Source organism: Pogona vitticeps, chromosome 12 (genome assembly GCF_051106095.1).
Source record: "Pogona vitticeps strain Pit_001003342236 chromosome 12, PviZW2.1, whole genome shotgun sequence".
In the NCBI taxonomy this organism is placed as follows: domain Eukaryota; kingdom Metazoa; phylum Chordata; class Lepidosauria; order Squamata; family Agamidae; genus Pogona; species Pogona vitticeps.
In genome coordinates, this window is record NC_135794.1 from 8,417,705 (window position 1) to 8,557,259 (window position 139,555).

General features: G+C 49.2%; 3 protein-coding genes, 3 long non-coding RNA genes and 1 pseudogene across 10 annotated transcripts; 4 read left to right on the plus strand and 3 right to left on the minus strand.

Moving 5' to 3' along the window:
• Window positions 1–2,092: 2,092 nt before the first annotated feature.
• Window positions 2,093–3,926, minus strand: LOC140702365 (uncharacterized). Its single transcript, XR_012081491.2, has 3 exons — window positions 3,667–3,926; window positions 3,209–3,386; window positions 2,093–2,693 (listed from the first exon to the last, which is right to left on the minus strand). It is a non-coding gene; the product is annotated as an uncharacterized LOC140702365 (long non-coding RNA).
• Window positions 3,927–6,572: 2,646 nt separating this feature from the next.
• LOC140702371 (maestro heat-like repeat-containing protein family member 2B) lies at window positions 6,573–38,708 on the minus strand. The gene is made up of 34 exons (XM_078381048.1): window positions 38,687–38,708; window positions 38,238–38,374; window positions 33,634–33,721; window positions 30,858–30,965; window positions 30,199–30,297; window positions 29,678–29,739; window positions 28,758–28,898; window positions 28,133–28,225; window positions 27,030–27,152; window positions 26,387–26,587; window positions 26,007–26,145; window positions 25,395–25,435; window positions 24,114–24,249; window positions 22,987–23,033; window positions 22,393–22,500; window positions 21,855–21,974; window positions 21,368–21,493; window positions 20,486–20,638; window positions 19,694–19,720; window positions 18,585–18,713; window positions 17,099–17,326; window positions 16,087–16,188; window positions 14,906–15,029; window positions 13,449–13,558; window positions 12,738–12,987; window positions 12,525–12,586; window positions 12,043–12,197; window positions 11,599–11,761; window positions 11,198–11,388; window positions 10,643–10,780; window positions 9,310–9,421; window positions 8,826–8,972; window positions 7,818–7,991; window positions 6,573–6,746 (listed from the first exon to the last, which is right to left on the minus strand). The coding sequence occupies exons 1-34, from the start codon at window positions 38,706–38,708 to the stop codon at window positions 6,573–6,575; spliced, it is 4,230 nt and encodes a 1,409-aa protein (XP_078237174.1).
• A 3,864-nt stretch (window positions 38,709–42,572) lies between these two features.
• On the plus strand, window positions 42,573–53,851 carry LOC144584596 (methionyl-tRNA formyltransferase, mitochondrial-like; annotated as a pseudogene). The gene is made up of 9 exons (XR_013538958.1): window positions 42,573–42,927; window positions 44,443–44,655; window positions 46,956–47,078; window positions 47,963–48,065; window positions 48,309–48,382; window positions 49,295–49,386; window positions 50,318–50,399; window positions 50,930–51,012; window positions 51,430–53,851. The product of XR_013538958.1 is annotated as a methionyl-tRNA formyltransferase, mitochondrial-like (transcript).
• A 1,578-nt stretch (window positions 53,852–55,429) lies between these two features.
• Window positions 55,430–57,427, plus strand: LOC144584602 (uncharacterized). Its single transcript, XR_013538962.1, has 2 exons — window positions 55,430–56,058; window positions 56,869–57,427. It is a non-coding gene; the product is annotated as an uncharacterized LOC144584602 (long non-coding RNA).
• A 6,128-nt stretch (window positions 57,428–63,555) lies between these two features.
• Window positions 63,556–65,256, plus strand: LOC144584600 (uncharacterized). Its single transcript, XR_013538960.1, has 2 exons — window positions 63,556–64,723; window positions 64,763–65,256. It is a non-coding gene; the product is annotated as an uncharacterized LOC144584600 (long non-coding RNA).
• A 1,734-nt stretch (window positions 65,257–66,990) lies between these two features.
• Window positions 66,991–91,031, minus strand: LOC140702434 (maestro heat-like repeat-containing protein family member 2B). The gene is made up of 32 exons (XM_078381049.1): window positions 91,023–91,031; window positions 90,396–90,488; window positions 89,264–89,386; window positions 88,621–88,725; window positions 88,241–88,379; window positions 87,630–87,670; window positions 86,357–86,492; window positions 85,215–85,261; window positions 84,618–84,725; window positions 84,080–84,199; window positions 83,446–83,721; window positions 82,714–82,866; window positions 81,914–81,940; window positions 80,817–80,945; window positions 80,278–80,357; window positions 79,745–79,880; window positions 79,347–79,442; window positions 78,513–78,614; window positions 77,332–77,455; window positions 75,878–75,987; window positions 75,264–75,416; window positions 74,878–75,015; window positions 74,474–74,628; window positions 74,030–74,192; window positions 73,624–73,814; window positions 73,187–73,324; window positions 71,922–72,033; window positions 71,439–71,585; window positions 70,430–70,663; window positions 69,249–69,404; window positions 67,956–68,066; window positions 66,991–67,113 (listed from the first exon to the last, which is right to left on the minus strand). Exons 1-32 carry the CDS (start codon window positions 91,029–91,031, stop codon window positions 66,991–66,993), a joined length of 3,975 nt encoding a protein of 1,324 aa, XP_078237175.1.
• Window positions 91,032–103,287: 12,256 nt separating this feature from the next.
• Window positions 103,288–125,252, plus strand: LOC144584599 (uncharacterized). Of its 4 annotated transcripts, XM_078380972.1 has the most exons (9): window positions 103,288–103,473; window positions 104,987–105,199; window positions 107,511–107,633; window positions 108,737–108,828; window positions 117,733–117,814; window positions 118,730–118,812; window positions 123,111–123,251; window positions 123,830–123,892; window positions 124,710–125,252. In XM_078380972.1, the coding sequence occupies exons 4-9, from the start codon at window positions 108,757–108,759 to the stop codon at window positions 124,902–124,904; spliced, it is 636 nt and encodes a 211-aa protein (XP_078237098.1). In that variant the 5' UTR covers window positions 103,288–103,473; window positions 104,987–105,199; window positions 107,511–107,633; window positions 108,737–108,756; the 3' UTR covers window positions 124,905–125,252. The 4 variants fall into 4 exon arrangements, with proteins under 4 accessions (XP_078237098.1, XP_078237100.1, XP_078237099.1 ...); XM_078380974.1 differs by lacking the exon at window positions 104,987–105,199; XM_078380973.1 differs by lacking the exons at window positions 103,288–103,473; window positions 104,987–105,199 and adding an exon at window positions 105,230–105,386.
• The last annotated feature ends 14,303 nt before the right edge of the window (window positions 125,253–139,555 follow it).

Here is a 139,555-nt window from a genome sequence, read left to right on the forward strand (position 1 = left end):
AGGGGGAGGAAAGGAGATTAGTTAGGGATGGGAAAGGAAAGGGGGAGGAAAGGAGATTAGTTAGGGATGGGAAAGGAAAGAGGGAGGAAAGGAGATTAGTAAGGGTTGGGAAAGGAAAGAGGGAGGAAAGGAGATTAGTTAGGGATGGGAAAGGAAAGAGGGAGGAAAGGAGATTAGTTAGGGAAGTGAAAGGAAAGGAAAGGGGGAGGAAAGGAGATTAGTTAGGGAAGGGAAAGGAAAGGGGGAGGAAAGGAGATTAGTTAGGGATGGGAAAGGAAAGAGGGAGGAAAGGAGATTAGTTAGGGATGGGAAAGGAAAGGGGGAGGAAAGGAGATTAGTTAGGGATGGGAAAGGAAAGAGGGAGGAAAGGAGATTAGTTAGGGAAGTGAAAGGAAAGGAAAGGGGGAGGAAAGGAGATTAGTTAGGGAAGGGAAAGGAAAGGGGGAGGAAAGGAGATTAGTTAGGGATGGGAAAGGAAAGGGGGAGGAAAGGAGATTAGTTAGGGATGGGAAAGGAAAGGGGGAGGAAAGGAGATTAGTTAGGGAAGGGAAAGGAAAGGGGGAGGAAAGGAGATTAGTTAGGGATGGGAAAGGAAAGAGGGAGGAAAGGAGATTAGTTAGGGATGGGAAAGGAAAGAGGGAGGAAAGGAGATTAGTTAGGGATGGGAAAGGAAAGGGGGAGGAAAGGAGATTAGTTAGGGATGGGAAAGGAAAGGGGGAGGAAAGGAGATTAGTTAGGGATGGGAAAGGAAAGAGGGAGGAAAGGAGATTAGTTAGGGATGGGAAAGGAAAGAGGGAGGAAAGGAGATTAGTTAGGGATGGGAAAGGAAAGAGGGAGGAAAGGAGATTAGTTAGGGAAGTGAAAGGAAAGGAAAGGGGGAGGAAAGGAGATTAGTTAGGGATGGGAAAGGAAAGGGGGAGGAAAGGAGATTAGTTAGGGAAGGGAAAGGAAAGGGGGAGGAAAGGAGATTAGTTAGGAATGGGAAAGGAAAGAGGGAGGAAAGGAGATTAGTTAGGGATGGGAAAGGAAAGAGGGAGGAAAGGAGATTAGTTAGGGATGGGAAAGGAAAGAGGGAGGAAAGGAGATTAGTTAGGGATGGGAAAGGAAAGAGGAAGGAAAGGAGATTAGTTAGGGATGGGAAAGGAAAGAGGGAGGAAAGGAGTTTAGATAGAGATGGGAAAGGAAAGGGGGAGGAAAGGAGATTAGTTAGGGATGGGAAAGGAAAGGGGGAGGAAAGGAGATTAGTTAGGGATGGGAAAGGAAAGAGGAAGGAAAGGAGATTAGTTAGGGATGGGAAAGGAAAGAGGGAGGAAAGGAGTTTAGATAGGGATGGGAAAGGAAAGGGGGAGGAAAGGAGATTAGTTAGGGAAGGGAAAGGAAAGGAAATGGGGAGGAAAGGAGATTAGTTAGGGAAGGGAAAGGAAAGGAAAGGGGGAGGAAAGGAGATTAGTTAGGGATGGGAAAGGAAAGGGGGAGGAAAGGAGATTAGTTAGGGATGGGAAAGGAAAGGGGGAGGAAAGGAGATTAGTTAGGGATGGGAAAGGAAAGGGGGAGGAAAGGAGATTAGTTAGGGAAGGGAAAGGAAAGGGGGAGGAAAGGAGATTAGTTAGGGAAGGGAAAGTAAAGAGGGAGGAAAGGAGATTAGTTAGGGATGGGAAAGGAAAGAGGGAGGAAAGGAGATTAGTTAGGGATGGGAAAGGAAAGGGGGAGGAAAGGAGATTAGTTAGGGATGGGAAAGGAAAGAGGGAGGAAAGGAGATTAGTTAGGGAAGGGAAAGGAAAGGAAAGGGGGAGGAAAGGAGATTAGTTAGGGATGGGAAAGGAAAGAGGGAGGAAAGGAGATTAGTTAGGGAAGGGAAAGGAAAGGAAAGGGGGAGGAAAGGAGATTAGTTAGGGATGGGAAAGGAAAGGGGGAGGAAAGGAGTTTAGATAGGGATTGGAAAGGAAAGGGGGAGGAAAGGAGATTAGTTAGGAATGGGAAAGGAAAGACAGAGGAAATGAGTTTAGATAGGGATGGGAAAGGAAAGGGGGAGGAAAGGAGTTTAGACAGGGTTGGAAAAAGGAAAGGGGGAGGAAAGGAGTTTAGATAAGGATGGGAAAGGAAAGGGGGAGGAAAAGAGTTTAGGTAGGGATGGGAAAGGAAAGGTTTAGGAAAGGAATTTAGATAGGGATGGGAAAAACCCACAACAACCATCTATATATATTTTTTGTACCAAATTGGAAACCTCTGATTTTTGTCTGGGTTTATTTGATCAGTGTGACCAGAAAGTTTAATCCCCCTCAGTTTGTCTTCATCTTATTATTATGGTTTTTTTAACCTATGGTTGTGCATCTCCTTTGCTTTGCCATTTTTTCTTCAATGATCTAAATAATTCTTCAACAAAAGAAGATTCAGGAAGAAGAGCTGTCTTCAATCCCTGACGGATTCCAGTTCCTCAGAGAAGATCAGCGGTGGACCAAACCTGCAGAATTCATTCGTTACCTGACCTTCTCTAGGCCAGAGGAGGATCTGAGAAATGGCGAGGAGTTGGTACCCTCAAACCTGAGCCTCTCCCTTCTTTTCTCAACGTCGAATCCGTCGGCCTGTTCCTCCAGTCCCACGAGTCAGTTCTTGGATCTCGTCCGATGGTTGGCGAATGCCCGGCTGTAGAAGTTCTCTTTCATGGGGTGAAGCCTTTGCTCTCGATGGATGGCCTGGAAGAAGAAAAGAGCAAGAAAGCAATGGAAAGTCTGCGGAGAGGCCCTGGAGGGTCCTTCTGATGTTTCCAAGGAACGTTTGAGCTCACTTCCCCCCTTTGTCAATGAAGCACATTAACCCTTCTTTCTAAGGATCTAGCGGTGTGATCACACGAGGAAAAAGGTCTCCATTCAGGCTGCCTGTAGAGTAACCCGGTGCCCTCACTTTCCCGGCTCCAGTCCAACCCTGATGCGTTTCCAAGGTGTGCCTTTCGGGAGGAGCTCAGAGAAAAACGGTTGTAACAAAGGAGAAATTACCTTCTCCTCTTGTGCTGCTGTTGAACCCTCCCCGCCACCTCCACCTCCCCTCAAGTTGCTCCTTCCTCAACCGCCGCCACCACCACCGCCGCGTCCAGAGTTGGTTATTCGGCCTTCTCTCCCACAACACCTGGGTGGAGTACTTCAGGAACGCCATGTAAAACCAACCCTGGCTGTTAAAACTATAGAAAACCATTTTAGAACCACATACGTACATTTAGTGCCGGCGAAAACCAAGTAGCCGCCGGTACCACGTGGCTGAATTCTGAGTGGTGCGGCTTCCACGCGTGGCGTCGTCCTGAAGTTCTGCCCTCTTTTGATGGACGTGGTCCTGTAGAGCTTCCGCTGCTGATTGCAGGGTTGTGCTCGCGTCCCCCTGCAATGGGGCGAGTTCTGAAACAAGAGGTGGGCAAAGCATCCACAGATCAACCCTGCATTAGGCGGCCAATGCGGGAGCTCAACGCTTGGGCTTCCTCCAGACCCTCCGGAATCCAATGTCTGGTCAATGGAGGGTCAAACCCGTATTTTGTGATGGGGCCTCCTTCTGGAAGCGAAAGGAATCTTCATCTTCCCTCCCTTTCTTCCCCCCAACGACCCACCCATTCTTTCAGCAAGGAGAGAGCACTGAGGTGGGCAGCGAGACCCGATGGCCCCCATCGCTCCCGTGCCTTACCGGTCAGAAGACGCTGCAGCGTTCTTTCGTCTAGCGCTGTGACTGGGGTGCTCTGGAGGAGGGCTCCTAAGGGAAAGGCATGAAGGGAGCAGAGGGTCAGGTGGCCTTTCCCGAGGCCGGGTTGTGGGGAGGATTTGGACCGAAAGGAAGCGCCCCTCCCACTATTCTCCCTTTGCCCACAGAAGCTGCTAGATGGGATTCCTTGGAAGTCGAGAGAGGGCTCGACCCTTCCCGATGGTGGGAATCCGCTTGAGGCTGCTTCCGACACCCTCACTGAGCAGGGGTTGTAGCACGAATTCCATATAAAAAGGAAAACAAAAGTTGGAGAGGGGTTAATGAGGGAGAAGAGGAAGCTGGTAAGACCCGAAGCGTGACAGAATTGACCCCCTGGAGAGCACGTGCATTTCTGAGGGAAAACTTCCGTAGAGTTTCCAAAAGAAGTGAAGAGGGAGGGAGACTGGGGTAGAGGGTAGCTGGGCGACATTTGAGCCCCGTCGGCACTTCTTGGAGGTTTTGAGACCCTCGTAGGTGTCTCTTCCCTTCCTCCGGCCTCCCTGACTTCTGGGATTTGTGGAAGGGCCCTTCAGATCCTTCAAGAGACCATCTTCTCCCTCAGAACTGCTGCCCAGCCCGGTGGTTCAGACCTCTCTTTGGGATTCCCCGCTGGGCCGCTCAGAGGATTGTCCGGTTACCTGAGATCTCCACAGCTCTCCTTTGGAGCTCTTCCTGCCTGCTCTGGAAGTAGGGCACAAGGTCTCTCTGGAGGCCCATGCTCAGGTGGGGGCCCTCTTGGACCTAAAGAGGGAGGTAAAAATCACTTCAGTTCATTGTGCCGCCCAAATCCATGGTCAAAAGAACACCATGATACTCCTGAGGGTGACGGCAAGGATTTTATTCAAGTCTTGGGCCGATACCTCACAATGCTGTGTTGCCTTTTTTGAAAGAGACACTTTTTGGGTGTTTTTTTTCCTGATTACTACTGTACATGTCAGTAAAACCGATCCATCCCTTTTTCCAGCTTACGAGAACGGCCAGATTCCTTTCAGGGGTTCTGTCCTGTTTGTTCCTCACTTGCCACATCCAATCGACAAGGTCTCCGTCTGCACCTCCGTGGTGGAACCGGAGGCACGACCGGGCGTGTGGGTGCAACGGGCCCTGGCACCTGGTCTCCTCGCCGCAGGGAGGATGGAAAGCCAGGCTTCCGGAGTCCTAGTCCACCGCTCTGTCCACTACATACACCACCCTGGGTTCTCTGTGGCTGACGAGGGAGTGTGTCCTCTCGTCCCTGCGTGGCCGAAGGAGCTGGATTCGGTTCCTGCCAACCTTCCAGAGAAGGCTGTCAAGGGGTAGCCTTGGAACCAGATCAGAACCAGATTTTTTTCTTCATTGGGGAGTTTTAGTAGGAGACTCGTGTCATGCTTTTCAAACACTGCAACCGTTTATGATTAGATTTCAACTTTGGTGTTGTTGTTTTTTAAATAATTATAAAAGCCCCCTTGGAACCTTTCGGAAAGATGTGGCCAATACATTAGCTAGCAATGACAGTCTACTTAGGCTTGGTTAATTCAACTCCCTGTCCCTCCCCCGCCTTCTCACTCCCGGTCCAAAAGCCTCTCTTCCCCCCCCCCCTTCTCTCTTGCTCACTAGCTGTTGGCAGAGAGCGTTTATGTTGCTGCTCTCGGTGGTCTGGTGCAGCTGCTGAAGGTGTCTTTTGGTCACAAAGGGCAGACACTGCAAAAAGGCCGTTTTGCATGCCTAAAAAAGGAGAGGAAAAGACAGAGAATGGACTTTCAAATTTCGGATGTACGCATCATACGAAGATAAGGCATGCACCATACACACATAAAGCATCCATAATGCCAGCAGGTAGATTTACAAGCTTTCCTCCAAAATCAGGCCAGCTTGAGTGCTGCTCATCTTTATCTAGCCCAAGATCACATCGAGTCCCATTTCAGAAAAGTCTGTTTGAAGCCGTCTTTGTCCAATTTATGTATTTGAAAAGACCTCTTGATACAAAGTGGGTTCTTAAGGAGGAAAGGCCTTTTCAGACCATATCACCTCGGCTGACCCCTGGACGTCTGACCAGGCTGGAGGCAGCCTGACTTCCTGGATGGGCCTCCTGTCCTTGAGGTGCTGGTCCGGGAGAAGCCTGGTCTCCCGCACCCACCAGCCCAGCCTTCCAACAAGGTCGGATGTGCAGCAGGGACCCCCCTCGAAGAGAGGGCCTTCCAGGTGTCTTGGCCCAAAGTGGCTGAGACTTTCTTGCTGAAACTCAGCCCTCGGATTAGAACAGAAATCTCAGCCATCCGGCTCAGATCTATTTCAGAGTGTGGAAAAGCTTCTTTACGGGAGGAAGAGATGCAACATTTTCTCTCTTTTTTTGGCATGGCAGCTTCCAGACCCCCCTCTCTCCCTTACTCCCTTACAATCCAGTCCAAAACAGCCATGTTTCCATGCTCTGCTCGCTTGGTGCCCCAATTCCCACACTGTGGGTTCCTCTATTTCCCTGAGCTCCATGGGGACATCCCCAGGCGCCATCGTCTCCTGTGCAAGGAGCAGAACCAAGCGCCGAAGAAAGGCTGGCTGAGCATTCTGCAGTTGAGCAGAGGGCAGGACGGAGGCCCAGCCAAGGGGTCATCGGGTCCCGTGGGATCCTGGGACTGTTGCTTAGAGAAAACCCCCAGCATCCTCTTTCGGGGAGGTTGCTGGCACTCGGAAGCTGTCTCCCAACCAGGTCTCTCTGGGCCACGGACGGGACGTTCGAAATAGGGTTGGGGGCTTAGATCAGAAGTCATTTTGTCTTAAGAAGGGAAAACACCTTGAAAATTCTCAACATCCTATGTAACATCTACTTTAAAAATACATTTTGCAGGAAAACAGAGAACTATACATATGTAACCAATGCCTTAATGCTCCAGTCCTACCTCTGAAACTTTGGGGTTCGGGTCGCCCTGATAGATGAGCAAGAGTGCCAAGTTTTCTTTCACTAGATTGGCAAAGAAGGTCTTGTACCCCTGCTTGGCCCGGGTGGCCAAGGCACCGAAGAGATGGAACGCTGCAGCACGGATAGCATCGTCCTCCTAAAACCGGGGAAAGACAAGGCTTCACCTTCATGGACAGCAAAGCCACTCTTTGGCAAGAGATCAAAAAGGCACCGTAACGTTTTGGCGAAGAGGAGGAAGGCCCCGGAATCTGCCCGGCCTCGTCCGTGTGTCCGACGGCTCAGGGAGGAGCCCTGTCCGGGCCTTGGACAGACCTCCCCTCCTCGGCGGCTCGCTCACTCGCTCGCGGCGCTCAGCAAAGGAGGGCTTGCCTTTTCCTAGTGGAAACCTAGGGCGACCGGCATCCCTGGGAGGCTCCTTAGGAGCAGGTGAAGGTTTCTCCCCTCTTAGTGGAGGCCCTGGCTAAGGGGATGGGTCGCCCTGAAGGCTGAGTTCTTCCCTCATGGGGTGGAAGAGAGATTATGAAGTTTCCAAGGGCCTGGGAAGAGGAGGAGGAGGAGGAGGAGGCAGGCTCCCCTGGTGCCATCACAGGGAACCACTCCACCCACGTGGGTCAGTTCAGACTGGCAGCCCTTTTGTCAACGTGGACAGGCAAACCCTCTCCTGAGCAGGGCTTGTAAAGCGGTGGGTATCTGGAGGGGGAAGGCCCTCGTCCGCTGATGGCATGGCTGGCCAGTCTCCAGATTTCTGGCCTAGCCCTCCCTGGAGATCCCTGGGATGGAACTTGGGCTCTGGGTGATGGTCTCTGTCTCCGACAGATACTTCAAGCCCCTAAGAATTCCCTCAGTCATCCTGACACGGGCCCTCGTGGGACCGTAGGATTAGGATCCCTCGATGGCCGAGGAGCAGGCGTGGAGGGAGGAGAGCAGCCGAGTTTGTCGAAGTCTGTTTGAAAATAACAGAAGATCTGACACTCGAGACTGGTTCTCGGCCTCTTCTCGGCGGGATCTACCGAGGATCTTGTTTCCCACCCGTGACCAGAGAAGCCTCTCTTGTGGTGAGGATCATCAGCTCAGAAACCGTCTCTGGGCGGACAGTGGGCAAAGCTAGAACATCAGCCATGCCTGGGAAGGGGAGATCTCGGCTCTCCTGAGTCAGGGAGGGAAAGGGGGGTGGGCCCTTGGAGGGGGGAGACGGCCATCCACTTACCTCAGAGAGGTACTTGCTGGCCCTCCAGCAGAGATCGCGGAAGAGGAAGGCCACTTTCCCCATCCTCAGGCACGGCACAACGAGCGCCAGTGCCTCCAGAGCTTCGTCAACCGCCGCGCTGTCCCGGAGGTGGTTGAAGAGAAGGATGAGAAGGTCCTTCTTCAGTCCTTTCACCTGGAAGGAGGAGACAAGACCAGGACCCTCTCTCAGCCCCTCGTCCTTCCCCAGAGCCCGCTGGCCAGAGGAGGTGGCGGGTCGGAGCCCAGGCCTTCTTCCCTAGCGGGCGACCCGCACCTCCCAGGGGCTTCCCTTCCGAAAAAAAGCTCGCTTTCTGCTCTCCCAGAAGGTAGTCCCAAAACGGGTGGGTTGAAAGGACAAGGAAGGCGATGAGGAATCCAGGCGAGGAAGATCATCCTGATCAGAAGAGGTGTCTGAGGAAAGGGCCGGCTGCCTTGTCTGCTTTGGGGATTGGCACCGTGTCGCTGAAGACGGGCGTGGGCGCCGCGCAGAACCCGGTGAGTGGACTGGGCGAGTTCTAAGGGAGCGAGGGACCCTCGGTGGCACCTCTGGGGCCGCGCTTCGTCCTCGCCTCCCCGGGAATAGGACTACGAAGTGCCCGTCTCTCTACTCGGCAGGAATGGAGAGCCGGACAGGCTTCAGCTTTTTAGTAAAGAGAGGATGGGGGGAAGAGGTCATGGTTGACCTGACTTGGTGCCGGAGGTTCCCACGACCACCAGCCCTTGGAAGGCTGGACCACCACTGGGTCCACCTGAGATTGGCCTTTGGCCCTCCGTGGATCCACCGAGGTGGACTGGAATCCAGGAAAGGGCACCGAACCCCCTTCTTCTCCAAAGTGCCCTGAATGTGGATTTTCTACCGTTTCTGGCGTCTCTGGATTGGTCCCTGCTTTTATCCCCAGCGAGGAGGGAATGGGGAGGGCGTGTCTTGAACCCATTACCAGCCCACGCCTTTTGAAACAAGGGCCGCTCCAGGGGGGGAAGGGCTGACCTGGTCCGGTGCCACCAGGAGAAGGCGGCCAAGGCTGCGCAGGGCCATGCGGCGGATCCCGGCGTTCTGATCTTCCACGTTCCGGATCAGGGTCGGAACGAAGGCCCTGAGTGCGGCCCATCGGGTAAAGCTGGGCTCCTGAATCACCTGCAAGAGTTCGAGACGTTCGTTACACCCTGCGTCCCTGGGCCCTTCGGCCTCCGGAGCTCAGCCTTCTGACCCTGCCAGAATCAAGGGACTCGGAGTTTCAAAGAGGGACGTAAATCTGGCCTCATTTGTGTGTGCAAGAAAGGACAGTTTCTTCCTCCTCGTTCCATGCGGTGCCATATATTTCTTGCCCGTTTCATCTAGGGCAAGTCCAATGTTCTCAGCTGAGGGAGGAGACCTCTGCCTTCCACAAGGATCTGCTTAGCTCCGTGGGCAAGTACAGAACCAGAAAACAGCCCCAGATCCCCCCCCCAGTGCCCCAACCCCTGGCTCTCACCTCTGTGAAGAGAGCGGTTCCTGCGAGCCGCAGCTTTTCTGAGCTGGCATCCATCCAGGGGAGGACGTCCTGGATGACCTGGTCTTTCAGCAAGCCGTTCTCCAGCAAGCACCTGGGAGAGAGGATGAACAAGGGAACCGTCAAGGAGAAGACCAGCTTCCACAACTGCTGCCCAGGGAAGGAGCCGGGCCAATTGGACTTGGGGCAGGGAGAGGTTGCCCTCCGTGGGAGGAGTTGTGGGTGCAGGTCGCCCTGGAATGCAGGAAGGGTGGCCGGATGCGTGCATGAAAAGCGCCCCACAAGTGCGAGAATGGGAGGGAGAAAACAGATTTGGGCAGACATAGAGGCAGGGAGACTGGTAGAGCTGAACAGCAGGAGATGAAGAACTGTAACCCTCCACATTTATGAGCCAGAGCGTGAGCAGACCTGGAGAACCCAAAGGAACACAAAATCTATTGACTTCAATTAAACTCGTTCTTCCTCCTCGCTACACCTCTCACCTGAGCACAAGTACCAACAGAATGAAAAAGAGGAGTAGAAGCTGAAAGCCAATGAACAAAGAACTAGCTTGCTTGCTTGCTTCCCTTCATTTCCTTCCCTTTCCTTCTTCCTCCTTTCCTTCCTTCCTTCCTTCCTTCCTTCCTTCCTTCCTTCCTTCCTTCCTTCCTTCCTTCCTTCCTTCCTTCCTTCCTTCCTTCCTTCCTTCCTTCCTTCCTTCCTTCCTTCCTTCCTTCCTTCCTTCCTTCCTTCTCTTCCTTCCTTCCTTCCTTAATTTCCTTCCTTCCTTCCTTAATTTCCTTCCTTCCTTCCTTCCTTCCTTCCTTCCTTCCTTCCTTCCTCCCTCCCTCCCTCCCTTCTATCCTTCCTTCCCTTCCCTTCCCTTCCCTTCCCTTCCCTTCCCTTCCCTTCCCTTCCCTTCTTCCTCCCTCCCTCCCTCCCTCCCTCCTTCCTTCCAGGTTTCGATTTCCCAACAGAGGGAGAAGGAGGGGAGGTGGGGAGCACCTTGGATGGGATGAGCTTCTGGGGGTGCCACCACCCCTGCCTTTCTGTCATCAGGGGAGCAGGAGGGGAAATGGCAGGACTCCGTTTCCCACAGGGGACTAGGGATGCTTCTTGGGAAGCCCCTACGCCAGACGTGGGGCAACCCCACTCTCCCTCCTTTGCTTCTCATGATCCACTGTGGCCGATGATCCAGGCTGGAGGCCATTCTACAGCCACCTGGACGACCAGCCATCGCAGGGAAAGACAACCTGTGTCTCCTGGGCTCCACCTCCCAGAATCTCACCAGCCCCAGAGCCCTTTCCTCTCCTTCGGCTATTCATAAGTCACTTACTTGGTCAACTGGCAAAGGCCCTCAGGGTGGGTCCGAGGATCCCCGAGTAAGGCCCAGAAGTCTGCCGTCTTGATCTCCTCCTGGGATGCAATTGGTGTCCCCTTCACGACCAGAGCCTTCAGGGTGTCCACAGAGAGGCTGCAGAAGGAAAGGACCCAGAGAGGGCCTCAGAATCGCCCCCCCCTCCAAAGAAGAAGAAGAAGAAGAAGAAGAAGAAGAAGAAGAAGAAGAAGAAGAAGAAGAAGAAGAAGAAGAAGAAGAAGAAGAAGAAGAAGAAGAAGAAGAAGAAGAAGAAGAAGAAGAAGAAGAAGAAGAAGAAGAAGCGGGGAAATTCCAGGAGCAGGGCTGGCAAAGACCTCCACGCGGCCGGGAGAGGATGCCGCCTTCGGCCCAGAAGGGGACCCGGGCAGAGGTTCGTGGGATGGGGCCATTCCTTGCTGCACGTAAGACGTGGGCACGCTTCCCCCATGCAGAAAGACTGCCTGCCCCCCCCAAAAAAAACCCACCCCTCAGGCTTGCAGGTTTCCCAAGCCTGCCCAAGGGAGGGGACGTTACCTGCAAGGGTTCCCGGGCGTCAGGTGCTGCTCCCTCAGGAACAGCCTGCGGCGACCCTCACACGGGGGCATCTTCTGCCCCAGGGTTTGGCTGACCTGCCACAGGAGGGTGAACAGGAGCTCCGGGAACACCTTCTGGAGATCCACCTCAGAGGGCAGTCCTGAGAGGACCTCAAAGATCGCACAGGTGGCCTGAAGAGGGGAGGAAGAGGAAGGGAACGGGGGGGGGGAGAAGAGAGACCAGGTGTTACTGGGGGTCTCAGATCCTCCCCTCCTCCCCAAGGCAAGGGTTCTGGCCTCCTTGGAGCCACCCATTTCAGCGGCTCTCAGAGCAGAACAGCCGAGACGGTTTTCCCAACGTGGTCTCAAAGGATGGGCCATCCCGTGTCCCTTGGAGCGTACTTTGAGCGGTTCTTCCTCCGCATAGTCCCCGCTTTCATCAATGCTAGAGCTGGTTGTTGATCCGAGGATGGAGGGCTGGTTCACACACGACATCAGCTTGGCCAGGACTCGCACAGCCAGGGATGGGTCTCGATCGAAAGACCTCCACAGCTTGCCAGTCTCGCTATAAGGAGAGAAGGTGGGAGTTGCAGAGATGGCCTGAGCCTGGACTTGGCCTTCAGAACCAGCAGCTTGGGCGCAAGAAGCCCCTGGTGGGTCTGCACCGCCCGGCAGTGAGAAACCAATTTCTCACAGGGCAAGGAGAAACCTTGTGTGGGGTCTCCCACCAGGACTGCATCCGTCCTTTCGATCTAAGCGCCCCAGTTAAGGGACCGGGGCCTGACCGAGAAGAAAGAAGCCTCTTCCCCCAAGGACGGAAAGCTGTCTTTTCCCTCCAGCACCCACCTGTCCAAGGGGAGGCTTCGGCGGAGGAGGTGGCCCAAGACTGTGTCCAGGTGGGAGCGGGCCATGATGCAGACCGCCTCCAGCAGGACCTCCTCCATGCCTCCCTGAGTGATGATCGGCAGGTGGCTGCAGAAAGTATCGAGGAGCTCGGGCACCTGGAAGGAGCAAGACGGGGATCCCTGGCTCAGATTTGCTCTTGTAAAGCTAATCCTCCAGATTATTTCATCATAAAAGCAATGCTTCAGTGAAGAATGGTTTTATTTCTTTATTATTCTATTTAGCAATCAGAAGGACAAAATTACTCTTCCTGCCCCCCTGAAAGGACACCGTTCTCATTTGAGCAAGTCTTAGCTTGGCTGAAGTGACTTGGAACGGAAGCCCATCTATTGGGGCCTCCAGTGAGCTCACGACCACAGTGGCGCCCCCTTGCCGCTGCCCCCCCCGGGTTGAGGTGACAGCCCACGTGGTTTATAGAGCTGGGCCCACGTCTGGACGTGGCCAGAAAGGTCGTCCCAAGACCCCTTTGTCCAGATGAAGGGCCAACCTAGAGAAAACAACGGGGATGAATAGGAGACGAAAAGGGCCTTTTTTGGACTACAGCACCCAGAATCCCCCACCCGAGGTGGCCATGGCTCTGCTGGCTGAGAAATTCTGGATTCTGCAGAATGGCAGAAGTTTACAAAAGGAAGTTCAGCATCCTTTGGGCAAAGCTGAAAAGATGCAGGTGGAGATCTCTTTCTGACTTCTGCATCTCCTGCCTGGAGAAAAGGAGGGTTCCTGGCAAATGGCTACCTTGCTCTTCATGGCCTCCCCATGGTTTTGGAGGTTGGCGAGCAACCAGTAACCACCAGCCCTGGCATAGCTGGGAATCCCTGACACGAGGTCTTCCAGGATGGCTTCGGTGAAGTCCAACAGCTGATCCTTCGCGAGATGGATGCTGACCACCTGCCAAAAAAAGAAAGGACAGGCTTTTTTTCTGTAGCTCAGACCTTCTCCTTCCCCAGTGAGATTTCCTGCCAGACCAAGGATGGGCAGCTCTATGCTTTTCCAAAGAGTCCTGCCCAAGGATTTTGCCCAGGGATTGCAGGAATTCTCTGCATCTTGCTCTTTCTTCCAAAACAAGGCGGCCTTGGCACTTCCCCGTGGACTCCAGCAGGTTCCCCTAGAGAACCGGAAAGGCCCCAATGTGGGCTTGGAGTTGGACAAGGACTGGAGCCTCTCCGCGAGGACACAGGACGGCTCAGGCCACCCGGATTTCATACCCAGGCACCTCATCTCAGAGATGAAGGCACTGCCAATGAGCCTGGCCATTGACTCGGCTCGCTGAGAAAACAGGACTCCAACCGATTCGGGAGGTGGATGTGACCCAGGCGCTCGGGAGATTCCCACCCGATCAAGGGAATCACCTTAGCCAGTCTGGCCCAAGCCCCAGACAGATCGGTGGGGACTTCTGCCTGGAGATCACAGAGGGCAGACGTCACCTCTTTTTCTTCCGCCTCCGTGATTCTCGATCCGCCTGGAAAGAAAAGAGGGTGAATCATGTTATAAAGCCTGTGCTCTCGTTTAGGTAAAGAAATGGACTGCTTTAGAAACTGACATAAGATAGAAATCAGAAGGACATGATTTAAATCTAGGATGGCACCACCTTCCTAGGGTATCAAAAAGCAAAAGACGATAAACCATTGAAGAACCATCTGATAAGGAAAGCTTTAAACTGGGTATGGACCAAGATCCGGGAAGAAAAGGACCAGAAAGTTCCTGAATGGGTCTCACCCACAGAAGCATTCACACAACCCACATTAATGGGGAAAAAGAAACTCTATTGAGATTTAGAGGTTTGTTAAAAGCGGCCTTAAGTGTGAGAGTAAGGGAAGAACTAGAAGAACAAGGCACAATACTTGATTGGTGGGCAAAAACACAAAGAGACTCAAGATGTACAAGCGATAAAGCAGTCGTTTTTTGTAAGGAAAACCGCATAAGTTACTTCTTCTGAATGTAAGGGAAAAACGGATTAAAATGTGGTATCGTTATCTACCAGAATTCAAAACGCAAGATGAAATAGTTAAACAATGTATGACAAATCGGGCCCAAAATGTGGGCCACAATATTAACTGAAAGTCAGGGTCACAAATCTGGGAAGGGAATGTTGACTAAAGAAAGGAACAAACAGAGAAGCAGACCAGGAAAAAAAAATCGCTGACTTGCTAGTTCGGGTTGGTTCGGGGTCGTCTAAACTGGAGGACTCAAAGTTTTCGGAATCAACTGATTTTGCCCGATTTAACCAACTTCCTACTCCATGTCACCCCACCCCAGCCTGCCCCTTCCCTTCCCACTGTCCGCCACTGCTTCCCTGCCTTGTCCGGCCACCTCTCTCTTTCCTTTGGTTTTGGACTCCTAAAGTCATGAATTGGTGACACATAAAACGTCACTGGAAAGAACCAAAAAGGGCTCAAAGTGGAATTCACACCCACAGGGTCCCTCATTGTTAAAACTAACATGGGTCAACCTGGGATTCTTGGTGTCCTCTAATGGCTAAACCAATTTGTTTGAAGGTCATCCTCGTCATTTTCTAAGCCCTGATTTGCAGGCTTGGGGATGAAGCCACCTCGAACGGGCAGCGTTTTTCACCCTTGGGATCTGACGCCTTGAAGGAGCACCTTCTGCCTCCCCTGAGGATAATCCCCTTGTCCGTTTGTAAGTGGGGTCCATCTCAGCTGGAAAGAGGTTTCCCGGGGTCCTACATCCATCCAGGTTCACCTCCAGACAGAGTCACTCCAAGAACGCTAGCGGTCACAGAGTGAAGGCACCCATTGATTGGCCTTGAAGCCCTTGATCCCATCTCCCTCCACACACGCATTCTCACCTTGAATATGAATCAGGCAGCCTATGCACTTGGCTGCCCATTGCCGGCATGCGATGGAGTTCTCCAGGATGTAAGGGGCTAGGAAGGATACCGCAAAACCGTAACCTTTGAAATTCTCTCCGTCCTACCAAGAAGAGAATAAAACCGATTGAAATGGCCTTGGAAGGCCTGAGGATTTGCAGAACCAACCTCTCCTCCAAGATCTGCAGCAGAAGGGATTCTCGGAGGCCTGAAACAGACCTTACAGAGAGCCTGGTCATTGACGCGAATCGCATGTTCATCTTGCCAAGAGGCGAAGGAGGTGGCCTTCCTGTGTTTGTGAAAGCCAACTTCCAAGGGAACCCTCCTTGCCTTTGGAAGGCCAGTCCCCAAACCAAGCAAGCTCGTCTGCATCGTCCCAGAGGGGAGAGGAGCTCTGGATCAGGCCTGCCCTCAGCCCTTGGGGCCGCCTTCTTGTCCAGGCTTGGGACACATCAGGCTGGCATAGGTGGGAAGAGAAACGGGGAGGAAAGCCACAGCCAGCCCGGGTCCAAGGTGAGCCCACCTGGCTCTACAGCCCCTGCTGTGGGAGGTGCTACCGGGAGGGGAGTGAGTGTCAATCGAGGAGAAGACAGTCCTAGTGGAGACCCAGGGCGGTCGCCAGACTCTCGTCTCCTCTGAGACGTCTGTTCTGCAAAGTCACTTCTGCTCTTTGGTGCTGATTGAGAAGGAAACCATTCATTGCTCCTTTCTTGGACACCATCAATGATTTCCATCACTCTGAAAATGCACACCCACCCCACCCCAAGACCAAAGGCATGAAGCCTGATGGGCATCGGATGGAAGGGAACCAGATGGACGTGCATATCACCACATCAGCAGAGCAGAAATGGCCTCTACCCTTCGAAAGAAAGGCATTCCCTTCTATAGACACACTCAAGCTGAGTTCTCTCATGCTTGTCCCATCTGATCCGATGGCCGAGCCCACACAGGAGAAGATGAAATCCTTACTCTAGAGAAGCCCCCGGGCTGGGAAAGGCTGGCCTAAAGTCATGGAGCCCAAGTCCAAAGACACCAAGGAGAGGGAGAGTTTTGCCTCTTTCCGGGGAGCCTTCCTGAATATCGGGACTCTTCCCACAGGGTCTTCTGGTCGGCCAGCAAGAGGAGGAGGAGGAGGCGGGAGGAAGAGGAGGAGGACTCACCGGAAGACGAAAGCTGGCCTGGAAGGGAGCCAGAACCTGGAAGCTGGCCTGCAGGGCCCTCTCTCGGCTCCCCTCACACTCCAGGAACCAGGGCTCGATCGGCTGGAGGCCAAGCAAGAACACAGACCCGTTTATGAGACCTCTCTGAGAGGCAAACCTTTTCCATTTTACAAACCTATTCTGCTTTTCCTTGAGATATCCCTCAGCCGGATGGGAGCCACGTAGCCCATCTGGCTGCCAAACACAGCTGGTCATTCATGGCCCGGTGGGTGAACTGTGGAAATGGTGAGAGAGAGGGAAGGCTCCCCCCCCCCCCGATCTACATGTTGTGGATCATCCCTCCTTCGAGCACTCCCGGAGAGCTCAGGGGTTCAGGGCTCTGGCTGTGGAAGTGAGAGGTGGGGAGTTCGATTCCCCACTCGGCCTCCTCGAGGAGGGCCCAGACTTAGGCCTCCCTTCCGGCTCGGCCGTTCTAAGAGGCAACCTCACTTCGCTCTTGAGGAAAGCTTTCGTGTCTGAGAGATCAGTCTGGGCGATGCAGACTGGCTGGGACAGGTGGAGAGGAGGGCCACGAGGGTGATCCGGGGACCGAAAACCAAGCCCTGTGAGGAAAGACGGAAGAAACTGGGCATGGTTAACCTTGAGGAAAGAAGGCCGAGAGGTGGTCACACTGAGGAGGGGCAGGAGGGGTTCTCAGTCATGCCAAAGCGCATAAGCACATAAGGGGATGATGGACTCAAGGGACAGGAAACCAGATTCCTGTCGAACGATGGAACCAAGGATCTGGCCGAGCGCTCCGACACTGGAGGCCCTCCAGAGAAAGATGGACAACTGCGTGTCAGATCTAGTTTGATCCTATATAAATACTGAAATGATCTGATGGGGACAATTCGGACAATATGCTAATTAAAGATTATCCTCAATTTATAGTTTGACCATGAAATTGGCAAAGTTTCTGCAATACTGAATGTAAATGCCAATCCAGGGGATTTCCTTTTGGGTTTATGCTTACCTGGAACATGACATCAATCCTCTCTGTGGTTGGCTCTTCTGTAACGAGGACCTCGAAGAGTTTCCCCATGGCCTCAACGGATCTGGTGTACATGAGCTGAAAGGACAACCCAGGGAATGAGGCCCGAGAGCTACACCGTTCCCCTGACGCCATGGGCTCCTCATAAACCAGGGGGTGGGCAAAGCGAGGCCCAGCAAAGAGTGGAAACAAACAGACATTGACCGCACAATGACATTAGGATGTTTAAGAGGCCTTGGCGGTTTAAAAAAAAAAAGGCAAAGCGACATTTCAGCCTTCTATCCTCTTCTATATTGCATCCTCCTATGCAATAGGATGTTTCAGGAAAGCTCCCATCAGAGGTTAAAAAGGAAGACCTAGAAGAAAACCTGCCTGACATACCTCGATGTTGGACGCATCCTGTTCATCATATGCTATCCTTTTAAGACGCTCCAGGGGAGGGAGGAGAAAGAGACTCTTGATGACTCCGTCCAGCATTTCCCGGAGAGCTTCCACTGGCAGGCGCGGCTTGAGGTGGCTAGCAGAAGGAAGGTAGATTGAGAATCCAGACAGAGGTTTACAAAGGTCCCAGGCAGAAAGGCAGCCCAAATCTCAGGCTGGCTCTTTCTCATTCTGATCTACATGTGAGAGCATCGTGACAAGCAATCAGACTGCCTCTGCCTCTGTATAATCATTGGCGAGTGGGCAGGGCAAGGACAGCAGCTTTGGAGGACTGTGTCTCTGGAGGGAAACCCTATGGCCTTGAAGCCAGCTGGCAGCCTCACTTCCCTGCCCGTCTCGTGCCCGTCAACCAAACGCACTGACAGGGGAGCCCCCATGTCACATCGAAGAGCCGCCCCCGCCCCACACCAGTTGCTCCCTGAGGGAGGCCTCCCTAGCCCAGCTGGCCTCTCCGTTGCCTATCGATAACTTACCTCAGGGAGACTAAGGCCAAGATGGTTGCTGGGAGAAGGGAGCTTCTCAAGTTTTCGAGGCGCTCCGTCCCAAGAAAGGCCTGAAGACCCCCGTGGTGGTGGTGGTGGTGGTGGTGGTGGTGGTGGTGGAAGGAGCAAAGAAGAAGGAGAAACAAGAAGGAGGGGGAGGAGAGATCAGGGTTTCATCCACTCAACAGAGGATACGACCAAAATGCTTTCTAAAATCGCCCAGAAGGGGGTTGAAGGTGCTTTCCTGAGGGGGAGTCCCGTCTTTTCCACGGACAGCCATTCCCCGAGGTGTTGGGGCTACAACCGTTCTGAGCAGAGCTGCCGGCTGGACACTTTGCTCCCAAGGAGACCCCTCCCCAAAGAGCGTGTGGGGCTCTCGTGGTGGAAGCCCTCCAAGAAGGGTCTCCCTGGCGGAGCTTCCAAAAGTCTCCTTTGTGCCACGAGGAAGACCCCCCCCGGGTCTGAAGAGACACCCCCTCCCTCTTCTGGGCTTTCTGGGAACCCCACCGGACCCTTCGGGTGTCCCACCCCCCCACGTTGCTTACCAACAAAGCCTCCAAGAGCTCTTTTTTGCAGCCCAGCTGGAAGTTCCCGTCCTGGGCTTCAGAGATGGCTTTGCAGATGCTGGCGACGCTCTCGCAGAAGATCAGCTTCAGGTGAGTGTCCTGTCTTGCCTAAAAGAACCCAATGGTCATCATCCTCCTCCTTTGGTACTGGTACCAAATGTATGTCTACAATCTGCTTGTTTAACTTCCCTCAGCAGGGAGATCATGAACCTGGGGGCAGCCCCTGAGAAGGCTTCCTCTTGCCTCCCCACCAGATTCGCCTCGAACGATGGTGAGTCTCTCTCAGAAAAGATCAAACCCGAGAGAAGGATGTGGTTCAAAGAGCCTTGCCCAAAGTCAGGAAGGATTTCGTTCAAGACTCTGCGAAACCACCAGCCACAGAAACCGCAGTGAGCAGACACGAATTCCACAGGGGTGGGAAGGAACCCCTTTTAAGGAATTCTGTCGGCCTATCAAGCTGATTTCTCTCGGGTCCCTCCACCTCAAGAAAGAAGCCTCCTCAAAGGGTTGATCGTGTGAGGATCCTTTCGCAGTCCTGCCGCCTTCCGAGAGCCAGCATGCTATAGCCAGTTGAGTTTGGAACGGGGCTCAGATCGCGGCCTGGCCCTGGGAACTCGCGAGCGGGAGTCAACCCTGGAGGCCTTCAAGAGCCAACTCGACAACCCTCGGTCGGATCTGCTTTGATTCGGATTCCTGCCTCGAGCAGAGGGTTGGACTCGATGGCCTCCCAACTCCAGGATTCCAGGATTCCAGGGTGAGCTTGGTGTGAACGTCTCCCACCCTCTGGAAGCGGAACGAGGGCTGCCATCCAGAAGCGACTGGACAGGGCAACAACAATAGCAAGCCCTCCCCCCCCCCCCCGGTTCATGCCGTCTGGCGGCATCTCTCTAGGATTCCTCAAGTGGGGGGAGGAGTTGATCATCATCATCCTCATCATCATCATCATAGTAGGACAAGAGATTCCACTAGGGGAAATGCCACATATGAATAGGGGCCCTAGCAGGGGCCCTCCATCCTGCTTCCACTTCAAGGGGAAAAATTCGGACACGGAGGTGCCCGATCACACCCTCAGATCTGCGACAGCTTACCTGGCTCTCAATTTTGACTCCCAGGACCTGAAAAATAAAATGGAGAAACTGACCTCTTTGCACAAGCCTAGAAAGGCAGCTGGCCTTTTTTAAATTTATTGTTTAAAATGTTAAGGACACAGGCCTTGGGCCAGGGGATAAACGGCTTTGCTATGCAAATGGCGCAGAATCATCAGAGGGGTTTCCCCCTCAATGGTCTGGATTTTTCTTGAACGGTTCTGAATGGAAAAAGCCCAAAACTGAATGCTTCTTGGCAGATGTCACCTCTTCCTTGCTAGGAAGGAGGGAAGTGAGATTTCGGGATTGAGACAGGCATTTAAAAGAGAGATCAATTCTCTCTCTCTCTCTCTCTCTCTCTCTCGTTCTTTCTTTCTCTTTGTTTTGGCTCCCAGAAAGAGATTTCCTCAGAGCCAGATGCCTAGACAATCCAAGATGAGCACTGAAAGTGGCCACTCATGAAACAAAACCTACAAAATGCAGGGGATGAAGGTGAGGGAAGTCAGCTACTATGGCAACCAGACATCTTTTAGCACTTGAGGAGCACCACTTCTGAATAGGAGCTAAGCGTCTCATCTGCTTCAGTTCTCAGTGAGGCAAGAAAAGGCTAATGGCAGCACCCTGAGACACACAAGCTGCAATGTGGCACCTGAATTTTAGGGCAGGTCACTTTGGCTGGTTTCTGGAGTACAGTGAACTCCCTCTCTTCCATTCCCACCCCTCCCCACAGCGACCTGCTCCCTCCGTGCCCCATTTCACCAGAATCCAACCCTCCGACCCCCTTCTACTTCTTACCTGGAAGCTCATCCTGTAAAGTTTGAGGACTTTCTTCAGGATCTCTGCCTCCCCACTCTTCAACAGGAACTCTTTGGGGGCCCGGATGGCAACCCGGCTGTAGGCCAGGATCAGGGTCTTAAGGAGGTGCCCTCGCCTGCCAGTCTTGTAATCCTAAGTAGGCAACAGAAAGGGGTGTTTTAGCAAGGTGGAGGCTGCTACCTTATCATCTGTTTGTCTGTCTGTCTCTCTCTGCCCGTTTCCCTCTTCTGTCCCTTCTTTGATCGCCATGGCAGCAGGATTGATTTGGTTTTATCAAATTACTTATGTCCTGTGATCTGGGGATGAGTGGGGGAAGGCGGACTGACTTTCCACCATTAAAAATGCTTCAGGATTGTATGCTTAACTTCAGTTTTTGGGTGTTGGAAACAATCCAGCACTCCACCTGTCTCATCTGCAGAAGCCCAGGGGCTGAAATCCTGTTGAGCAGCTCCGCAGGCACAATGATTCTGTGCACAAATCGACTGCAGAAGATGCCGCTTGGTGACAGGCTTCTCTTGGCAATTTTGGGGTTCTGCACCCTGAAATTGCCATCAAGCAGCAGCAATGGGCTCATAATGAGCAGGGATTTGCCACCAATGAGGATGATGTCATCCCCAGGTGCAGGTGGAGCTGCCCAACAGGAATTCAGCCACAGAATGCACTGCTGAGTCGTATGTCAACACTTAGGTAAATCCCATCAGTTGAGCAAACCTCCTCATTCTGCAGCCAGCGATCCCATGGAATGTGAAGATGAATGGCTGGCATTAGAGGAGGCTCAGGCTCCAGTTTTAGATCCTGTTGAATCCAGGGTGGCTTATTTGAGAGTTGGCATTGACCTGCTGGCCCCGTCCACTGGCTTACCTTATGGTGAGTGAGGAGGGCAGACAGCCCCATCTTGAGATCTATGCCAGCTCCGCAGTCATCCAAGGTGGCCAGGGTCAGATCTAAATGGTCCAGCGCAGCAAAGGAAAGGATTTCGGCAACTTTCTGTAAGGGGGGTGGGGGGGGAGGGGACCGAGAGAGAGAAAAAAATTGGAGAAGGGATGCTGATGTGAGAAATGACTTAAACTGGATTAGATCTCCCCGTGTGGAAGGGAGGGAAGACCACCCCTAGCACACCATCATGTTCCTGACTCTGTGGCATCCTAGCACAGCCAGGTGCTCTTCACTCCCTTGCAATGTTGTGGAGGGTTTCAACTTAAGAGAGGTAGAAAACCCTTCTTGGTTGAAGAGCAGGGCGTCCATCTATTAAGAAGCCGCCACCGTCCCCACCCACCCCCCAAAGGACAAAAGAGACGCCAGGTGGGTACAGAACTCTGAAGGCTGCCCTGAATCGCTAGAGACTCACCTCTTTCTCGGCTGCTTCCAAATAATTGGCGTTCTCAATCAAACGCTCCAGCCAGTGCAGGACGTACGTGCGGTCCGCGCAGCAGGCCAGTGACAAGCCCAGGACTTGATAGAGGACGCTCTGAAAGAGAAGGAGGGGTAGACCGGGGGGGGAGGTTTCAGTCGAACAATCGGACACCTGTCTAGATCTTTGGGTCGGCGGTCCTTCACTGGAGGCCGTCCAGCAGAGGCTGGACAACTCCGGCCGAAATCCGGTTGCTTGGTGTGGAAAGTGGCCCTCGAGAAGGCCCACTGAAGCAACAGAATCCTGAGGGAGGCGTCGACCCATCCCACCCCCGCCCATTCAAGGGGCCTCCACCAGGGCGACTTCCTAGGCGAAGCAACAGGATTTCCGCCACTATGTTCTGCAGCAGCTGCTTTGGACGAATGTTGGCTGAGAGGGACTGAGGTCTCCCCCAGGTTGCAGCAGCTTTCCATGCTTGGGGGAGAAGCTGAGGGGCCACAGGACTGCGCGTTTTACGAGAAACGGGGGAACGAACCTTTTCAAGGGACCCGTCTGCATAGCTGCCCATCTGATCTTCCAGGGCTAAGATCAGGTTCTTGGTCCACCTGTCGTCCTCCATGGTCTTCAGGGACCTCCTCAGGAACTAGGAAGGAGAGCATGAATGAATCCAGACATTTGGTTCACGAGGGCCTCGACGTCTGCTCCTAAGACTCCACTCCTGCCCTTTCCCCTGCCCAAATGCCTTAAAAATGTCCTTGGAAAATCACTTCTTAAAGAAATGGAGACTATGACTTCCCACAGGAGCTGAGGGGAAAAGGGGCTAAGCACTCTCTTCACCTAGTCTAAAGCCAATGGGCTGCCAAACCGGAGAGCCAAAATGGACCAGCTTGGTCTCCGAGTCAAACACTGGGGGAGGACGGTTCTCCGCTGTGTCCTACGTCGTCTACACCTGTCTGTCCTTCTTCCCATTTGCTGCCCAGGGCATCTGACTTCACAGGCTCTTCCTTTTTGCCCTCAGGCTAATGGACCAGAGTCCAGGAGAACCCACCCCCACCCCCAGCCTGGTCTGTCGAAGAGATCCCTCTTCTCCCTCCAGCCAGTTCCTGGTCGAAGAAGAGCAGAACCTCACCTGCAGAAGCTTCTGCTGCCACTCAGGTTGGCTTCCTCTGGTGCCTTCTGGAAGGAAAAGAGGACATCGTTGTACCAACTCAATTGGGACGGGGGTGGGTGGGTGTGGGTGTGGTGTAGAGTTTGGGACCGTATTTTTCAAGAGTAGTACTTGAGCCATGACTTCTTGAAATGGAATCTGTTGGTCATCCCTCACTGTTTAAAGAGGAACGTCCTACTAACGTACTCTTAAAAATAGGCAAAAACCTCCCTCTTAGAGACCCCCAGGCAGGATTTTGAAAGGCATCTCTAAATATAATTGGCTACATGTGAAAAAAGGAGGCAAAAGTAATCTGTTTACCAATTGTGGTGCTATTTCACAAGAATAATATTTCCTTACTATCCCTCAAACTAGCCAAGGATGGTCAACATCATCACTTGGAACACATGACTTTCACACTATAGGTGTGTCATGCACAAGGTGTAGACATTTTTCACAATCTTTCAAGTACCAAATGGTAGGAAAATCAGTCCTGTTTTTATTGTCTGTGCCCTGTTTTTGTGTGTACCCTATTAGTAAACATCGTGATCTTTACATATAGATTCAAAATATATAGAGAGAGCGACATCATCAAAATGACTAAAGTTCTCTGACATGTTAATAGAATCCATGTAAAAATACAAATAGAAAATGAATGTATGTTACAAAAGTAACATAACTATTTCCTTACTGTTTCCTTTATGAATTTGAAAACTGCTCAGAGACTTTAAGCCACCCCCCCATGCCTGCCAGAACCTATATAGAGGTCCACCTGCTTCGTGTACGTTCCTTTGGAGGTGGGGGGGGGCTGTCTAGGGAAGCACTTCAGAACTGGGGCAAAAGGTCTGAAAAGGCAAACCTATTTTTGGATTGCTAGGTGCTCCTGAATTCGTCCAGGAAAAAATCCAAAATCAGGTGAACGGATAAAACGAATGTCAGGAACTTTAGAAAAATGGAAGCAAGATCAAGGGGCCTTCTGGAAGACAGCGCTATTCCTCGGATAGCTTGCAAAGTGAAGCGCAGCACTTTTAAGATTTTGAGAGGGGCCGGGGGGGCGGGAAAGCATTTCACCATGAATCCTCCTGTCAGGCACCCATCGGGCGACCTACCTGCCTGGCAATACCCCCAAAGCACTGGGATTTGCTGCGCCCACAGATGAACAACAGCCTCGTGGATGTCAGCTTGCAGGGCGTGCAGAAGCTGGAGGGCCCAGAAGCCTCTTTGGCTCCCGGAGGAGGACAATACCTGTAGGCAGGAGAGGAGACATGAGAAAGGAGGGCCCCCGAAGGAGAAGCCAGGACTCACCCGTCCATCTCTAACTGCCAGCGGCTCAGATTCAGGAGCAGTTCCTCTCCTGGAAATAGGCAGGCAATCGCCCTCCCGAGAGGAGGGGGGTCCCAGGGACCCGTTGGCGCCTTTTCTGCTTGGTCCATTTCCTATCCGGGGGGGAGGGTCCTGCGCTGGGCAACATCCCGGCCTTGAAGAGGATGCTCAAAGCAAGGCTGCTCCCTGAAGCCTCGGAGGGCATCCTCTCGTCAGGCTCTGGTGGCAACGAGGCCACCCTTCATGCCATCGCCTGGTTAGTCTGATTGATGAGCTGCGGTACGGATGGTTTTGATTTCCTTGGTTTATATGAGATGCGTTGCTTTTAGATGATGTTCTATTTATTGTCCTTAATTATTATTATTTTTTACATAAACCGCCCAGAGTAGTGCCTAGCATTACGCAGGCACTATCCTAACTGACGCTTTCCTTAGGATTCTGGGTGTCTCCGCTGGATTTGGACGGGAGAGCCCTTCCACGAGATGACACCATCCCACAGAAAACTGCCCCCCAAAAAAGCAAAGTGGGTGGTTTCCTCACTGAGAGACCAGAACAAGACCGGGACGTCTTCTCTAGTTCCCTCTCGTGGCCCCTTCGGTTGTTGCGTTTTCAGTTTTTGACACAAGCGGGGGAGCTGGTTGGCCCCAGCAGGGCTGAGGGCTGCATTTTGCCTCTCCCTGGGTTGTCATGAAGCCAGCTAACAATATTGCAGCTGAAGGAACTTTCCGATCCTTCAGGGAGATCCTTTCTTCCTACATTTCTCGTTAGCCCACCTTTAACTAATTTTCTGCAATGAAGAAGGCAACGACATCTCCGTTCAAAGGGGGAGACGGGGAGCACTTTGCTACGGGATGGCCAGAAGGGTCTCCCACTCAGCTCCCCAGCCAGCGTACTGGGCCGAAGAAGTTTCTGCAATACCTCTCTTTTGGAATCCCTGCACCGAGAAGCCACCACACACTCTGGGAAATGGGAGGTCAAGGAACTGAGAGGACCTTTCACCTCCATACCCTCCTCCCACCCACCCCCCCAAGACAAAAACGTAGATGCTTTTTCTAAGCATTGCTCACCAGAAGCCGTCCGAAGACTTCTTGCGGACTTGGGAGCTTTACTAAAAGGAGAAGAACAGGGGTCGAGGGGGGGGAGGATGTTAGTGATGCAACCCCTGGAATCATGGAAAGGTTTCCCACGGTTCCTCATCTCCTTCCCAGGTCTAGTCACTAGGATCCTTCCAGCAACGGACCGGGCGCCTTCGGAAAGCCACAAAAGGACATGGAGGTCTGGGGTGGGCCGGAGGTGGGCCTGCTCCTTTCTGGAGCGCCCCGGACTCCCCTTGGCCCGAGCTTTCACTGAGAAATAGGAGGATTCCCCTTCCCTCCGGGCTCAAGGAACGGCGAGTCTCCTTCAAGCCCAGAGGCCCTGCCTTGCATCTTATCACATTGATCTCTGGCCCCTCTGGGGGTGCTCTGGCCTGGGTTTTCCTGGGACATATGTCTGACATTGGCCCCTGGAAGGCTCCCCACCCACCCGAGACCTCTTCAGCGAGGCATGACCTCTCCAAAGGAGAGAGGGATCCATTCCTTCCCATGGGAAGAGAGGTGAGTGCCAATCCCACCCAGCCATGCACAGTTCAAGCCCAGGGGACTGCCGTTGGTACCCAACCAACCCACTGACCAACTGACCTCCTCTGCAGGATCCCAGGAAGAGGAGGGATCCTTCCGGCCGAAGGACGGCCAACTCCTTAAGGCATCTGCAGAGCGGGGTCAGTGCTGGCGTGTATTCCGGAGGAAGCAAGAAGGATAACAGCTTCGGCCACAGAGCCTGCCAAGAGGAGAGAGGGGACCGTCAGAGAATCAGAGCCCAGCCTCGGTCTGGAGTAGCTTGGCATCACAGATTGGGGCCAGGCTGGCGTTCTCTTCCCCGAGTGCCGTAAGATTGCTGGGAAATAAAGCGCCCCCCAGGCTAAAATGCCAGCTCTCTCCCTGCCTGACCTCACCCCGAGTAGGAAGAGGGGTGAAACTCCTCCGGTCTTCTGAAGGGCAAATCCACCCAAGACACTCACTTTAAACATCCCGGTGGCCGAAGTGTTGACGTGTTCCAGGACCTCGATGGACAAGTCCTGGACATCGGCTTCCCTTGGCATCAGGCCTCTGGCACTGTCTCTGACCTGCCGTACACAGACACACAAGAACCACAGAAACAGCAAGGTCAGGAAACCAGAACCGTCTCCAGAGAAAAGGCCCCCCCTCCCAAAAAGCGCCCCCTCACCCGCGGGGAGTGACACAAGCACAAAGCTTGCGCACCTCGGAAGCGTTTGAGCCAGACGGTGGTGGCAGCACCTGGAGGAGGTGCCCCTGTGCCAAGGTGCAACCCAGCCAAGGCTGGAACGAAAAGGAGGGACTCAGACACACACACACACACACAGATGGGAGGGCCTCTTCCCCACCCAGCCGATTCCAAGAGGGGCTCGACTGCACACCCACCCCTGCACAACGTTTCCAACCAGTGCACTCCTGATGATGGAGGGATGATGGGACGCCTACTAGAGCCCAGAGCTTGGGAAACGTCTTTTGGAATGGCAGGAGGCAGGTGCTCACGAGACAGGCAGGCCCAGAGAGGCCTCCCGATGGGCTTGGAAGGGGTCCCCGAGTCGCCTCGTCCCTGCCAGAGGAAGGATCTCTCGGGGCTCTTTCGCGCTGACTTACCCCTTGACTGGTACGAACGGCGACCTGACGGAAGAGGTAGGTGACCATCTCCCATTCCAGACATCCCTCGACCTTCGGGGAGCTCAGGAGCTCCTTCAGGAAGAACAGGGTCGCTTCCCTCGCCTGGCAAAAAAACGGAGGAAAGTCATCTCGTCGGTTGCCTCTCCGAGCCTGCCTCCCGTACTGAAGAAAGCCCATCTGAGGGGGATCCGGAAGCCCCTAAAAGCGCCTTGGGAGGAGAGCTCCTGGTCCCGGTGGCCATTCCTTCTGCAAGACCAGGGCCTGCTTCCTGCCAGGGAACGTTTCTGAGGACTGGAACCTCCTTCTCTCGGCCTTTACTCTCTCTGTTGAGCAGACTCAGGTCGTGCAGATGTCTCCTGGCTGTGGCTCCTGTTTGGACTCCCTGGCAATTTCACTGGGGCCCCGGCAGGGATTCGTTATTGCCAGAGTTTGGACAATTATATTTTTTTTGTATGCTTTTCTTTTTCCTCCCTTCCTCCCTTCCTCCCTCCCTCCTCCTCCTCTTTCTTTTGGATTATAGAGCTATCATCACACAGCCAGAATGGTCTTTTTTACTATAGTACAAAAAAAGTAAATTTCTTTTTGGTTGGACATGGAAACCACTTTCCATCCGGACTGCATGGTTTTCTCTGAATCCCCTCAATGTTTGGGCCTCACCCTTTGTCTGTGTTGGGTTGCAAGACTTTGCTTTTACTCCTGGCTTGGAAAGCCAGAGAGACCTTTCTGCCTTGCACCCACGTCTCTAGGCCCTCGTCTTCATCTCAGCTCATGACGTTCTCCTTGTGGCGATGGGATCCACCCTTCCTCTCCATGACGTGAAAGAGGCTGGAGAGATCTCCAAATCACCAGAAGGGAGAGCAGCAAAGCTCTTGGGGAGTGGGATGATTTTCAGGCTGCTCTGGGATGGGGTGAAAACTGTTCCACATCCCTGTGTCAGCTGGAGGATTCTGGGCAGTGTAGCCTAGTGATGCCACTCTTATGATATCTTTCTAGCGCCCCACCCCTGGGGCATGTGGAGAGCAACCAACGGGGGCTTCCGTTTTGGGTGGGAGGGATCCCCATCAGAGCCTTCTCTGACTTACCTTGCTGAACGTGGACTTCTCAAGAGTCCAGAAGACCTTCTTGAGGTTTGGGGGATGACAGTCCACGCAGCCCTCCAGGAACAGATAAAGTCTCTAAAAAGAAAACATAGGCGGTGGGGGGGGGGGAAGAGAAGTCAGTGTCTGTTTGGTGGTGTGCCTTTTCTCAGCCATGTAAATTGAGCCCCCGGGGCTGAAGAGCAGCAGGACCGCTTCCTGGGCAGGACAGTGGTCAAGGCCCCAGAGAAGCCTGCGAGGGGTCCCTTCCTATTCTCCCAGAGCTCAGAAAGGCTTTCAGGAGGGGGGGTTGGACTACCATCTTTTGACTCTCCCACCCAGCAACAGTGGTGCTCTTTATGGTGCCCCGTGCGCAACTCTTGGCGCTCAGGGCCTGTAAATGTCTTCCTAGGTCTGGAGCCGTTTCACTGCCCCCTCACCCCCAAAAATCCTGGCGTCTCCACTCTCCTCTGTAGGGCTGCCTCTGCCGGCTTAAGGGATGGCCTGGCTTTGGTGATCCAGGACAAGCCCAAGCAGGGAGACCCTGGAGAGCACCTCTGTGCCATCATCCTCCCGAGCGCACACGTCTCCAAAGAATGTCTTCCCGCCTCCCCCATGACTATCCATTTACTTTGGCCATGAGGGGAGCATCCACCATCCTGCTCTCCTTGATGACATCCGGGAACTTCCTAAGTATTTCGTCCTGCTGTGGCTGGTACCGAACGAGAACGGCCAACATTGGCCACCGAGCCTTCAAAGCCGCCTCGCTCACCTGCAAGAGAGAGAAATGCAAAGAACCTCCTTAGGGTTCGGTCCCTCAGTCAATGCAGGGAAACGGATCCATCCCCAGAGGAGAAGGAATCTCATCTCAAGCCAGGACAAGCTTGGCTGGCCTTCGTCAGAGGTGAAACCAATGCTGACCATAAGATCCCGGCACTCTGGACAGACAGGATTCTTCCCAGCTGTGCAGTCACCGGGCAAAGCAGCCCATCATCCGGACGCTTCACGATGACCAACACAGGAGCAAAAGAGGGGCTGTGTATCTTTTTCATTCTTTTTTTGCAAGGCATCACTGGGAGGGGAGAATCAAGGTTGCCCCCTCTCCGCCCAATGGAAGAGCAATCTTTGCATTGCAGCTCCTTCCCCAGCAACTATTCCGAGTGAGGGCACTACGTCTCGCCTTCCCTCCCGATTGGCTTTGAGTCAGAGGGAAGGCGCTGCTCCCCCTTCCTTGGCCCTTCCTGACCAGAGCCAAGGCAAGGGAAGCCCTTTCGTGTCAGAGACACGAGCCTCTTCCTGTGCAGGGAGCAGCGAGAACGAAAAAAGACTCCCCTCTCCCAGGCTGGCACGACTCCTTCTACCTGATACAACCGGGAACTCACCCAAATTGAAATAAAAATGAGTTTGCTTACATTTCTGTCCTCCTCCTGCTGCCAGTATCCACTCAGCCGCTGGTAGATGGACAGGAGGGGACGGCAAAAGCTGGACTCCGCCTCCCGAGGGTAGTGGCACAGCCTCCAGTTCTTATAATAGTGGGCGACGGAGACACACATTTTCTCCACAGCTGTGAAAGGAGAGGACGAAGGTGAAAGCCTGACCCCTGAGGACCTTCCCTGGGGTCAGAGACATGGAGCTTCTAGCAGGCGGACAGGGTCTGACCCTTACGGGAAATGGACCGGATCCTTCCCCATTGCTCCTTTCCCAAACCCGCTTGGCTTTCTTTTGCAGAACCCTCGCTCGACCTGCTCTACTTGCCCCTTGCACCTCGTGTGTTGCTTTTGGTCTCCTCCCCTTCTAACACTTGGGGTTAAACTGAACAATCCATTTCTCTGCCCTTGAAGAAAGCCGTTTGTCTCTTCAAAAGCTGGAGCAAGTCTCAGGAAAGTCACCGGGAAACGCAAGACGGGAAGAAGACGGGAAGATGGGATGGTGGGGAATATGCCAATGACCTCGGCACAGAAGTCTGTACTTTAAGGAGAAGAGGGGCTCCGTCTAGAAAGGCCGTCAGACGGATAGGAATGGGGAGGGCTCTTAGGCCAACTCCCGAGGAAGAGATCCGCTTTCCCACTCACCAGAACAGATGGCCACCTTCTCTCGGCTTCCCAGGTCAAGGATCAGGATGACCTGAAGGTAAAGGAAGCTGGTAATGATGTAGGGCACGGTCCGGAGAGCTGCAAAAGGAGAAAAAGACCCACACCATGATCTACTCATTCATTTCCATCAAGATGTGATGGGGAAGAAATCAAACAGGGTAGTGAAGCCCAGCAGGAAGCTTAAGAGGCACAACCCAAACACTCCTTTGAGGGAAGGCAACGGGCATTCTGAGGAGGAGGATGATCACGCTGTAGCCGCTTTCTGCTACAGCTCAGTGTCAACATCACTCCGGGGCAAGCTTGGGCGAGTCTTTTTTGAGACCCAAGGTAGAAGCAGGGAAAACAGCAAGGCGAGGGGGTCCGGCAGAATAGACACCACCCTCTACCAGGGATTCAAGAACAAACAAGGAACACTGGGGAAAGGGTGGGCTTTCCTGCAATTAGTCGGACATTGTGCAGTTGGGGAAAAGGGGGTCCCTTCCCACTTCTAATTTTAATGGAGGTCTCATGAATTTGGCACCTTTGGTCCAGCTTCTTCAGTTCACTAGTCCTCCCCCAATCCCCCTCCCCGCAAGCCATCTGGGAAAGGAGGACATCAAAACCCACAACCATGGAAGAAAAACTCGAGAGGTGCAGACCGTAGCGAGAGCTGAAGTTCTCCAGGGTCTTCAGCAGCATGGGGTGGGGTGGCGTGTCCACCTCCTTTAAGATGTTCTGGAGGTATCCCATGACCTCATGGAAGTGGCCTTTGGCCAAAGACAGAAGGAGGTTGCTGGCTCTCTTGCTGCATTCCTCCGGAGCTCCCTAAACAAGCAGATCAGGTTGAGGCATCATTACTTCCTTCTTTATTCCCTTGCAAACTTGAAATGGGGGATGGGCTTTCCGGGAACCAATGAATCCAGAGGTCAGGAATATTTTGGCTGTCCGTGGCCAGAATCTCCCATCCAGCCAGGCTGGTAACGAGGGCGGCTGGGGGTTTCTCAGAACCATCATCTTCAGAAAAAGATACTAACTTTCCTAAACTCTGGATTGATTCCATGATCCGACCCTGGCTAGAAGTGCTGGTCAAATGGCCCAGCGTGCACAATCCTTCCGGCCGACAGCGACCAAACCCAACCCTGCCCCCCAAAGCTAATATTTTAACTAAACTATCTTTTGTCTTACACCACTGACTAAATATTACTAGTAAGCACCAAAACAAATCTGTTCCCCAGGCTTGCCCTCATCCGTTTCCTATCGTCCGGTGCTCCCCCACCCCCATTGCTGAAAGAATAAAAAAGCACGCATACATATATGTATAATCCCCATTATTAGTCCTAAAATAATGTAATCTTATGCCCCATGTATATCGTGCATAGATGTTTTTGCCCCATGCATATATCATCATAGACATAATGCTCTTAATCGTACTAATTACATGTCACTACATACAGTACAGTAAATTGCCCACCCCATGGATAACAAGCATGCAAATACCTGCTTAATCTTACAGAATCCTTGCCCTACCATCAAATATTCTATATTGTACCCCTCCTGAGAGGTCAGCAATCCTTGCATGAAAGGTTTATCATGTCCAGCTTCAGGCTCTTATATCGAGGTTGCATCACAACTGTATTTTTCAAGACCTGTGGTTGTTAAGTCAGGCACATTATGTCCAACTCCGCCCACTCTTATCCTTCCAAGACCACCCGTGGTTGATGAGTATGCTACATCTCACCCATGACCCCACATTCCTTGGCCCCTTCGGCATTTAGTACAGTGGTGCCTCGCTTAGTGATGTTAATTCATTCCTAAAAATTTGTTGCTAAGCGAAAACATCGCTAAGCGAAACACGGTTTCCCATAGAAATGCATTGATAACCGGATAATCCGTTCCAATGGGAACAAATTGCCATCCTTAAGCAAAAATCGCCATAGGAAACATCGCTAAGTGAAACACGGTTCCCCAATTGAAATGCATTGAAACCTATTCAATGCATCTCAATGGGGGGGGGACAACAACAAATTAAAAAAGAGTCAGAACAAAGTCAAATTTGTTTAACAAAGGGCTTATTAAGTGCACTTTATTGTTTGAAACATTTTAAACAGTAAACTTTAACTTAAAAACATTATAAACAGCAAACATGAGGCTGTTTAAACCATCGTTATGCTAATCAGGTGACCCAAAATTTAATCGTTATGCGAATCATGGTCCCAACCATCGCTAAGCAAAAATCGCCCATAGGGACCATCGTTAAATGAAGCGCAAAAAGGCTCAGAAAAAGTCATCACTAAGCAATTTCATCGTTAAATTGAGCAGTTTCCTAAGCGAGGCATCACTGCATTTGTTATCTATTTTCAACTCTCTGTACATTTCAAGTGCCCAACCATTACAGTGCACCTAGTCCATATTATCAAGGTGTTTACTCTGCTAGATATCCCATGTATTACAATCTTTAAATGCTTATATGACATAAAACGTCTAAAAAACCATCAGTTTCACAAAAAATACCGAGAACAACAAACATTTTGTTAAACATTCATTGCAAACGACCCCTACCCTGTATTTTCGAGTAACAGGACACCCAACCCGAGCCAACTCTAACACAACAAGCAATATAAGCTATAGCCCCACCCCCAAGAAAAAAAGACAGACCCCCCAGCTGAGTACAACATAGAAATTCCACCATAGCCAGAGTCTAATATACAAGCCAACTCACCCCACACCCCAGTTAAATCTAAATAATTTCCCCACCCATGCAACGTACTGACACTCCTCCAGCAGATCTTTCCAGAAGACATCAAGGCCCTTTTCCAACACTGCCTAACAACCACCTACTTTCAGTAGGATAACAAGTTCTATGAACAGACAGATGAAGTGGCCATGGGGAGCCCCCTCAGCCCAGTTATAGCAAACTCCTACAGTGGTACCTCGACTTACAAACTTAATCCGTATTGGAACGACATTCGTACGTCAAAAAGTTCGTAACTCGAAGTACCATTTCCCATTGAAATGCATGGGAACGGAATTAATCCATTCCAGCATTTCAAAAGGCAAAAAAGCAAGGGGAAAGGGCTGGAAAATTGAATTTCCAGGCCTTTCTCCCTGCCTTTTTGGCTTCAGAGGTCTCAAAGGGCTTCCTCCGATCTCGGGGGGAAAGCCCTTTGAGAACAAGGTCGAGGCTCTGTTCCCAAGTCAATGCCATTTTTATTTCCCCACGGGGCTGTTCGTAAATGGCTCCCTGCAAAAAGGCAGGGAGAAAGCGCTGGAAAATCGAATTTCCAGCCCTTTCTCCATGCATTTTTGCCTTCGGAGCTCTCAAAGGGCTTTCGGCCCAACATCGGAGGAAGCCCTTTGAGAGCTCTGAAGGCGCAGATCGTGGCGGCAGGGACCCCCAGGGAGGTCTCCCATGGTGGCAGCCAAGCCCTGGGATACCTCCCTCGTGGTACCCGCCGCCGCGATCGGCAGCTTCGGAACTCTCAAAGGGCTTCCCCCCGACATCGGAGAGAGCCGTGTGAGAGCTCTGAAGGCAAAAAGGCAGGGAGAAAGGGCAGGAAATTCGAAGTTCCAGCCCTTTCTCCCTGCCTTTTTGCAGGAAGCCATTTACGAACGGCTCCGTTAGCAAAAAAAAAAAAAAAAAAAAGGCATTGACTTGCAAACAGAGCCTTGACCTTGTTCCTAGGTCGAGCTCTGTTCGCAAGTCGATGCCAATTTTTGCTAACGGAGCTGTTCGTAAATCGAAAAATCCGTATCTAGGGACGTTCAGAAGTTGAGGGTTGACCGTACATGGAACATTTCAAAAAACAGGCCATGGCTTCGGCACCCTTCACACCCACAGTCTGGTTCCGATACGTGGATGACACCTTCGCAATTTGGAACCACGGTGAAGAAAAACTGGATGAATTTCGAAACCAGCTTAACAGCATCCACCCAATTATACAATTCACCATGGAAAAAGAAACAGAGGGCCAGCTCCCTTTCTTAGATGTCGTGGTCATACGCAAAACTGGCCTCCTATTGGGACACAAGGTCTACAGAAAACCCACACACAGAGACCGGTACCTACACAAACACTCCAACCACCACCCACGACAAAAAAGAGGCATAATCAAAACTCTGGTAGACCGTGCAAATGGGAACTGTGAAGCTCCATTTCTCAGCACCGAACTCAACCATCTGAATTGGGCCCTATAGGCGAATGGCTATTCCAAGAATGAAACCAAGAAAACAACACCAAACTGAAGAGGAAAAACAGGCACCCACAAATAAAGTCTTTCTGCCTTACATCAAAGGGGTAATGGACCGCATGGGGAAACTTTTGAAAAAACACAGCCTACAAACAGTATTCAGACCCACCACAAATATTACAGTCAGCAAAGGACAAAAGGAAGCCCCTCACCACTGCAGGAGTATACCGGATACCTTGCCGTTGTGGACAGGTATACAGTGGTGCATCGCAAGACAGGAGCTCCGTTATCGACGAATCCGCATTATGACAAGATTTTTGAATGTGGGAATTTTGTTGTGCGATGATCAGTTCCCTGTTTCAGGAACCAATTTTCGCTTTCCGATGATCAAAACAGCTGATCGCCGGGGTTTCAAAATGGCTCCCTGCTGTGTTTAGGAGCCATTTTTCGCTGCACAGGCACCCAAAAATGGCCACCCCTATGGAGGATCTGCGCTGGACAGTGAGTTCTTAGCCGATTGGAACGCATTAACCAGGTTTTAATGCATTTCAATGGCTTTTTTATTTTGCTTAACGACGTTTGCATTCTACAGCGATTTTGCTGGAATGAATTAATGTCGTAATGCGAGGCACCACTGTATATTGGAACCACAAAACACAGCTTTCACACCAGACTCAAACAGCATGAGAGACACTGCAAACTACAGCAACCGGAAAAATCAGCAGTAGTTGAACATTCCCTAAAACAAGCCGGGTGTGAAATTCTATTTCAAAACACTGGACTACTGGACAACACCAGCAAGCATTATGTTAGACTGCACAGGGAAGCCACTGAAATCCATAAGCACCAGCAGAGCTTCAACAAAGAAGAGGAAAGTCTATAAAACTTAATAAGGCTTGGCTCCCAGCACTGGAAAATACAGCCTGCAAAAGGTCAACCAACTCTATCCAGCCACGAGAGCCAGGGATCATTGCACAAAAAAAGACCAGCTAAAGATACCCATCAATCACAGTGACAGATAATCTCTCCCTCTTATCATAACAATACATCCACAACAAAAACACACTGATCACCATCATCACTATATCACCTGAATAGGACAAAAAGCTGTTCCCACAGCTATAAATGCTCAACTATCCAGCAAACAGCAACAGAGCATGGACTGAGTTCCTACTCCAGTCCTCTGAAGATGCCAGCCACAGAGTCTGGCGAAACGTCAGGAAGAACAACCTTCAAAACACGGTCAAAGAGCCTGAGAAACCCACTACAACCATATATAGATATCGTTTCCTCTTCTTTTTACTTTAAAATACAGTGGTGCCTCGGGGCTAAACGGAACATCGCTAAACGGAACATCGCTAAACGGAATTTTAAAAGCCATAGAAACGCATTGAACTTTGTTCAATGCGTTCCTATGGCTTTAAAACTCACCGTTAAGCGATGTTCCTCCATAGCGCCGCCATTTTCGCGCCCTCGGTAAGCGAGGGCAGGGCAGGAAAATGCGGCGCGGACCTTCCGGCGGCCATTTTGGAACCGCCGATCAGCTGTTCTCCCCCGCTTCGTTATGCGATATTCGCTAAGCAAATCGCTTAGCGAATATCGCAAAGCGAAAAAAGCCATAGGGGCCATCGCTGAGCGAATGCTCCAGCGATGGCCCAGAGCCCCTCATTAAGCGATTTCATCGCTCAGCGAGGCGCTCGTTAAGCGAGGCACCACTGTACTGATTTTTCTTGATTGCAAAAGCATTGACACTCTGATGTATAACTGGATTGATAAGGATGCAGGAAAAGAATCTACAAATTTATTTTTTCTTAAATAACTATATTAAGATATATTGTTAGCAACTCTGGACTTTCATCTATATAGGTAATAGATAAGCATATATAATTCTTAAACTTGAAGTGTTTCATGTTAAATATAATAATAGAAAATGCTTAGTGAAAGATAAATATAGGTGTAAGATTATACTTCAGATAATGTATGTATGTTAATTATTATAAATCAGGAAGGTTTTTACTAAACTTAATAGTTGAAGCATTGATACAAAATATACATACACATACACACATACGCACACACACACACACATTAAAAAACTTTTATTACATCACAAACAGACATACAAAACAAACAAAAACCTATATGCGGGAAGATGTTTTCCATACAATCATATCCAGTATATAGTCTGACTACATAAACCATATTGCCCTACTAAGATATTTAAACTATATTATACACACACACATATTAAAAACTTTTATTACATCACAAACAGACATATAAAACAAACAAAAACATATATGCGGGAAGGTGTTTTCCATACAATCATATTCAATATATAGTCTGACTACATAAACCATATTGCCCTATTAAGATATTTAAACCATATTATATATACACACAGACATACAGTGGACCCTTGACTTACAGACGGCTTGACTTACAGACTTTTTGAGTTACAGACTTCTCTGGCTGCAAAATTTAGGGTTGACTTGCAGATTGAGATTTGACTTACAGACCAGAAAAAAACCAAAATGGAACAAAAACGGCCTGTTACGGGATAAATCGGTTTTCAATGCACTGTAGGTCAATGGAGATTTGATTTACAGACTTTTTGACTTGAGAACCGCCTTCCAATACAGATTAAGTTCTCAAGTCAAGACCCCACTGTATTAAAAAACTTTTATTACATCACAAACAGACATACAAAACAAACAAAAACATATATGCGGGAAGGTGTTTTCCATACAATCATATCCTTCCCTCCAGTCAATTAAGTCTTTCTCTCTCCTTTTTTCTTTGCTATTCCATCTTGGTAATCCTCTCTTTAAATTAATTGTTTTAAATTGAAATTTGTAATTTTATGATTTTATATATTTTTATACTGTTTTGTTTTATTTTGTAAGCCGCCCTGAGTAGACATGGTCTAGAGGGGCGGGGTAAAAATCAAATAAATAAATAAATAAATAAATAAATAAATAAATAAATAAATAAATAAATAAAATATATTTATATATATATATAGTCTGACTACATAAACCATATTGCCCTATTAAGATATTTAAACCATATTATATTCTCCATTTTAGAATATAATATGGTTTAAATATCTTAGTAGGGAAATATGGTTTATGTAGGCAGACTACATATTGGATACATGGTGCCTCGCATTGCAACGTTAATTCGTTCCAGCGAAATCGCTGCAAAACGAAAACGTCTCTATGCGATATTAAAAAGCCCATGGAAACGCATTAAAACGCGATTAATGCATTCCTATGGGCTTAAAACTCACCGTTCAGTGAAGGTCCTCCATAGCGCGGCCATTTTTGGTGGCTGTAGAGCGAGGAATCCGTCCCAGAAAACAGCGGGCGGCCATTTTGTTTACCCAGCGGCGATTTTGAAACCGCCAATCAGCTGTTAAAAAATCACCGCTTTGCGATGATCGGTGCCTGAAGCAGGGAACCAATCATCACAAAGTGAAATTCCCCCATAGGGAACATCGCAAAGCAATCTCTTTTGCAACTGCAAAAAATGTGTTGCAAAGTGATTTCATCGCTAATCAGAGCAATCGCTATGCGAGGCACCACTGTATGATTGTATGGAAAACACCCACACACATATATATATGTTTTTGTTTGTTTTGTTTGTCTGTTTGTGATGTCATAAAAGTTATTTTTTTAAAAAAAAATTAGATCCTGCCTTTCAGACTGTCCCCTCCTATCAGACCTGCCACCTGGAACGATGGAAAGACTGATAAAAGCCATTGCCGAGATGCCCTCCTCTGCAGCTCCAAAGACTCCGAAGACAACGTTCCAAACAAATTGCTGTTGATTGTGAAAAATTGCCTCTTACCTCTTTCAGCATCTCTTCGGTCAACAGAGAGACCAGCAGCTTCGTCTTGCTCTCTCCAGCTGTTCGGAGGAGATCTTGGGCAGCCACATCAGCATCTTCCAGGCCCTGCAGCTGGATGCTAACCTGATGCTGAAGCTCTGAAAGGGAGAACATGGGATCGGTGGTTACCAATAAGAGAGTTGTAAGCCGCCCAGAGACCTCTGGGTAGTGTGGGCGGCATATAAATAAATAAATAAATAAATAAATAAATAAATAAATAAATAAATAAATAAATAAATAAATAAGAGGCGCAAGGAACAGAGTCTGGCAAATCTGTCCTAAGATGGTGGGCTTGGAAGGGCTGATGAGACCATCCAATCCAACCCCCTGCTGGACCTGGAAGCCAAGCCCTGGGAGGATAGACTGAAAGGACCCCCTCCCTCCCGCCCTCCTTCCGCCCCCCCACCTACCTTTTTTTAAGTGGCCTTCCATATTGGACCACTTTGGCCCCAGAGGGGCCCTGGCTGCCAGATGGATAGGATATATCAATAATTAAACTAATAATAATAATGATAATAATATAGATAATAATAATGATAATAATAATAATGATAATAATATTGATAATAATATAGATAATAATAATAATAATCAGAATAATAGTAATCAGAATAATAATAATAATCAGAATAATGATAATGATAAGAATGATAAGAATAACAATAATTTGAGTGAACTAAGCAAAAAAAATGGTTCTTTGCTCAGGACCACATTCACTCTGAGGGAAAATTTTGAGGGGGGGACAGAGGGCTTGTCTTTCCTCTATGACATGTCTTGATGACCCGAGCTGGCCAAGGGGGGCAAGGCTGCTGGCCTGCAGGCTGCTTTCATCATCCTTAAAACCATTATGATCTGGCCTGTTTACTGCCCCCTGTTTACCACAACATCCCATCCCAGGAAGCCCTCTGGGACGCGTGAGGAAAGCCCAAGCGGCTTTTGCCTCTCAGGGAACCAGACCCGGGAGGCCAAGTCGGCTTCCATCGTTCCAGGATGTCCTCTCAGCAGAAGAGGCTGCCCGGCCCTTTCCTGACTTATATGTGGGTCTGAGGTCTGCTCCTGGTCCTCTAAATAAAACCCACGGTGGTCCCAGCCAAGCATTTCTAGTCCTTCTCTAAGGGTCTGACTCCTCTGGAGAGCTGAACAATTCAGCATGGCTGGGGTTTGATTCACAACCCGTCTTGCGTCTCAAACCGCCATCGGTGCTCACACGGGAGCCCTGGGTTGGTTCAAGCGTTCACCACTCATCCTTGCTGCACCGCAGGGAGCCTTCCCGTGCCCAACTCCCTCCCTTCCTCTGGTCCTGCCTCTTGGCCGCTACTCCTTCCTGGGCCTGCCTCTGCCGATTCTTTCCTGGTTGGCAGCCCCGAGGGCTCTCCGACTCCAGGGCGAAGGGGATATGGGGGGGGGGAGGTGCACCCAAGAACCCAGGAGAAGGTTGCCTCCCTGGGGACGCCCAGGCAGCACAGGGAGAACTCCAACAGATGAGTCCCAGAAATCCCCTAAACGGAGCACAACGCGGATACGTGTGGCCAGAAAAGACTCCCAGGGCAGGGTGGGGGGTGGGTGCTGGAGGGTGGGGGAAGCGTTGCAAGCGTATGGTTCTAGAGGAGCCAGGGAGGGGGTACGTGCCCGAAAGAAACACGCCAGGTCTTGTTTGCAGACAAGCGGGGTAGAACTTCCCAGGTTCAGCCCAGGAGCCTGTCCGAGGATCCTCCCCCGCAGTCAAGCCTGAGACAACTATATTTCTGAAAAAGCTTTTTATAGAAAAAGAACATGATGGAAAGGTCCTTCCTCGTTTCAGAATACAAAATATCAAAGGTCTGAACAGTCGTTTTGCAAAGCACGCCACGATTCACAACTGAGAAAGAACCCCGATAGAATCACACACACCCCAATCCGTTACTTCTCTTCCTTGCTCTCAAGTAAGGCGTGCAGGACTGACCTCATCTCTGGGGACATTAACTAGTTTAAACTAAATTGAAACCCGATGTCACCAGAGAAACGTCATCCCTGCCCGCATTACTTGAAAATAAGGGAAAGGGGGAATAGATGGGTGGCGGGACTGATTTGGGAGTTCACCGTTGTCACGTTCCCGCGTGGCCCCTGGTTGTTCCACCAAGCGAAGGGCTCGCACTATGTGTCATTCAGCTGCCACTGGTTGATTACATCAACACTGTTTATCTTTCAAAACCAAACAGACATTGTTTTTTGTTACAGATGATGACAGTACAAGCAGTGTTGTTAACTCTTAACCAAACATCCTCCATTCTCCTCCTCCTCCTCCTCAACCACCACTCTCCCTCATCCAGATTCCAGCATCATCAAAACTCTATTCTCTCCCTCTCTTCCTCCTGCAGAGACTCTGGTGACTCCACCTCTAGAACACTCTCATTGGTCCATGCAGATATATCTCATTAATATTCATTATCTGGGTGGATGCCACTACCATTCATGCTGGTTGCAACGCTTGCCCAGAAAGCTTGGAGGGTCTCATCCGGCCACGGGGACACATGCCTTAGTGACCTGCTGGCTAGAGCAGGGGTCCCCAACCTTTTTCACCCTGCGGACTGCCTGGGGAAGGCGAGGCACCCCCCGCACCCATCTGCATGTGTGAATAAGTGTGTGCGCTCTCTCTCAAGAGCGTAAGCACGCATGTGCGAGCACCGTGCCACTGTATGTGCCTGCGCAAAGCACGGGGGTGCTCGTGCACATGCACAAATGGCGATGCAGCACTCGCACGTGGCGCAGGGGCGCTCATGTGCATGTACAGTGCAGTGCTCACATGGGGTGTGGGGGCACTTGTGCACATGCACAAGCAGTGGTGCAGCGCTTGCATGGGGTGCAGGGGCGCTCATGGATATGCGCAAATGCGGTACAGCACTTGCATGGGGCGCAGGGGCTCATGCGCCTTTTTCTTGGGCCTACCACCTTCGCAGGTGCATCTGATGGAGACAGAGGAGAAGGTCTTCTCTGTTGCTTGTCCCAGACTTTGGAACTCCCTCCCACTTGAGGCTAGGCAGGCCCCATCTTTGCTGTCCTCCTAGAAGCGAGCCAAGGCCTTTCTCTTCAGTCAAGCTTTTCCTCCCTCATTGGCTGAATCGATGGTTCTGCCTTTCTATTTTCAATGTGTTTTCCAGTCGGCATTTGTTGACCTTGTAGTGTGTACTCTTTGATCCTTTTCAACCTTTGTATACCTTTTGGATTTAGTTTTAAATATTATATTTTAATGATGTGAGCCACCTTGGGTCCTTTCGAAGGAGAAAAGCATGGTAAAATATTTTAAAGAAAATAAAATAGCAACAGAGGAGAGGGCCCATTTGAATCATGCCAGCTTTAAAAAGGAGAAGGTCCCAGTGACAGAGGGGGGAAAGCCACTTTGGGAGCAGAAAAGACGGGAACTAATTGCAAGCAGGTTTTGTATCATGCGGTCAGTCAAAGACTTGACATTTCACCCCTTTTAGACGTAGTGCAAATCCCACAGCATTTGACCATGTCACCTACATATGGTGCTATTAATGAACCCTGGTGCTCGCCTTCTTCCCCATTTTCATGACACGCATGGACAGCCTGCGATCGAACATAACAGAGATATTTTCATATATACTAGTGTTACCCAGGGGATCTCCCACTGGAGCTTTGGCCATTCGTCATATTATTTTGTTCCAAAATACAGAACTGAGTCTTGATCTGTTATCAAGGGAAAAAGAGAGAGCGAGAACATTCATAATCCTCAGAACAGGATGTGATGATCTGAAGGAGAGTGGGATTTGTAGTCAGAGAAAATGGAGACTGTTCGGCTCACAGTGACGTCTTTAGAGTCTCGGAATGTGTTAGGCCGTGAGACTGTTTTTCAGATCCACTGACTGTCCTCTAAAGCCCACCGTGGTCCCAGCCAACCCACAGCTTGATCTTTCAGTGACACAGAGAGACATTGTGCACCTGCTCAGAGGTCTGAAACTGTGGAGGTAAATTGAGGCTCAAGAGCTGGAATCTGGCAGTCACTCCTATTTTTCCTGTCTCTTGAGCTTCACTGTGACTTCAAACGAAACTAGCAAAGACAGACAGACACACAGTATTTATTTATTTTATTTATTTAAAAGGTTTTCACCGCCCTTTTCTCCTAAGAAAAGAACCAAGGCGCCTTACATTATTGAAACAGAGTATTAAAGCTAAAAAACAGGGAAGCTCTCCCGGTTGCATTCCTGCCTACAAGGCACTCGGGTGTCAACACAGCAGGATCTGTGGGGGGGAGAATGTACAGCAAGGAGGCCTGGAACTGGGGGGGGGGGATCGGCAGCCATGGATACGGTTGCCATGGTTTCTAGATGACGCTTCGGCCAGGACGTCGTTTGGCTCCAGGCCCCGCCCACGCCGCCTGCTCTCCCCGCCCGCAACTGTGCCTTCGGAATCGGGCGAGCGCGCTCGACGTCATCGCCGCGCGACGCCAACGCCTGAGGGGGGAGGAGGAGGCGGGTGGAGGGGCGATGAGGGGCTGGTTGTGGCGGGTCGGGCGGGACGGCTGGAGGCGGGCTCACGGGACGGCGGCGGCCGGGGAGCTGCCCAGGAGGCGAGCGGGGCCGCCCTGGAGGGTCCTTTTCTTCGGCACCGACGACTTCTCCGTCGAGACCCTCCGCGCCCTCCAGGCCACTCGGTGCGTCCTGTGGCCCAGGGGTAGAAAGGGGAAGCGGGGGTGGGGGTCGGGGGTCAGAGGGCAACCGGAAGTTGGGTTGAAGGGTGGCTGAGCGGGGGGGGGGGGAAGGCAGGGGGAGAAAGCCCCGGGAAGCGGACCGGCTTCTCGGAGAGCCCGGGATGGCCTGCGTGGGCTGGGCGAGGGTCGTGGGCAGCAGGCGGTTTCCCATCCATCCCTGCTGTGGAACCGAGGAGCTCAGGGGCTGGAGGTTCCCTCGGGTGGTGCAAGGCTTCGTGGGCCGGACCAGGACCCAGCAGGCTTGGCTTCAGATCCCTCCAGGGCCATTAAAACTCACGGGGGGGGGGGAAGCATCATTCCTAAAATCCCTCCTTCGGTATCTCCCTTCCCTGGAAAGCCCTTCTAGAGTCGCTCTGCACAGGTTCCATCTTGACAGCCTCAGCAGGGACTTTTCCCGAGACCCTCAGGATCTATTCATTTATTTATCTAATTCCTACACTGGCATGAGAAAAACCTCCAAGCAGCTTCTCTCCTTCTCTGTATCAATGATGTGAAACAGTGTTAGAAGCCATCTGAAATAGCAAATGAGAAGCACATCTACAGCAAATGTAGAAATTGTGCAAAGAACTTAAGAATTGTATTCTCGAAGGCTTTCACAGTCAGGATCCGATGGTTCTCGTAGGCTTTTTGGGTTGTTTGGCCGTGTTCTTCAGGTTGTTCTTCCTGACATTTCACCAGTGTCTGTGGCCGGCGTCTTCAGAGGACAGGAGTCGGAACTCTTTTCTGTGCTCTGGACTTAATAATTACTGGACAAAGTATGCGTTCAACTGCACATACTTTGTCCAGTAATGGAGGCTCTTGAATGACTAAAGGCTTGTAGTCCGTAATTTAACTGTATGGCAGTAAGTCTGCAGAAAGCCATCATAGATGATTTACAAGATACAGAATAATGGGGATCCAGAGTGTTTGGGAGTAGAAGTATGAATAAAAAGACTAGTTCAGCAGCAGAGCATATCCTTTGTGCACAAATGACAGGCTCACTCCTTGTAATCTCTGGTGACTTCTTTGTGACCAAGACTTTAAGAGATGTGAGGCAAGTTTAAGCAGACCTTTCAGTGTGAGAGGCTCATTCTGTTTCAAAAGCAATCTCAGGGTGTTTTTATTTTGATGGTGGGTGGCGTCAAAGGATCAACGAGCATTTGAACTTACTATATCTTTAACAAAGCCTTAGAGGTTCAACCTCTTTTAGAATTGAGGAAGAAGAACACTGTGCAAAGGTTGGGAAATCACCAAACATTGATCTTACAGGGAAAGGACATCACCCTTGTGAAAGTAGAGACAGCCAGTTTTAGCCCCAGGAGTTTTCCCTCCCCTAGAGGAGACAGTACAGGCTTAGATGAGCAGATATCTGACTTGGTATAAAGAAGTTTTCTTGTGGGGTTCAAATCTTGGCATGGTGGTAACTTGGCAGTGTCAAATCTTCTATTTGACCTCTTTTTTTAAAATGTCCTGTTGCAGGGAGCCCAGACCGAATGCTCTTGTAGACCATCTGGAGGTGGTGACTGTACAGCCCCAGCTGCCAAAAGGACTGCCTGTCAAGAACTATGCAGAGCAGTCTCAACTCCCTGTCCACTTCTGGCCAGATGTTGCCTGGTGCGAGCACTTTGACATCGGTGTGGTGGCATCATTTGGCCATCTTCTCCATGAGGACCTCATCTTGAAGTTCCCATAGTAAGACTGTGGTCTTGGAGCATGCTCAGTGTGATCTAAATAATTCAGAGTATTTGGCTAATATATAAGTGGAAGGTCTCTGACCACTGGGGAGGGATGCTGCGTGGGATGAAGTTACTGGTGCCTGAAGTGGAGCCTGCTAGAAGTATTCCCTGAAGTATTCAACTTATTATCACTCTCTTCCAAGGTGAAGAAAATAGGGGATCTTTATCACTGTGTTAAATTGTTTGTATCTTACAATTTCAGTTTTATGTAACAATTTCAAAAAAAATCAGATTGTTTTCTTGTTCCACTTTCCTTCCCTTATCCTTCAAATCTCTGCTTCTCTACTGTCTACAGTTTATAAGGTTAATTGTCAGAATGCCAGCCCAGGGTGGGAAGAATTTTTTTTTAATCAAATTGATTTAAATTGCAATTAAAAATTTTAAAAGTTGCTTTTTAAAAAAAAATGTAAATAATCAAAAAACCCACAATGTTTTAAATATAAAGCATGATTTAAATTGTGATTTAAATCAAATGCACCTTGATAGAAACATACATTTGTACATAAAGTGGAAAAGGGACCATAATTGAGCAGTATATATTTGCAACAACTTTATTGAATGTTAAGATGCCTATTTAAAGAGGGGTTGGCCTATCTGGAAAAAAAACCAATCTGGCTGCTGATGATATTAACAACTGTTGTCCAGTCGTCAGTATGCCCTTTATTGGCAAGCTGGTAGAGAGAGTGGTGGCCAACCAGCTTCATGCTCTCCTGGAGGAGACTGATGCCCTTGATCTGTTCCAGTCTGTGTTCAGGCCGCATCGTGGCCCAGAGACCACATTGGTCACCCTGCAAGATGACCTCTTGAGGGAGGCCAGTAGGGGCAAAATGTCCTTGCTGGTTCTCCTCGACCTCTCAGTGGCCTTTGATACCACTGATACCACCTTTGATACCCCAGGTACCCTCCTGGGGAGGCTCTCGGGGTTGGCGGTTGATGCTCAGGCTTTGGCCTGGCTCCGATCCTTCCTGGAGGACTGTCCTCAGAGAGTTCAGCTTGCAGAGATGTTGTCCGCTCCGTTGGCTCTCAATTGTGGAGTCCCGCAGGGGTCGGTCATCTCCCCAATGCTCTTTAATATCGATATGAGGCCGCTGGGGGATGTCATCAGGAGTTTGGAGCTTTGTGTCACCAATACGCGGATGACACCCATCTCTATCTATCCTTCCATCCTTCTGCAGTGGACGCTGTTCTGTCCCTTGAGTGCTGCCTGGATGTGGTGGTGGGATGGATGAGGGAATACAGAGGCTGAACCCGGACAAAATGGAAATCCTATAGATGGGGCCCCCTAGTGTCTGTGGTCTGGGTCCCTCCCTATCTTTTTTGGGGGGCACTCTTTCCATGAAAGATAAGGTTCATAGCTTGGGCGTGATTTTGGACCCATCACTGTCAATGACATCTCAAATAGTTTCTGTGGCCCGATCGGCTTATTTCCACCTAAAGCTTGACCTGGTGTCAAGCCCGGCTGCGTCCTTACCTTGACACCAGGTCCCTCACCACGCTGGTCCATGTGCTGGTAATCTCTATGTGGGGCTGCCCTTGGAACTGCTACGGAGAGTGCAATGGGTCCAGAATGCGGTGGTGAAACTTCTGAGTGGGGTTAGAAAATGTCAACATATATCCCCCACCCTGGCCGCCTTACACTGGCTACCCAAGGGGATGGTACTAACCTATAAGGCCCTAAATGGTTTGGAACCTCGATATCTGGCCGAGCGCCTCCTTCCGGTTAGGTCTGCCCATCCTATAAGGTCATTGCAGGCAGGGCGGCTGAGAGGCCTGACCCCGAGAGAGGCCTGGAAAACAACCACCGGAAGTCTGGCCTTTTCAACGGAACCTCCGCAACTGTGGAACTCTCTTCTGCCCGCAGTCCGCCTGGCCCCTTCACTGGGCACATTCAGAAAGCTACTAAACACCTCATTATTTAAACAGGCCTTCCCTGAACTATCTATACTCTGACATAGTAGTGTCCAATAATATAACTTCTATCATACTGCCATGTTCCATGTTTTTATTTTTCTATACATTTAATTGTGTTTATTGTATTATAATTTTTGTATTATGTATTAATGTTGCTATTTGCTAGTTTGTTACTCTGCTGTTGTTTTTTGTTATTTGTTGTAAACTGCCCAGAGTGGCCTTGGCTGCCAGATGGGTGGTATATAAATCAAATAAATAAATAAATTGGTCACTTATGTGCTTATGTATATTATAGAATTAGTATTCTCTTCTGATTTCCAAATTTCTTCTAAATTTCTGATTCAGTGGCGTATTGAATGTCCATCCCAGCTGTCTTCCGAGATGGCGTGGTCCCGCACCAATCATCCACACAGTACTCCATGGAGATACAGTTACTGGGGTGACAATAATGCAGATTAGGCCAAAGAGGTATAAATGCTATTTTATCTAATGGAATAACATGTCAAAACCTATTTTGTTAGCAACTCTGAAAATTTTGTGGGTGCTGAGTGATCTTCCCATCTGTTAAAACTACATTGTGCCATTACAGATGCTTTTCTCTCTTTTTAAAAAAAATTATGTATTCAAAGGTTAGGATTATGCAGTTTGATTTTATATCTTTGGGCTGTCTGGACCTTGTTAAAAAAAGTAGAGAATGGCTAGTTATTAGTTAATAATAAATAATAAGAACTTAGTTTGTTATTGTCAGTGTTTTTGTAGCCAGAGTGACAGAGTAAGGAGAGCGCCCCAAATGCAAAACATTTTTCAGTAATGACAAGTGGAAGCAGGGCCAAAAAGAACTTGTTTAGGAGGTATATCCTACAGTGGGCATTGAATGAAGACTAGGGGCGGGAGAACGAGAGGAGAGGTTCGAATGGCATTGGTCGTCTGGAACCTAAAGCAAAGCTTTCACACTACAAAAATGTTGTAGCAGGTTTCATGTGATCTAAAACCATTGGGCAGTATGTTTTATGTAGAGATGTAGAAGTATGTAGAGATGTTCAGCAAAAACTGCCTTAGTTCATGTTTGCTCTGGTATCTCTGTACTGCAGTTCTTAAATAGATTATTGATTCAGTAGTATATCTACTATCTAGATTTTATAGAATAGGGCACTTAAAGCAGCTCTGACTGACGGCGGCCTTGTAAGATCAAACACTGAAGGCTTGTTTCTTACAGGGATGTGTATCTATAATTTTCTGACACCTCCTTGTCTTCCCACTGATTTATGAATTCTCATGAGCTCTTACTCTTTATTTATAACCATAAATCCAAGTTAAAAGTAAAAAGGTAATGCTATGTGTTATGTCCATAGGTTTGATGTAGGTCCCATAATTAAACAGGAAACCGTTCCAGTTCTACCCAACTGCACGGCAAAAGAATTGGAGTCAGTGTTATCCAAACTGGGTGCAGACATGGTAAGTTAACATGGCCCTTCCTCAAAGTGGGTTTTGCAACAAGAAATGGTAGTGATGGATTTATGTATCAGTGAACCAAACAAGAAGAACTTGATCATCCGAGGGTTGAAGCATTAATTTTTAGACAGATGAAATAATAAAAATAGAGAAACGTGCTTCCCTGGTTTAGAAATTTGAATAAATATGACCACATTGGTTGGAGTCTATCTTTTGTAATGTATGCTTTGGATGTTCTTTTCTCAGCTCATTGCTGTTCTAGAAAACTTAGCCGAAAGTTTAAGGAACGAGAGAGCAGCCAAAGGAAGGAACAACAGCTGGTATGTTTGGAGTATTTCTTGAGTGAAGTCAGTATTGCCTAATACAGGGGTCCCCAAGACCCGGGCCACAGACCAGTCCCAGTCCGTGGCCTTGGAAGGACCGGGCCACTAGGACAGATGAGCGGCGAACAGGAGGTGAGTGGCGAGCGAAGCTCCGCCTCCTGTCAGCGCGCTCCTATCAGGTTCTGAGCTGCTGCTGATCTAACAGGAGGTGGAGCTTCACTCCCCTCCTGCTGCTGCAAAATCGACTGGGCCTGTGGCATTAAAGTCTAATGTAGGAGTGTGCACTCCTATTAGATTTTAAGCCGCTGCTGATCTAACAGGAGGCGGAACTTCAATTGCATCTCACCTCCTGCTCACCACTCATCTTGTCCTGGTACAATACATGTAATGGGCTTGATTCAAAGCTGTTTTCCAACAACCTACTGCATAACAAGTACCCTCCCCCAGTCCTTGGGAGAAAGGTCTTCAACTAAACCTGTCCCTGGTGTCAGAAAGGCTGGAAATAACTGGTGTAATAGACTGGTGCAATTCCCTTCTTAATTTACTATTATTTTATTAGTTAGGGTTCTTCTACAAGGTGTTTGAAATAAGTCAATCAGTTTTTCACCAGGAATGGTTTCTTTCCCCCCTTTCATTTAGGAAAATTAGGAACAGCAGTTGATTCTTCTAATGAATCACCGTAGAGCATCAGTATTTGTGGGTGGGTGGGGAGCCCAAGAGGTGAGTTTGGTGGCATTCTTTTAAGATGAAGAAGGATGATGACATCACAGTACACTATAGTAAATTAATACTAGTGATGAAGTTATCTGAATGGTGGGTTTATTTAGAAGAGATGTCCAAATATTTAAAAAGCTAAGGTGTAAAATGTGGTCTGTTGACTCCTGCATTTGCTTTTATTTTGTCTTAAAGCTCCTAAAGTTACTGCTGCTAAGAGCTGCATTCAATGGGAAGAGCAGGCCCCTGAGCAAATATTAAGGATGCACCGTGCCTTGGGAACATTGGTAAGAACACTCTTGCAAATATGTTTACAAAAATTACTCGCTTCCAACTTTTACTTTGCTGTGACTTGAAAAGAACACATAGGAACATTCAACATCAAGAAAAGCAACCAAAAGTACTTCTACAGTAGCAGATTTGAAGCTTCTGGTCCACCCTCAAATAGAAAGTGATCAAATACTAAACATAAACTCTGTGCCTTTTCCCCAACATAACTGTATAGAGCTTGGCAGGTGAAATACGTGTTATTGTTGTTAGCCTTAGATTTCGCTTCATGTATTAAACGTTCCAGTGACACACTCCTCTTTCTCGGTGCTGATACATTTAATTGCAGGCCAGAGAAGCTGGTGGTGGATAAAGCCAGTTACTGAGTAAAGTGCTATGCAAATTATTGGTGGTTTTGCGGCCCTAGACTAACAAGACTGCTCTGCTCCTATGCCTGGAGACCTCCTCCAGGCTGAGCCGACATCCTGTTCATCTTACACATGCCATGCCTCTGCTGAAACACCATCAGGGGAAAGGAGGAATTAGTTCTTTTCTCTACTGGTAACTGAGCATGGCACCTTCCCAGAGGAGGCGCTCTTGGTCTGTCAAGAGTACATGCTTTGCATGCAGTTGTCCCACGTTAAGTCCTTGGTAGGCCTGGGGAACTGAATGTCTGAACTCCCTAGAGAACCATTTCCAGTCATTGCAACTCTGGGCCAGGTGGAGTCGTGGTCTGGCTCAATGTAAGACAGTTCCCTAGAATTCCTGTAAAGCAGCAAGTACTGTAACTCTGAATTTCTCCCATGTAAGACAAAGCTCTTGTCGCACCTTAAAGACTAACTGCTATATTTCAGTGTAAGCTTTCATGGACAACGCCACTTCTTGAGACATAAGATGCCTCGTGTTAATATATGCTGTGCCTAAATATTTTATTGTGCTGTATCTTTTCAGATGCCCCTGCGAACACTGTGGATGGGCAGTGTGGTAAAGCTCCTGGATCTTGCAGAAGTTGAGACATTGCCGGATTTTATTGGTTCGTAAATGAATCATTTAATATTCCCATTTGTAAAACGCTGGGGAATAAAGGTTAAATGGCACTGCGGGGCATTCTGTGAAGTAGGTTATATTTCTTTTGTTCCCCATTATTTGTTTCCTGCAAGTGTTTTTACTACTGTTTTGCCATCCAGCTTGGCTGTATGTCCCCTTCTGAAAGTACTGCTTTGGATCTATAAAGCCTTTAGTAACTGAAAGCTAAGCCACTCCCCTTACATAGGAAAGTGGTAGTGGTGTTATAGTGCATTGTGACATGTAAGGTCAGCAAAAAGCACCATGCATGTATTGATCCCAGAAACAAATTTGGAGAGTATGAGGTGTGTTAAGATTTATTACCTGATCCAGCTGAGTTATAAAAGTCTCTCCTTGAGCCTTACCGAGGCCAGAACTTAAGGAGCACTGGGAAGCACGGTTAAGATCTGTTGCTTTGATGAGGTTTTGGAAGGAGGTTGAACTTAATAATCACTTGTTGTGGGAAAGCAGTGAGTAGAACATGTGTTTTCTGTCCAGATAGGTTAAGACCTGAAAATGAGATTCTCCCAGGATCAGTGTTCTACGATAAGAAGTCAGAAACATTAGTGATCCATTGCAAGGTATGTTCCTAAGTGTGGTATTCTATTCTTTAAAATGCCCCTTTCCCTGTTGGGGCAGTGGTCTAGTCCCAATTTGTTAAACTGAAGGAATGGTTTCCAGTGTAACTTTATGCTCTACTTGCTTGCTCATGTCGTCTTTACCCTGGCTTCAAAATGCACACTATGGTGGATGCTAATGCCTTTCTGGAACCTCTGCCTCCTCCTTCTCCCAGACAAAGTTCTGTGGTTAAATCAGGCACTGCCCCCCCCCCATGTTCTCCAAGCTGACTCCTGTAGCCGAAGAAAGATGGCATTACAAAGCCTTGAAAGCCGAGAGGGACAGCATGCTTAGCCTCTAGCTGTGGGCAGTGACCCTGTAGACTTGCAGGAAGTGCTCTGGCCTTTCCCAGTCTCACTTTGCCTATTTCCCTTTTCTAGGAAGGCTGGGTTGGAGCAAAGACCGTGATCCTTAAGAAGAAGCTGACAGCTGTTGAATTCTACAATGGATATTTGCATCCCTGGTTTCAGCAGAATTCCAAAATGCCTCTCAGAGAGTGCAGGTTTCAGACACTCCAGATGGCCAGAACAAAAAACAGTTCCAAAAGCAGAGTGTTGCGTCCACACAAGGCACAGCAGCAATTGACTTGAATTACTGTCCGGAAGAATCAGGTGATGATTCCAGATGATATGGCTGGAAGCCCCTCGGCATTGTTTCAAATCCGTCCTGAAGTGAAGGGTTCCTTTTGAACACTTGAACGGATTTTTTTAAATCTGGATTTTTCAGTGCAGCCAGAAGAATTTCCTGGAATTCATATCCTCTGTTATGAGTATGCTCTGAGGTTCTTTTCTAAAGTGCAGCTTTGGGATCCAAAAGAAGAATGCAGAATTTAGTAACAGCCATTTTGAAAAATACTGCAAGAGAACAATGTCCCACTTTCTATATTGGACAACATAAATACCCATTTGAATGAAATTGGTGGTGTATCGTCTAGAAATGGAAAGCTGGCGTATAGATGTGCCAGTCCTTAACATTTGTCACACTCTTGAATTGCCAAGCAGAGTAAGGCCCTAGTCACACTAGGAAAAAGTTCTTCCAATACTTTCCATACCTCTGTTGTGCTGTGGTTTGTATCCCAGGACTACTGTCCGAAAAACGTTTATCAGTAACAATTTCCTCCTGTTTTATTTTATGCCGTGGCATCTTAGAGGGAGACTTGTTTCTGCTATAATGATTTATCAATAAATTATGTTTATTGAGATAAAAATAATTTATTTTTATTGACTCGCACTCGGGCATCTTAGAGGGAGATTTGTTTCTGAGAGAGCGCAGTATATACAGTGTTGCCTCGCTTAACGATGTTAATTGGTTCCAAAAAAACCATCGCTATGGGAAAACATTGTTAAGCGAAACACCATTTCCCATAGGAATGCATTGAAAATCGGTTAATCCGTTCCAATGGGAACAGATTACCGTCCTTAAGCAAAAATCGCCATAGGAAACATCGCTAAGTGAAACAATGTTTCCCCCAACGGAAAGCCATTCAAAAGCGTTGCAGCCGGCTGCAATGCTTTTGAATGGCTTTCCGATCTCCGTTTTCGCTCATTTTTAAGTGTCTTAAAATGTTTGAAACCTGTTTTAAATGCTTGGGTTCGGTAGTGCACCTTGTGAAACATGTGCAAACTTATTTTGGCTTTGTTCTGAGTCTTCGTTAGTTTTTGGTGATTTTTGTTTTTCCCCTTTAAATCCATTGAACTGTCCCATTCAAACATTTTAAGACACTTAAAAATGAGCGAAAACGAACATTGTTAAGTGAAAATCCTCCACAGAGAACATCGTTAAACGATGCGGAAAATTCCTCCAAGAAATACATCGTTAAGTGAATTCTTCGTTAAACGAAGCAATCGCTAAGCGAGGCACCACTGTATATAAAATAATTTATTGATATATCAGTATAGCAATGCAAGTCTCCCTCTAAGAAGCCCGAGTTGCTTGACTCCACCAACCCCTCCGTGGACACACACCTATCGTTTCCAGCCCCTTTTGTTCTAGTTGTGGAATGTCACCCCAGGGAGGTGTGTGGAAATTAGAGAGAATGTTGATCAGGAAAGAGTTTCTGTTTAGGAAAATGTCCCTCTTTTGCACTGGCTGCTCCTGCAGAAATGCATTGCACACAGTGGATTTGGGATGTCCGCACAGTAGTACTGGTCATCATCTCCTCCCCCTGGTGACATTTGCATAGCAACATTTCAGTGTATCTTCCCCCAGGGGAAAAAAATTATTACAGTGGTGCCTCGCATGACGTTAATTCGTTCCGCAAAAATCGGTGTCGAACGAAAACGTCATGCGATTTTAAAAAGCCCATAGAAACACATCAAAACCCAATTAATGTGTTCCTATGGGCTTGAAACTCACAGTCCAGCGAAGATTCTCCATAGCGCGACCATTTTCTCTGTCTGTGCAGCGAGGAATCCGTGCTAGAAAACAGCAGGCGACCATGTTTTCCACCCTTGGCCATTTTGAAGCTGCCGATCAGCTGGCCGAAAATCATCGCTTTGCGATGATCAGTTACCGAAATGGAACCGATCATCGCAAAGCAAAATTCCCCCATAGGGAACATCGTTTTGCGATCGCAAAATCTTCAACATAATATGATTTCTTCGTCAAACGGAGTGCTCGTAAAGCAAGGCACCACTGTACTTGCCAGTAATGTAATGGCAGCAGCCCTCCAGGGACATACTTTTGCCAATGTATTGATGTATCGGACATGGAGGTTTTAGAAATAATGTGCACACTTCACGGGTGTTCCAGGCAGTGCATATTTGGTTTCCACAAAATAATAAAATGGAAGCAATTACTTCACTAGAAGGTCATTGCCCCCTTTAAGATTGTGGACTACAAGTTCCACCACTGGCTGTGCTGTCTAAGGCTCATGGGATGTGCAGTCCAGCAGTAGCTGGAGGACTGCAAGTTGGTCCATTCTTGGCTTAGATGGAATGGGGTTGCAGAGTCAGCAAAACACACTCTGCATTTAAGCGCCTATCCTGGGCCTTCCACATATTTTTTTAATTATAGATTTTTTAAGACATACTCTGCGTAGCTCAGATGCAATCCCCATTGGTGATGGATTTTCAAGGTAGAGCTTTTGCCTCACCTGTTCCCCCATTCTTGGAGGTGGTGTGAAACTGGGGTATTGTGTCCCATGCATGCATTCTGCAGGTGAGTTATAGACATTCCAATTCTGTTTGTATGAACAGCTTTCATGCAGGTAGAGCCCTTGTGAGTTCTTTCCACATGCCACAAGGAGGGCCAGTGGATAGTTCATCTTTACAAGCTACTGGGTGCATTGTCCCCAGTGAACCAGCAGGTGGCACTGCTTGCTTGTGGACTTGACAAAAATGTGAGTGGGTAAAAAGGTAATACAAACATGGCAAAATAACACACACCTTATTAGAGTAAAGCAAGGCCAGAATTGAACTACAGTGGTGCTTCGCTAGACAGTTACCCCGCATGACAATTTTTTCGCTAGACACTGACTTTTTGCGATCGCTATAGGGAGTTGCTGCCCAAGACATCTGGAGTGCCCCAACCATCCCAGGAACCGGGATCACGGTTGACCTGTCAAGGAAGCACAGCCTGATACGGGCAACGAGCAGCACATTCCCATCCATATTTATTCAGAAATGAGTCCTTGTGTAGAATGATTTCCTTAGCAGCTCTTTAAATCAACTGCTTTTGCTGGTTGGGGAGTCTTAATTCACAATACACAGACAGAGGCAAGAGAGACTGGAGTTTTCCAGCAGCTTATTGGAGGTTTGGCTTGTGGAGTGATTGCTACAATATGAACTTCCTCCATTCCATCTATAATTTTTTATCTACTTCAATTTGACTTTCCAACATTTTGTAGGTAAATAATCTGCCTGACCTCCAGAGGATGGTATGCGGTGCAAAAGCAACATTTGTGATTAGAAAAGATACCCAAAAGGAGAACAGGGATGAGCATGGGAATGGAGTCTCTCCTCCTTGGCAATCAGACAAGCAGTCTGTGGAAGACGTTCTGAGGAACTCAGCTTAAATTTTTTTTGTATGCTAAGATTTTTGGCAAAGCAGCTGAAGTTTGGCTAGAAGGCATTCTTTTTGCTTCACTGGATGCCTTCCAATTTTAAAAGCAGTATCATTGTTTTTAATTGAATGCTTTTCGTTGATTGGCTTTGTCCTCCTTGGGTTCTTTCCGAGGAAAGGAGGGATGAGAAATGATTGATATGAATTGATGGGTTGGATGTCCCTCTCTTCTCTCTAGGTGGATGGAGTGGATCAAAGTCCTGTGAGAAAGAAGCAGAAGACAAAGGAGGATGAGGAAGGCAAAGAAAAAGGGACTGCGAGTAAAAAGGGGAAGGAAGGAGAGAAAAAAAAACAAAGGACAAAAGAGAGAAGGTACACAAGATACCTGTTGCACAGAACTGGACAGGGTCTATCCCTTTCTTCCTGCTTACACCAGCAGAGGCCCTTTTGGCTGCCCTCACATGATTCACTTGCATATGGGTTAACAACTGGGGTGTCTGCATGCGTTGGTGGTCTGTTTATCACCATTGGAGCACCACAGGTAGACCTTCCCTTCCTCCTTGCTCCCATCTCCAAAACAGGGCACCTTCAAGGATGCTGTTCACATGTTCTGCTGTTTTATATTTTGTTTATATTTTGGTGCGTACCTGCTTGCACAGATCAACAAAAGTGCTGTCCGTATGAACATGTGCCTCTGCACCATGGCAACCTCTGCTCTGTATCCTCTATACAGAAGTAAATGTCTTCCATCTATTTACATTTTGCTTTTCTCATTTAAACCTGTTTGCATGACTTCTCTCAGTTTGCATGGTTTTATTCTGGCTTTGCCAGTCTCTGGGGAAGCCGGGTGGCAATATTAGATAATGCATCAAAGTCTCTCTGAAAACTGTAGCCAGGGAGTTGGGAGGCACTTGTGGATATTTGTGTCCAAATTTATTGAACTGGATGGAAAGAAGTTCCACAAACTCTGTAAGATGGCTCACAAGAGGCGGCTGCAGGATCAGGAGGTGAGGTTCAAAACGGAGACGTCTGTCTCTTTCAAATCTTGGGGACAGAAACTTGACCCTGAGCAGCAGAAGAGAGGTTGAACTAAATGAATAGAGGAGGCAAAAAAGAATGTACCCTATAAAGAAAAGGAGAGATGTGAGTCTTCTAGCCACATTCTTAGAAGCTGGGGTGTATTTGGAAGAGATTTGCTTCATTCAGTACAGCTCCTGCTCTTTTTCTGGAAGAACTTTTAAAAAGATATTTAATTGCTCATGAAGTCCAGTGATCAGCGTTTCTTGACTCCAGGGCTGGACATCCAGCTGAATGTAGTCACTCTGTCCTGAAGCTTGCTGGGTGATCTTCACCTAATTATCTCCTCAGATTAACGTACCTCCCAGGATAGTTTGTGAGGGTAACTTGGTGATGATGTGCATTCAGACTGCAGTACTCTGAAAATTTTTGGTGGTTTTTTTGAAAGAAAGATGGGACAGACATACAATAAGTCTCATATAAACGGGGCAACTAAATGTATGCCTCCACCCCATTAACTAGAAGAAGAAAGATGGGCATGTGAGGGGAGACGGAATCTAAATGCAAAAATGGCAGGCAGTGAAAATGGCCTACACAGAACTTCCTCATCAACACATGGTTAGGAGATCACAAGGGTATCCTAGCTTAGATAGGAAAGAGCGTATCTCCCTGTCCAGAGACCCATTTGTGGTGTGAAGCCCTCTCGTAGTTCGCTCAGGTGGGTCAGCGAGCACAAAGCCTTTTGAAACCATTCCTGTTGCTCCTAGTATCTCCCTTTTCTCCATTTTCTTTTCCCTCAGCAAGAACAGAGGAAAAAGGAGACTGCAGGGGATGAAGACCACTTGGAGCCTTCTGAGTCCACAGAGGAGTCTACAGTGTCTCAGGTCCCTCATGGCCCTCCTCCTGAGAAGCTCCACCCGTCTCCACCTCATCCTCCCGAGGTGCACAGCGAACCAACGGGACAATCAGTGTCACCCAACCATTCTCAGCCGTGAAGCTTGGTGAAGCAGAAGCAGCTGAGCACGACTGGTCTAATTTTTCTTTGACGTACGACAGCGAAGCCCTGCCATTTGTTTTTCTTCTCAAGGACTCTTGTTTGGGTCTAATGGTTGCTGATTTCTATAGTTGACCCTAGCCCTTGAAATCCCTTATTGGCAGGAAGTAGCATACTTATAACCACATCTGAATGTCTTGCCTCAGCAGAGTCTTTATTCTAAACTTTATATATTTTATATACTTTATAGTTATAGTTGATATGTACCAAACAGTAAAATATAATTGGGGGTGGGTTGGGGGTGGGTGGAGAGGGGAGCAACTTTCTGTTCTTTGAATATTTGGAATAAAATGAAATTAAATCAACAATGGAGGAGGCCTCGTTTGACCCTCGGCCATTCTACCCGTGCCCTCCAGAGCCCTGAGGTTCCCCCCCACAACTCTCTTGATCCCCGATTCTAGAAAGGAACACCACTCTTAGCAACTGAGTGATTACAATGCCTCAAGGGAAGAAAGAGGCCTTCCTAGGAAGGGCAGAACTGGGAGGAGGGTCTCCCCCCCAGGGCTGAAAAAGTCCTCCCCATAAGAGCCACCCACCTCACCTCCTTTGACAGCCCTGCCTAGAGAAGTTCGACTCTTCCTCTTCCTCGCTGCTGGAGCCCCCTTTCTCAAACGTCCCTGCTATTGGCATGCCCGTGCCTCTCCGGGGGCATCCTGGAGCTGCATCGTTCCAGCCCCAATAGTTGGGTGAGTGGCCGGTGCTGAGTGCTGAGGTGTTTTGAGGTGGGACATCCACCTGCAGGGAGACGGGCTGATGCCCGGGAGCTTCTGGCAGTCTCCCACAATGCCATCCCTGCAAGAGGGTTGAAAACAAGACTTTTGTATGGAAGAAGTTAGCGGGCCCCCTGGAAGCTCCTGAACAGACTCCAAAGTGTGGGCGGCATATAAGTTAAATAAATAAATGAATGAATGAATAAATAAATGAATAAATAAATAAATAAATAAATAAATAATTAATTAAATAAATAAATAAATAAATAAATAAATAAATAAATAAATAAATAAATAAATAAATAAATAAATAAATAAATAAATAAATAAATAAATAAATAAAATGAAGTTGGAAGACCCAAGGTAGGAACAATCAAGTCAGATTGGGGCTACCTGGATAGCGGGCCATTTTTCTTGACAGTGGAGAAATTCAGTCCACGAAGCCCACGTGTGCATACAATTCATTCCCCAACACGTGTACAAAGGAAGAGCTGGCAAATGGCTGAGATAATGCTACTGAAGTAGCCCACGTCTGGTTAAAAAGGGTCTAATTATCTTATCATTTCAATTTGTTTTAATTTTACTGTATTTCATATAAATTCATAATTTTGAATCGTTCAACTCTCTGACATGAATAAAGAAAGAAAAAAGAAAGGAGTTATGTTTGCATGTTGCCCCAAATCACTTGCTACAGATTAACATGACCTTTAATTCATTCCTTTCAAGCTGTGACCCATTCACCCACTTCTTGTGATGATCTTTTCATAGAATCGTACAACAACGGTGTTGGAAGGGACCTCTGAGGCCATCGGGTCCAACCTCCAGCTCAAGGCAGAAACCCAGGTCCAAGCAGATCTGACAGACAGTTCTCCAAATTAGAGATTTGTTTAAAAAAAATTATTATTATTTTGGCCAGAAGTGTTCAACTTAGATTGCTTTATCTTGGCTAGATGTTAGATCTTCTTTTGTACATGTGGTGGGGCATACATTGTATGCACAGAAGGGCTGCATGGACTGAATTTCTCTACAGTCACAGAAAATGTGTCCTGTCTCCAGGTAGCATCGTTTTACTAGATTATTCTTTGATCTTTCCACTTCGCTTTGACATAAGAGCCTCCCCCAAAGTGTGGGAAAGCATTGTGAGTATTCATGGGTGACATGCTGGCTGAGGACCGGGAGAATTGTAATCCCGGACGCCCAGAAGGCCTTGGCTTGGCCAAGCTTGTTCTCCAAGGAGATTGAGAGAGCAGACGGGGGGGGGGGCCTTGTGATTTCGCCCCAGGGTCTGATCTCAGCCAGGACTCTTTCAGATCAGCAAACTCTACGTATTTAATCCCCAAGGTGGTGAAATTCAGTAATCAACGCAGGACAGAATCCCTCTTTCACACAAAGTTAACAAAAAACAAGACTGCATTCAAATTTGTGAAAACTTCTGTATCACATTTTAATAAAGAAGAATCAAAAGTATAGCCGTTTTACAAGGTGGGAAACTTGAATACATTCTCTATAATAACGTACACATTCACATGAAAAATGATACGGACGTCTTAACCTTATCCTTCTTGACTGGTAGTTTATTGTTTCAGAGAGATGCTGTATGTTGAGGCTTCACCCTGTAGATCTCTTGTTGTGCAAAACGAGGACTGCTCGTGAGACGTCTTCTTCTTCTTCTCCACTGAGGACAGAGGGTACTTTTTTTTTTCATCTTCAAGCTGTGTTTAGAGGCTTTAAGCTGGAGGTCTCTTGCTAGGAGTTACAGGCTCTTGTGGGATGTCGTCTTCATTCCTGTCGCGCAGAGGGTTTTCTGGTTTGGGGTTTCCTGGCTGCAATTTGTAACCTCACCCAAAAAGATTTCCTTTGGTCTTCCAGAAACTTTTCAGGTGTTTACAATCCCTTTGATCAGTTGTCCATCATATTCTGGTTCTGCTTAACTCCCAACCCCATCCGTTAACATCTGAACAGAAAACAACAAAGATTTGGTGAAGAGTCGGCAATTTTTTTTTTGTTAGGTTTTTAGGTCCAACCTATCACCTCTTCCTCAGATCCTTTTCAAAGTAGACCCAAAGGGTTTTGTGAAGTCTGCAGATTTGTCCACCGCTGGACCTTTGGATTGATTTCTAAGGCACCCATAGAAGCCAATGCATGATGGAACTAATGCTTTCAGGAAAGCTTTGTCAAATACACAGCCCTACTTCTGGGCAGAAAAGGGAGCGATTTCATGTCAGCTCTCAGGTCTCTTTTCCTGTAGAGAAATCAATATTTCCAGGAGAAAAGTACAAAGGCACTCGGAGGGGGACTAATCTGGTCTACCTTGGGATCATAAGAGAAAAGCTCCTGGCGAAACCACCCTTTCCACTTTTCTTTTTCATTGATATGATTATTAGTCTTTTCTTCTTTATAAAGTTTACAAATGGATCAGATTTCTAAATCTTGAGTGACATGGTTGTTGTGGGTTTTGCGGGCTCTCTGGACATGTTCTGAAGGTTGTTATTCCTGACCTTTCGCCAGTCTCTGTGGCCGGCATCTTCAGAGGACTGGAATAGGAACTCTGTCATTGCTCAAAAGAGCATGGGAAGTGGGGGGGGGAGGAAAGGGGGATGAAAGGAGTTTAGATAGGGGTGGAAAAAGGAAAGGGGGAGGAAAGGAGTTTAGATAAGGATGGGAAAGGAAAGGGGGAGGAAAGGAGTTTAGATAGGGGTGGAAAAAGGAAAGGGGGAGGAAAGGAGTTTAGATTAGGGATGGGAAAGGAAAGGGGGGAAAGGAGATTAGATTAGGGATGGGAAAGGAAAGGGGGGGAAAGGAGATTAGATTAGGGATGGGAAAGGAAAGGGGGAGGAAAGGAGATTAGTTAGGGATGGGAAAGGAAAGAGGGAGGGAAGGAGATTAGATAGGGATGGGAAAGGAAAGGGGGGGAAAGGAGATTAGATTAGGGATGGGAAAGGAAAGGGGGAGGAAAGGAGATTAGTTAGGGAAGGGAAAGTAAAGGAAAGGGGGAGGAAAGGAGATTAGTTAGGGATGGGAAAGGAAAGAGGGAGGAAAGGAGATTAGTTAGGGAAGGGAAAGGAAAGGAAAGGGGGAGGAAAGGAGATTAGTTAGGGAAGGGAAAGGAAAGAGGGAGGGAAGGAGATTAGTTAGGGATGGGAAAGGAAAGAGGGAGGAAAGGAGATTAGTTAGGGAAGGGAAAGGAAAGGAAAGGGGGAGGAAAGGAGATTAGTTAGGGATGGGAAAGGAAAGAGGGAGGAAAGGAGATTAGTTAGGGAAGGGAAAGGAAAGGAAAGGGAGAGGAAAGGAGATTAGTTAGGGATGGGAAAGGAAAGAGGGAGGAAAGGAGATTAGTTAGGGATTGGAAAGAAAAGAGGGAGGAAAGGAGATTAGTTAGGGATGGGAAAGGAAAGAGGGAGGAAAGGAGATTAGTTAGGGATGGGAAAGGAAAGGAAAGGGGGAGGAAAGGAGATTAGTTAGGGATGGGAAAGGAAAGAGGGAGGGAAGGAGATTAGTTAGGGAAGGGAAAGGAAAGGAAAGGGGGAGGAAAGGAGATTAGTTAGGGAAGGGAAAAGAAAGAGGGAGGAAAGGAGATTAGTTAGGGAAGGGAAAGGAAAGGAAAGGGGGAGGAAAGATTAGTTAGGGAAGGGAAAGGAAAGAGGGAGGGAAGGAGATTAGTTAGGGAAGGGAAAGGAAAGAAGGAGGGAAGGAGATTAGTTAGGGAAGGGAAAGGAAAGGAAAGGGGGAGGAAAGGAGATTAGTTAGGGATGGGAAAGGAAAGAGGGAGGGAAGGAGATTAGTTAGGGAAGGGAAAGGAAAGAGGGAGGGAAGGAGATTAGTTAGGGAAGGGAAAGGAAAGGAAAGGGGGAGGAAAGGAGATTAGTTAGGGATGGGAAAGGAAACAGGGAGGAAAGGAGATTAGTTAGGGAAGGGAAAGGAAAGAGGGAGGGAAGGAGATTAGTTAGGGAAGGGAAAGGAAAGGAAAGGGGGAGGAAAGGCGATTAGTTAGGGAAGGGAAAGGAAAGGAAAGGGGGAGGAAAGGAGATTAGTTAGGGAAGGGAAAAGAAAGAGGGAGGAAAGGAGATTAGTTAGGGAAGGGAAAGGAAAGAGGGAGGGAAGGAGATTAGTTAGGGAAGGGAAAGGAAAGGAAAGGAGGAGGAAAGGAGATTAGTCAGGGATGGGAAAGGAAAGAGGGAGGGAAGGAGATTAGTTAGGGAAGGGAAAGGAAAGGAAAGGGGGAGGAAAGGAGATTAGTTAGGGATGGGAAAGGAAAGAGGGAGGAAAGGAGATTAGTTAGGGAAGGGAAAGGAAAGGAAAGGGGGAGGAAAGGAGATTAGTTAGGGAAGGGAAAAGAAAGAGGGAGGAAAGGAGATTAGTTAGGGAAGGGAAAGGAAAGGAAAGAGGGAGGAAAGGAGATTAGTTAGGGAAGGGAAAGGAAAGAGGGAGGGAAGGAGATTAGTTAGGGAAGGGAAAGGAAAGGAAAGGGGGAGGAAAGGAGATTAGTTAGGGATGGGAAAGGAAAGGGGGAGGAAAGGAGATTAGTTAGGGAAGGGAAAGGAAAGGAAAGGGGGAGGAAAGGAGATTAGTTAGGGAAGGGAAAGGAAAGAGGGAGGGAAGGAGATTAGTTAGGGATGGGAAAGGAAAGGAAAGGGGGAGGAAAGGAGATTAGTTAGGGATGGGAAAGGAAAGAGGGAGGAAAGGAGATTAGTTAGGGAAGGGAAAGGAAAGGAAAGGGGGAGGAAAGGAGATTAGTTAGGGATGGGAAAGGAAAGAGGGAGGAAAGGAGATTAGTTAGGGAAGGGAAAGGAAAGGAAAGGGGGAGGAAAGGAGATTAGTTAGGGATGGGAAAGGAAAGAGGGAGGAAAGGAGATTAGTTAGGGAAGGGAAAGGAAAGGAAAGGGGGAGGAAAGGAGATTAGTTACGGATGGGAAAGGAAAGAGGGAGGAAAGGAGATTAGTTAGGGATGGGAAAGGAAAGAGGGAGGAAAGGAGATTAGTTAGGGAAGGGAAAGGAAAGGAAAGGGGGAGGAAAGGAGATTAGTTAGGGATGGGAAAGGAAAGGAAAGGGGGAGGAAAGGAGATTAGTTAGGGATGGGAAAGGAAAGGAAAGGGGGAGGAAAGGAGATTAGTTAGGGATGGGAAAGGAAAGAGGGAGGAAAGGAGATTAGTTAGGGATTGGAAAGGAAAGAGGGAGGAAAGGAGATTAGTTAGGGATGGGAAAGGAAAGAGGGAGGAAAGGAGATTAGTTAGGAAAGGGAAAGGAAAGGAAAGGGGGAGGAAAGGAGATTAGTTAGGGATGGGAAAGGAAAGAGGGAGGAAAGGAGATTAGTTAGGGAAGGGAAAGGAAAGGAAAGGGGGAGGAAAGGAGATTAGTTAGGGATGGGAAAGGAAAGAGGGAGGAAAGGAGATTAGTTAGGGATGGGAAAGGAAAGATAGAGTAAAGGAGATTAGTTAGGGAAGGGAAAGGAAAGGAAAGGGGGAGGAAAGGAGATTAGTTAGGGATGGGAAAGGAAAGAGGGAGGAAAGGAGATTAGTTAGGGATGGGAAAGGAAAGGGGGAGGAAAGGAGATTAGTTAGGGATGGGAAAGGAAAGAGGGAGGAAAGGAGATTAGTTAGGGAAGGGAAAGGAAAGGAAAGGGGGAGGAAAGGAGATTAGTTAGGGATGGGAAAGGAAAGGAAAGGGGGAGGAAAGGAGATTAGTTAGGGAAGGGAAAGGAAAGGAAAGGGGGAGGAAAGGAGTAGTTAGGGATGGGAAAGGAAAGGAAAGGGAGAGGAAAGGAGATTAGTTAGGGATGGGAAAGGAAAGAGGGAGGAAAGGAGATTAGTTAGGGATGGGAAAGGAAAGGGGGAGGAAAGGAGATTAGTTAGGGATGGGAAAGGAAAGATAGAGTAAAGGAGATTAGTTAGGGAAGGGAAAGGAAAGGAAAGGTGGAGGAAAGGAGATTAGTTAGGGATGGGAAACGAAAGAGGGAGGAAAGGAGATTAGTTAGGGATGGGAAAGGAAAGGGGGAGGAAAGGAGATTAGTTAGGGATGGGAAAGGAAAGAGGGAGGAAAGGAGATTAGTTAGGGAAGGGAAAGGAAAGGAAAGGGGGAGGAAAGGAGATTAGCTAGGGAAGGGAAAGGAAAGGAAAGGGGGAGGAAAGGAGATTAGTTAGGGATGGGAAAGGAAAGAGGGAGGAAAGGAGATTAGTTAGGGAAGGGAAAGGAAAGGAAAGGGGGAGGAAAGGAGATTAGTTAGGGATGGGAAAGGAAAGAGGGAGGAAAGGAGATTAGTTAGGGATGAGAAAGGAAAGAGGGAGGAAAGGAGATTAGTTAGGGAAGGGAAAGGAAAGGAAAGGGGGAGGAATGGAGATTAGTTAGGGAAGGGAAAGGAAAGGAAAGGGGGAGGATGGGAGATTAGTTAGGGATGGGAAAGGAAAGAGGGAGGAAAGGAGATTAGTTAGGGAAGGGAAAGGAAAGGAAAGGGGGAGGATGGGAGATTAGTTAGGGATGGGAAAGGAAAGAGGGAGGAAAGGAGATTAGTTAGGGATGGGAAAGGAAAGAGGGAGGAAAGGAGATTAGTTAGGGAAGGGAAAGGAAAGGAAAGGGGGAGGAATGGAGATTAGTTAGGGAAGGGAAAGGAAAGGAAAGGGGGAGGATGGGAGATTAGTTAGGGATGGGAAAGGAAAGAGGGAGGAAAGGAGATTAGTTAGGGAAGGGAAAGGAAAGGAAAGGGGGAGGATGGGAGATTAGTTAGGGATGGGAAAGGAAAGAGGGAGGAAAGGAGATTAGTTAGGAATGGGAAAGGAAAGACGGATGAAATGAGTTTAGATAGGGATGGGAAAGGAAAGGGGGAGGAAAGGAGTTTAGATAAGGATTCGAAAGGAAAGGGGGAGGAAAGGAGTTTACACAGGGTTGGAAAAAGGAAAGGTTTAGGAAAGGAGTTTAGATAAGGATGGGAAAGGAAAGAGGGAGGAAAAGAGTTTAGGTAGGGATGGGAAAGGAAAGGTTTAGGAAAGGAATTTAGATAGGGATGGGAAAAACCCACAACAACCATCTATATATATTTTTTGTACCAAATTGGAAACCTCTGATTTTTGTCTGGGTTTATTTGATCAGTGTGACCAGAAAGTTTAATCCCCCTCAGTTTGTCTTCATCTTATTATTATGGTTTTTTTAACCTATGGTTGTGCATCTCCTTTGCTTTGGCTTTTTTTCTTCAATGATCTAAATAATTCTTCAACAAAAGAACATTCAGGAAGAAGAGCTGTCTTCAATCCCTGACGGATTCCAGTTCCTCAGAGAAGATCAGCGGTGGACCAAACCTGCAGAATTCATTCGTTACCTGACCTTCTCTAGGCCAGAGGAGGATCTGAGAAATGGCGAGGAGTTGGTACCCTCAAACCTGAGCCTCTCCCTTCTTTTCTCAACGTCGAATCCGTCGGCCTGTTCCTCCAGTCCCACGAGTCAGTTCTTGGATCTCGTCCGATGGTTGGCGAATGCCCGGCTGTAGAGGTTATCTTTCATGGGGTGAAGCCTTTGCTCTCGATGGATGGCCTGGAGGAAGAAAAGAGCAAGAAAGCAATGGAAAGTCTGCGGAGAGGCCCTGGAGGGTCCTTCTGATGTTTCCAAGGAACGTTTGAGCTCACTTCCCCCCTTTGTCAATGAAGCACATTAACGCTTCTTTCTAAGGATCTAGCGGTGTGATCACACAAGGAAAAAGGTCTCCATTCAGGCTGCTTGTGGAGTAACCCGGTGCCCTCACTTTCCCGGCTCCAGTCCAACCCCGATGCGTGTCCAAGGTTTGCCTTTCGGGAGGAGCTCACAGAAAAACGGTTGTGAAAAAGGAGAAATTACCTTCTCCTCTTGTGCTGCTGTTGAACCCTCCCCGCCACCTCCACCTCCCCTCAAGTTGCTCCTTCCTCCACCACCACCGCCGCGGCCAGAGTTGGTTATTCGGCCTTCTCTCCCACAACACCTGGGTGGAGTACTTCAGGAACGCCATGTAAAACCAACCCTGGCTTTTAACACTATAGAAAACCGTTTTAGAACCACATACGTACACTTAGTGCCGGCCAAAACCAAGTAGCCGCCGGTACCACGTGGCTGAATTCTGAGTGGTGCGGCTTCCACGCGTGGCGTCGTCCTGAAGCTCTTCCCTCTTTTGATGGACGTGGTCCTGTAGAGCTTCCGCTGCTGATTGCAGGGTTGTGCTCGCGTCCCCCTGCAATGGGGCGAGTTCTGAAACAAGAGGTGGGCAAAGCATCCACAGATCAACCCTGCATTAGGCGGCCAAAGCGGGAGCTCAACGCTTGGGCTTCCTCCAGACCCTCCGGAATCCAATGTCTGGTCAATGGAGGATCAAACCTGTATTTTGTGATGGGCCCTCCTTCTGGAAGCGAAAGGAATCTTCATCTTCCCTCCCTTTCTTCCCCCCAACGACCCACCCATTCTTTCAGCAAGGAGAGAGCACTGAGGTGGGCAACGAGACCCGATGGCCCCCATCGCTCCCGTGCCTTACCGGTCAGAAGACGCTGCAGCGTTCTTTCGTCTAGCGCTGTGACTGGGGTGCTCTGGAGGAGGGCTCCTAAGGGAAAGGCATGAAGGGAGCAGAGGGTCAGGTGGCCTTTCCCGAGGCCGGGTTCTGGGGAGGATTTGGACCGAAAGGAAGCGCCCCTCCCACTATTCTCCCTTTGCCCACAGAAGCTGCTAGATGGGATTCCTTGGAAGTCGAGAGAGGGCTCGACCCTTCCCGATGGTGGGAATCCGCTTGAGGCTGCTTCCGACACCCTCACTGAGCAGGGGTTGCAGCACGAATTCCATATAAAAAGGAAAAGAAAAGTTGGAGAGGGGTTAATGAGGGAGAAGAAGAAGCTGGTAAGACCCGAAGCGTGACAGAATGGACCCCCTGGAGAGCACATGCATTTCTGAGGGAAAACGTCCGTAGAGTTGTCAAAAGAAGTGAAGAGGGAGGGAGACTGGGGTAGAGGGTAGCTGGGCGACATTTGAGCCCGGTCGGTCGGCACTTCTTGGAGGTTTTGAGACCCTCGTAGGTGTCTCTTCCCTTCCTCCGGCCTCCCTGACTTCTGGGATTTGTGGAAGGGCCCTTGAGATCCTTCAAGAGACCATCTTCTCCCTCAGAACTGCTGCCCAGCCCGGTGGTTCAGACCTCTCTTTGGGATTCCCCGCTGGGCCGCTCAGAGGATTGTCCGGTTACCTGAGATCTCCACAGCTCTCCTTTGGAGCTCTTCCTGCCTGCTCTGGAAGTAGGGCACAAGGTCTCTCTGGAGGCCCATGCTCAGGTGGGGGCACTCTTGGACCTAAAGAGGGATGCAAAAATCACTTCAGTTCCTTGTGCCGCCCAAATCCATGGTCCAAAGAACACCATGATACTCCTGAGGGTGACGGCAAGGATTTTATTCAAGTCTTGGGCCGATCCCTCACAATGCTGTGTTGCCTTTTTTGAAAGAGACACTTTTTGGGTGTTTTTTTTCCTGATTACTACTGTACATGTCAGTAAAACCGATCCATCCCTTTTCCAGCTTACGAGAACGGCCAGATTCCTTTCAGGGGTTCTGTCCTGTTTGTTCCTCACTTGCCACATCCAATCGACAAGGTCTCCGTCTGCACCTCCGTGGTGGAACCGGAGGCACGACCGGGCGTGTGGGTGCAACGGGCCCTGGCACCTGGTCTCCTCGCCGCAGGGAGGATGGAAAGCCAGGCTTCCGGAGTCCTAGTCCACCGCTCTGTCCACTACATACACCACCCTGGGTTCTCTGTGGCGGACGAGGGAGTGTGTCCTCTCGTCCCTGCGTGGCCGAAGGAGCTGGATTCGGTTCCTGCCAACCTCCCAGAGAAGGCTGTCAAGGGGTAGCCTTGGAACCAGATCAGAACCAGATTTTTTTCTTCATTGGGGAGTTTTAGTAGGAGACTCGTGTCATGCTTTTCAAACACTGCAACCCTTTATGATTAGATTTCAACTTTGGTTTTTTTAAAAAAATAATAATAAAAGCCCCCTTGGAACCTTTCGGAAAGATGTGGCCAATACATTAGCTAGCAAGGCAGTCTACTTAGGCTTGGTTAATTCAACTCCCTGTCCCTCCCCCGCCTTCTCACTCCCGGTCCAAAAGCCACTCTTCCCCCCCCCTTCTCTCTTGCTCACTAGCTGTTGGCAGAGGGCATTTATGTTGCTGCTCTCGGTGGTCTGGTGCAGCTGCTGAAGGTGTCTTTTGGTCACAAAGGGCAGACACTGCAAAAAGGCCATTTTGCATGCCTAAAAAAGGAGAGGAAAAGACAGAGAGTGGACTTTCAAATTTCGGATGTACGCATCATACGAAGATAAGGCATGCACCATACACACATAAAGCATCCATAATGCCAGCAGGTCGATCTACAAGTTTTCCTCCAAAATCAGGCCAGCTTGAGTGCTGCTCATCTTTATCTAGCCCAAGATCACATCGAGTCCCATTTTAGAAAAGTCTGTTTGAAGCCGTCTTTGTCCAATTTATGTACAGTATTTGAAAAGATCTCTTGATACAAAGTGGGTTCTTAAGGAGGAAAGGCCTTTTCAGACCATATCACCCCGGCTGACCCCTGGATGTCTGACCAGGTTGGAGGCAGCCTAACTTCCCGGATGGGCCTCCTTTCCTTGAGGTGCTGGTCAGGGAGAAGCCTGGTCTCCCGCACTCACCAGCCCAGCCTTCCAACAAGGTCGGATGTGCAGCAGGGACCCCCCTCGAAGAGAGGGCCTTCCAGGTGTCCTGGACCAAAGCGGCTGAGACTTTCTTGCTGAAACTCAGCCCACGGATTAGAACAGAAATCTCAGCCATCCGGCTCAGATCTATTTCAGAGTGTGGAAAAGCTTCTTTACGGGAGGAAGAGATGAAACATGAACCACTGCCCCCCTTTTTTTTGGCATGGCAGCTTCCAGACCCCCCTCTCTCCCTTACTCCCCTACAATCCAGTCCAAAACAGCCATGTTTCCGTGCTCTGCTCGCTCGGTGCCCCAATTCCCACACTGTGGGTTTCTCTATTTCCCTGAGCTCCATGGGGACATCCCCAAGCGCCATCGTCTCCTGTGCAAGGAGCAGAACCAAGACCCGAAGAAAGGCTGGCTGAGCGTTCTGCAGTTGAGCAGAGGGGAGGACGGAGGCCAAGCCAAGGAGTCATCGGATCCCGTGGGATCCTGGGACTGTTGCTTAGAGAAAACCCCCAGCATCCTCTTTCGGGGAGGTTGCTGGCACTCGGAAGCTGTCTCCCAACCAGGTCTCCCTGGGCCACGGACGGGACGTTCGAAATAGGGTTGGGGACTTAGATCAGAAGTCATTTTGTCTTAAGAAGAGAAAACACCTTGAAAATTCTCAACATCCTATGAAACATCTACTTTAAAAATACATTTTGCAGGAAAAGAGAGAACTATACATATGTAAACAATGCCTTAATGCTCCAGTCGTACCTCTGAGATGTTGGGGTTCGGGTCGCCCTGATAGATGAGCAAGAGTGCCAAGTTCTCTTTCACTAGATTGGCAAAGAAGGTCTTGTACCCCTGCTTGGCCCGGGTGGCCAAGGCACCGAAGAGATGGAACGCTGCAGCACGGATAGCATCGTCCTCCTAAAACCGGGGAAAGACAAGGCTTCACCTTCATGGACAGCAAAGCCACTCTTTGGCAAGAGATCAAAAAGGCACCGCAACGTTTTGGCAAAGAGGAGGAAGGCCCCGGAATCTGCCTGGACAGACCTCCCCTTCTCGGCGCCTCACTCACTCGCTCGCGGCGCTCAGCAAAGGAGGGCTTGCCTTTTCCTAGTGGAAACCTAGGGCGACCAGTATCCCTGGGAGGCTCCTTAGGAGCAGGTGAAGGTTTCTCCCCTCTTAGTGGAGGCCCTGGCTAAGGGGATGGGTCGCCCTGAAGTCTGAGTTCTTCCCTCACGGGGTGGAAGAGAGATTGTGAAGAAGGAAGTTTCCAAGGGCCTGAGAGGAGGAGGAGGAGGAGGAGGCAGGCTCCCCTGGTGCCATCACAGGGAACCACTCCACCCACGTGGGTCAGTTCAGACTGGCAGCCCTTTTGTCAACGTGGACAGGCAAACCCTCTCCTGAGCAGGGCTTGTAAAGCGGTGGGTATCTGGAGGGGGAAGGCCCTCATCCGCTGATGGCATGGCTGGCCAGTCTCCAGATTTCTGGCCTAGCCCTCCCTGGAGATCCCTGGGATGGAACTTGGGCTCTGGGTGATGGTCTCTGTCTCCAACAGATACTTCAAGCGCCTAAGAATTCCCTCAGTCATCCTGACACGGGCCCTCGTGGGACCGTAGGATTAGGATCCCTCGATGGCCGAGGAGCAGGCGTGGAGGGAGGAGAGCAGCCGAGTTTGTCGAAGTCTGTTTGAAAATAACAGAAGATCTGACACTCGAGACGGGTTCTCGGCCTCTTCTCGGCGGGATCCACCGAGGATCTTGTTTCCCACCCGTGACCAGAGAAGCCTCTCTTGTGGTGAGGATCACCAGCTCAGAAACCGTCTCTGGGCGGACAGTGGGCAAAGCTAGAACATCAGCCACGCCTGGGAAGGGGAGATCTCGGCTCTCCTGAGTCAGGGAGGGAAAGGGGGGTGGGCCCTGGGGGGGGGGAGACGGGCATCCACTTACCTCAGAGAGGTACTTGCTGGCCCTCCAGCAGAGATCGCGGAAGAGGAAGGCCACTTTCCCCATCCTCAGGCACGGCAGAACGAGCGCCAGTGCCTCCAGAGCTTCGTCAACCACCGCGCTGTCCCGGAGGTGGTTGAAGAGAAGGATGAGAAGGTCCTTCTTCAGTCCTTTCACCTGGAAGGAGGAGACAAGACCAGGACCCTCTCTCAGCCCCTCGTCCTTCCCCAGAGCCCGCTGGCCAGAGGAGGTGGCGGGTCGGAGCCCAGGCCTTCTTCCCTAGCGGGCGACCCGCACCTCCCAGGGGCTTCCCTTCCGAAAAAAAGCTCGCTTTCTGCTCTCCCAGAAGGTAGTCCCAAAACGGGTGGGTTGAAAGGACAAGGAAGGCGATGAGGAATCCAGGCGAGGAAGATCATCCTGATCAGAAGAGGTGTCTGAGGAAAGGGCCGGCTGCCTTTTCTGCTTTGGGGATTGGCACCGTGTCGCTGAAGACGGGCGTGGGCGCCACGCAGAACCCGGTGAGTGGACTGGGCGAGTTCTAAGGGAGCGAGGGACCCTCGGTGGCACCTCTGGGGCCGCGCTTCGTCCTCGTCTCCCCGGGAATAGGACTATGAAGGGCCCGTCTCTCTACTCGGCAGGAATGGAGAGCCGGACAGGCTTCAGCTTTTTAGTAAACAGAGGATGGGGGGGAAGAGGTCATGGTTGACCTGACTTGGTGCCGGAGGTTCCCACGACCACCAGCCCTTGGGAGGCTGGACCACCACTGGGTCCACCTGAGATTGGCCTTTGGCCCTCTGTGGATCCACCGAGGTGGACTGGAATCCAGGAAAGGGCACCGAACCTCCTTATTCTCCAAAGTGCCCTGAATGTGGATTTTCTACCGTTTCTGGCGTCTCTGGATTGGTCCCTGCTTTTATCCCCAGCGAGGAGGGAAAGGGGAGGGTGTGTCTTGAACCCATTACCAGCCCACGCCTTTTGAAACAAGGGCCGCTCCAGGGGGGGAAGGGCTGACCTGGTCCGGTGCCACCAGGAGAAGGCGACCAAGGCTGCGCAGGGCCATGCGGCGGATCCCGGCGTGCTGGTCTTCCACGTTCCGGATCAGGGTCGGAACGAAGGCCCTGAGTGCGGCCCATCGGGTAAAGCTGGGCTCCTGAATCACCTGCAAGAATTCGAGACGTTCGTTACACCCTGCGTCCCTGGGCCCTTCGGCCTCCGGAGCTCAGCCTTCTGACCCTGCCAGAATCAAGGGACTCGGAGTTTCAAAGAGGGACGTAAATCTGGCCTCATTTGTGTGTGCAAGAAAGGACAGTTTCTTCTTCCTCATTCCATGCGGTGCCATATATTTCTTGCCCGTTTCATCTAGGGCAAGTCCAATGTTCTCAGCTGAGGGAGGAGACCTCTGCCTTCCACAAGGATCTGCTTAGCTCCGTGGGCAAGTACAGAACCAGAAAACAGCCCCAGATCCCCCCCCAGTGCCCCAACTCCTGGCTCTCACCTCTGTGAAAAGAGCGGTTCCTGCGAGCCGCAGCTTTTCTGAGCTGGCATCCATCCAGGGGAGGACGTCCTGGATGACCTGGTCTTTCAGCAAGCCGTTCTCCAGCAAGCACCTGGGAGAGAGGATGAACAAGGGAACCGTCAAGGAGAAGACCAGCTTCCACAACTGCTGCCCAGGGAAGGAGCCGGGCCAATTGGACTTGAGGCAGGGAGAGGTTGTCCTCCGTGGGAGGAGTTGTGGGTGCAGGTCGCCCTGGAATGCAGGAAGGGCGGCCGGATGCGTGCATGAAAAGCGCCCCACAAGTGCGAGAATGGGAGGGAGAAAACGGATTTTGGCAGACATAGAGGCAGGGAGACCAGTAGAGCTGAACAGCAGGAGATGAAGAACTGTAACCCTCCATATTTATGAGCCAGAGCGTGAGCAGACCTGGAGAACCCAAAGGAACACAAAATCTATTGACTTCAATTAAACTCGTGCTTCCTCCTCGCTACACCTCTCACCTGAGCACAAGTACCAAGAGAATGAAAAAGAGGAGTGGAAGCTGAAAGCCAATGAACAAAGAACTAGCTTGCTTCCTTCCTTCCCTTCATTTCCTTCCCTTTCCTTCTTCCTCCTTTCCTTCCTTCCTTCCTTCCTTCCTTCCGTCCTTCCTTCCTTCCTTCCTTCCTTCCTTCCTTCCTTCTCTTCCTTCCTTCCTTCCTTAATTTCCTTCCTTCCTTCCTTAATTTCCTTCCTTCCTTCCTTCCTTCCTTCCTTCCTTCCTTCCTTCCTCCCTCCCTCCCTCCCTTCTATCCTTCCTTCCCTTCCCTTCCCTTCCCTTCCCTTCCCTTCCCTTCCCTTCCCTTCCCTTCTTCCTCCCTCCCTCCCTCCCTCCCTCCTTCCCTCCAGGTTTCGATTTCCCAACAGAGGGAGAAGGAGGGGAGGTGGGGAGCACCTTGGATGGGATGAGCTTCTGGGGGTGCCACCACCACTGCCTTTCTGTCATCAGGGGAGCAGGAGGGGAAATGGCAGGACTCCGTTTCCCACAGGGGACTAGGGATGCTTCTTGGGAACCCCCTACGCCAGACGTGGGGCAACCCCACTCTCCTTCCTTTGCTTCTCATGATCCACTGTGGCCGATGATCCAGGCTGGAGGCCATTCTACAGCCACCTGGACGACCAGCCATCGCAGCGAAAGACAACCTGCGTCTCCTGGGCTCCACCTCCCAGAATCTCACCAGCCCCAGAGCCCTTTCCTCTCCTTCGGCTATTCATAAGTCACTTACTTGGTCAACTGGCAAAGGCCCTCAGGGTGGGTCCGAGGATCCCCGAGTAAGGCCCAGAAGTCTGCCGTCTTGATCTCCTCCTGGGATGCAGTTGGTGTCCCCTTCACGACCAGAGCCTTCAGGGTGTCCACAGAGAGGCTGCAGAAGGAAAGGACCCAGAGAGGGCCTCAGAATCGCCCCATCCGAAGAAGAAGAAGAAGAAGAAGCGGGGAAATTCCAGGAGCAGGGCTGGCAAAGACCTCCACGCGGCCAGGAGAGGATGCCGCCTTCGGCCCAGAAGGGGACCCGGGCAGAGGTTCGTGGGATGGGGCCATTCCTTGCTGCATGTAAGACGTGGGCATGCTTCCCCCATGCAGAAAGACTGCCTCCGCCCCCCCCAAAAACCCACCCCTCAGGCTTGCAGGTTTCCCAAGCCTGCCCAAGGGAGGGGACGTTACCTGCAAGGGTTACCGGGCGTCAGGTGCTGCTCCCTCAGGAACAGCCTGCGGCGACCCTCACACGGGGGCATCTTCTGCCCCAGAGTTTGGCTGACCTGCCACAGGAGGGTGAACAGGAGCTGGGGGAACACCTTCTGGAGATCCACCTCAGAGGGCAGTCCTGAGAGGACCTCAAAGATCACACAGGTGGCCTGAAGAGGGGAGGAAGAGGAAAGGAACGGGGGGTGGGGGGGGAGAAGAGAGACCAGGTGTTACTGGGGGTCTCAGATCCTCCCCTCCTCCCCAAGGCAAGGGTTCTGGCCTCCTTGGAGCCACCCATTTCAGCGGCTCTCAGAGCAGAACAGCCGAGACGGTTTTCCCAACGTGGTCTCAAAGGATGGGCCATCCCGTGTCCCTTGGAGCGTACTTTGAGCGGTTCTTCCTCCGCATAGTCCCCGCTTTCATCAATGCTAGAGCTGGTTGTTGATCCGAGGATGGAGGGCTGGTTCACACACGACATCAGCTTGGCCAGGACTCGCACAGCCAGGGATGGGTCTCGATCGAAAGACCTCCACAGCTTGCCAGTCTCGCTATAAGGAGAGAAGGTGGGAGTTGCAGAGACGGCCTGAGCCTGGACTTGGCCTTCAGAACCAGCAGCTTGGGCGCAAGAAGCCCCTGGTGGGTCTGCACCGCCCGGCAGTGAGAAACCAATTTCTCACAGGGCAAGGAGAAACCTTGTGTGGGGTCTCCCACCAGGACTGCATCCGTCCTTTCGATCTCAGCGCCCCAGTTAAGGGACCGGGGCCTGACCGAGAAGAAAGAAGCCTCTTCCCCCAAGGACGGAAAGCTGTCTTTTCCCTCCAGCACCCACCTGTCCAAGGGGAGGCTTCGGCGGAGGAGGTGGCCCAAGACTGTGTCCAGGTGGGAGCGGGCCATGATGCAGACCGCCTCCAGAGGGACCTCCTCCATGCCTCCCTGAGTGATGATCGGCAGGTGGCTGCAGAAAGTATCGAGGAGCTCGGGCACCTGGAAGGAGCAAGACGGGGATCCCTGGCTCAGATTTGCTCTTGTAAAGCTAATCCTCCGGATTATTTCATCATAAAAGCAATATTTCAGTGAAGAATGGTTTTATTTCTTTATTATTCTATTTAGCAATCAGAAGGACAAAATTACTCTTCCCCCCCCCCCTGAAAGGACACCGTTCTTGTTTGAGCAACTCTTGGCTGAAGTGACTTGGAACAGAAGCCCATCTATTGGGGCCTCCAGTGAGCTCACGACCACAGCGGCGCCCCCTTGCCGCTGCCCCCCCTCGGGTTGAGGTGACAGCCCACGTGGTTTATAGAGCTGGGCCCACGTCTGGACGTGGCCAGAAAGGTCATCCCAAGACCCCTTTGTCCAGATGAAGGGCCCAGCCTAGAGAAAACAACGGGGATGAATAGGAGATGAAAAGCGCCTTTTTTGGACTACAGCACCCAGAATCCCCCACCCGAGGTGGCCATGGCTCTGCTGGCTGAGAAATTCTGGATTCTGCAGAATGGCAGAAGTTTACAAAAAGAACTTCAGCATCCTTTGGGCAAAGCTGAAAAGATGCAGGTGGAGATCTCTTTCTGACTTCTGCATCTCCTGCCTGGAGAAAAGGAGGGTTCCTGGCAAATGGCTACCTTGCTCTTCATGGCCTCCCCATGGTTTTGGAGGTTGGCGAGCAACCAGTAACCAGCAGCCCTGGCATAGCTGGGAATCCCTGACACGAGGTCTTCCAGGATGGCTTCGGTGAAGTCCAACAGCTGATCCTTCGCGAGATGGATGCTGACCACCTGCCAAAAAAAGAAAGGACAGGCTTTTTTTCTGTAGCTCAGACCTTCTCCTTCCCCAGTGAGATTTCCTGCCAGACCAAGGATGAGCAGCTCTATGCTTTTCCAAAGAGTCCTGCCCAAGGATTTTGCCCAGGGATTGCAGGAATTCTCTGCATCTTGCTCTTTCTTCCAAAACAAGGCGGCCTTGGCACTTCCCCGTGGACTCCAGCAGGTTCCCCTAGAGAACCGGAAAGGCCCCAATGTGGGCTTGGAGTTGGACAAGGACTGGAGCCTCTCCGCGAGGACACAGGACGGCTCAGGCCACCCGGATTTCATACCCAGGCACCTCATCTCAGAGATGAAGGCACTGCCAATGAGCCTGGCCATTGACTCGGCTCGCTGAGAAAACAGGACTCCAACCGATTCGGGAGGTGGATGTGACCCAGGCGCTCGGGAGATTCCCACCCGATCAAGGGAATCACCTTAGCCAGTCTGGCCCAAGCCCCAGACAGATCGGTGGGGACTTCTGCCTGGAGATCACAGAGGGCAGACGTCACCTCTTTTTCCTCCGCCTCCGTGATTCTCGATCCACCTGGAAAGAAAAGAGGGTGAATCATGTTATAAAGCCTGTGCTCTCGTTTAGGTAAAGAAATGGACTGCTTTAGAAACTGACAGAAGATAGAAATCAGAAGGACATGATATAAATCTAGGATGGCACCACCTTCCTAGGGTATCAAAAAGCAAAAGACGATAAACCACTGAAGAACCATCTGATAAGGAAAGCTTTAAACTGGGTATGGACCAAGATCCGGGAAGAAAAGGACCAGAAAGTTCCTGAGTGGGTCTCACCCACAGAAGCATTCACACAACCCACATTAATGGGGAAAAAGAAACTCTATTGAGATTTAGAGGTTTGTTAAAAGCGGCCTTAAGTGTGAGAGTAAGGGAAGAACTAGAAGAACAAGGCACAATACTTGATTGGTGGGCAAAAACACAAAGAGACTCAAGATGTACAAGCGATAAAGCAGTCGTTTTTTGTAAGGAAAACCGCATAAGTTACTTCTTCTGAATGTAAGGGAAAAACGGATTAAAATGTGGTATCGTTATCTACCAGAATTCAAAACGCAAGATGAAATAGTTAAAGAATGTATGACAAATCGGGCCCAAAATGTGGGCCACGATATTAACTGAAAGTCAGGGTCACAAATCTGGGAAAGGAATGTTGACTAAAGAAAGGAACAAACAGAGAAGTAGACCAGGAAAAAAAAATCGCTGACTTGCTAGTTCGGGTTGGTTCGGGGTCGTCTAAACTGGAGGACCCAAAGTTTTCGGAATCAACTGATTTTGCCCGATTTAACCAACTTCCTACTCCATGTCACCCCACCCCAGCCTGCCCCTTCCCTTCCCACTGTCCGCCACTGCTTCCCTGCCTTGTCCGGCCACCTCTCTCTTTCCTTTGGTTTTGGACTCCTAAAGTCATGAATTGGTGACACATAAAACGTCACTGGAAAGAACCAAAAAGGGCTCAAAGTGGAATTCACACCCACAGGGTCCCTCATTGTTAAAACTAACATGGGTCAACCTGGGATTCTTGGTGTCCTCTAATGGCTAAACCAATTTGTTTGAAGGTCATCCTCATCATTTTCTAAGCCCTGATTTGCAGGCTTGGGGATGAAGCCACCTCGAAGGGGCAGCGTTTTTCACCCTTGGGATCTGACGCCTTGAAGGAGCACCTTCTGCCTCCTCTGAGGATAATCCCCTTGTCCGTTTGTAGGTGGGGTCCATCTCAGCTGGAAAGAGGTTTCCCGGGGTCCTACATCCATCCAGGTTCACCTCCAGACAGAGTCACTCCAAGAACGCTAGCGGTCACAGAGTGAAGGCACCAATTGATTGGCCTTGAAGCCCTTGATCCCATCTCCCCCACCCACATTCTCACCTTGAATATGAATCAGGCAGCCTATGCACTTGGCTGCCCATTGCCGGCATGCGATGGAGTTCTCCAGGATGTAAGGGGCTAGGAAGGTTACCGCGAAACCGTAACCTTTGAAATTCTCTCCGTCCTACCAAGAAGAGAATAAAACCGATTGAAATGGCCTTGGAAGGCCTGAGGATTTGCAGAACCAACCTCTCCTCCAAGATCTGCAGCAGAAGGGATTCTCGGAGGCCTGAAACAGACCTCACAGAGAGCCTGGTCATTGACGCGAATCACATGTTCATCCTGCCAAGAGGCGAAGGAGGTGGCCTTCCTGTGTTTGTGAAAGCCAACTTCCAAGGGAACCCTCCTTGCCTTTGGAAGGCCAGTCCCCGAACCGAGCAAGCTCGTCTGCATCGTCCCAGAGGGGAGAGGAGCTCTGGATCAGGCCTGCCCACAGCCCTTGGGGCCGCCTTCTTGTCCAGGCTTGGGACACATCAGGCTGGCATAGGTGGGAAGAGAAGCGGGGAGGAAAGCCACAGCCAGCCCGGGTCCAAGGTGAGCCCACCTGGCTCTACAGCCCCTGCTGTGGGAGGTGCTACCGGGAGGGGAGTGAGTGTCAATCGAGGAGAAGACAGTCCTAGTGGAGACACAGGGCGGTCGCCAGACTCTCGTCTCCTCTGAGACGTCTGTTCTGCAAAGTCACTTCTGCTCTTTGGTGCTGATTGAGAAGGAAACCATTCATTGCTCGTTTCTTGGACACCATCAATGATTTCCTTCACCCCGAAAATGCACACCCACCCCACCCCAAGACCAAAGGCATGAAGCCTGATGGGCATCGGATGGAAGGGAACCAGATGGATGTGCATATCACCACATCAGCAGAGCAGAAATGGCCTCTACCCTTCGAACGAAAGGCATTCCCTTCTATAGACACACTCAAGCGGAGTTCTCTCATGCTTGTCCCATCTGATCCAATGGCCGAGCCCACACAGGAGAAGATGAAATCCTTACTCTAGAGAAGCCCCCGGGCTGGGAAAGGCTGGTCTAAAGTCATGGAGCCCAAGTCCAAAGACACCAAGGAGAGGGAGAGTTTTGCCTCTTTCCGGGGAGCCTTCCTGAATATCGGGACTCTTCCCACAGGGTCTTCTGGTCGGCCAGCAAGAGGAGGAGGAGGAGGCGGGAGGAAGAGGAGGAGGACTCACCGGAAGACGAAAGCTGGCCTGGAAGGGAGCCAGAACCTGGAAGCTGGCCTGCAGGGCCCTCTCTCGGCTCCCCTCACACTCCAGGAACCAGGGCTCGATCGGCTGGAGGCCAAGCAAGAACACAGACCCGTTTATGAGACCTCTCTGAGGGGCAAACCTTTCTCATTTTACAAACCTATCCTGCTTTTCCTTGAGATATCCCTCAGCCGGATGGGAGCCACGTAGCCCATCTGGCTGCCAAACACAGCTGGTCATTCATGGCCCGGTGGGTGAAATGTGGAAACGGTGAGAGAGAGGGAAGGCTCCCCCCCCCCCGATCTACATGCTGTGGATCATCCCTCCTTCGAGCACTCCCGGAGAGCTCAGGGGTTCAGGGCTCTGGCTGTGGAAGTCAGAGGTGGGGAGTTCGATTCCCCGCTCGGCCTCCTCGAGGAGGGCCCAGACTTAGGCCTCCCTTCCGGCTCGGCCGTTCTAAGAGGCAACATCACTTTGCTCTTGAGGAAAGGAGGGGTTCTCAGTCATGCCAAAGCGCATCAGCACGTAAGGGGATGATGGACTCAAGGGACAGGAAACCAGATTCCTGTCGAACGATGGAACCAAGGAGCCGGCCGAGCGCTCCGACACTGGAGGCCCTCCAGAGAAAGATGGACAACTGCATGTCAGATCTAGTTTGATCCTATAGAAATACTGAAATGATCTGATGGGGACAATTCGGACAATATGGTAATTACAGATTATCCTCAATGTATAGTTTGACCATGAAGTTGGCAAAGTTTCTGCAATACTGAATGTAAATGGCCAATCCAGGGGATTTCCTTTTGGGTTTATGCTTACCTGGAACATGACATCAATCCTCTCTGAGGTTGGCTCTTCTGTAACGAGGACCTCGAAGAGTTTCCCCATGGCCTCAACGGATCTGGTGTACATGAGCTGAAAGGACAACCCAGGGAGTGAGGCCCGAGAGCTACACCGTTCCCCTGACGCCATGGGCTCCTCATAAACCAGGGGGTGGGCAAAGCGAGGCCCAGCAAAGAGTGGAAACAAACAGACATTGACTGCACAACGACATTAGGATGTTTAAGAGGCCTTGGCGGTTAAAAAAAAAAAAGCAAAGCGACGTTTCAGCCTTCTATCCTCTTCTATATTGCATCCTCCTATGCAATAGGATGTTTCAGGAAAGCTCCCATCAGAGGTTAAAAAGGAAGACCTAGAAGAAAACCTGCCTGACATACCTCAATGTTGGACGCATCCTGTTCATCATTTGCTATCCTTTTAAGACGCTCCAGGGGAGGGAGGAGAAAGAGGCTCTTGATGACTCCGTCCAGCATTTCCCGGAGAGCTTCCACTGGCAGGCGCGGCTTGAGGTGGCTAGCAGAAGGAAGGTAGATTGAGAATCCAGACAGAGGTTTACAAAGGTCCCAGGCAGAAAGGCAGCCCAAATCTCAGGCTGGCTCTTTCTCATTCTGATCTACATGTGAGAGCATCGTGACAAGAAATCAGACTGCCTCTGCCTCTGTATAATCATTGGCGAGTGGGCAGGGCAAGGACAGCAGCTTTGGAGGACTGTGTCTCTGGAGGGAAACCCTGTGGCCTTGAAGCCAGCCGGCAGCCTCACTTCCCTGCCCGTCTCGTGCCCGTCAACCAAACGCACTGACAGGGGAGCCCCCATGTCACATCGAAGAGCCGCCCCCGCCCCACACTAGTTGCTCCCTGAGGGAGGCCTCCCTAGCCCAGCTGGCCTCTCCGTTGCCTATCGATAACTTACCTCAGGGAGACTAAGGCCGAGATGGTTGCTGGGAGAAGGGAGCTTCTCAGGTTTTCGAGGCGCTCCGTCCCAAGAAAGGCCTGAAGACCCCCGTGGTGGTGGTGGTGGTGGTGGAAGGAGCAAAGAAGAAGGAGAAACAAGAAGGAGGGGGAGGAGAGATGAGGGTTTCATCCACTCAACAGAGGATACGACCAAAATGCTTTCTAAAATCGCCCGGAAGGGGGTTGGAGGTGCTTTCCTGAGGGGGAGTCCCGTCTTTTCCACGGACAGCCATTCCCCGAGGTGTTGGGGCAACAACCGTTCTGAGCAGAGCTGCCGGCTGGACGCTTTGCTCCCAAGGAGACCCCTCCCCAAAGAGCGGGTGGGGCTCTCGTGGCGGAAGCCCTCCAAGAAGGGTCTCCCTGGCGGAGCTTCCAAAAGTCTCCTTTGTGCCACGAGGAAGACCCCCCCCCCGGGGTCTGAAGAGACGCCCCCTCCCTCTGGGCTTTCTAGGAACCCCACCGGACCCTTCGGGTGTCCCACCCCCCCACGTTGCTTACCAACAAAGCCTCCAAGAGCTCTTTTTTGCAGCCCAGCTGGAAGTTCCCGTCCTGGGCTTCGGAGATGGCTTTGCAGATGCTGGCGACGCTCTCGCAGAAGATCAGCTTCAGGTGGGTGTCCTGTCTTGCCTAAAAGAAACCAATGGTCATCATCCTCCTCCTTTGGTACTGGTACCAAATGTATGTCTACATTCTGCTTGTTTAACTTCCCTCAGCAGGGAGATCATGAACTTGGGGGCAGCCCCTGAGAAGGCTTCCTCTTGCCTCCCCACCAGATTCGCCTCGAACTATGGTGAGTCTCTCTCAGAAAAGATCAAACCCGAGAGAAGGATGTGGTTCAAAGAGCCTTGCCCAAAGTCAGGAAGGATTTCGTTCAAGACTCTGCGAAACCACCAGCCACAGAAACCGCAGTGAGCAGACACGAATTCCACGGGGGTGGGAAGGAACCCCTTTTAAGGAATTCTGTCGGCCTATCAAGCTGATTTCTCTCGGGTCCCTCCACCTCAAGAAAGAAGCCTCCTCAAAGGGTTGATCGTGTGAGGATCCTTTCACAGTCCTGCCGCCTTCCGAGAGCCAGCATGCTATAGCCAGTTGAGTTTGGAACGGGGCTCAGATCGCGGCCTGGCCCTGGGAACTCGCGAGCGGGAGTCAACCCTGGAGGCCTTCAAGAGCCAACTGGACAACCCTCGGTCGGATCTGCTCTGATTCGGATTCCTGCCTCGAGCAGAGGGTTGGACTCCATGGCCTCCCAACTCCAGGATTCCAGGATTCCAGGGTGAGCTTGGTGTGAACGTCTCCCACCCTCTGGAAGCGGAACGAGGGCTGCCATCCAGAAGCGACTGGACAGGGCAACAACAATAGCAAGCCCTCCCCCCCCCCCGGTTCATGCCGTCTGGCGGCATCTCTCTAGGATTCCTCAAGTGGGGGGAGGAGTTGATCATCATCATCATCATCATCATCATCATAGTAGGACAAGAGATTCCACTAGGGGAAATGCCACATATGAATAGGGGCCCTAGCAGGGGCCCTCCATCCTGCTTCCACTTCAAGGGGAAAAATTCGGACACGATCACACCCTCAGATCTGCGACAGCTTACCTGGCTCTCAATTTTGACTCCCAGGACCTGAAAAATAAAATGGAGAAACTGACCTCTTTGCACAAGCCTAGAAAGGCAGCTGGCCTTTTTTAAATTTATTGTTTAAAATGTTAAGGACACAGGCCTTGGGCCAGGGGATAAACGGCTTTGCTATGCAAATGGCGCAGAATCATCAGAGGGGTTTCCCCCTCAATGGTCTGGATTTTTCTTGAATGGTTCTGAATGGAAAAAGCCCAAAACTGAACGCTTCTTGGCAGATGTCACCTCTTGCTTGCTAGGAAGGAGGGAAGTGAGTTTTCGGGATTGAGACAGGCATTTAAAAGAGAGATCAATTCTCTCTCTCTCTCTCTCTCTCTCTCTCTCTCTCTCATTCTTTCTTTCTCTTTGTTTTCGCTCCCAGAAAGAGATTTCCTCAGAGCCAGATGCCTAGACAATCCAAGATGAGCACTGAAAGTGGCCACTCATGAAACAAAACCTACAAAATGCAGGGGATGAAGGGGAGGGAAGTCAGCTACTATGGCAACCAGACATCTTTTACCACTTGAGGAGCACCACTTCTGAATAGGAGCTAAGCGTCTCATCTGCTTCAGTTCTCAGTGAGGCAAGAAAAGGCTAATGGCAGCACCCTGAGACACACAAGCTGCAATGTGGCACCTGAATTTTAGGGCAGGTCACTTTGGCTGGTTTCTGGAGTACAGTGAACTCCCTCTCTTCCATTCCCACCCCTCCCCACAGCGACCTGCTCCCTCCGTGCCCTATTTCAGCAGAATCCAACCCTCCGACCCCCTTCTACTTCTTACCTGGAAGCTCATCCTGTAAAGGTCGAGGACTTTTTTCAGGATCTCTGCCTCCCCACTCTTCAACAGGAACTCTTTGGGGGCCCGGATGGCAACCCGGCTGTAGGCCAGGATCAGGGTCTTAAGGAGGTGCCCTCGCCTGCCAGTCTTGTAATCCTAAGTAGGCAACAGAAAGGGGTGTTTTGGCAAGGTGGCAGCTGCTACCTTATCATCTGTTTGTCTGTCTGTCTCTCTCTGCCCGTTTCCCTCTTCTGTCCCTTCTTTGATCGCCAGGGCAGCAGGATTGATTTGGTTTTATCAAATTACTTATGTCCTGTGATCTGGGGGTGAGTGGGGGAAGGCGGACTGACTTTCCACCATTAAAAATGCTTCAGGATTGTATGCTTAACTTCAGTTTTTGGGTGTTGGAAACAATCCAGCACTCCACCTGTCTCATCTGCAGAAGCCCAGGGGCTGAAATCCTGTTGAGCAGCTCCGCAGGCACAATGATTCTGTGCACAAATCGACCGCAGAAGATGCCGCTTGGTGACAGGCTTCTCTTGGCAATTTTGGGGTTCTGCACCCTGAAATTGCCATCAAGCAGCAGCAATGGGCTCATAATGAGCAGGGATTTGCCACCAATGATGATGATGTCATCCCCAGGTGCAGGTGGAGCTGCCCAACAGGAATTCAGCCACGGAATGCACTGCTGAGTCGTATGTCAACACTTAGGTAAATCTCATCAGTTGAGCAAACCTCCTCATTCTGCAGCCAGCGATCCCATGGAATGTGAAGATGAATGGCTGGCATCAGAGGAGGCTCAGGCTCCAGTTTTAGATCCTGTTGAATCCAGGGTGGCTTATTTGAGAGTTGGCATTGACCTGCTGGCCCCGGCCGCTGGCTTACCTTATGGTGGGTGAGGAGGGCAGACAGCCCCATCTTGAGATCCATGCCAGCTCTGCAGTCGTCCAAGGTGGCCAGGGTCAGATCTAAATGGTCCAGCGCAGCAAAAGAAAGGATTTCTGCAACTTTCTGTAAGGGGGGGTGGGGGGAGAGGGGACCGAGAGAGAGAGAAAGATTGGAGAAGGGATGCTGATGTGAGAAATGACTGAAACTGGATTAGATCTCCCCGTTTGGAAGGGAGGGAAGACCACCCCTAGCACACCATCATGTTCCTGACTCTGTGGCATCCTAGCACAGCCAGGTGCTCTTCACTCCCTTGCAATGTTGTGGAGGGTTTCAACTTAAGAGAGGTAGAAAAACCTTCTTGGTTGAAGAGCAGGGCGTCCATCTATTAAGAAGCCGCCACCGTCCCCACCCCCCAAAGGACAAAAGAGATGCCAGGTGGGTACAGAACTCTGAAGGCTGCCCTGACTCGCTAGAGACTCACCTCTTTCTCGGCTGCTTCCAAATAATTGGCGCTCTCAATCAAACGCTCCAGCCAGTGCAGGACGTACATGCGGTCTGCGCAGCAGGCCAGTGACAAGCCCAGGACTTGATAGAGGACGCTCTGAAAGAGAAGGAGGGGTAGACCGGGGGGGGAGGTTTCAGTCGAACAATCGGACACCTGTCTAGATCTTTGGGTCGGCGGTCCTTCACTGGAGGCCCTCCAGCAGAGGCTGGACAACTCCGGCCGAAATCCGGTTGCTTGGTGTGGAAAGTGGCCCTCGAGAAGGCCCACTGAAGCAACAGAATCCTGAGGGAGGCGTTGACCCATCCCACCCCCGCCCATTCAAGGGGCCTCCACCAGGGCGACTTCCTAGGCGAAGCAACAGGATTTCCGCCACTATGTTCTGCAGCAGCTGCTTTGGACAAATGTTGGCTGAGAGGGACTGAGGTCTCCCCCAGGTTGCAGCAGCTTTCCACACTCGGGGGAGAAGCTGAGGGGCCACAGGACTGCAGTTTTTTCGAGAAACGAGGGAACAAACCTTTTCAAGGGACCCGTCCGCATAGCTGCCCATCTGATCTTCCAGGGCTAAGATCAGGTTCTTGGTCCACCTGTCGTCCTCCATGGTCTTCAGGGACCTCCTCAGGAACTAAGGAGGAGAGCATGAATGAATCCAGACATTTGGTTCACGAGGGCCTCGACGTCTGCTCCTAAGACTCCACTCCTGCCCTTTCCCCTGCCTAAATGCTTTAAAAATGTCCTTGGAAAATCACTTCTTAAAGAAATGGAGACTATGACTTCCCACCGGAGCTGAGGGGAAAAGGGGCTAAGCACTCTCTTCACCTAGTCTAAAGCCAATAGGCTGCCAAACCGGAGAGTCAAAATGGACCAGCTTGGTCTCCGAGTCAAACACTGGGGGAGGACGGTTCTCCGCTGTGTCCTACATCGTCTACACCTGTCTGTCCTTCTTCCCATTTGCTGCCCAGGGCATCTGACTTCACAGGCTCTTCCTTTTTGCCCCTCAGGCTAATGGACCAGAGTCCAGGAGACCCCCCCCCTCCGCCCCCAGCCTGGTCTGTCGAAGAGATCCCTCTTCTCCCTCCAGCCAGTTCCTGGTCGAAGAAGAGCAGAACCTCACCTGCAGAAGCTTCTGCTGCCACTCAGGTTGTCTTCCTCTGGTGCCTTCTGGAAGGAAAAGAGGACATCGTTGTACCAACTCAATTGGGACGGGGGTGGGTGGGTGTGGGTGTGATGTAGAGTTTGGGACCGTATTTTTCAAGAGTAGTACTTGAGCCATGACTTCTTGAAATGGAATCTGTTGGTCATCCCTCACTGTTTAAAGAGGAACGTCCTACTAACGTACTCTTAAAAATAGGCAAAAACCTCCCTCTTAGAGACCCCCAGGCAGGATTTTGAAAGGCATCTCTAAATATAATTGGCTACATGTGAAAAAAGGAGGCAAAAGTAATGCTGTTTACCAATTGTGGTGCTATTTCACAAGAATAACATTTCCTTACTATCCCTCAAACTAGCCGAGGATGGTCAACATCATCACTTGGAACACATGACTTTCACACTCTAGGTGTGTCATGCACAAGGTGTAGACATTTTTCACAATCTTTCAAGTACCAAATGGTAGGAAAATCAGTCCTGTTTTTATTGTCTGTGCCCTGTTTTTGTGTGTACCCTATTAGTAAACATCGTGATATTTACATATAGATTCAATATATATAGAGAGAGAGAGCATTACAATGTTTCGACATCACCAAAATGACTAAAGTTCTCTGACATGTTAATAGAATCCATGTAAAAATACAAATAGAAAATGAATGTATGTTACAAAAGTAACATAACTATTTCCTTACTGTTTCCTTTATGAATCTGAAAACTGCTCAGAGACTTTAAGCCACCCCCCATGCCTGCCAGAACCTATATAGAGGTCCACCTGCTTCGTGTACGTCCCTGGGAGGTGGGGGGGGGCTGTCTAGGGAAGCACTTCAGAACTGGGGCAAAAGGTCTGAAAAGGCAAACCTATTTTTGGATTGCTAGGTGCTCCTGAATTTGTCCAGGAAAAAATCCAAAATCAGGTGAACGGATAAAACGAATGTCAGGAACTTTAGAAAAATGGAAGCAAGATCAAGGGGCCTTCTGGAAGACAGCGCTATTCCTCGGATAGCTTGCAAAGTGAAGCGCAGCACTTTTAAGATTTTGAGACGGCCCGGGGGGCGGGAAAGCATTTCACCATGAATCCTCCTGTCAGGCATCCATCGGGTGACCTACCTGCCTGGCAATACCCCCAAAGCGCTGGGATTTGCTGCGCCCACAGATGAACGATGGCCTCGTGGATGTCAGCTCGCAGGGCGTGCAGAAGCTGGAGGGCCCAGAAGCCTCTTTGGCTCCCGGAGGAGGACAATACCTGTAGGCAGGAGAGGAGACATGAGAAAGGAGGGCCCCCGAAGGAGAAGCCGGGACTCACCCGTCCATCTCTAACTGCCAGCGGCTCAGATTCAGGAGCAGTTCCTCTCCTGGAAATAGGCAGGCAATCGCCCTCCCGAGAGGAGGGGGGTCCCAGGGACCCGTTGGCGCCTTCTCTGCTCGGTCCATTTCCTATCGGGGGGGGTCCTGCGCTGGGCAACATCCCGGCCTTGAAGAGGATGTTCAAAAAAAGGCTGCTCCCTGAAGCCTCGGAGGGCATCCTCTCGTCAGGCTCAGGTGGCAATGAGGCCACCCTTCGTGCCATCGCCTGGTTAGTCTGATTTATGAGCTGAGGTACGGATGGTTTTGATTTCCTTGGTTTATATGAGATGCGTTGCTTTTAGATGATGTTCTATTTATTGTCCTTAATTATTTTTTTTAACATAAACCGCCCAGAGTAGTGCCTAGCATTACGCAGGCACTATCCTAACTGATGCTTTCCTTAGGATTCTGGGTCTCTCCGCTGGATTTGGACGGGAGAGCCCTTCCACTAGATGACACCATCCCACAGAAAACTGCCCCCCAAAAAAGCAAAGTGGGTGGTTTCCTCACTGAGAGACCAGAACAAGACCGGGACGTCTTCTCTAGTTCCCTCTCGTGGCCCCTTCGGTTGTTGCGTTTTCAGTTTTTGACACAAGCGGGGGAGCTGGTTGGCCCCAGCAGGGCTGAGGGCTGCATTTTGCCTCTCCCTGGGTTGTCATGAAGCCAGCTAACAATATTGCAGCTGACGGAACTTTCCGATCCTTCGGGGAGTTCCTTTCTTCCTACATTTCTCGTTAGCCCTCCTTTTACTAATTTTCTGCAATGAAGAAGGCAACGACATCTCCGTTCAAAGGGGGGGACGGGGAGCACTTTGCTACGGGATGGCCAGAAGGGTCTCCCACTCAGCTCCCCAGCCAGCGTACTGGGCCGAAGAGGTTTCTGCAATACCTCTCTTTTGGAATTCCTGCACCGAGAAGCCACCACACACTCTGGGAAATGGGAGGTCAAGGAACTGAGAGGACCTTTCACCTCCATACTCTCCTCCCACCCACCCCCCAAGACAAAAACGTAGATGCTTTTTCTAAGCATTGCTCACCAGAAGCCGTCCGAAGACTTCTTGCGGACTTGGGAGCTTTACTAAAAGGAGAAGAACAGGGGTCGAGGGGGGGGGGAGGACGTTAGTGATGCAAGCTCTGGAATCATGGAAAGGTTTCCCACTGTTCCTCATCTCCTTCCCAGGTCTAGTCACTAGGATCCTTCCAGCAACGGACCGGGCTCCTTCGGAAAGCCACAAAAGGACATGGAGGTCTGGGGGGGGCGGAGGTGGGCCTGCTCCTTTCTGGAGCGCCCCGGACTCCCCTTGGCCCGAGCTTTCACTGAGAAATAGGAGGATTCCCCTTCCCTCCGGGCTCAAGGAACGGCGAGTCTCCTGCAAGCCCAGAGGCCCTGCCTTGCATCTTATCACATTGATCTCTGGCCCCTCTGGGGGTGCTCTGGCCTGGGTTTTCCTGGGACGTCTCTGACATTGGCCCCTGGAAGGCTCCCCACCCACCCGAGACCTCTTCAGCAAGGCATGACCTCTCCAAAGGAGAGAGGGATCCATTCCTTCCCATGGGAAGAGAGGTGAGTGCCAATCCCACCCAGCCATGCACAGTTCAAGCCCAGGGGACTGCCTTTGGTACCCAACCAACCCACTGACCAACTGACCTCCTCTGCAGGATCCCAGGAAGAGGACGGATCCTTCCGGCCGAAGGACGGCCAACTCCTTCAGGCATCTGCAGAGCGGGGTCAGTGCTGGCATGTATTCCGGAGGAAGCAAGAAGGATAACAGCTTCGGCCACAGAGCCTGCCAAGAGGAGAGAGGGGACCGTCAGAGAATCAGAGCCCAGCCTCGGTCTGGAGAAGCTCGGCATCACAGATTGGGGCCAGGCTGGCGTTCTCTTCCCCGAGTGTCGTAGGACTGTTGGGAAATAAAGCGCCCCCCGGGCTAAAATGCCAGCTCTCTCCCTGCCTGACCTCACCCTGAGTAGGAAGAGGGGTGAAACTCCTCCGGTCTTCTAAAGAGCAAATCCACCCAAGCCACTCACTTTAAACATCCCGGTGGCCGAAGTGTTGACGTGCTCCAGGACCTTGATGGATAAGTCCTGGACATCGGCTTCCCTTGGCATCAGGCCTCTGGCACTGTCTCCGACCTGCCGTACACAGACACACAAGAACCACAGAAACAGCAAGGTCAGGAAACGAGAACCATCTCCAGAGAAAAGGCCCCCCCTCCCAAAAAGCGCCCCTTCACCCACGGGGAGTGACACAAGCACAAAGCTTGCGCACCTCGGAAGCGTTTGAGCCAGACGGTGGTGGCAGCACCCGGAGGAGGTGCCCCTGTGCCAAGGTGCAACCCAGCCAAGGCTGGAACGAAAAGGAGGGACTCGGACACACAAACACACACACAGATGGGAGGGCCTCTTCCCCACCCAGCCGATGCCAAGAGGGGCTCGACTGCACACCCACCCCTGCACAACGTTTCCAACCAGTGCACTCCTGATGATGGAGGGATGATGGGACGCCTACTAGAGCCCAGAGCTTGGGAAACGTCTTTTGGAATGGCAGAAGGCAGGCGCTCACGAGACAGGCAGGCCCAGAGAGGCCTCCCGATGGCCTTGGAAGGGGTCCCCGAGTCGCCTCGTCCCTGCCAGAGGAAGGATCTCTCGGGGCTCTTTCGCGCTGACTTACCCCTTGACTGGTACGAACGGCGACCTGACGGAAGAGGTAGGTGACCATCTCCCATTCCAGACATCCCTCGACCTTCGGGGAGCTCAGGAGCTCCTTCAGGAAGAACAGGGTCGCTTCCCTCGCCTGGCAAAAAAAGGGAGGAAAGTCATCTCGTCGGTTGCCTCCCCGAGCCTGCCTCCCGTGCTGAAGACACCCCATCTGAGGCGGGATCCGGAAGCCCCTAAAAGCGCCTTGGGAGGAGAGCTCCTGGTCCCGGTGGCCATTCCTTCTGCAAGACCAGAGCCTGCTTCCTGCCAGGGAACGTTTCTGAGGACTGGAATCTCCTTCTCTTGGTCTTTACTCTCTCTGTTGAGCAGACTCAGGTCGTGCAGATGTCTCCTGGCTGTGGCTCCTGTTTGGACTCCCTGGCAATTTCACTGGGGCCCCGGCAGGGATTCGTTATTGCCAGAGTTTGGACAATTCTTTTTTTTTTTTTTGGTATGCTTTTCTTTTTCCTCCCTCCCTCCCTCCCTCCCTCCCTCCCTCCCTCCCTCCCTCCCTCCTCCTCCTCCTCCTCTTTCTTGTGGATTACAGAGCTAACATCACACAGCCAGAATGGTCTTTTTTACTATAGTCCAAAAAAAGTAAATTTCTTTTTGGTTGGGCATGGAAACCACTTTCCATCCGGACTGCATGGTTTTCTCTGAATCGCCTCAATGTTTGGGCCTCACCCTTTGTCTGTGTCGGGTTGCAAGACTTTGCTTTTACTCCTGGCTTAGAAAGCCAGAGAGACCTTTCTGCCTTGCACCCACGTCTCTAGGCCCTCGTCTTCATCTCAGCTCATGACGTTCTCCTTGTGGCGATGGGATCCACCCTTCCTCTCCATGACGTGAAAGAGGCTGGAGAGATCTCCAGATCACCAGAAGGGAGAGCAGCAAAGCTCTTGGGGAGTGGGATGATTTTCAGGCTGCTCTGGGATGGGGTGAAAACTGTTCCGCATCCCTGTGTCAGCTGGAGGATTCTGGGCAGTGTAGCCTAGTGATGCCACTCTTATGATATCTTTCTAGCGCCCCCCCCGGGCATGTGGAGAGCAACCAACGGGGGCTTCCGTTTTGGGTGGGAGGGATCACAATCAGAGCCTTCTCTGACTTACCTTGCTGAACGTGGACTTCTCAAGAGTCCAGAAGACCTTCTTGAGGTTTGGGGGATGACAGTCCACGCAGCCCTCCAGGAACAGATAAAGTCCCTAAAAAGAAAACACAGGCGGTGGGGGGGGAGAGAGAAGTCAGTGTCTGTTTGGTGGTGTGCCTTTTCTCAGCCATGCAAATTGAGCCCCCGGGGCTGAAGAGCAGCAGGACCGCTTCCTGGGCAGGACAGTGGTCAAGGCCCTGGAGAAGCCTGCGAGGGGGCCCTTCCTGTTCTCCCAGAGTTCAGAAAGGCTTTCAGGAGGGGGGGGTTGGACTACAATCTTTTGACTCTCCCACCCAGCAACAGTGGTGCTCTTTACGGTGCCCTGTGCGCAACCCTTGCGCTCAGGGCCTGTAAATGTCTTCCTAGGTCTGGAGCCATTTCACTGCCCCCTCACCCCCCCAAAAAAATCCCTGCGTCTCCACTCTCCTCTGTAGGGCAGCCTCTGCCAGCTTAAGGGATGGCCTGGCTTTGGTGATCCAGGACAAGCCCAAGCAGGGAGACCCTGGCGAGCACCTCTCTGCCATCATCCTCCTGAGCGTGCCCATCTCCAAAGAATGTATTCCCGCCTCCCCCATGACTATCCATTTACTTTGGCCATGAGGGGAGCATCCACCATCCTGCTCTCCTTGATGACATCCGGGAACTTCCTTAGTATTTCGTCCTGCTGTGGCCGGTAGCGAACGAGAACGGCCAACATTGGCCACCGAGCCTTCAAAGCCGCCTCGCTCACCTGCAAGAGAGAGAAATGCAAAGAACCTCCTTAGGGTTCGGTCCCTCAATCAATGCAGGGAAACAGATCCATCCCCAGAGGAGAAGGAATCTCATCTCAAGCCAGGACAAGCTTGGCTGGCCTTCGTCAGAAACCGATGGTGACCATAACATCCCGGCACTCTGGACAGACAGGATTCTTCCCAGCTGTGCAGTCACCGGGCAAAGCAGCCCATCATCCGGACGCTTCACGATGACCAACACAGGAGCAAAAGAGGGGCTGTGTATCTTTTTCATTCTTTTTTTGCAAGGCATCACTGGGAGGGGAGAATCAAGGTTGCCCCCCCTCCGCCCAATGGAAGAGCAATCTTTGCATTGCAGCTCCTTCCCCAGCAACTATTCCGAGTGAGGGCACTACGTCTCGCCTTCCCTCCCGATTGGCTTTGAGTCAGAGGGAAGGCGCTGCTCCCCCTTCGTTGGCCCTTCCTGACCAGAGCCAAGGCAAGGGAAGCCCTTTCGTGTCAGAGACACGAGCCTCTTCCTGTGCAGGGAGCAGCAAGACCGAAAAAAGACTCCCCTCTCCCAGGCTGGCACGACTCCTTCTACCTGATACAACCGGGAACTCAACCAAATTGAAATTAAAATGAGTTTGCTTACATTTCTGTCCTCCTCCTGCTGCCAGTATCCACTCAGCCGCTGGTAGATGGACAGGAGGGGACGGCAAAAGCTGGACTCCGCCTCCCGAGGATAGTGGCACAGCCTCCAGTTCTTATAATAGTGGGCGACGGAGACACACATTTTCTCCACAGCTGTGAAAGAGAAGGACGAAGGTGAAAGCCTGACCCCTGAGAACCTTCCCTGGGGTCAGAGACATGGAGCTTCTAGCAGGCGGACAGGGTCTGACCCTTAGGGGAAATGGACCGGATCCTTCCCCATTGCTCCTTTCCCAAACCCGCTTGGCTTTCTTTTGCAGAAGCCTTGCTCGACCTGCTCTACTTGCCCCTTGCACCTCGTGTGTTGCTTTTGGTCTCCTCCCCTTCTAACACTTGGGGTTAAACTGAACAATCCATTTCTCTGCCCTTGAAGAAAGCCGTTTGTCTCTTCAAAAGCTGGAGCAAGTCTCAGGAAAGTCACCGGGAAACGCAAGACGGGAAGAAGACGGGAAGATGGGATGGTGGGGAATATGCCAATGACCTCGGCACAGAAGTCTGTACTTTAAGGAGAAGAGGGGCTCCGTCTAGAAAGGCCGTCAGACGGATAGGAATGGGGAGGACTCTTAGGCCAACTCCCGAGGAAGAGATCCACTTTCCCACTCACCAGAACAGATGGCCACCTTCTCTCGGCTTCCCAGGTCAAGGATCAGGATGACCTGAAGGTAAAGGAAGCTGGTAATGATGTAGGGCACGGTCCGGAGAGCTGCAAAAGGAGAAAAAGACCCACACCATGATCTACTCATTCATTTCCATCAAGATGTGATGGGGAAGAAATCAAACAGGGTAGTGAAGCCCAGCAGGAAGCTTAAGAGGCACAACCCAAACACTCCTTCGAGGGAAGGCAACGGGCATTCTGAGGAGGAGGATGATCACGCTGTAGCCGCTTTCTGCTACAGCTCAGTGTCAACATCACTCCGGGGCAAGCTTGGGCGAGTCTTTTTTGAGACCCAAGGTAGAAGCAGGGAAAACAGCAAGGCGAGGGGGTCCGGCAGAAAAGACACCACACTCCACCAGGGATTCAAGAACAAATAAGGAACACTGGGGAAAGGGTGGGCTTTCCTGCAATTAGTCGGACATTGTGCAGTTGGGGAAAAGGGGGTCCCTTCCCACTTCTAATTTTAATGGAGGTCTCATGAATTTGGCACCTTTGGTCCAGCTTCTTCAGTTCACTAGTCCTCCCCCAATCCCCCTCCCCGCAAGCCATCTGGGAAAGGAGGACATCAAAACCCACAACCATGGAAGAAAAACTCGAGAGGTGCAGACCGTAGCGAGAGCTGAAGTTCTCCAGGGTCTTCAGCAGCATGGGGTGGGGTGGCGTGTCCACCTCCTTTAAGATGTTCTGCAGGTATCCCATGACCTCCTGGAAGTGGCCTTTGGCCAAAGACAGAAGGAGGTCGCTGGCTCTCTTGCTGCGTTCCTCCGGAGCTCCCTAAACAAGCAGATCAGGTTGAGGCATCATTACTTCCTTCTTTATCCCCTTGCAAACTTGAAATGGGGGACAGGCTTTCGGGGAACCAATGAATCCAGAGGTCAGGAAAGTTTTGGCTGTCCGTGGCCAGAATCTCCCATCCAGCCAGGCTGGTAACGAGGGCGGCTGGGGGTTTCTCAGAACTGTCATCTTCAGAAAAAGATACTAACTTTCCTAAACTCTGGATTGATTCCATGATCCGACCCTGGCTAGAAGTGCTGGTCAAATGGCCCAGCGTGCACAATCCTTCCGGCAGACAGCGACCAAACCCAACCCTGCCCCCCAAAGCCAATATTTTAACTAAACTATCTTTTGTCTTACACCACTGACTAAATATTACTAGTAAGCACCAAAACAAATCTGTTCCCCAGGCTTGCCCTCATCCGTTTCCTATCGTCCGGTACCCCCCCACCCCCATTGCTGAAAGAGTAAAAAAGCACGCATAAACTTTAACTTAAAAACATTTTAAAAACAGCAAACATGAGGCTGTTTAAACCATCGTTATGCTAATCAGGTGACCCAAAATTTAATTGTTATGTGAAGCATGGTCCCAACCATCGCTAAGCGAAAATCGCCCATAGGGACCATCGTTAAATGAAGCGCAAAAAGGCTCAGAAAAAGTCATCGCTAAGCAATTTCATCATTAAATTGAGCAATTGCTAAGCGAGGCATCACTGCATTTGTTATCTATTTTCAACTCTCTGTACATTTCAAGTGCCCAACCATTACAGTGCACCTAGTCCATATTATCAAGGTGTTTACTCTGCTAGATATCCCATGTATTACAATCTTTAAATGCTCATATGACATAAAACTTCTAAAAAACCATCAATTTCACCAAAAATACCGAGAACAACAAACATTTTGTTAAACATTCATTGCAAACGACCCCCACCCTGTATTTTCGAGTAACAGGACACCCAACCGGAGCCAACTTTAACAAAACAAGCAATATAAGCAATAGCCCCACCCCCAAGAAAAAAAGACAGACCCCCCAGCTGAGTACAACATAGAAATTCCACCGTAGCCAGAGTCTAATATACAAGCCAACTCACCCCACACCCCAGTTAAATCTAAATAATTTCCCCACCCATGCAACGTACTGACACTCTTCCAGCAGATCTTTCCAGAAGACATCAAGGCCCTTTTCCAACACTGCCTAACAACCACCTACTTTCAGTAGGATAACAAGTTCTATGAACAGACAGATGAAGTGGCCATGGGGAGCCCCCTCAGCCCAGTTATAGCAAACTCCTACAGTGGTACCTCGACTTACAAACTTAATCCGTATTGGAACGACATTCGTACGTCAAAAAGTTCGTAACTCGAAGTACCATTTCCCATTGAAATGCATGGGAATGGAATTAATCCATTCCAGCATTTCAAAAGGCAAAAAAGCAGGGGGAAAGGGCTGGAAAATTGAATTTCCAGGCCTTTCTCCCTGCCTTTTTGGCTTCGGAGGTCTCAAAGGGCTTCCTCCGATCTCGGGGGGAAAGCCCTTTGAGAACAAGGTCGAGGCTCTGTTTCCAAATCAATGCCTTTTTTTTTTTTTTCCCTACGGGGCTGTTCATAAATGGCTCCCTGCAAAAAGGCAGGGAGAAAGCGCTGGAAATTCGAATTTTTGCCTTCGGAGCTCTCAAAGGGCTTTCTGCCCAACATCGGAGGAAGCCCTTTGAGAGCTCTGAAGGCGCAGATCATGGCGGCAGGGACCCCCAGGGAGGTCTCCCATGGTGGCAGGCAAGCCCTGGGATACCTCCCTCGTGGTCCCCGCCGCCGCGATCGGCAGCTTCAGAACTCTCAAAGGGCTTCCCCCCGACATCGGAGAGAGCTGTGTGAGAGCTCTGAAGGCAAAAAGGCAGGGAGAAAGGGCAGGAAATTCGAAGTTCCAGCCCTTTCTCCCTGCCTTTTTGCAGGAAGCCATTTACAAACGGCTCTGTTAGCAAAAAAAAAAAAAAAAAAAAAAGGCATTGACTTGCAAACAGAGCCTTGACCTTGTTCCCAAGTCGAGCTCTGTTCGCAATTCGATGCCAATTTTTGCCAACGGAGCTGTTCGTAAATCGAAAAATCCGTATCTAGGGACGTTCAGAAGTCGAGGGTTGACCATACATGGAACATTTCGAAAAAAAGGCCCTGGCTTCGGCACCCTTCACACCCACAGTCTGGTTCCGATACATGGATGACACCTTCGCAATTTGGAACCATGGTGAAGAAAAACTGGAAGAATTTCAAAACTGTCTTAACAGCATCCACCCAATTATACAATTCACCAAGGAAAAAGAAACAGAGGGCCAGCTCCCTTTCTTAGATGTTGTGGTCATACGCAAAACTGGCCTCCTATTGGGACACAAGGTCCACAGAAAACCCACACACAGAGACCGGTACCTACACAAACACTCCAACCACCACCCACGACAAAAAAGAGGCATAATCAAAACTCTGGTAGACCGTGCAAATGGGAACTGTGAAGCTCCATTTCTCAGCACCGAACTCAACCATCTGAACTGGGCCCTACAGGCGAATGGCTATTCCAAGAATGAAACCAAGAAAACAACACCAAACTGAAGAGGAAAAACAGGCACCCACAAATAAAGTCTTTCTGCCTTACATCAAAGGGGTAATGGACCGCATGGGGAAACTTTTGAAAAAACACAGCCTACAAATATTACACCACAAATATTACAGTCAGCAAAGGACAAAAGGAAGCCCCTCACCACTGCAGGAGTATACCGGATACCTTGCCATTGTGGTGCATCGCAAGACAGGCGCTCCGTTATCGACGAATCCGCATTATGACAAGATTTTTGAATGTGGGAATTTTGTTGTGCGATGATCGGTTCCCTGTTTCAGGAACCAATTTTCGCTTTCCGATGATCAAAACAGCTGATCGCCGGGGTTTCAAAATGGCTCCCTGCTGTGTTTAGGAGCCATTTTTCGCTGCACAGGAACCCAAAAATGGCCACCCCTATGGAGGATCTGTGCTGGACGGTGAGTTCTTAGCCGATTGGAACGCATTAACCAGGTTTTAATGCATTTCAATGGCTTTTTTATTTTGCTTAACGACGTTTTCGTTCTACAGCGATTTTGCTGGAATGAATTAATGTCGTAATGCGAGGCACCACTGTATATTGGAACCACAAAACGCAGCTTTCACACCAGACTCAAACAGCATGAGAGACACTGCAAACTACAGCAACCGGAAAAATCAGCAGTAGCTGAACATTCCCTAAAACAAGCCGGGCGTGAAATTCTATTTCAAAACACTGGACTACTGGACAACCCCAGCAAGCTTTATGTTAGACTGCACAGGGAAGCCACTGAAATCCATAAGCACCAGCAGAGCTTCAACAAAGAAGAGGAAAGTCTATAAAACTTAATAAGGCCTGGCTCCCAGCACTGGAAAATACAGCCTGCAAAAGGTCAACCAACTCTACCCAGCCACGAGAGCCAGGGGTCATTGCACAAAAAAAGACCAGCTAAAGATACCCATCAATCACAGTGACAGATAATCTCTCCCTCTTATCATAACAATACATCCACAACAAAAACACGCTGATCACCATCATCAACCTATCTCCTGAATAGGACAAAAAGCTGTTCCCACAGCTATAAATGCTCAGCTACCCAGCAAACAGCAACAGAGCATGGACTGAGTTCCTACTCCAGTCCTCTGAAGATGCCAGCCACAGAGTCTGGCGAAACGTCAGGAACAACAACCTTCAAAACACGGTCAAAGAGCCTGAAAAACCCACTACAACCACATATAGATATCATTTCCTCTTCTTTTCACTTTAAAATACTGATTTTTCTTGATTGCAAAAGCATTGACACTCTGATGTATAACTGGATTGATAAGGATGCAAGAAAAGAATCTACAAATTTATTTTTTCTTAAGTAACTATATTAAGATATATTGTTAGCAACTCTGGACGTTCATCTATATAGGTAATAGATAAGAATATATAATTCTTAAACTTGAAATGTTTCATGTTAAATATAATAATAGAAAATGCTTAGTGAAAGATAAATATAGGTGTAAGATTATACTTCAGATAATGTATGTATGTTAATTATTATAAATCAGGAAGGTGTTTACTAAACTTAATAGTTGAAGCATTGATACAAAATATACATACACATACACACATACATACACATACACACACACACATATTAAAAAACTTTTATTACATCACAAACAGACATAAAAAACAAACAAAAACCTATATGCGGGAAGGTGTTTTCCATACAATCATATCCAGTATATAGTCTGACTACATAAACCATATTGCCCTACTAAGATATTTAAACCATATTATATATACACACACACATATTAAAAACTTTTCTTACATCACAAACAGACATAAGAAACAAACAAAAACCTATATGCGGGAAGGTGTTTTCCATACAATCATATCCAATATATAGTCTGACTACATAAACCATATTGCCCTACTAAGATATTTAAACCATATTATATACTGTATACACACACAGATATTAAAAACTTTTATTGCATCACAAACAGACATACAAAATAAACAAAAACATATATGCGGGAAGGTGTTTTCCATACAATCATATCCAATATATAGTCTGACTACATAAACCATATTGCCCTATTAAGATATTTAAACCATATTATATTCTCCGTTTTAGAATATAATATGGTTTAAATATCTTGGTAGGGAAATATGGTTTATGTAGTCAGACTACATATTGGATACAGTGGTGCCTCGCATTGCGACGTTAATTCGTTCCAGCGAAATCGCTGCAAAACGAAAACGTCGCTATGCGATATTAAAAAGCCCATAGAAACGCATTAAAACGCGATTAATGCGTTCCTATGGGCTTAAAACGCACCGTTCAGCGAAGGTCCTCCATAGCGCGGCCATTTTTGGTGGCTGTAGAGCAAGGAATCCATCCCAGAAAACAGCGGGCGGCCATTTTGTTTACTCAGCGGCCATTTTGATACTGCCAATCAGCTGTTAAAAAAATCACCACTTTGCGATGATCGGTGCCCGAAGCAGGGAACCGATCATCGCAAAGTGAAATTCCCCCATAGGGAACATCACAAAGCAATCTCTTTTGCAACTGCAAAAAATGTGTTGCAAAGTGATTTCATCGCTAATCAGAGCGATCGCTATGCGAGGCACCACTGTATGATTGTATGGAAAACACCCCCGCACATATGTATATGTTTTTGTTTGTTTTGTGTGTCTGTTTGTGATGTCATAAAAGTTATTTTTAAAAAAAAAAAAAAAAGTTAGATCCTGCCTTTCAGACTGTCCCCTCCTATCAGACCTGCCCTCTGGAACGATGGAAAGATTGATAAAAGCCATTGCCGAGATGCCCTCCTCTGCAGCTCCAAAGACTCCGAAGACAACTTTCCAAACAAATTGCTGTTGATTGTGAAAAATTGCCTCTTACCTCTTTCAGCATCTCTTCGGTCAAAAGAGGGACCAGCAGCTTCGTCTTGCTCTCTCCAGCTGTGTGGAGGAGATCTTGGGCAGCCACATCAGCATCTTCCAGGCCCTGCAGCTGGATGCTAACCTGATGCTGAAGCTCTGAAAGGGAGAACATGGGATCGGTGGTTACCAATAAGAGAGTTGTAAGCCGCCCAGAGACCTCTGGGTAGTGTGGGCGGCATATAAATTGAATAAATAAATAAATAAATAAATAAATAAATAAATAAATAAATAAATAAATAAATAAATAAATAAATAAATAAGAGGCGCAAGGAACAGAGTCTGGCAAATCTGTCCTAAGATGGTGGGCTTGGAAGGGCTGATGAGACCATCCAATCCAACCCCCTGCTGGACCTGGAAGCCAAGCCCTGGGAGGATAGACTGAAAGAACCCCCTCCCTCCCGCCCTCCTTCCGCCCCCCCACCTACCTTTTTTTAAGTGGCCCTCCATATTGGACCACTTTGGCCCCAGAGGGGCCCTGGCTGCCAGATGGATAGGATATATCAATAATTAAACTACTACTAATAATGATAATGATATTGATAATAATAATGATAATAATAATAATGATAATAATATTGATAATAATAATAATCAGAATAAAAGTAATCAGGATAATAATAATAATCAGAATAATAATGATAATGATAAGAATGATAAGAATAACAATAATTTGAGTGAACTAAGCAAAAAAAATGGTTCTTTGCTCAGGACCGCATTCACTCTGAGGGAAAATTTTGAGGGGGGGACAGAGGGCTTGTCTTTCCTCTATGACATGTCTTGATGACCCGAGCTGGCCAAGGGGGGCAAGGCTGCTGGCCTGCAGGCTGCTTTCATCATCCTTAAAACCATTATGATCTGGCCTGTTTACTGCCCCCTGTTTACCACAACATCCCATCCCAGGAAGCCCTCTGGGACGCGTGAGGAAAGCCCAAGCGGCTTTTGCCTCTCAGGGAACCAGACCCGGGAGGCCAAGTGGGCTTCCATCGTTCCAGGATGTCCTCTCAGCAGAAGAGGCTGCCCGGCCCTTTCCTGACTTATATGTGGGTGTGAGGTCTGCTCCTGGTCCTCTAAATAAAACCCACGGTGGTCCCAGGCAAGCATTTCTAGTCCTTCTCTAAGGGTCTGACTCTTCTGGAGAGCTGAACAATTCAGCATGGCTGGGGTTTGATTCACAACCCGTCTTGCGTCTCAAACCGCCATCGGTGCTCACACGGGAGCCCTGGGTTGCTTCAAGCGTTCACCACTCATCCTTGCTGCACCGCAGGGAGACTTCCCTTGCCCAGCTCCATCTCTTCCTCTCGTCCTGCCTCTTGGCCGCTACTCCTTCCTGGGCCTGCCTCTGCCGATTCTTTCCTGGTTGGCAGCCCCGAGGGCTCTCCGACTCCAGGGCGAAGGGGAGATGGGGGGGGAGGTGCACCCAAGAACCCAGGAGAAGGTTGCCTCCCTGGGGACGCCCAGGCAGCACAGGGAGAACTCCAACAGATGAGTCCCAGAAATCCCATAAATGGAGCACAACGCGGATACGTGTGGCCAGAAAAGAGTCCCAGGGCAGGGTGGGGGGTGGGTGCTGGAGGGTGGGGGAAGCGTTGCAAGTGTCCTCCTGATATGGTTCTAGAGGAGCCAGGGAGGGGGTTCATGCCCCAAAGAAACACGCCAGGTTTGCAGACAAGTGGGGTAGAACTTCCCAGGTTCAGCCCAGAAGCCTGTCCGAGGATCCTCCCCCCCAGTCAAACCTGAGACAACTACATTTCTGAAAAAGCTTTTTATAGAAAAAGGACATGGTGGAAAGGTCCTTCCTCGTTTCAGAATACAAAATATCAAAGGCCTGAACAGTCATGTTGCAAAGCACGCCACGATTCACAACTGAGAAAGAACCCCGATAGAATCACACACACCCCAATCCGTTACTTCTCTTCCTTGCTCTCAAGTAAGGCGTGCAGGACTGGCCTCATCTCTGGAGACATTAACTAGTTTAAACTAATTTGAAACCTGATGTCACCAGAGAAACGTCATCCCTGCCCGCGTTACATGAAAATAAGGGAAAGGGGGAATAGATGGGTGGCGGGACTGATTTGGGAGTTCACCGTTGTCACGTTCCCGCGTGGCCCCTGGTTGTTCCACCAAGCGAAGGGCTCGCGCTATGTGTCGTTCAGCTCCCACTGGTTGATGACATCAACACTGTTTATCTTTCAGGATAGAGGTCCAGGCAACCTGTCATTTTAAAAGCACCAAATACAAATTGTTTATTGTTACAGATGATGACAGTACAAGCAGAGTTGTTAACTCTTAACCAAACATCCTCCATTCTCCTCCTCCTCCTCCTCAACCACCACTCTCCCTCACCCAGATTCCAGCATCATCAAAACTCTATTCTCTCCCTCTCTTCCTCCTGCAGAGACTCTGGTGACTCCACCTCTAGAACACTGTCATTGGTCCATGCAGATATATCTCATTAATATTCATTATCTGGGCGGATGCCATTACCATTCATGCTGGTTGCAATGCTTGCCCAGAAAGCTTGGAGGGTCTCATCCGGCCACGGGGACACATGCCTTAGTGACCTGCTGGCTAGAGCAGGGGTCCCCAACCTTTTTCACCCTGCGGACTGCATGGGGAAGGCGAGGCACCCCCGCACCCATCTGCATGTGTGAATAAGTGTGTGCACTCTCTCTCAAGAGCGGGAGCACGCATGTGCAAGCACCGCGCCACTGTATGCGCCTGCGCAAAGCACGGGGGTGCTCGTGCGCATGCACAAATGGTGATGCAGCGCTTGCACGTGGTGCAGGGGAGCTCATGCGCATTTAAAGTGCAGTGCTCACATGGGGTGTGGGGCACGTGCACATGCGCAAGCAGTGGTGCAGTGCTTGCATGGGGTGCAGGGGCGCTCATGGATATGCGCAAATGCGGTACAGCACTTGCATGGGGCGCAGGGGCTCATGCGCCTTTTTCTTGGGCCTACCACCTTCGCAGGTTCATCTGATGGAGACAGAGGAGAAGGTGTTCTCTCTTGCTTGTCCCAGACTTTGGAACTCCCTCCCACTTGAGGCTAGGCAGGCCCCATCTTTGCTGTCCTCCTAGAAGCGAGCCAAGGCCTTTCTCTTCAGTCAAACTTTTCCTCCCTCGTTGGCTGCCCGAGTGGGATTTTGAAATGGATGGTTGTGCCTTTCTATTTTCAATGTGTTTTCCAGTCGGCATTTGTTGACCTTGTAGTGTGTACTCTTTGATCCTTTTTAACCTTTGTATACCTTTTGTTTTTAGTTTTAAATATTATATTTTAAAGATGTGAGCCACCTTGGGTCCTTTTGAAGGAGAAAAGCATGGTAAAATATTTTAAAGAAAATAAAATAGCAACAGAGGAGAGGGCCCATTTGAATCATACCAGCTTTAAAAAGGAGAAGGTCCCAGTGACAGAGGGGGGAAAGCCAATTTGGGAGCAGAAAAGACGGGAACTAATTGCAAGCAGGTTTTGTATCATGCGGTCAGTCAAAGACTTGACATTTCACCCCTTTTAGACGTAGTGCAAATCCCACAGCATTTGACCATGTCACCTACGTATGGTGCTATTAATGAACCCTGGTGCTCGCCTTCTTCCCCATTTTCATTACACTCATAGACAGCCGAACATTACAGAGATCTTTTCATATGTACTGTACTAATGTTACCCTGGGGAATGTCCCACTGGAGCTTCGGCCATTCGTCGTATTATTTTCTTCCAAAATACAGAACTGAGTCTTGATCTGTTATCAAGAAAAAAAATAGAGAAAATTCATAATCTTCAGAACAGGATGTGATGATCTGAAGGAGAGTGGGATTTGTAGTCAGAGAAAATGGAGACTGTTCGGCTCACAGTGACGTCTTTAGAGTCTTGGAATGTGTTAGGACGGGAGACTGTTTTTCAGATCCACTGACTGTCCTCTAAAGCCCACCGTGGTCACAGCCGACCCTCAGTGGCTGCAGGACACCTTGTGCACCTGCTCAGAGGTCTGACACCGTGGAGGTAAATTGAGGCTCAAGAGCTGGAATCTGGCAGTCACTCCTATTTTTCCTGTCTCTTGAGCTTCACTGTGACTTCAAACGAAACTAGCAAAGACAGACAGACACACAGTATTTATTTATTTTATTTATTTAAAATGTTTTCACCGCCCTTTTCTCCTAAGAAAAGAACCAAGGCGCCTTACATTATTGAAACAGAGTATTAAAGCTAAAAAACAGGGAAGCTCTCCCGGTTGCATTCCTGCCTGCAAGGCACTCGGGTGTCAACACAGCAAGAGCTGTGGGGAGAGAATGTGGAGCAAGGAGGCCTGGAACTCGGCGGGCGATCGGCAGCCATGGATACGGTTGCCATGGTTTCTACATGACGCTTCGGCTGCGACGTCGTTTGGCTCCAAGCCCCGCCCACGCCGCCTGCTCTCCCCACCCCCGACTGTTCCTTCGGACTCGGGTGGGCGGGCTCGACGTCATCGCCGCGCGACGCGAACGCCTGAGGGAGGAAGAGGAGGCGGGCGGAGGAGCGATGAGGGGCTGGTTGTGGCGGGTCGGGCGGGACGGCTGGAGGCGGGCTCACGGGACGGCGGCGGCCGGGGAGCTGCCCAGGAGGCGAGCGGGGCCGCCCTGGAGGGTCCTTTTCTTCGGCACCGACGACTTCTCCGTAGAGACCCTCCGCGCCCTCCAGGCCGCTCGGTGTGTCCTGTGGCCCAGGGGTAGAAAGGGGAAGCGGGGGGGTGGGGGGGTGGGGGTCAGAGGTCAAGCGGAAGTTGGGTTGAAGGGTGGCTGAGCGGGGGGGGGAAGGCAGGGGGAGAAAGCCCCGGGAAGCGGACCGCCTTCGGGGCGACCCCGGGATGGCCTGCGTGGGCTGGGCGAGGGTCGTGGGCAGCAGGCGGTTTCCCATCCCTGCTGTGGAACCGAGGGGCTCAGGGGCTGGAGGTTCCCTCGGGTGGTGCAAGGCTTCGTGGGCCAGACCAGGGCCCAGCAGGCTTGGCTTCAGATCCCTCCAGGGCCATTAAAACTCACGGGGGGGGGGGGAAGCGTCATTCCTAAAATCCCTCCTTCGGTATCTCCCTTCCCTGGAAAGCCCTTCTAGAGTCTCTCTGCACAGGTTCCATCTTGACAGCCTCAGCAGGGACTTTTCCCCGAGACCCTCAGGTTCTATTCATTTATTTATCTAATTCCTACACTGGCATGAGAAAAACCTCCAAGCGGCTTCTCTCCTTCTCTGTATCTATGATGTGAAACAGTTTTAGAAGCCATCTGAAATAGCAAATGAGAAGCACATCCACAGCAAATGTAGAAATAGTGCAAAGAACTTAAGAATTGTATTCTCGAAGGCTTTCACAGTCAGGATCCGATGGTTCTCGTAGGCTTTTCGGGTTGTTTGGCCGTGTCCTTCAGGTTGTTCTTCCTAACATTTCACCAGTGTCTGTGGCCGGCGTCTTCGGAGGACAGGAGTCGGAACTCTTGTCTGTGCTCTGGACTTAATAATTACTGGACAAAGTATGCATTCAACTGCACATACTTTGTCCAGTAATGGAGACTCTTGAATGACTAAAGGCTTGTAGTCCGTAATTTAACTGTATGGCAGTAAGTCTGCAGAAAGCCATCATAGATGACTTACAAGATACAGAATAATGGGGATCCAGAGTGTTTGGGAGTAGAAGTATGAATAAAAAGACTAGTTCAGCAGCAGAGCATATCCTTTGTGCACAAATGACAGGCTCACTCCTTGTAATCTCTGGTGACTTCTTTGTGACCAAGACTTTAAGAGATGTGAGGCAAGTTTAAGCAGACCTTTCAGTGTGAGAGCCTCATTCTGTTTCAAAAGCAATCTCAGGGTGTTTTTATTTTGATGGTGGGTGGCGTCAAAGGATCAAGCAGCATTTGAACTTACTATATCTTTAACAAAGCCTTAGAGGTTCAACCTTTTTTAGAATTGAGGAAGAAGAACACTGTGCAAAGGTTGGGAAATCACCAAACATTGATCTTACAGGGAAAGGACATCACCCTTGTGAAAGTAGAGACAGCCAGTTTTAGCCCCAGGAGTTTTCCCTCCCCTAGAGGAGACAGTACAGGCTTAGATGAGCAGATATCTGACTTGGTATAAAGAAGTTTTCTTGTGGGGTTCAAATCTTGGCATGGTGGTAACTTGGCAGTGTCAAATCTTCCATTTGACCTCTTTTTTTAAAATGTCCTGTTGCAGGGAGCCCAGACCGAATGCTCTTGTAGACCATCTGGAGGTGGTGACTGTACAGCCCTAGCTGCCAAAAGGACTGCCTGTCAAGAACTATGCAGAGCAGTCTCAACTCCCTGTCCACTTCTGGCCAGATGTTGCCTGGTGCGAGCACTTTGACGTCGGTGTGGTGGCATCATTTGGCCATCTTTTCCATGAGGACCTCATCTTGAAGTTCCCATAGTAAGACTGTGGTCTTGGAGCATGCTCAGTATGATCTAAATAATTCAGAGTATTTACCTAATATATAAGTGGAAGGTCTCTGACCACTGGGGAGGGATGCTGCGTGGGATGAAGTTACTGGTGCCTGAAGTAGAGCCTGCTAGAACTATTCCCTGAAGTATTCAACTTATTATCACTCTCTTACAAGGTGAAGACAATGGGGGATCTTTATCACTGTGTTAAATTGTTTGTATCTTACAATTTCAGTTTTATGTAACAATTTTTTTAAAAAATTCAGATTGTTTTCTTGTTCCACTTTCCTTATCCTTCAGTTCTCTGCTTCTCTACTGTCTACAGTTTATGAGGTTAATTGTCAGAATGCCAGCCCAGGGTGGGAAGAAATTTTTTTTAATCAAATTGATTTAAATTGCAATTAAAAATTTTAAAAGTTGCTTTTTTAAAAAAAATGTAAATAATCAAAAAACCCACAATGTTTTAAATATAAAGCATGATTTAAATTGTGATTTAAATCAAATGCACCTTGATAGCAACATACATTTGTACATAAAGTGGAAAAGGGACCATAATTGAGCAGTATATATTTGCAACAACTTTATTGAATGTTAAGATGCCTATTTAAAGAGGGTTTGGCCTATCTGGAAAAAAAACCAATCTGGCTGCTGATGATATTAACAACTATTGTCCAGTCGTCAGTATCCCCTTTATTGGCAAGCTGGTCGAGAGAGTGGTGGCCAACCAGCTTCATGCTCTCCTGGAGGAGACTGGTGCCCTTGATCAGTTCCAGTCTGTGTTCAGGCCGCATCGTGGCACGGAGACCACATTGGTCACCCTGCAAGATGACCTCTTGAGGGAGGCCAATAGGGGCAAAGTGTCCTTGCTGGTTCTCCTCGACCTCTCAGTGGCCTTTGATACCGTCAACCACAGTATCCTCCTGGGGAGGCTCTCGGGGTTGGCGGTTGATGCTCAGGCTTTGGCCTGCCTCCGATCCTTCCTGGAGGACCGTCCTCAGAGAGTTCAGCTTGCGGAGATGTTGTCCGCTCCGTTGGCTCTCAATTGTGGAGTCCCGCAGGGGTCAGTCATCTCCCCAATGCTCTTTAATATCGATATGAGGCCGCTGGGGGATGTCATCAGGAGTTTGGAAGCTTTGTGTCACCAATACGCGGATGACACCCATCTCTATCTCCACTTCCATCCTTCTGCAGTGGATGCTGTGCCGTCCCTTGAGTGCTGCCTGGATGTGGTGGTGGGATGGATGAGGGAATACAGAGGCTGAACCCAGGCAAGATGGAAATCCTATGGATGGGGCCCCCTAGTGTCTGTGGTCTGGGTCCCTCCCTATCTTTTTTGGGGGGCACTCTTTCCATGAAAGATAAGGTTCATAGCTTGGGTGTGGTTTTGGACCTATCACTGTCAATGACATCTCAAATAGTGTCTGTGGTCTGATCGGCTTATTTCCACCTAAAGCTGATCGCCCAGCTACGTCCTTACCTTGACACCAGGTCCCTCACCATGCTGGTCCATGTGCTGATAATCTTGAGATTAGACTACTGTAATGCCCTCTATGTGGGGCTGCCCTTGAAACTGCTACGAAGACTGCAACGGGTCCAGAATGCGGTGTTGAGACTTCTTGGTGTCTCAACCAATATTTTCTAACCCCACCCTGGCTGCCTTACACTGGCTACCTGTTTGCTTCTGTACCAGTTTCAAGGGGATGCTACTAACCTATAAGGCCCTAAATGATTTGGAAGCTCAATATGTGGCCAAGTGCCTCCTTCCGGTTAGGTCTGCCCATCCTATAAGATCATTGCAGGCAGGGCGGCTGAGAGTCCTGACCCCGAGAGAGGCCTGGAAAACAACCACCGGAAGTCTGGCCTTTTCAACGGAACCTCCGCAACTGTGGAACTCTCTTCCGCCCGCAATCCGCCTGGCCCCTTCGCTGGGCACATTCAGAAAGCTACTAAGAACCTGACTATTTAGACTGACCTTCCCTGAACTAACTATACTCTGACACAATAGTGTCCAATAATATAACTTCTATCATACTGCCATGTTGCATGTTTTTATTTTTCTATACATTTAATTGTTTTTATTGTATTATAAGTTTTGTATTATGTATTAATGTTGCTCTTTGCTATTTTGTTGCTCTGTTTTTGTTTTTTTGTTGTCAGCTGCCCAGAGTGGCCTTGGCTGCCAGATGGGTGGAATATAAATCAAATAAATGAATAAATAAATTGGTCACTATGTGCTTATGCATATTATAGAATTAGTATTCTCTTCTGATTTCCAAATTTCTTCTAAATTTCTGATTCAGTGGCGTATTGAATGTCCATCCCAGCTGTCTTCCGAGATGGCGTGGCCCCGCACCAATCATCCACACAGTACTCCATGGAGATACAGTTACTGGGGTGACAATAATGCAGATTAGGCCAAAGAGGTATAAATGCTATTTTATTTAATGGAATAACATGTCAAAACCTATTTTGTTAGCAACTCTGAAAAGTTTTTGGGTGCTGAGAGATCTTCCCATCTGTTAAAACTACATTGTGCCATTACAAATGCTTTTCTCTCTTTTTAAAAAAAGTTATGTATTCAAAGGTTAGGATTATGCAGTTTGATTTTATATCTTTGGGCTGTCTGGACCTTGTTAAAAAAGTAGAGAATGGCTAGTTATTAGTTAATAATAAATACTAAGAACTTAGTTTGTTATTGTCAGTGTTTTTGTAGCCAGAGTGACAGAGTAAGGAGAGCGCCCCGAATGGAAAACATTTTTCAGTAATGACAAGTGGAAGCAGGGCCAGGAGGTATATCCTACAGTGGGCATTGAATGAAGACTAGGGGCGGGAGAACGAGAGGAGAGGTTTGAATGGCATTGGTCGTCTGGAACCTAAAGCAAAGCTTTCACACTGCAAAAATGTTGTAGCAGGTTTCATGTGATCTAAAACCATTCGGCAGTATGTTTTATGTAGAGATGTAGAAGTATGTAGAGATGTTCAGCAAAAACTGCCTTAGTTCATGTTTGCTCTGGTATCTCTGTACTGCAGTTCTTAAATAGATTATTGATTCAGTAGTATATCTACTATCAAGATTTTATAGAATGGTCTTCAACTAAACCTGTCCTTGGTGTCAGAAAGGCTGGAAATCACTGGTGTAATAGACTGGTGTAATTCCCTTCTTAATTTACTATTTTATTAGTTAGGGTTCTTCTACAAGGTGTCTGAAATAAGTCAATCAGTTTTTCACCAGGAATGGTTTCTTTTCCCCCTCTCATTTAGGAAAGTTAGGAACAGCAGTTGATTCTTCTAATGAATCACCGTAGAGCATCAGGATTTGTGGGTGGGTGGGGAGCCCAAGAGGTGAGTTTGGTGGCATTCTTTTAAGATGAGGAAGGATTATGACATTACCGTACACTGTAGTAAATTAGTACTAGTGATGCAATTATCTGAATGGTGGGTTTATTTAGAAGAGATGTCCAAATATTTAAAGAGCTAAGGTGTAAAATGAGGTCTGTTGACTCCTGCATTTGCTTTTATCTTAAAGCTCCTAAAGTTACTGCTGCTATGAGCTGCATTCAATGGGAAGAGCAGGCCCCTGAGCAAATACTAAGGATGCACCGTGCCTTGGGAACATTGGTAAGAACAGTCTTGCAAATCGGTTTACAAAAATTACTCACTTCCAACTTTTACTTTGCTGTGACTTGAAAAGAACACAGAGGAACATTCAACATCAAGAAAAGCATCGAAAAGTACTACTATAGTAGCATAGTTGAAGCTTCTCGTCCACCCTCAAATAGAAAGTGACCAAAAACCAAACATAAACTCTGTGCCTTTTTCCCAACATAACTGTGTAGAGACTGGCAGGTGAAATACGTGTTATTGTTGTTAGCCTTAGATTTTGCTTAATCTATTAAACGTTCTTGGTGCTGATACATGTAATTGCAGGCCAGAGAAGCTGGTGGTGGATAAAGCCGGATATTGAGTAAAGTGCTATGTGAATTATTGGTGGTTTTGCTGCCCCAGACTATCAAGACTGCTCTGCTCCTATGCCTGGAGACCTCCTCCAGGCTGAGCGGACATCCTGTTGATTTTACACATGCCATGCCTCTGCTGAAACACCATCAGGGGAAAGGAGGAATTAGTTCTTTTCTCTACTGGTAACTGAGCATGGCACCTTCCTAGAGGAAGCAGCCTTGGTCTGTCAAGAGCACATGCTTTGCATGCAGTTGTCCCAAGTTAAGTCCTTGGTAGGCCTGGGGAAGTGAATGTCTGAACTCCCTAGAGAATTATTTCCAGTCATTGCAACTCTGGGCCAGGTGGAGTCGTGGTCTGGCTCAATGCAAGACAGTTCCTTAGAATTCCTGTAAAGCAGCAGGTAACTGAATTTCTCCCCTAGAAGTCAGGCAAAAAACAAAAGAGAAATAAAAAGTAAGACAAAACTCTTGTGGCACCTTAAAGACTAACTGCTATATTTCAATGTAAGCTTTCATGGACAACGCCACTTCCTGAGACATAAGATGCCTCGTGTTAATATACAGTTGTGTTCAAAATTATTCAACCCCCACTGAAATTGAATGTTTTGGCCATTTTGACATTGATTTTGATCATTCAGTCATCTTGCTTACATTTACATGAAAGAGGCACTTGTAGGTCAGAGAAATATAACCTTAAGTTTATAATGAAATAACCACAAATGTCTTTTCTGTGCTCACATCATTATTAGTTTTTATTCAACCCCCAAGTGACATTCAATCTTAGTACTTAGTACAACATCCTTTTACAGTTATAACAGCTTTTAAACGTGAAGCATAGCTTGACACAAGTGTCTTGCAGCGATCTACGGGTATCTTCGCCCATTCTTCATGGGCAAAAGCCTTCAGTTCAGTCAAATTCTTAGGCTTGCGCACTGCAACTGCTTTCTTTAAGTCCCACCAGAGGTTCTCAATCGGATTTAAGTCTGGTGACTGCGATGGCCACTCCAAAATGTTCCAGCCTTTCCTCTGCAACCATGCTCTAGTGGACTTGGAGGTATGCTTGGGATCATTGTCCTGTTGAAAGGTCCAACGTCTCCCAAGCCTCAGGTGTGTGACGGACTGCATCACATTTTCATCCAATATCTCCTGGTACTGAAGAGAATTCATGGTACCTTGTACACGCTGAAGCTTCCCTGTACCTGCAGAAGCAAAACAGCCCCAAAGCATTATTGACCCTCCGCCATGCTTCACAGTGTGAGGGTTCATGGTTCGGGGCTTTCCGCTCTTCCCAAGAAGGAGTCGACACCGCTTTTTCTGCTGTCAACTTTTCTTTATTAACAGGAATAAAAGGAACTTCATGCTTAACTGGTATGTCTGCTTTGTTCTCTTGCCTTACAACCGGCTCAGGCAAGGGTATCCAAGAAGTATCAAAAACAGATTTAACTGGTTCAGAGTCCCAAGGTCCAACGGGGACCTCCCCCAACAACTTGTCCTTCTCCTCCCGGTCAAACGGACTTAACAGTGGGAGGGTTTCTTCATCTCCCATCCACCCCCATGCGGGGTCTCCTTCTCCTGACGAGGTACTCCAGGGACCAGGTAGCAGCCCATCTTCCTCAGTTCTTCTATATGCCATGCTTGCCTGGCCGCCTTCTCTCTTTCACTCGCCTCCTTAGCCTCAGCCAGCTTCTTACGCCAGAGCTTGGCCTCCGTCTCCCCCCAGTAAGAAGGCTTTTGCATCAGGCCCTTCTTACGTCTCCTCTCGGCCTCCTCCCGAGGCACACGCACTTGTTCCCAACGCTTGGTCCACGGATCCTCTATCCAGACCATCTCCCAACCACCTGGGATATCATCCCGTTTTACCGTTATATATCCCAGCCCCCCTTCTTCCCTGTTTAACCCCTCCTCCTTTCTTCCCTCCAATTCTTCCTTATATGGCTCAGGTGTCATTAACCCCTTAAGTGCTTCCTCCAAGTCGCTGGTATCCACCGCACATGACACCTTTCCATCCGGAGGTGCTCCTCCTGACTCCTGCGCGACGGCCCCCTGTTCTGTCTTACTACCAGGGGAGGCGGGGGGGCTAGTCTGGGTCAACTTGGATGTCTTTAAGAGAGTCGGCTCTACCAGAAAGACCCGGAGCTTCTGGTCTTTCCCTTCACATACCCCCCCATCCGAGAGGGCCGCACTCTCTTCATCCTCACGCGCCCACGGACCCTGCCGAGAAAAATAATCAACATTAGCATGCGCTGACCCCTTTCTATACCTCACCGTGAAAGAGAAGGGTTGCAACGCCAGGTACCACCGGGTAAGCCGGGGATTCGTATCCTTCATACGCTCCAACCATTGTAGCGGCGCATGATCCGTCACCAAGTGAAAAGGAGCCCCTTGCAAATAATACCGAAGGCTATGGGTGGCCCACTTAATGGCCAAGGCCTCCTTTTCTATAACTGCATACCTTTGCTCTCTGGGCTTCAGTTTTCTGCTTAGATAAAGGACAGGGTATTCCACATTTTCCCTAATTTGTGACAATACCGCCCCCAGACCCCTATCTGAGGCATCTGTGTATAAAGTAAAGGGTACAGAGAAGTCCGGTGTGAACCGAGTGGGTAACTCACAAATAATGGTTTTAAGCATCTTAAAGGCCTTTTCTTGATTCTCCTTCCAAATTACCCTGTGGGGGGCCCTTTTCCTAGTAAGATCTGTCAAAGGTGCCGCGATGGACGAAAACTGGGGTATAAACTGACGGTAGTAGCCCACCAGCCCTAGGAACTGTTGCACCTCCCTTTTGGTTTTGGGTCTATACCATTCTGAAATTTTAGTTACCTTTCCTTCTTGTGGCTGTATTTCTCCCTGTCCTACCCTGAAACCCAGGTACTCTACTTTGGGCAAACCTATCTTGCATTTCTTGGGGTTCACAGTCAAACCCGCCTTTTTCAATTCCAGGAGTACCATCTTCAAGTGATGCAGATGTTCCTCCCAGGTTCTACTGAAAATTATGATGTCATCAATGTAAGCGGCCGCACAATCCTGGATCGGTTCCAACAACTTATCCATTAATCTCTGGAACGTAGCCGCCGCCCCGTGCAGTCCGAATGGCATTTTTACAAATTGAAACAGACCTTTAGGGGTGCAAAAGGCAGTTTTCTCCCGGTCTTGGGGGCGTACTGGAATCTGCCAGTATCCTTTAGTCAAATTAATAGAGCTCAGATACCGGGCATCCCCCAATAGGTCTAACATATCTCCTACTTTGGGCATGGGATATGCATCAAATTTTGACACGGCGTTTACCTTCCTAAAATCCACACAGAACCGCAATGAGCCATCAGGCTTAGGTACCATAACTGGAAAACTCCTCCAGGGCCCTTTAGCGGGTTCTATGACCCCTAACTTCAACATCTCCTCCACCTCTTGCTCAATCACATTCCTCAAATGCCTGGGCCACGTCCTGTCAGAAGATCTTACCACTACTCCTTCAGGGGTTTCTATGGCGTGTTCTACTAAATTTGTTTGGCCTGGGATCTTTGAAAAAACCTCGGGGAATTCTTTAGTTAAATTTATTGCCTGGGCCCTCTGATCGGGCCCTAGAAGCTCTCCAAACATCACTCCCTCCTCTTCCGTCAAGTCACTGCACTCCGGCCCAAAGTCTTCTTCGGGTTCGCTGCCGAACAACGCTTCCCTATCGACCCATGCTTTTAATAAGTTTACATGCATCACCTGGGTCTTCCTTTTCCTATCCGGGGTTTCTATCTCATAGTCCACTTCATTTATCCTTCTCTTTACTTGATAGGGCCTGTGCCATTTAGTTAGGAATTTGGACGTTTCTGTGGGTAATAGCACCAGCACCTGCTGTCCGGGTTCAAACTCTCTAACTCTGACCTTCTTATCGTACCCCTGTTTTTGCCTCCCTTGTGCTGCCTGTAAGTTCTCTTTAGCCAAGTCCCAAGCTAGCTTCAAGTTATTTCTCATATCCACAATTTGTTGTAGGGCGTTATAGGAGTGGTCTTCCCCTTCCTCCCATTTCTCCCTTACCAGGTCCAAAATCCCTCGGGGACGCCTACCATACAATAGCTCAAACGGGGAGAACCCGGTGGAAGCTTGTGGAGCCTCCCTAACGGCAAACATGAGGGGGGCCAAATAGGTATGCCACATTTTAGGTTTCTCCATCGTAAGCTTCCTCAGCATGCCCTTCAAGGTCCGATTGAACCGTTCTACCAAGCCGTTGGCTTGCGGGTGATAGATGGAAGTTCTCAGGGGCTTTACTCCCAACATTTCCCACATCTGTTTAAACGTGGCGCTCGTGCGAGCCAGGAGGTGAGACTGGGGAGCCTAACGCCGAAGGAGGCCCGGAAGGAAAAGACTAGAAATCGGGCCTTCTCGGCGGTGGCTCCTCGTCTCTGGAACGACTTACCCCCTGAGATTCGCGCGGCTCCCTCGCTGGGTACTTTTAAAAAACAATTAAAAACTTGGATGTTTAGGCAGGCCTTCCCAACAGATAATTCCTGACGATTTCTCTCTACCCTACAGCTCTCCTATCCTGTTTAATAATTTTTTTAATTTTTTTTTTTTTTGTTAAGTAATATGGTTATATGTATTTTTATTGTTTATTCTTATGTTGTTAGCCGCCTAGAGTGGTCCTCACACGACCAGATAGGCGGGATATAAATAAAATAAATAAATAAATAAATAAATAAATAAAATTGGACCCTTGATCTGTCAACACCTCACGAGGAAATCCCACCCTTGAGAATACGCTCAGTAACTCCTTCGCCAACACCTTTGCCGTAGTTGTCCTCAAAGGTATGGCCTCCGGGTACCGAGTAGCATAATCAATAATCACCAGAACATACTGATGCCCCCCATTGGACTTAGTAATAGGCCCTACAATGTCCATAGCAATCCGATCGAAAGGTCTGTCCACCAGGGGCATTGGCCGCAACGGTGCTCCTGGTCCTGCCTTGGGTTGGGTCCATTGGCATTGCGGGCAAGATTTGCAAAACTCCTCTATTTCCTTATTCATTTTCGGCCAAAAAAACCTTTGTTGTACCCTTGCTAAGGTCTTTAGAGCGGCCAAATGTCCCGCTACTGGTAGGTCATGGGCCCAATGCATTATCCACCCCCGTAGACATTGAGGTACCACCAACAGGGTCTCTTCTTCCCCCTCCCGTTGGCGCACCCTGTACAATAAGCCTTCCCGCAGTTCAAAATAGCTTTCCCCTTCCTTAGTAGTCCCTTCCGTGGTAGCTTTGTCCAAACATTCTTGCAAAGTCACATCGTCTTGTTGTAGGCCTCTAATTTGATCCCTAGAGAGGCCCATTACTTCCAGTTCTTCTTTCCCCTTCTCGTCCTCCCCAGCACATCCCTCTACCTCTTCCATCGTTAAACTCTCCATGCCCGGCCAGTCTCTTCCCAACAGCATTTCTCTGCACAACCCTGGAACTATCCCCACTAAGAGTTCCCTTTTGCATCCACCTATCTCTATTTCCACCCTGGCTGTTGGGTATTCCCGAGAGTCTCCATGGATGCAATTAATCACCATAACCTCTGGTTGTCGTTCGCCCTCCAGTTCGCGTACTAACGTCCGGCTACAGCCCGTATCAATGAGCGCCTTTTTCCATTGTCCATTAACCTTGGCGCTAACCAACCACCCGGGGTGACTTTCAACACCCACCTTAGCTAAGAGGGCATAGGTGTGGGACCAAGCACACTCCTCCGACGGGCAAAATTTCCTTATATGCCCGAATTGGCCACACCCGAAACAGGCCCCCACCTTCTCCTTGCCCTGCGACCAGTTCGCGGCTAGTCTGCTTTTCGGGGGATCAGCAGCGGTCGCAGCTTTCGGCCCTTTGCTCCCCGGGGAACCGGACCGCTCCTCCTTTACCACGTCCGCCTTCTTCGGTATCGCTCCTGGACCTCCGCGCGGAGCCGCCTGCGTCGCCATCTCCGCCATCTTGTCTCTGCCTCGTGGTCTCTCCCCCGCCGTCGTCATCCGGTTGGACCACGTGTCTTCCGCCGCCAGGTAGTCCTCCAGCAAGGTTACAGCGCCCTCTAGATTGGCGGGCTTATTCTTCACCACCCAGTTGCGCTGTCCTGGATTTAGCGTTGAAATTAGCTGCTCCATTAGGAAAACCTCCAACACCTGCTCTCCCGACTTCCCCTTTGGTTGGATCCATCTGGTCGCATTCACCCTCATCTTCTGGGCCAGTGTACGCGGATGTAGTCCTGGTTTTAACCTCAACTCTCTAAACCTCCGCCTATACGCCTCCTCATTCAAATTCAACGTGTTCAATATCGCTGTCTTAACCGATGCATAGTTTCCCGCCTCCTCCGGATCCAACGTATCCACAATCTCTTGTGGTAACCCTGTAAGGTACGGTGTTAAAATGAGTGCCCACTGCTCTTTCGGCCATTGCGCAGATGTCGCTATCCTCTCAAAAGTGTTTATAAAGGCCACCGGGTCGTCTTGCGGACCCATTTTCTGTAGTTTTATAGGGGGACGTGTCGCTATAGCGGTAGTCGTCACCCCCACGTTAGGAGTAGCCCGTTGGTTAACTGTCATGTTACGCAGTTGCTCCACCATCATACGTTGTTGGTCCGCTAACTGCCTCATTAGTGTCTCTTGACCTTCTGTTATGCGTCGAATCCAGTCGTCTTCATTAGCTGTCTGGCGGGAAAGCCCCACGTTGGGCGCCAATATGTGAGGGTTCATGGTTCGGGGCTTTCCGCTCTTCCCAAGAAGGAGTCGACACCGCTTTTTCTGCTGTCAACTTTTCTTTATTAACAGGAATAAAAGGAACTTCATGCTTAACTGGTATGTCTGCTTTGTTCTCTTGCCTTACAACCGGCTCAGGCAAGGGTATCCAAGAAGTATCAAAAACAGATTTAACTGGTTCAGAGTCCCAAGGTCCAACGGGGACCTCCCCCAACAACTTGTCCTTCTCCTCCCGGTCAAACGGACTTAACAGTGGGAGGGTTTCTTCATCTCCCATCCACCCCCATGCGGGGTCTCCTTCTCCTGGCGAGGTACTCCAGGGACCAGGTAGCAGCCCATCTTCCTCAGTTCTTCTATATGCCATGCTTGCCTGGCCGCCTTCTCTCTTTCACTCGCCTCCTTAGCCTCAGCCAGCTTCTTACGCCAGAGCTTGGCCTCCGTCTCCCCCCAGTAAGAAGGCTTTTGCATCAGGCCCTTCTTACGTCTCCTCTCGGCCTCCTCCCGAGGCACACGCACTTGTTCCCAACGCTTGGTCCACGGATCCTCTATCCAGACCATCTCCCAACCACCTGGGATATCATCCCGTTTTACCGTTATATATCCCAGCCCCCCTTCTTCCCTGTTTAACCCCTCCTCCTTTCTTCCCTCCAATTCTTCCTTATATGGCTCAGGTGTCATTAACCCCTTAAGTGCTTCCTCCAAGTCGCTGGTATCCACCGCACATGACACCTTTCCATCCGGAGGTGCTCCTCCTGACTCCTGCGCGACGGCCCCCTGTTCTGTCTTACTACCAGGGGAGGCGGGGGGGCTAGTCTGGGTCAACTTGGATGTCTTTAAGAGAGTCGGCTCTACCAGAAAGACCCGGAGCTTCTGGTCTTTCCCTTCACACACAGTAGGCAAGGTGTTCTTTTCATCATATGCCTTGTTCTTCCTCCTCCAAACATAGCGTTGATCCATGGGCCCAAACAGTTCTAATTTTGTTTCATCAGTCCACAGAACACTATCCCACAACTTTTGTGGTTTGCCCACATGACTTTTGGCATACTGCAGTCGACTCTTCTTATTCTTGGGAGACAGCAAGGGGGTGCGCCTGGGGGTTCTGGCATGGAGACCTTCATTATGCAGTGTGTGCCTTATTGTCTGAGCTGAAACTTCTATACCCACATCTGACAAATCTTTTTTCAGTTCCTCAGCAGTCACACGGGGACTTTTCACCACTCTACGCTTTAGGTAGCGCACAGCAGTCGAAGTCAGCATCTTCTTTCTTCCACGACCAGGTAGCATTTCAACAGTGCCCTTTGCCTTGAATTTGCGAATGATGCTTCCTATGGTGTCTCTTGGTATGTTTAACTTCTTTGCAATCTTCTTATAGCCATTGCCCTTCCTGTGAAGACAAATCACCTCTTCTCTTGTCTTCCTGGACCATTCTCTTGACTTCACCATGTTTGTAACCACACCAGTAAATGTCTAGAAGGAGCTGAGTATCACAGTCATTTTAAAGCTGCCTAATTGGTGCTTATTATGCTTGATTGGTGCTCGGTGACATCCACAGGTGTTTTCAATACCTGTTCGAAAACACCTGAATGAACCTCTCTTCTTCAGAGTGGTAGTCTTTAAGGGGTTGAATAATTGTGGCAATGAAGAAACCACAAAAGAAACATTTACTACTGTATTACATAAACAATTGATGTTATTTTAGTTGCATTTGGTTCTTTAAAACGTCCTTGTAGGATTTCATTCTGAATACAATTCCAAATGTACACTATAGTCCCTAAACCCCTTTACAGCATTGGGGGTTGAATAATTTTGAACACAACTGTATGCTATGCCTAAATATTTTATTGTGCTGTATCTTTTCAGATGCCCCTGCGAACACTGTGGATGGGCAATGTGGTAAAGCTCCTGGATCTTGCAGCTGTGGAGACATTGCCGGATTTTATTGGTTCGTAAATGAATCATTTAATATTCCCATTTGTAAAACGCTGGGGAATAAAGGTTAAATGACACTGCAGGGCATTCTGTGAAGTAGAGATTATATTTTGTTGCACATTATTTGTTTCCTTCAAGTGTTTTTACTACTGTTTCGCTATCCAGCTTGGCTTTATGTCCCCTTCTGAAAGTACTGCTTTGGATCTGTAAAGCCTTTAGTAACCCAAAGCTAAGCCACTCCCCTTACATAGGAAAGTGGTAGTTGTGTTATAGTGCATCATGATATCTAAGGTCAGCAAAAAGCACCATGCATGTATTGATCCCAGAAACAAATTTGGAGAGCATGAGGTGTGTTAAGATTTATTACCTGATCCAGCTGAGTTATAAAAGTCTCTCCTTGAGCCTTACCGAGGCCAGAGCTTAAGGAGCACTGGGAAGCACGGTTAAGATCTGATACTGTGGTGCCTCCCTTTATGATTGTCCCACATTACAATGAATCTGCTTTGCAACAATCACAATTGCGATTGCAAAACGATGGTCTAAATGGGGGAATTTCGCTTTCCGAAGATTGGTTCCCTGCTTTTTTAAACAGCTGATTGGCGGTTTCAAAATGGCCGCCGGATAATTAAAACGGCTCCCCGCTGTGTTTAGGGACGGATTCCTCGCTATACAAGCAGCAAAAATGGCTGCTGTATGGAGGATCTTTGCTGGATGGTGAGTTTTTACCCCATTGGAACGTATTGAACGGGTTTCAGCTGGGTTTTTATTTTCACTTTATGATGTTTTTGCTTAACGGCGATTTTCCTGGAATGTATTATCATCGTTAAGCGAGGCACCACTGTACTTTGATGAGGTTTTATAAGGAGTTTGAACTTAATAATTACTTGTTGTGGGAAAGCAGTGAGCAGAACATGTGTTTTCCTTTCAGATAGGTTAAGACCTGAAAATGAGATTCTCCCAGGATCAGTGTTTTACAATAAGAAGTCAGAAACATTAGTGATCCATTGCAAGGTATGTTCCTAAGTGTGGTATTCTATTCTTTAAAATCCCCCTTTCCCTGTTGGGGCAGTGGTCCAGTCCCAATTTGTTAAACTGAAGGAATGGTTTCAAATGTAACTTTATGCTCAACTTGCTTGCTCATGTCGTCTTTACCCTGGCTTCAAAATGCACACTATGGTGGATGCTAATGCCTTTCTGGAACCTCTGCCTCCTCCTTCTCCCAGACAAAGTTCTGCAATTAAATCAGGCCCTGCCCCCCCCATGTTCTCCAAGCTGACTCCTGTAGCCGAAGAAAGATGGCATTACAAAGCCTTGAAAGCCGAGAGGGACAGCATGCTTAGCCTCTAGCTGTGGGCAGTGACCCTGTAGACTTGCAGGAAGTGCTCTGGCCTTTCCCAGTCTCACTTTGCCTATTTCCCTTTTCTAGGAAGGCTGGGTTGGAGCAAAGGCCGTGATCCTTAAGAAGAAGCTGGCAGCTGTTGAATTCTACAATGGATATTTGCATCCCTGGTTTCAGCAGAATTCCAAAATGCCTCTCAGAGAGTGCAGGTTTCAGACACTCCAGATGGCCAGAACAAAAAACAGTTCCAAAAGCAGAGTGTTGCGTCCACACAATGCACAGCAGCAATTGACTTGAATTACTGTCCGGAAGAATCAGGTGATGATTCCAGATGACATGGCTGGAAGCCCCTCGGCATTGTTTCAAATCCGTCCTGAAGTGAAGGGTTCCTTTTGAACACTTGAACGGATTTTTTAATTTTGGATTTTTCAGTGCAGCCAGAAAAGGATTTCCTGGAATCCATATCCTCTGTTATGAGTATGTTCTGAGGTTCTTTTCTAAAGTGCAGCTTTGTGATCCAAAAGAAGAATGCAGAATTTAGTAACAGCCATTTTGAAAAATACTGCAAGAGAACAATGTCCCACTTTCTATATTGGACAACATAAATACCCGTTTGAATGAAATTGGTGGTGTATCGTCTAGAAATGGAAAGCTTCTGTGGTGTATAGATGTGCCAGTCCTTAACATTTGTCACACTCTTCAATTGCCAAGCAGAGTAAGGCCCTAGTCACACGAGAGAAAAGTTTTCCAGTTCTTCCAATACTTTCCATACCTCTGTTGTGCTGTGGTTTGTATCCCAGGACTACTGTCCGAAAAACTTTTATCAGTACCAGTTAATTTCCTCCTGTTTTATTTTATGTCGTGGCATCTTAGAGGGAGACTTGTTTCTGCTATAATGATTTATCAATAAATTATGTTTATTAATATAAAAATAGTTTATTTTTATTGACTCGCACTTGGGCATCTTAGAGGGAGATTTGTTTCTGAGAGAGAGCAGTATATACAGTGTTGCCTCGCTTAACGATGTTAATTGGTTCCAAAAAAACCATTGCTATGGGATAACATCGTTAAGCGAAACACCATTTCCCATAGGAATGCATTGAAAATCGGTTAATCCGTTCCAATGGGAACAGATTACCGTCCTTAAGCAAAAATCGCCATAGGAAACATCGCTAAGTGAAACAGTGTTTCCCCCAACGGAAAGCCATTCAAAAGCGTTGCAGCCGGCTGCAATGCTTTTGAATGGCTTTCTGATCTCCGTTTTCGCTCATTTTTAAGTGTCTTCAAATGTTTGAAACCTGTTTTAAATGCTTGGATTCGGTAGTGCACCTCGTGAAACATGTGCAAACTTATTTTGGCTTTGTTCTGAGTCTTCGTTAGTTTTTGGTGATTTTTGTTTTTCCCCTTTAAATCCATTGAACTGTCCCATTCAAACATTTTAAGACACTTAAAAATGAGCGAAAACGAACATTGTTAAGTGAAAATCCTCCACAGAGAACATCGTTAAACGATGCGGAAAATTCCTCCAAGAAATACATCGTTAAGTGAATTCTTCGTTAAACGAAGCAATCGCTAAGCGAGGCACCACTGTATATAAAATAATTTATTGATATATCAGTATAGCAATGCAAGTCTCCCTCTAAGAAGCCCGAGTTGCTTGACTCCACCAACCCCTCCGTGGACACACACCTATCGTTTCCAGCCCCTTTTGTTCTAGTTGTGGAATGTCACCCCAGGGAGGTGTGTGGAAATTAGAGAGAATGTTGATCAGGAAAGAGTTTCTGTTTAGGAGAATGTCCCTCTTTTGCACTGGCTGCTCCTGCAGAAATGCATTGCACACAGTGGATTTGGGATGTCCGCACAGTAGTACTGGTCATCATCTCCTCCCCCTGGTGACATTTGCATAGCAACATTTCAGTGTATCTTCCCCCAGGGGGAAAAATTATTACAGTGGTGCCTCGCATGACGTTAATTCGTTCCGCAAAAATCGGTGTTGAACGAAAACGTCATGCGATTTTTAAAAGCCCATAGAAACGCATCAAAACCCAATTAATGTGTTCCTATGGGCTTAAAACTCACCGTTCAGCGAAGATTCTCCATAGCGCGACCTGTCTGTGCAGCGAGGAATCCGTGCCAGAAAACAGCAGGCGACCATGTTTTCCACCCTTGGCCATTTTGAAGCTGCCGATCAGCTGGCTGAAAATCATCGCTTTACGATGATCGGTTACCGAAACAGGGAACCGATCATCGGAAAGCAAAATTCCCCCATAGGGAACATCGTTTTGCGATCGCAAAATCTTCAATATAATGCGATTTCTTCGTCAAACGGAGTGCTCGTAAAGCGAGGCACCACTTTACTTGCCAGTAATGTAATGGCAGCAGCCCTCCAGGGACATACTTTTGCCAATGTATTGATGTATCGGACATGGAGTTTTTAGAAATAATGTGCACGCTTCACAGGTGTTCCAGGCAGTGCATATTTGGTTTCCACAAAATAATAAAATGGAAGCAACTACTTCACTAGAAGGTCATTGCCACCTTTAAGATTTTGGACTACAAGTCCCACCACTGGCTGTGCTGTCTAGGGCTCATGGGATGTGCAGTCCAGCAGTAGCTGGAGGACTGCAAGTTGGTCCATTCTTGGCTTAGATGGAACGGGGTTGCAGAGTCAGCAAAACACACTCTGCATTTAAGCGCTTATCCTGGGCCTTCCACATATTTTTTAAATTCTAGATATTTCAAGACATACTCTGCGTAGCTCAGATGCAATCCCCATTGGTGATGGCTTTTCAAGGTAGAGCTTTTCCCTCACCTGTTCTCCGATTATTGGAGGTGGTGTGAAGCTGGGGTATTGTGTCCCGTGCATGCATTCTGCAGGTGAGCGATAGACCCTCCAATTCTGTTTGTACGAACAGCCTTCATGCAGGTAGAGCCCTTGCAACGTATGAGTTCTTTCCACATGCCACAAGGAGGGCCAGCGGATAGTTCATCTTTACAAGCTACTGGGTGCATTGTCCCCAGTGAACCAGCAGGTGACACTGCTTGCTTCTGGACTTGACAAAAATATGCATGGGTAAACAGGTAGTACAAACATGGCAAAACAACAACACACACCTGATTAGAGTAAAGCAAGGCCAGAATTGAACTACAGTGGTGCCTCGCTAGACAGTTACCCCGCGTGACCATTTTTTCACTAGACATTGACTTTTTGCGATCGCTATAGGGAGTTGCTGCTCAAGACCTCTGGAGCGCCCCAACCATCCCAGGAACCGGGAGCACGTTTGACCTGTCAAGGAAGCACAGCCTGACCTTCGGGTCCACACAAACGGGCAACGAGCAGCACATTCCCAAACCCTATTTATTCAGAGCTGAGTCCTTGTGTAGCTCTTTAAATCAACTGCTTTTGCTGGTTGGGGAGTCTTAATTCACAATACACAGACAGAGGCAAGAGAGACTGGAGTTTTCCTGCAGCTTATTGGAGGGTTGGCTTGTGGAGTGATTGCTACAATATGAACATCCATCCATCCATCCATCCATAATTTTTTATCTGCTTCAATTTGACTTTCCAACTTGTGTAGGTAAATAATCTGCCTCACCTCCAGAGGATGGTATGCGGCGGAAAAGCAACATTTGTGATTAGAAAAGATACCCAAAAGGAGAACAGGGATGAGCATGGGAATGGAGTCTCTCCTCCTCGGCAATCAGACAAGCAGTCTGTGGAAGACGTTCAGAGAAACTCAATTTAGATTTTTTTGTATGCTAAGATTTTTGGCAAAGCAGCTGAAGTTTGGCTGGAAGGCGTTCTTCTTGCTTCACTGGATGCCTTCCAATTTTAAAAGCAGTATCATTGTTTTTAATTGAATGCTTTTCGTTGATTGGCTTTGTCCTCCTTGGGTTCTTTCCGAGGAAAGGAGGGATGAGAAATGATGGAAACGAATCGATGGGTTGGATGTCCCTCTCTTCTCTCTAGGTGGATGGAGTGGATCAAAGCCCTGCGAGAAAGAAGCAGAAGACAAAGGAGGACGAGGAAGGCAAAGAAAAGGGGACTGCGAGTAAAAAGGGGAAGGAAGGAGAGAAAAAGAGAAAGAAAACAAAGGGCAAAAGAGAGAAGGTACACAAGATACCTGTTGCACAGAACTGGACAGGGTCTATCCCTTTCTTCCTGCTTACACCAGCAGAGGCCATTTTGGCTGCCCTCACATGATTCACTTGCATATGGGTTAACAACTGGGCCTTTGCATGTGTTGGGGGTCTATTTATCACCATTGGAGCACCACGGGTACATCTTTCCTTCCTCCTTGCTGCCATCTCCAAAACAGGACACCTTCAAGGATGCTGTTTACATCTTCTGCTGTCACCTGTTTTATAGTCTGTTTATATTTTGGTGCGTACCTGCTTGCACAGATCGACAAAAGTGCTGTCCGTATGAACATGTGCCTCTGCACCAGGGCAACCTCTGCTCTGTATCCTTTATGCAGAACTAAATGTCTTCCATCTATTTACGTTTTGCTTTTATCATTTAAGCCCGTTTGCATGACTTCTCTCAGTTTGCATGGTTTTATTCTGGCTTTGCCAGTCTCTGGGGAAGCTGGGTGGCAATATTAGATAATGCATCAAAGTCGCTCTGAAAACCGTAGCCAGGGAGTTGGGAGGTACCTGTGGATATATGTGTCCAAATTTATTGAACAGGATGGAAAGAAGCTCCACAAACTCTATAAAATGGCTCACAAGAGGCGGCTGCAGGATCAGGAGGTGAGGTTCAAAAAGGAGACGTCTGTCTCTTTCAAACCGTTACCTTGGGGGCAGACACTCGACCCTGAACAGCAGAAGAAAGATTGAACTAAATAAATAGGGGAGGCAAAAAAGAATGTACCCTATAAAGAGAAGGAGAGAGGTGAGTCTTCTAGCCACATTCTTAGAAGCTGGGTTGTATTTGGAAGAGGTTTGCTTCATTTAGTACAACTCCTGCTCTTTTTCTGGAAGAACTTTAAAAAAGATATTTAATTGCTCATGAAGTCCAGGGATCAGCGTTTCTTGACTCCAGGGCTGGACATCCAGCTGAATGCAGTCACTCTGTCCTGAAGCTTGCTGGGTGACCTTCACCTAATTATTTCCTCAGATTAATGTACCTCCCAGGATAGTTTGTGAGGGTAACTTGGTGATGATGTGCATTCAGACTACAGTACTCTGAAAATTTTTGGTGGTTTTTTTTGAAAGAAAGATGGGATAGACATATAATAAGTCTCATATAAACGGGGCAACTAAATGTATGCCTCCACCCCATTAACTAGAAGAAGAAAGATGGGCATGTGAGGGGAGACGGAATCTAAATGTAAAAATGGCAGGCAGTGAAAATGGCCTACACAGAACTTCCTCATCAACACATGGTTAGGAGATCACAAGGGTATCCTAGCTTAGATATGAAAGAGCGTATCTCCCTGTCTAGAGACCCATTTGTGGTGTGAAGCCCTCTCGTAGTTTGCTCAGGTGGGTCAGCGAGCACAAAGCTTTTTGAGACCATTCCCTTTGCTCCTAGTATCTCCCTTTTCTCCATCTTCTTTTCCCTCAGCAAGAACAGAGGAAAAAGGAGACTGCAGGGGATGAAGACCACTTGGAGCCTTCTGAGTCCACAGAGGAGTCTACAGTGTCTCAGGTCCCTCATGGCCCTCCTCCTGAGAAGCTCCACCCGTCTCCACCTCATCCTCCCGAGGTGCACAGCGAACCAACGGGACAATCAGTGTCACCCAACCATTCTCAGCCGTGAAGCTTGGTGAAGCAGAAGCCGCTGAGCAAGACCGGTCTGATTTTCCTTTGACGTGCGACAGTGAAGCCCTGCCATTTGTTTTTCTTCTCAAGGACTCTTGTTTGGGTCTAATGGTTGCTGATTACTATAGTTGACCCTAGCCCTTGAAATCCCTTATTGGCACTAAGTAGCATACTTATAACCACATCTGAATGTCTTGCCTCAGCATAGTTTTTATTCTAAACTTTATATATATATACTTTATAGTTATAGTTGATATGTACCAAACACTAAACTATAATTGGGGGGTGGGATGGGGGTGGGTGGAGAGGGGAGCAACTTTCTGTTCTTTTAATATTTGGAATAAAATGAAATTAAATCAACAACGGAGGAGGCCTCGTTTGACCCTCGGCCATTCAACCCGTGCCTTCCAGAGCCCTGAGGTTCCCCCACACAACTCTCTTGATCCCCGATTCTCGAAAGGAACACCACTCTTAGCAACTGAGTGATTACAATGCCTCAAGGGAAGAAAGAGGCCTTCCTGGGAAGGGCAAAACTGGGAGGAGGGTCTCCCCCCCAGGGCTGAAAAAGTGCTCCCCATAAGAGCCACTCACCTCACCTCCTTTGACAGCCCTGCCTAGAGAAGTTCGACTCTGATCTTCAGCAGGATGATGGTAGAGCGGCTTAGCAGGCAATGAGTTCCACCTGCTCTTAAGATACCTGTACTATCGTCAATCTATACCCAAGATTTCAGTCTGCTTTCGGTATTTTTTTTCCCATTTTGAAACTCATTCCTGTCTGGACTGCCGACAACAAACGAGGGGTCAAGGTACTTTCTTTCCAAATGGAGTCAAGTTGGCTTGACGGTAGTTAAGGTTGGCTTCATAGCAGACACACTTCTCAGATTTGGTTTTTTTATTATTATTATTATTTTGAATGTGAGAGCTGTCACTACTGAGTTCTTCTCTGTAGCTTACTCTCGCAAGGTTGTCCCAAGAGGTTTTATTGGTCGAAGGAAAAGACGAAAGGGTGCCTCCGCACGCAGACATACACGCCACAACAGCTGGTCAGACTGGTAGTTGAATTATTACCTCAGCTTGACTGAACTGTATCCTCTCCAACATCCTCCACCATGCCCGAGAGGAACACACTAGCTTAGATGTTGAGAACAGGCCACTTTGGACACTCGGCCCTGTGGATAACACACCCAAGCAGACAAAGCAGCAAATCCAGAAGGACTGACTGACTGATGAGGAAGAAGCAAACAACCTATCCAGTGGTTATGCAAAATCACATGTGTTAACCAAAATCCTATGGTTGTTTGTGTGCATTTTGTGTAACTAGGTGTGAATGATTGTGGCTCATTGATGAGGTGGAGAGGTGCCTCCTGGTTATGAGACAGGGAACGTGAGCAGGCATGGCCCATGGGGGTGGGGGATTCAGTGCCATGGGCTTCTCAAATGGAGTCCCCCCCCCCGAGTCCTCTCCGGGTCCTTTTCACCCACATCAGGATGGGTATGTGCTGGAAGGGGAGCTGCCACCAGCCACAAGGCTGCTCTGCACAGGAGAGATTTACTGGGAATGGGGGCTGGGGAAAACGGCTCCTTGCGTGTAATGGAGCTGCACGAGATGGGTGTGGAAGGCAGCGTCTGGTCTTCTTCATGCATCTCTTTCCCAACCCCAGAAGCAGCAGCGCTGTGGCTGTCCACGCGGACAGGGTTGGTCCAAATGTTGACGCCGTCTTGGTCCTTCCTTGGGCACATGGGCTCTTGGGGAGCAAAAAGCTTCGTTCAACATCTTTGGGAGGGTGGTATTTTTTTTGGGGGGGGAAGGAAGTTAATGAACATGAATCACACACAACATCCAAAAAGTGGTATGGACAGATTATATTTAATGTGCAAAATGGGAGGTTGTGGATAACAACCAATAGAACAGGCCACAGAGGGAGAAAGAGGAAGCCCCAATGATGAGATTAATAGAAGTAGAGAAAAATTACTTAAAGCAGTGGAAAATGGAAAACATGGTGAAAATAACAGACACCAAGGTTGAATGTATGAAGGATCTTACGGGGCTTTCGGATCCAAGAGGGCAGACAGAGCCGTCAGGTGGTGGCTTCATAGAGTGCTCGGTCAAGACCCTGGGAAGCCTCTGGCCCTCATGTGGTCGCTGGCACGGGCGGGCATGGTGTTGGTTCTCCTGCGTCCAGGCTCCCGCCCACCGGGCCTCAGCCCTCTGCGCATGGTCCGCCTCTTTCAGTGGGAAGGAAATGCGACCAGCTCCTCCATCGAGGGGTCACGGCTCCTCACCGTCTCCAAGCCCTCAGTTGCGGGACTTGCGGCCGTGGGCCCCTCCTCAGCTTGGCAGGCATCCTCATCTATGTCGTTGGCTGAAGCCACCACCGCCTCCTCTTCCTCTTCCTCGCTGCTGGAGCCCCCTTTCTCAAACGTCCTTTCTGTTGGCATGCCTGAGCCTCTCCGGGCGCATCCTGGAGCTGCGTCATTCCAGCCCCAATGGCTGGGTGAGCGGCTGGTGCTGAGTGCCGAGGCGTTTTGAGGTGGGACATCCACCTGCAGGGAGACGGGCTGATGCCCGGGAGCTTCTGGCAGTCTCCCACAATGCCATCCCTGCAAGAGGGTTGAAAACAAGACCATTGTATGGAAGAAGTTGGCGGGCCCCCTGGAAGCTCCTGAACAGAATCCAAAGTGTGGGCGGCATATAAGTTAAATAAATAAATAAATAAATAAATAAATAAATAAATAAATAAATAAATAAATAAATAAATAAATAAATAAAATGAAGTTGGAAGACCCAAGGTGGGAACAATCAAGTCCGATTGGGGCTACCTGGATAGCGGGCCATTTTTCTTGACAGTGGAGAAATTCAGTCCATGAACTCCACGTGTGCATACAATTCATTCCCCAACACGTGTACAAAGGAAGAGCTGGCAAATGGCTGAGATAATAGTACTGAAGTAGCCCACGTCTGGTTAAAAAGGGTCTAATAATCTTATCATTTCAATTTGTTTTAATTTTACTCTATTTCATATAAATTCATAATTTTGAATCGTTCAACTCTCTGACATGAATAAAGAAAGAAAAAAGAAAGGAGTTATGTTTGCATGTTGCCCCAAATCATTAGCTACAGATTAACATGACCTTTAATTCATTCCTTTCAAGCGGTGACCTATTCACCCATTTCTTGTGATGGTCTTTTCATAGAATCGTACAACAACGGTGTTGGAAGGGACCTCCTAGGCCATCGGGTCCAACCTCTAGCTCAAGGCAGAAACCCAGGTCCAAGCAGATCTGACAGACAGTTCTCCAAATTAGAGATTTGTTTAAAAAAAATTATTATTATTTTGGCCAGAAGTGTTCAACTTAGATTGCTTTATCTTGGCTAGATGCTAGATCTTCTTTTGTACATGTTGTGGGGCATACATTGTATGCACAGAAGGGCTGCATGGACTGAATTTCTCTACAGTCACAGAAAATGTGTCCTGTCTCCAGGTAGCATCGTTTTACTAGATCATGCTTTGATCTTTCCACTTCGCTTTGACATAGGAGCCTCCCCCAAAGTGTGGGAAAGCATTGTGAGTACTCATGGGTGTCCTCTGGGCACCGGTGGGCAGGTGGCCGATCCTTCACTTCCGAAAGCATGAAGTTGACTAGCCAAGGCATGAAACTCAGCCTTGATTGCCTGCCTTCCCTCTCAAGCAGAGGAGGGGCTTATAGCTCCCCTGCTACAACAGCTGGACTGGCGACGTGCCTGCTCCCAGGCCCAATTCAAAATGCTGCTGATGACCTACAGTCGGAAGCCCTTTACCGTCTGGGTTCAGGCTCTCTTGGGGACCATCTCTCTCCTCATGACCCTTCACAAATCCTACTTTGTTGTTGTTGTTGTTCTGCCTCTCTCCTGATCAGGAGACACAAGGCAGCTCACCATGTTAGAAAAGTAGATTTAAAAACGTTTAATGCAAATTAAAAAGCAATTAAACTTTCTGTTCATAAAAATACAGTTGAGTAATTAAAAGTGAGCAAATATGAAAAATGATCAGAACTTTTAAAAGGCATTGGGGACTTAAATGTGATGGTTAGAAGTTCGCCCTTCTCTTGGCCCCACTTGGCATCCGAGGCGTCTTTGACAGGGACGTAGAGAGAGGGGCTTCCCTCCGGTTGCGAGATGCCCTCCCTTGGCACGGAGGTGGGCCACCTCCCTTTTCTCCTTTCAGCAACACTGAAAGACCTGCCTCCTTAGGTAGGCTTTTAATATCTAGGATTGAGTGGATGCTCCAGGACGCTGGACATGCATTCGTTTTAAGCAGGGTTTGAAAGTTAACAAATGCCTTCTCTTATTACATAATGAACGGATTGCTTTTTAATTATTCTTGTATGCTTCACTTTTTAAAACTTTGTCATCCATGGTGTATTTCGGCTGACCAGGTGTTTTAATGCTTACGGGGCACCTCGGGTGCCCTCACCAGGAGAAGGTTGACCAAGAAATGGGACGAAGCAAGCAATCTGTCGAGGACTCTCCAAAAAAGGAACCTCTCCTCTCCGGCAGCAGCTTGAGCGATGTGGCAGAGGAGGCCAAAGGAAAGGAGCGCCCTCTTCTCCTTCAGGCCTTGTACCCATCTGCCCTCGGCTTCAGTCTTGCCCATCTCGGGCACAGAGCCCCCAACCAATTCTAGAGGAAGCGTTCAGCCTTGGAGGAGAATTCTCTCCTCGAACGGAAGGCAACCTTCTTCAATCTGGCCCCCCTCTCCCTATCTCTGACCCCCAGACATGCTGGCTGAGGCCCGGGAGAGTTGTCATCCCGGACGCCCAGAAGGCCTTGGCTTGGCCAAGCTTGTTCTCCAAGGAGATCGAGAGAGCAGACGGGGGGGCCTTGTGATTTCGTCCCAGGGTCTGATCTCACCCAGGGCTCTTTCAGATCAGCAAACTCTACGTATTTAATCCCCAAGGTGGTGAAATTCAGTAATCAACGCAGGACAGAATCCCTCTTTCACACAAAGTTAACAAAAAACAAGACTGCATTCAAATTTGTGAAAACTTCTGTATCACATTTTAATAAAGAAGAATCAAAAGTATAGCCGTTTTACAAGGTGGGAAACTTGAATACTTTCTCTATAATAACGTACACATTGACATGAAAAATGATACGGACGTCTTAACCTTATCCTTCTTGACTGGTAGTTTATTGTTTCAGAGAGATGCTGTATGTTGAGGCTTCACCCTGTAGATCTCTTGTTGTGCAAACCGAGGACTGCTCGTGAGACGTATTCTTCTTCTTCTCCACTGAGGACGGAGGGTCCTTTTTTTTTCATCTTCAAGCTGTGTTTAGAGGCTTTAAGCTGGAGGTCTCTTGCTAGGAGTTACAGGCTCTTGTGGGATGTCTTCTTCATCCCTGTCATGCAGAGGGTTTTCTGGTTTGGGGTTTCCTGGCTGCAATTTGTAACCTCACCCAAAAAGATTTCCTTTGGTCTTCCAGAAACTTTTCAGGTGTTTACAATCCCTTTGATCAGTTGTCCATCATATTCTGGTTCTGCTTAACTCCCAACCCCATCCGTTAACATCTGAACAGAAAACAACAAAGATTTGGTGAAGAGTCGGCAATTTTTTTTTTGTTAGGTTTTTAGGTCCAACCTATCACCTCTTCCTCAGATCCTTTTCAAAGTAGACCCAAAGGGTTTTGTGAAGTCTGCAGATTTGTCCACCGCTGGACCTTTGGATTGATTTCTAAGGCACCCATAGAACTCAATGCATGATGGAACTAATGCTTTCAGGAAAGCTTTGTCAAATACGCAGCCCTACTTCTGGGCAGAAAAGGGAGCGATTTCATGTCAGCTCTCAGGTCTCTTTTCCTGTAGAGAAATCAATATTTCCAGGAGAAAAGTACAAAGGCACTCGGAGGGGGACTAATCTGGTCTACCTTGGGATCATAAGAGAAAAGGTCCTGGCGAAACCACCCTTTCCACTTTTCTTTTTCATTCATAGGATTATTAGTCTTTTCTTCTTTATAAAGTTTACAAATGGACTAGATTTCTAAATCTTGAGTGACATGGTTGTTGTGGGTTTTGCGGGCTCTCTGGACATGTTCTGAAGGTTGTTATTCCTGACCTTTTGCCAGTCTCTGTGGCCGGCATCTTCAGAGGACTGGAGTAGGAACTCTGTCATTGCTCAAAAGAGCATGGGAAGTGGGGGGGGGAGGAAAGGGGGAGGAAAGGAGTTTAGATAGGGGTGGAAAAAGGAAAGGGGGAGGAAAGGAGTTTAGATAAGGATGGGAAAGGAAAGGGGGAGGAAAGGAGTTTAGATAAGGATGGGAAAGGAAAGGGGGAGGAAAGGAGTTTAGATAAGGATGGGAAAGGAAAGGGGGACGAAAGGAGTTTAGATAGAGATGGGAAAGGAAAGGGGGAGGAAAAGAGTTTAGATAAGGATTTGAAAGGAAAGGGGGAGGAAAGGAGTTTAGACAGGGTTGGAAAAAGGAAAGGGGGAGGAAAGGAGATTAGATTAGGGATGGGAAAGGAAAGAGGGAGGAAAGGAGATTAGTTCGGGAAGGGAAAGGAAAGGGAAGGGGGAGGAAAGGAGATTAGTTAGGGAAGGGAAAGGAAAGGAAATGGGGAGGAAAGGAGATTAGTTAGGGATGGGAAAGGAAAGGAAAGGGGGAGGAAAGGAGATTAGTTAGGGAAGGGAAAGGAAAGGAAAGGGGGAGGAAAGGAGATTAGTTAGGGAAGGGAAAGGAAAGGAAAGGGGGAGGAAAGGAGATTAGTTAGGGATGGGAAAGGAAAGAGGGAGGAAAGGAGATTAGTTCGGGAAGGGAAAGGAAAGGGAAGGGGGAGGAAAGGAGATTAGTTAGGGAAGGGAAAGGAAAGGAAAGGGGGAGGAAAGGAGATTAGTTAGGGATGGGAAAGGAAAGGGAAGGGGGAGGAAAGGAGATTAGTTAGGGAAGGGAAAGGAAAGGAAATGGGGAGGAAAGGAGATTAGTTAGGGATGGGAAAGGAAAGGGGGAGGAAAGGAGATTAGTTAGGGAAGGGAAAGGAAAGAGGGAGGAAAGGAGATTAGTTAGGGAAGGGAAAGGAAAGGAAAGGGGGAGGAAAGGAGATTAGTTAGGGAAGGGAAAGGAAAGGAAAGAGCGAGGAAAGAAGATTAGTTAGGGATGGGAAAGGAAAGGCGGAAGGAAAGGAGATTAGTTAGGGATGGGAAAGGAAAGAGGGAGGAAAGGAGATTAGTTAGGGAAGGGAAAGGAAAGGAAAGAGGGAGGAAAGGAGATTAGTTAGGGATGGGAAAGGAAAGAGGGAGGAAAGGAGATTAGTTCGGGAAGGGAAAGGAAAGGGAAGGGGGAGGAAAGGAGATTAGTTAGGGAAGGGAAAGGAAAGGAAATGGGGAGGAAAGGAGATTAGTTAGGGATGGGAAAGGAAAGAGGGAGGAAAGGAGATTAGTTAGGGAAGGGAAAGGAAAGGAAAGGGGGAGGAAAGGAGATTAGTTAGGGAAGGGAAAGGAAAGGAAAGGGGGAGGAAAGGAGATTAGTTAGGGATGGGAAAGGAAAGGGGGAGGAAAGGAGATTAGTTAGGGAAGGGAAAGGAAAGGAAAGGGGGAGGAAAGGAGATTAGTTAGGGATGGGAAAGGAAAGAGGGAGGAAAGGAGATTAGTTAGGGAAGGGAAAGGAAAGGGGAAGGAAAGGAGATTAGTTAGGGATGGGAAAGGAAAGGGGGAGGAAAGGAGATTAGTTAGGGAAGGGAAAGGAAAGGAAAGGGGGAGGAAAGGAGATTAGTTAGGGATGGGAAAGGAAAGGGGGAGGAAAGGAGATTAGTTAGGGATGGGAAAGGAAAGAGGGAGGAAAGGAGATTAGTTAGGGAAGGGAAAGGAAAGGGGAAGGAAAGGAGATTAGTTAGGGAAGGGAAAGGAAAGGGGGAGGAAAGGAGATTAGTTAGGGATGGGAAAGGAAAGGGGAAGGAAAGGAGATTAGTTAGGGATGGAAAGGAAAGAGGGAGGAAAGGAGATTAGTTAGGGAAGGGAAAGGAAAGGGGAAGGAAAGGAGATTAGTTAGGGAAGGGAAAGGAAAGGGGAAGGAAAGGAGATTAGTTAGGGATGGGAAAGGAAAGAGGGAGGAAAGGAGATTAGTTAGGGAAGGGAAAGGAAAGGAAAGGGGGAGGAAAGAAGATTAGTTAGGGATGGGAAAGGAAAGAGGGAGGAAAGGAGATTAGTTAGGGAAGGGAAAGGAAAGGGGAAGGAAAGGAGATTAGTTAGGGATGGGAAAGGAAAGGGGGAGGAAAGGAGATTAGTTAGGGAAGGGAAAGGAAAGGAAAGGGGGAGGAAAGGAGATTAGTTAGGGATGGGAAAGGAAAGGGGAAGGAAAGGAGATTAGTTAGGGATGGGAAAGGAAGAGGGAGGAAAGGAGATTAGTTAGGGAAGGGAAAGGAAAGGGGAAGGAAAGGAGATTAGTTAGGGAAGGGAAAGGAAAGGGGAAGGAAAGGAGATTAGTTAGGGATGGGAAAGGAAAGAGGGAGGAAAGGAGATTAGTTAGGGAAGGGAAAGGAAAGGGGGAAGGAAAGAGATTAGTTAGGGATGGGAAAGGAAAGAGGGAGGAAAGGAGATTAGTTAGGGAAGGGAAAGGAAAGGGGGAGGAAAGGAGATTAGTTAGGGATGGGAAAGGAAAGGGGGAGGAAAGGAGATTAGTTAGGGAAGGGAAAGGAAAGGAAAGGGGGAGGAAAGGAGATTAGTTAGGGATGGGAAAGGAAAGGGGAAGGAAAGGAGATTAGTTAGGGATGGGAAAGGAAAGAGGGAGGAAAGGAGATTAGTTAGGGAAGGGAAAGGAAAGGGGAAGGAAAGGAGATTAGTTAGGGAAGGGAAAGGAAAGGGGAAGGAAAGGAGATTAGTTAGGGAAGGGAAAGGAAAGGAAGGGGGAGGAAAGGAGATTAGTTAGGGAAGGGAAAGGAAAGGAAAGGGGAGGAAAGGAGATTATTTAGGGAAGGGAAGGAAAGGAAAGGGGGAGGAAAGGAGATTAGTTAGGGATGGGAAAGGAAAGAGGGAGGAAAGGAGATTAGTTAGGGAAGGAAGGAAAGGAAAGGGGAGGAAAGGAGATTAGTTAGGGAAGGGAAAGGAAAGGGGAGGAAAGGAGATTAGTTAGGGAAGGGAAAGGAAAGGAATAGTCGTCCCTTCCCCGGAACTTGCTTCGGAAAGGAAAGAGGGAGGAAAGGAGATTAGTTAGGGAAGGGAAAGGAAAGGAAAGGGGAGGAAAGGAGATTAGTTAGGGAAGGGAAAGGAAAGGAAAGGAGGAAAGGAGATTAGTTAGGGATGGGAAAGGAAAGGGGGAGGAAAGGAGATTAGTTAGGGAAGGGAAAGGAAAGGAAAGGGGGAGGAAAGGAGATTAGTTAGGGATGGGAAAGGAAAGGGGAAGGAAAGGAGATTAGTTAGGGATGGGAAAGGAAAGAGGGAGGAAAGGAGATTAGTTAGGGAAGGGAAAGGAAGGAAGGAGGAAAGGAGATTAGTTAGGGAATGGAAAGGAAAGAGGGAGGAAAGGAGATTAGTTAGGAAGGGAAAGGAAAGAGGGAGGAAAGAGAGATTAGTTAGGGAAGGGAAGGAAAGAGAAAGGAGGGTCTTCAACGGAACGTGATTCCCGCCTTTAGGGCCCTGGCGCAACGGAAAGGGGAGGAAGGAAAGGCGATTAGTCTAGGGATGGGAAAGGAAAGAGGAGATTCGTTAGGAGGAAGGATTAGGTTAGGGATCGAACGGAAAGGGGCAGGCCCTTCCGTTTCGTAGGATGGGAAAGGAAAGGGGGAGGAAGGAGATTAGTTAGGGATGGGAAAGGAAAGAGGGGAGGAAAGGAGATTAGTTAGGGATGGGAAAGGAAAGGGGAGGCCGCTTCGTTCGGCTGAAAGGAAAGGAGGAAGAGCCTTCGTTCCGGCAACGGAACGGTCTCGGGTCGAAGGAAAGGAGATTCGTCTTGGCTTCGCAACGGAACTTCATTCCTCCCTTCGAAAGAAAGTCGGAGGAAGGAGATTAGTTAGGAAGGGAAAGGAAAGGGAAGGAAAGGAGATTAGTTAGGGATCTGGAAGGAAAGCGGGAGGAAAGGAGATTAGTCTAGGAAGGGAAAGCGAAAGGGGGAGGAAAGGAGATTAGTTAGGGAAGGGAAAGGAAAGGGGAGGAAAGGAGATTAGTTAGGGAAGGGAAAGGAAAGGAAGGGAGGAAAGGAGATAGTTAGGGATGGGAAAGGAAAGGGGAGGAAAGGAGATTAGTTAGGGATGGAAAGGAAAGAGGGAGGAAAGGAGCCTTCTTCTCCCTGCTCAAAGTAACTTTCCTTTCCCTTCCCTTGCCTTAGTTCGGCGAAGGGAAAGGTCCTTCTCACTAGACTTCCTTGCCAAGAGCTTAGTTCGGAGAAAGAAGGGGAGGAAAGGAGATCTAGTTCGGGAACTAACTTTCTTTCCCTGCCCTGCCCTCTTTCTTCCCTCCTCAGACTAACTTTCAGTTCCCTTCCCTTTCGTTAGGGATCGGAAAGGAAAGGGAAAGGAAGGATTAGTTAGGAGGGAAAGGGAAAGGCAGATCTTCGAAGGCTCATCCCTTTTCTTCCCTTCTCAACGAACTTCAGTTCCGTCCTTGGCTTGGGAAAGGAAAGAGGGGAAGGAAAGGAGATTAGTTAGGGATGGGAAAGGAAAGAGGGAGGAAAGGAGATTAGTTAGGGAAGAAGCGAAAGGATCATTCGTTAGGGCCCTGGAAAGGAACGGAGTCTTAGTTAGGGAAGGGAAAGGAAAGAAGGGGAGGAAAGGAGATTAGTTAGGGATGGGAAAGGAAAGAGGGAGGAAAGGAGATTAGTTAGGGAAGGGAAAGGAAAGAGGGAGGAAAGGAGATTAGTTCGGCTTGCGGCAACTACTTCATTGCCTTCCCTTCCCGTTCTCAACTAACTTTCCGTTCCAGCCCTGTGTTCTTCCCGTTCTCAACTAGACTTTCATTTCCCTGTCCTTCGTTCCGTCTCAACGGAACTTCTTCCTGGCCAGGGGGGAGGAAAGGAGATTAGTTAGGGATGGGAAAGCAAGAGGGAGGAAAGGAGTTCTTCCCTCTTTCTTCCTCTCAACCGGAACTTGCATTCCCTTCCCTCTTTCTTCCCTTCTCAACTAACGTTTCCTTGCCTGACCGGATCCGTTGGAGGCTCAGGACGAACTTCATTCCCTCCCGCTGCTGCCCTTGGGAAAGAAAGTCGGGAGGAAAGGAGCTCAACGGAACTGGAAGGGCCAGCCTTGGAAGGCTCGAAGGAAGACTTAGTTCAGGGTCGTTCCCGTCTGCAAGACGAACGATTCCTTTCCCGCGAAGGAAAGGAAGGGGAGGAAAGGAGATTAGTCTAGGGAAGGGAAAGGAAAGAGAAGGGCTTAGGGCTCAACGACCTTCCTTCCGCTTCAGGGCGGGAAAAGGAAAGAGGGAGGAAAGGAGATTAGTTAGGGATGGGAAAGGAAAGGGGGAGGAAAGGAGATTAGTTAGGGATGGGAAAGGAAAGAGGGAGGAAAGGAGATTAGTTAGGGAAGGGAAAGGAAAGGGGGAGGAAAGGAGATTAGTTAGGGATGGGAAAGCACCTTCAGACTCCCTTCCCGTTTGTCTTCGCCTTCGAAACGGCCGGGAGGAAAGAGTTTCCAGACAGGGTTCGGAAAAAGGAAAGGGGTTAGGAAAGGAGTTTAGATAAGGATGGGAAGGAAAGGTAGGAAAGCACTTCAGGGCCCCCCCCCCCCCACAAACACTCTATATATTTGTACCATATTGGAAACCTCTGATTTTTGTCTGGGTTTATTTGATCAGTGTGACCAGAAAGTTTAATCCCCCCTCAGTTTGTCTTCATCTATTATTATGGTTTTTTTAACCTATGGTTGTGCATCTCCTTTGCTTTGGCGTTTTTTCTTCAATGATCTAAATAATTTTTCAACAAAAGAACATTCAGGAAGAAGAGCTGTCTTCAATCCCTGACGAACTCCAGTTCCTCAGAGAAGATCAGCGGTGGACCAAACCTGCAGAATTCATTCGTTACCTGACCTTCTCTAGGCCAGAGGAGGATCTGAGAAATGGCGAGGAGTTGGTACCCTCAAACCTGAGCCTATCCCTTCTTTTCTCAACATCGAATCCGTCGGCCTGTTCCTCCAGTCCCACGAGTCAGTTCTTGGATCTCGTCCGATGGTTGGCGAATGCCCGGCTGTAGAAGTTCTCTTTCATGGGGTGAAGCCTTTGCTCTCAATGGATGGCCTGGAAGAAGAAAAGAGCAAGAAAGCAATGGAAAGTCTGCGGGGAGGCCCTGGAGGGTCCTAATGATGTTTCCAAGGAACGTTTGAGCTCACTTCCCCCCTTTGTCAATGAAGCACATTAACCCTTCTTTCTAAGGATCTAGCGGTGTGGACCACACGAGGAAAAAGGTCTCCATTCAGGCTGCCTGTAGAGTAACCCGGTGCCCTCACTTTCCCGGCTCCAGTCCAACCCTGATGCGTGTCCAAGGTGTGCCTTTCGGGAGGAGCTCAGAGAAAAACGGTTGTAACAAAGGAGAAATTACCTTCTCCTCTTGTGCTGCTGTTGAACCCTCCCCGCCACCTCCACCTCCCCTCAAGTTGCTCCTTCCTCCACCGCCACCACCACCGCCGCGGCCAGAGTTGGTTATTCGGCCTTCTCTCCCACAACACCTGGGTGGAGTACTTCAGGAACGCCATGTAAAACCAACCCTGGCTGTTAAAACTATAGAAAACCATTGTAGAACCACATACGTACATTTAGTGCCTGCGAAAACCAAGTAGCCGCCGGTACCACGTAGCTGAATTCCGAGTGGTGCTGCTTCCACGCGTGGCGTCGTCCTGAAGCTCTTCCCTCTTTTGATGGACGTGGTCCTGTAGCGCTTCCGCTGCTGATTGCAGGGTTGTGCCCGCGTCCCCCTGCAATGGTGCGAGTTCTGAAACAAGAGGTGGGCAAAGCATCCACAGATCAACCCTGCATTAGGCGGCCAAAGCAGGAGCTCAACGCTTGGGCTTCCTCCAGACCCTCCGGAATCCAATGTCTGGTCAATGGAGGGTCAAACCCGTATTTTGTGATGGGACCTCCTTCTGGAAGCGAAAGGAATCTTCATCTTCCCTCCCTTTCTTCCCCCCAACAACCCACCCATTCTTTCAGCAAGGAGAGAGCACTGAGGTGGGCAACGAGACCCGATGGCCCCCATCGCTCCCGTGCCTTACCGGTCAGAAGACGCTGCAGCGTTCTTTCGTCTAGCGCTGTGACTGGGGTGCTCTGGAGGAGGGCTCCTAAGGGAAAGGCATGAAGGGAGCAGAGGGTCAGGTGGCCTTTCCCAAGGCCGGGTTGTGGGGAGGATTTGGACCGAAAGGAAGCGCCCCTCCCACTATTCTCCCTTTGCCCACAGAAGCTGCTAGATGGGATTCCTTGGAAGTCGAGAGAGGGCTCGACCCTTCCCGATGGTGGGAATCCTCTTGAGGCTGCTTCCGACACCCTCACTGAGCAGGGGTTGCAGCACGAATTCCATATAAAAAGGAAAACAAAAGTTGGAGAGGGGTTAATGAGGGAGAAGAGGAAGCTGGTAAGACCCGAAGCATGACAGAATTGACCCCCTGGAGACCACATGCATTTCTGAGGGAAAACGTCTGTAGAGTTTCCAAAAGAAGTGAAGAGGGAGGGAGACTGGGGTAGAGGGTAGCTGGGCGACATTTGAGCCCGGTCGGTCGGCACTTCTTGGAGGTTTTGAGACCCTCGTAGGTGTCTCTTCCCTTCCTCCGGCCTCCCTGACTTCTGGGATTTGTGGAAGGGCCCTTGAGATCCTTCAAGAGACCATCTTCTCCCTCAGAACTGCTGCCCAGCCCGGTGGTTCAGACCTCTCTTTGGGATTCCCCGCTGGGCCGCTCAGAGGATTGTCCGGTTACCTGAGATCTCCACAGCTCTCCTTTGGAGCTCTTCCTGCCTGCTCTGGAAGTAGGGCACAAGGTCTCTCTGGAGGCCCATGCTCAGGTGGGGGCACTCTTGGACCTAAAGAGGGATGTAAAAAATCACTTCAGTTCGTTGCGCCGCCCAAATCCATGGTCCAAAGAACACCATGATACTCCTGAGGGTGGCGGCACGGATTTTATTCAAGTCTTGGGCCGATCCCTCACAATGCTGTGTTGCCTTTTTTGAAAGAGACACTTTTTGGGTGTTTTTTTCCTGATTACTACTGTACATGTCAGTAAAACCGATCCATCCACTTTCCAGCTTACGAGAACGGCCAGATTCCTTTCAGGGGTTCTGTCCTGTTTGTTCCTCACTTGCCACATCCAATCGACAAGGTCTCCGTCTGCACCTCCGTGGTGGAACCGGAGGCACGACCGGGGCGTGTGGGTGCAACGGGCCCTGGCACCTGGTCTCCTCGCCGCAGGGAGGATGGAAAGCCAGGCTTCCGGAGTCCTCGTCCACCGCTCTTTCCACTACATACACCACCCTGGGTTCTCTGTGGGGGACGAGGGAGTGTGTCCTCTCGTCCCTGCGTGGCCGAAGGAGCTGGATTCGGTTCCTGGCAACCTTCCAGAGAAGGCTGTCAAGGGGTAGCTTTGGAACCAGATCAGAACCAGATTTTTTTCTTCATTGGGGAGTTTTAGTAGGAGACTCGTGTCATGCTTTTCAAACACTGCAACCCTTTATGATTAGATTTCAACTTTTTTTTTTGTTTTTAAAATAATT

What these genes read in the sequence shown, in the direction of transcription:
- LOC144584599 (XM_078380971.1), top strand. Translation starts at nt 108,643, where the DNA reads ATGGTGGGTTTATTTAGAAGAGATGTCCAAATATTTAAAGAGCTAAGG. An exon ending in GACATTGCCGGATTTTATTG is followed by an intron (nt 117,815 to 118,729) that starts GTTCGTAAATGA and finishes TTTTCCTTTCAG; the next exon opens with ATAGGTTAAGACCTGAAAAT. An exon ending in GGCGGCTGCAGGATCAGGAG is followed by an intron (nt 123,893 to 124,709) that starts GTGAGGTTCAAA and finishes CTTTTCCCTCAG; the next exon opens with CAAGAACAGAGGAAAAAGGA.
- LOC140702371 (XM_078381048.1), bottom strand. Translation starts at nt 38,708, where the DNA reads ATGGAAGGCCACTTAAAAAAAG. An exon ending in GAAGGTGGCCATCTGTTCTG is followed by an intron (nt 29,740 to 30,198) that starts GTGAGTGGGAAA and finishes CTCTGACCCCAG; the next exon opens with GGAAGGTCCTCAGGGGTCAG. An exon ending in TTGGGGGTATTGCCAGGCAG is followed by an intron (nt 23,034 to 24,113) that starts GTAGGTCGCCCG and finishes TTTTCCTTCCAG; the next exon opens with AAGGCACCAGAGGAAGCCAA.
- LOC140702434 (XM_078381049.1), bottom strand. An exon ending in GGATTGATGTCATGTTCCAG is followed by an intron (nt 78,615 to 79,346) that starts GTAAGCATAAAC and finishes CTTGGCCTCCAG; the next exon opens with CCGATCGAGCCCTGGTTCCT. An exon ending in ATGCCCTCTGCCAACAGCTA is followed by an intron (nt 67,114 to 67,955) that starts GTGAGCAAGAGA and finishes ATCCCTCTTTAG; the next exon opens with GTCCAAGAGTGCCCCCACCT.